Source organism: Columba livia, chromosome 1, assembly GCF_036013475.1.
Source record: "Columba livia isolate bColLiv1 breed racing homer chromosome 1, bColLiv1.pat.W.v2, whole genome shotgun sequence".
NCBI lineage: Eukaryota > Metazoa > Chordata > Aves > Columbiformes > Columbidae > Columba > Columba livia.
The window spans coordinates 119074026-119195921 of record NC_088602.1 but is presented as its reverse complement, the minus strand read 5'-3'; the positions used below and the strand labels follow the sequence as shown (position 1 = coordinate 119195921).

Here is a 121896-nt window from a genome sequence, read left to right as displayed (position 1 = left end):
GATTTTAAAATAAAATATTAGTGCCTTGGCACAAACAGATCTTATTTTCCTACTTTGAAAAACTAATGCATACACTGTGTGGTTGACACGTAACATCTGCCTGAATGCCACTCATCTCAGTGAGTTATTCAAACAGGCTACTCTGGACACACAGTTCCATGATGAAGCCTTGTAAAATGATCTATTTTTCTCAGAGACAATACATTGTACAGGTGTCATCACATTCTTCTACTCACATTCAGGTACCTGAAAACATCTGTCCCTCAAAAGCCATTTTTTTCCCAGGTATCCAAGAACAAATTTACCATTACTGACAATAGTAACATTAGGAACAACTGCATAAAAAAGGTGTACCTAATCGCCACCATTCACATGTTGTGTAGACTTGCTCCAAGTTTACTACAGCTCATGTTCTGCCTATGGCGACACACTTACCACAGCTACATATTGGTGGAGCAGCAAAAGCAACATTTGGTCAAGATGTGAAAATTGCAGAAACATTTCTCAGTAGAGCCATTGCAATGTTCATCCCATATAACAGCTGCATTACCACTAAAAACTACATTCTTTTCTTCTGTGGTAGAACTTTTATTCAGAGGGAAATTATAACTTTTGCATTTACATGGCACAAATTATATACAGTACACTTTCCATGATAAGAATTTTGACGCTGTTCACAGAAAGGTATCAAATTTGAGATAAATAATGCGGAAGCTAAAATATACAAACCAGGGGTGGAGGTGAAACTATTGGCCATTTTTATTATCTAGAGAAGAATTTCAAGGAATAATGTTAATTCAATGTTCAAAAATTTTTAACAAACTTCTAGTAAAGTTAATTGAAATATTTATAATACTATTCAGTGGTTGCACAGTATTTCCAATATACAATCAAGAAGATGCACAGAACACAACACTTAATATGAAAAAAAATCTATTGCACCCACAATTTAAAAGGTTTCACTGCCTTTTGGATGCTGCACTACCATATTTATATAAACATTTACAACACTTCAGTAAACACAAAGGTTCTAAATGTAGTGCAGCATTATGGGGGGCCACTTTCAGCTCTTAAAATAAATGTTAAATGCCCATACACTGTGCCATTTATTCTAAGACGATGGTTTAAGCTGTAACCCTTAATTCCTACTGTGAGTAGCAAACAGGCTTTCCCCATGTTGAGGAGATTACCATCCTCTATATTCTCTGTATTCTGAAACCTAAACTGTCCTTGGCTTCATTGTCATTTTGGCTTTTTGCCTCAGTGCTTGTGACAACCATCCCTTCTATTGTTTTTTTAATGTCCTGTTAAGTAGTCCTGCGTAGAATCTGAAGCAAAAGAATCTGCATCTTCATTATCAGAATCATCACTGCTGTCATCAGCCGCTGGCTCCCCTGTCAGCGCTATCCGGGCATAATCGTCAGTGTCTATAGACTTGCAGAAGTGAATGGCGTACTTCAGTTTTTCCTCTAGCACTTGCTTACAGGAATACCGGGGCAGCTTCAGGAGAAAGAAGCAAGTGTATGACTCAGGAAGGAAGTGGTCTGGAGGATTGTATTTATCCAATACCTGTTGAAAGCAAAAAGCATCGTATTTTTCATTCACTGTCCAAACTACGAATAAATATCAGAATAATACTTGAGACATTTTTTAACAGCATGCTAGATTTGTCATTCCAATGTTGAAGTTTCTTAAAGGCACAAGGGAAAGACCAAATGCATTTTCCCTACACTAAGTAAATAGATAAAAACAGACACATGTGAACTTCTTTGACTACAAATTGGGTTGGGAACAATCTAAAAAACCATCGTGTTACTTCAGCAAATATCAACACATGATTTGAAGATTGTGGTTTTTTAATTTAGCTGAAATGATTACTGAGCAAAATGCTTAACAAATGCCAGCAAAAACAGTGGATGACTGACAGTAGAAAACAACCAAAATCCAGAGAAGCAAATGGCTGGGAAATGAAATGAAATGAATATCCACTCGCCCAAATCAAGAGAGAAAAATATTTAAAAAACACATTCCAGGTCTCTGTTGCGCTGTTGAATCTACAATGTAATGTTGCACAAACAGTCTAATGAACTCAGCTGTTCTCTTGTTATATCATGCTACTCCTTCTCCACTACCAGATTTCTAAAATAGAAGTGCCCCAGCCCTCACCTGAATAACAAAGTCCCTCCCTCTGAAGTCTGCGATCGTCCTGGGCAGCCTCGTTCTGCCCCACACAAACCGCAGGAAGAGCGACCGCTCTGTGTTGGAGAAGGACTCCATCACTTCCCAGAACCACTGTATCAAGGAAGCAGTTGGCTCAATGCCTTTGTAAGTTGCTACAGATTTCAGAAGGTGAAGTGGAATATCTGGGCTTCCACATACCTGAAAAATAAAACACAGTGATAGGCTACAGAAGTCTGATCAAGTCAATTACAGGCAATTTGTTCCCTCCATTCCGATAAAATATTTAATCAGCTTTTACACTGACAAAATGAACATTCAAGTATTTCAAGTGCTGTGCACAGTCTTCTATTACAATAATACTAAATATATATCTTCCCATCGGGGAACAATAGTGAACCTTCTTTCATGTTCCTGAATAACAAAGAATTAAACATTTTACTTGTGATGAATATCTCCAATTCACCTCCTATGTCCCTGTTTTGTAGGAGTTTTTTTGGCTTTGTTTGTTTCATCCAGAAATAATTAATTACATCATTGCTCAGCTATATCAAAATAACCTTACTAACACCAAGGGGGCAATTAAACATTTGCTAGTATTTCTTTGGACAAAACGTTTGCGATCACAGAGCGAGCACTGTAAATAGTATTTAACGTGAGTTTTGTATTATAAGATGGGAGTGCAGAGTCTCACTCCAAGTCAGTTTGACAGAGGTAGCAAAACAGAAACTGATACCATAGTTTCCAGTTCATATCCTGTGAAGAGTGAGAGCAGAGGGACTGGAACAACACGGGCCATCCCCTCACGAACTGCTGCAACTTGTTCATCAAACTCATGAAGTCTGCAGAGACAAATTTTCAGAGTTTCTATGAAGGCCATTTCTAGCAATTATTTCTAGCAATTACTGTAATATCAAGGAAACTCTAAGCAATTCTCCTGAAGTCCCCAGCTATGTGCCAAGGAACATTAATAAAAATTTATCACACAAGATACTTGACTTATACAGTTTCTACAGCAATTGCACAGCCAGCTCAGTAGGGAGAGATGCCTCCCAATGTTTAGGATATTTTATTTCTAGTATTATTCCTGTGCTGTGCCTGGCAAGAACAAACCAATACGTTCCCAACACTAGACAGACATTATGGTAAAAAAAAAGGGGAGGAGGGGGGGCCTGAAATAAAACATGGTATCTGAGGACAGGAGTTACTGTATTTCAAGACAGACACAGATAAGTCTAACACTTTGCTGCTTCTGCTGCCACCCCTGATTTGTGTTTTGCATCTTCTTCCCTGTCAAATAATTTCTGAGATGTTTTACAAAGCTCTCCAGAGCAAAGATTCGTATAATTGACAAGTCCTGTCCTCAGGCTAGTCACCGCCAAAATAAACAAAGATGTCAGGACAAACTTAGTCTTATGCATCCACTTTTTCACATGTATTCTCTTCAGGTGCTGATTTTTATCTCAAGGGCTTCCTATAACTAAAAAAAACTTGATACCTAATCTAACCATTTAAATGTTTCTCCCAAAGCACTTTTAACTGTAAAATGCTTTAGAATTGCTCATGTCCTTTGAGGATGGCCAGAACTGGTGAGGGAACAAAACAATTTCTTCAAAGGAATGTAACATTTTATATAGACATACCATTTATCCATTTCATATGAAATTTTTGCTGTCAAAAATAGGTTTAAGTATGGGTTCATAACCATTTATACAAAACAAACAAAACACCCAGAAAAACCAAACCACCACCACCGACTGTAATTCAAGTAGTTGTTGGCAGACACTGTAACTACAAACTAAGACACAAGTATATGCTGGATATGATACAGTCTTGCCCAAGCACCTTCTAAAACATTTATCCATGGCAGAAAGAATAAAACAACTATGAATCACTTTTTTGTCCAAATTATCTAAATTTCTATAGTTCAAGAGGCACTAGGCTCACTGCTTCATATAACATACGGTTCCTTCTGAGATGTATGTGTCTAGATTAGTTACCTAGGTATTTAAGCAACCAAAGGCCTGTCTTCTCAATACTGAACAACTATTTCCCATTGATTTCAGTGCAATGTTCAGCTTTGGGCACCTGTGGGTGAATCTGCTTGCCTGCACACAGGTGTCAGACCTATTTTATTGTGTTCAGGCACCGAACACTTTGGTTTGTGTGTTCCAACTTAACTCTATCCCAGCTGAAACCAGGACAGAATATAATAAGAATTCGTCTGGGACTGCTCTTGATTGCGACTGCTGACATGGACAACTGTGGGAGCAGTAGTACTATAATACATCTAAGGTCTCTCCACAAAGAACTAAATGATCAGGCTTACTTCTTTATCGCATAGGAAGAACTACACAAACAGGGCATTTCTCCACCTGTTAAACTGGCTGCCAAAACTGCTCTGTCAGGACAGCTATTAAAATCTAGAGCCATACCTGCTAGTTTGTTTCCCAAAAATTAAGTTTAATCTTTTCTCTTTGAAGAGATTAAAAGAAATCAGAAAATCAACACTGTAATCACATGAAAATTTTAAAATACTTACACATAGGAGATTGAGGCAGTACGTTGTTCAAAACCTTTCACATATTTGTAAAAGAAAATGCTTATTCGTGTCAGTAATTTGAATGACTTATTCAACAAACCTGTAGTTTATTGCCATCCTCACGTATTCGGCTCTATTATCCAGTGTAATATGGGTGTACTTGGAGCTCAACTGAATATCCTGACCACTTGCATTAGGCACCGTGAATGGGAGGCTCATAGCTTCAAACTCTTCTGAAGTAGCTTCATTGTCTCGAATGTACATAAGCCCAGGAATAAAATCTTTATCAACCTTTTGAAAACAAGCCCGAGGTAAAATCAGTTTACTAGCACTATACAACAGCGTCTCTTGCATTCCAAAAGCAGTGCATCATGTGTCATCTACCAAAAGCACTGTCAAATGTCTGACTATAATCCACCCAACTGAATTTCAAAGCCATAAGATATCTTAGTATTCTACACAAAATTTCATTATGCTGGGATGTGAGAGGGTGCATGTGTTCTCGATCTCAATCCTTATCGGGAGCATTTGCAAGAAACTGTATTATATAAGAAAATGGATTTAGAGTTTAAAAACATAATAACGTCTACAAAGTGGTGGTTTCAGTACAAAAGGAACCCCCTTACTGACAAGAAAATAACTCAATGTCCTTACAGTAACTACATTTCTACATGATAGTATGTGAGAAGAAGCTCTTCTCTGTAATGAAAACCTCTTCCTCCACATTTACTGAGCTCAGTAAAAAGAAATCTGCGGTGCTCGGTATGTGGGCACAAACTATTTTCAGTAGTATTTTGAACTCATTTTCTTTTCCTTCAAAACAGTGTAGGTGTGTGCACCCCATCAGTTACTGCATCTTGGCACAACACACAGTAACAGCTACAAAAAGGTCTCCTGGAAAGTAGGAGTTCAACCACAAACATTTGTCTAGTTTAACCCATGGGAAGGTTTGAGAATGCTCTAGAATTCAAACAGCTTATTTAACTACTTTTGAATGACTAAAATTTACGGTTTTAACAGGCGGTAGAAGTCATCCTTATACACAAGCTCAAAATTGAAGAGGCCAGTCAAAATACAAGTATATAGAAACCAGGGAAGCCAATCACTGCAGAAAAGGTTATGCTATAGTCTTCGTGTCTTCTGTAAGTTATATCCTACTCAGAAACTTCGTGCCTACCTCACTGAGATCAGCAATTGTTAAATTCATTCCTGCAAGCTGTTTCCATACTGGCTCAGCCAGGTTGAGGCTCAGAGGGCTGCCAGTCCGGATAGCAATGCCCAAAAGTACACCTGTAAGTTTAAACATAATATTTTTAAATTTCTTTTTGTTAGATTCCAAATATTCTGATCGTGTAACGAAAGCAGAATGTCAAAATGCTGCTGAGAAATTACCAAGAAAACGAAACATGTTCATATGCAAGAGTGACTTGGCAGCAGGATTTAATAGGAAACAATCTCTGTTTGCTCCAGATTCATCTCGTCCATTTGGTGTCACAATTAACAGAGGGGTCAGCCCATTCTGAAGTTCCTCACACATTTCTGCTATTGATTCACTATAACCTCCACCGCAATCATCCACAGATTCACCTTGAAGAAGAAAAAAAAGGCTCCAAGTTAAATGCTCTTCCAAAAATAAATGAAGTATTGAAATAAAATGTATTTCCTTCCACAGGGATGACGGAGTAAACAGCAGTTTACTAAAAGCTACGCTGTCACATCTGTCATATGAAAACCCTTCATGTTTTACTTTATATTTAACCAGTTCATTGTGAACTGTATTATTCAGAAGATGATGGAACATATCACAGTGTCAAAAATGCTATTTTGCCAGAGTATAACTAACATTTTTGTGGTATACACCAATCAAAATACAATACAGGCAGAAAGTCAAAGCACCGTGATTCCTAAGTGACATTTTAAAGTAGATACATTTCTTTATAGCTTGAATACAGTAGATAGAATGGCTCTTCAATCCAAAAAAAGCTCAAAGTAATACATGAATTGTAAAAATAGCCCTATCAGTAACACCAGCTAGCCAGGATTACTTACCAGTCTGGACAGCTGAAAAACAGGTTTAGGTTTTGCAGAATGTTTGTTGTAAGCAAAAGAGTTGCCCCTGGTATTTGCAGACAGACACATTTCCACTAATCTTGAGGTTTTTTAAAAATTCATTTTAAAGGGCTTTTCTACTACCTGACATTTTAAGCACCTTCCTCTGCCTACACACATACATTGTTTTTCTATATGCCCTCCTTCCTTCAGGTACTCCAAAAAAGTAAATCTGAAGAAAATTGTAAAGTTAAGTGTGAAACATGTTGGGGTGGAGAATCTGCTTACCAACAAACTTGACTTTCCAAACACGATGAGGAAGCAGAAGGCTGTCAGGGCTGAAGGAACTCATTTTAGCACACATCTGTCCAAACACTGACTTTGTCCCATCAGGCCCAGCCAGTCCTCCTTTGCTCCTAGAGCGTTTTACCTATTGAGTAAGCACATTATAGAAGTCACTGTAAAAAATATATTTCAGGTGGCATCGGTGTGCAGATCAGACAATAAGATCAAAGTTTATAAAATACTAATGTGTTTAGTGCAACATTTGCAGAGGTCGAGAGTATATCTTGCGTGTACGTGACAGATACAGAGATAGAACCAAATTTCAAATTACAGTATTTTTCAGTACTATGTAATATCCGTCTCTATAGATATCACAGACTCCTATCACATATTCCAATCCTCTCTAGGAGGATGAAAGCACTTTAAATCTCAGGCTATTAGGAACCCAGAATTATTTCGTAATCACATGATGGGTGAGGTCCGAAGGCACCTCTGGAGGTCATCTGGTCTAACCGCCCGGTTCAAGCAAGGCCACCTAGAGACAGCTGCCCAGGACCACGTTCAGACAGCTTTTGAGTATAACCATGGATGGAGACTCCACAATCTCCCTGGCCAACCTGTGCCAGTGCTGGGTCACCCTCACAGTGGAAAAGCGTTTCCCAATGGTCAGAGGAAACCTTCTGTGTTTCTATTTGTGCCCACTGCAAAAATATACATTAGTGAGGTGCCCCTTGAGCTTTCCCTTCTCCAGGCCCTTCACTGGACCCTCTCCAGTATGTCCATGTCTCTCTTGTACTGAGTAACCCAGAACTAGGCAGTATTCCATGTGTGGCCTCACCAGCGCTGAGCTGAGGGGAAGGTTCACCTCTTTTGACCTGCTGGAAATTTGGATGCCCAGAAATTTCTAAGTTGAGAAACCACTCAGTCTTCTCTTAAAAAGAGGAAACTATGATTAGAAGGTCTGTGAAAGCAGTAGTTAATTCACTCTTTTTTCAAACCCCAGACCTAAAACACAAATTAATCAAGTGACAGTAAAAATGCAAGCAATCCTGCCTGAACTGAATAGGATGGCATGCACATTTGCTATTACGCGTTTAATTTAGTATTTATTTACTAGCAACACGGAATTTTCATGTAATCTGAACATTCAGATGCAGGAATGGTTACAATCTGACTGGAAACAAAGCAATGTCCCATGAAAGATTATTGGTATTTCTGCCAGTACCTTAATATGTTGCTTGCTGACAAAGACAGATGCCCATATTAAAATGTATTAGGTCATTAGCAAAGAATAAAACACTTCACTGAAAAACGGCAAAAAAAAAAAATCATACAAATGTTTTTAGGCCACAATCCACCACAGATGTTTTCATGTTTTATTGTACATGTCTACAGCACAGCTGTTGTTCATGTTTACGAATCATCCCCTTTAGAGACACAGTAAGTATTTATTTCGTGAAACCTATTTTACTGAATGGGGTCAGATATAACCCTCATTAAATACACGCCTTATCAAACACAGCATTTCAAGTTTTCAAAACACACTTCCAGCCTTCTTGCTGATAACTTTCTAGCATTAAACAAGTTAATATGTTGATTAGAGCCCAAGAAGGATTTTCATAAAACAGTCTGCCATCAGAAAATATCACCTTCTGGAAAACCAATTTTTCTTGGACCAGGGAGAAATGCAGTTGCTCAAAAGCAGCATACAGCAAATTGTGGATTAATTGAGTCCAAGAACTTGCCTCAGTGAATAATCACTTACTGGGAGCAGAACCATTGCAACAAAGGGGCAGAGGCACTCAAGTCAATCTGTCATCTGGTTAAAGCATGTTGAAGTAAGAAAGACCAGAAGTTAAGTTCTTCCTCTGAATCTGAAGAACAAAACTTTGTCTCAAGCAGCCTGAGAGGACCCACTGAAACACTGGCAATCCTGTGGGAACTCTCCCCAGCTCACCAAAACCTGGGAGAAATGCAGTAAATAAAGCCATGTACTCAGAGCCTAATAAAGAAGTTTACAAAACACTGACAGCTTATTAGCTGGAATCAGCTAGGAAAGAGAAATATGTACACAGAAATATGTACCTAGAATACAGATCCATGAAGAAAACAAACACAGTTCAAGGATATGCCATTAAATGAATCTCCAGAAGAGGCAGAGAAGTATCAGTCTGATAGTTACAAGAGCTCAGGCACAGTCTCACTCGTACCATGAAGGTTTCAGGTATCTATGCTCAAACTGAAATGCTACCAAAAAAATATCGTATAAAAAATTGAAGATTAAAGAAAGACTATTCTATACAAGCAGACAAAGACAGCTCTGCCTGATCAGTGTAGGAAAATGAAGGCTGTCATAAAATGAGTGTTCTTTAAAAGCACATTTGGTAAGGCAGAAGACAATAACCAGGAAGGAGAATGTTACTTAAACTGAAGTATAAGACTCACAAAAGAGCAAATAATTAATTCATTGATATGCTGTGCCTACTTTAAGATCAGATAATTTTTAATCATCATGCTAGTAAGATTTCTGTAACCCACATTTAATAAGGAGCCCTAGTGAGGAGGAAGAAACGGTTCTTAAAGTGGTATTTTGTACATCCATGAGCAGGCCAGTCCCCTCATGACAGTAGAGATCATTGAACCAGGAGATTCTTTGCAATACTACATTCTGAAAGCAGACATTCTCCTTGATAACTGGAATTTATTTCCCTTTTAAGGGGAAGAAATTCCTTTCAATTGTTGTGATAATCTCTTTCATCCAAAGGCAAGATACAATTTAACAGCATGAATGTGTTTGCCTATAGGTCATAACACCCTGTCCATTTGACACCACATGAGCTACACTGGTATTAAAGTACTAGGTAAATCTGACCTGCTAGTAAGAGGGTCAGTAAGTAAACTTGACCACTGGAGACCAGACATGTCACTGTTAGTTCACTTTCTGGGTCAGTCTTCAACTGCTTCCATCACACCTTTCCAGAACAAGGCCCAAGTAATATGGATAAAAACTTCATTAAATTTGCTTTCTTCTGCCCTACAGAGACCTCCAGCAGTGTCCCAAACTATCTCAGTGCATTCGAGCTTGTCCTCATACAACACCTTAAACCATAAAATGTCTACCCTCAATTTTATGCTATAGGAATACCAGGCTGGCACTTGGCTTAGCTGCAGTTACAGCCATTTAGGTGTGTATTTCACACACCTTGAGCTAGAAAATTACATAAAACTACCGTGTCCTCCTATCACAAGGCTCCCAACAGAAAAGATCCAGGGCCAAGTAGCTTGGAAGGTGAATGTGATCTACTCTACAGGAATCTGGTTCATGTAAAACTTGACCATAGGACAAAGGAGTGATGTTTGGCTTGCTTTTACACCACAAGTTAGACAGCTGTTATGTCCAGTCCTGGTACTTCCAAATAAACCACTGAACAAAAAGTTAATCTGAGGAAATATTTTTAAAAACAAATCAGTATCTGGAAAACAACTTTACGAAATAAACAGATGAGTTTTTATCTTACAAGGAAGATAAACTGAAATGACTGCACCATATAATATGTAAACTGTAAGAAGAATCTTCTGAAAGCAAAGGGATCGTAAAGCCTAGCTGCAGTTAAACTCAACTGCAAATAAGATTTAAGTTCTTAACATTGACAATTAGCTGTTTGAGACTATGTAAAGCAGCTTTGATTCTTCAGTTAAATATTATAAAGGATTGAACAGTCTAAGAGCCCACACTTTCGTTCTCTGCAAAAGCTAACTGAAGAAATTAGAACCCATACTTGGTACTGTGTAATCAGGCCAGATTAAGAATTTGGTCTTTTGCAGCCTTCACTTAGCTAAACCTAGGACTGACTTGTGTTACAGCAATACTTCATTTTCCCCAGAAGCTATGAAGAAGGGAAGCCCTGCAGCTACCAGTTCTTTTCTAGATTTCAAAACGGATTTAAGTAAAGAACAGGAATACAAGAAAAAGCCTATCTTAATTAATTAACTCAACAGGAAGAGGAAGACACCAGGAAATGAGCCCCAAACCTATTCACTAGTTCCCTGCTCTAAAGTTAAATACTTGCACTATTTTATTGGACTTTCTGAATTCACACACACACACAAAAACTAACGAGAAAACCTGTGGCACTCTCTTCAGGTTCAACTTCTCAAGTAATAAACTAAAGCAACACATTTTAATCAGAGAGTCATGGAATGGTTTGGGTTGGAAGGGACCTTAAAGATCTGCTAGTCCCAAATCCCCTGCTATTGGCAGGGGCACCTTTCACCAGACCAGGTTGCTCAAAAGCCCCGTCCAGCCTGGCCCTGAAAACTACCAGGGATTTTGGGCATCCACAGCTTCTCTGGGCAGCCTCACCATCTGCATGGTGAAGAATTTCTTCTTTAGATCTAATCTAAATCTACCCTCTTTCAGTCTAAAGCCATTACCCCCTGTCCTATCACTACACACCTTGTAAAAAGTCCCTTTCCAGCTTCCTTTGACTGCTGGAAGCCTGCTGTAAGCTCTCCCCAAAGACCTAACATTACCACAAGAAATGTTAAGTGCCCATAGGAGATTGCAAAGAAGAAGAAACAGGGTCCAGCCACAACAGGATGTCCTTCTGTTTACTAATTAGTCAGCATTTTCACAATTTCTCCATTCTAGCCTTAGAAAGAGTAGGTTTTCTTACTTTTTACAATAAAGAAAGAAAACCACCACTAAAGGAAATAAATGCATGAGAACTCTGTAAGACCAGGCTTCAGTCCATTTAAAGGGAAACAATCATTTACTATTCTATGGAAAAAGACATATCCGGCCTGAGGCACAACATCACATCTTCTAACATCAATGTAAGGAAAAAACCCTTTTTGTATCAAACAGTTCTGCGATCAATATGACCACATGTGACGACCAGTAAAGGACAAGACCTCATCAGCCTGATTTTTAGCTACATTCAAGGACTTTTTTTTCCTTGCCTTTTTGCTTTTCCTTCATGTGCTCTGTTAGGAAAGCAACAGCTGAATAATTCATGTGACCATTTGGAAAGGTAAGAAAGGCATCAGAATCACTACTCTCAAGTTATCTAATGTAGCAAGTTTTGAAAATGTGGTCTTTTGTCAAACAGGACATACTTTGCTCATTAGAGTCTACATCATTCACTCAATATAAGTGACCCACATCCCCCGAACAACTACAGTGTGGATGAAAATATACTGAAGAGAAAATGAGCAGCGCTTTCTGCATTCACTTCTTCATTGTTTGATTCTCTCATAAAAATCCAACTCTTCAGTACTCAGATACCAAACAGCTGAAACATAAAGGGACTCGACAAATGTATAGGACTGTGTACTAAACATACAGATAGTAAAATCAAAACTTGAGCTTAAGTACCTGTATTCTGTTGAGCTCTACAACTGGCCCGTGCTGACGATCTCTCACCATAGTCGCTTGCACAACTTTTCTGAAAGCTGCCTCCTAAAAAAGAAAAATACAAAAAAATCCAGATAGTGACAAAACCGCAAGCAAATAAGAAAGCCGCACATATTTCACAGATAAAATACATACTTAGTTCAAATAAGGAAAAGAAAGACTCTTCAGCAGAATAGAGAAACTGATCCTGCAATACTATCCTTCAGCAATCTCCTTCTGAGTATATCACTAAACACTATAAAAGGCATAACACTTCTGAGCCTTTCTTTAGAAGAAACGGAAATAAGCATCAAATACTTTTGAAATACTAAAAATAAACAAAACCAACAGAAGATAAAGCTGTGAGGCGTTAGTTAAGGATCATGTTATTTGTGCTAATACAACCCAACTCTGAAACAGATGGGATACTAAAAAAGTAAAGAAAGCCTCTCCTGAATCACCCAAAATCAGGGCTTGAAATGTTGTACTGCACCCAGATTCAGTTATCACTAAGCGACCAACATGCCACTGAGCATAGGTATAAATTAATTTATACCAGAATAATATATGTATATGGAGAATAATTACTGTCAGCGAAAAACAATCAAAAAAGCCAAAGATGAGACTATCTTACTATGGAAGGCCATGAATAAACAAATAAAAATAAACTAAAAAATAAGACTTTTCATGCAAATTTAAGTGTCTGAGGTTCTCCCACTAAATGTTTGGATCAAATGTTACACGGTCAGTTTCAAGCAAGCTTTAAAAAGATTTTTAAGTCTTTGTAATCCCTGAAGGTAAGCCTGACTTAAATGCCTAGATATGAATATGGCATCGCAACTTCTGGTGTCTCTGCTGAATGCTTTTGACATAAAATGTCTGATATCACATTTTGTCTTATATCTGAAGCCTTTCTGTAACTGTTATGCAGACTCTTAATTATGCAAAATGTGCCTCCTGCACACCCATTCCTATACTTAATATACCTAAAGACTGCCTATTAATAACGCTGACATATAAAAGTGTAATGAACAGAATAGCTAGGATTTCTCTTTCCTTTTTTTCCAGTGTAGGTTTTGATGAAAAGTGTGCAGTCTTCTCTTGGTCTGTGAAGCATGCATTCTGCTGAATTGCTCTACTAAACTATTTTACTGGAGTCTACAGAAAGAGACCTTGAGACAACACATGCTAAGGAGCCTAGTTACAGGCCGTGTGTCTCATTTAAGGACACAGAGCAGCACTGCAGAGGGAAACTTAACTGCTTCTCTTTTCAAATATATCTCCCAGCAGACTTTGTCTGTTTATATAAGGTTATCATTTTTTGTTAGACAAGTTACTATGACAGTGAGAAAATTCAGATCCAAAACTGATGACCATACTGAAGGCAAGTCAGGTTTTTAAAGGCTTCCCACATCTGAAGTTTTGAATAAGCGTTGTTGCCTTCAAGCACTATAATTATCTGGATTTTCTTATGACTGAATTTACTTAAAACTATAAAAATCCACTTCCTTTACTGATTTGAAATTGGACTCCTCTGTGTTCTGTCTTCGCTTTTAGCTCAGTCTAAAACAAGTCTGTACCTGCACAGAGCTTTAGACCACCTCATCACAACAACTGAAATAGGAAAAGCAGATAATGACCATTTCATATGTATCTTTTTTTTTTCCAGGATACCATCTACTGAAGACTCTAGAATTCAGCTATACTACAAACTGAAGATTTACAGTATACAGTTATTTTAAGATGAACACACAACAAATCTATGATGAAGAACTGAGGAAAACAATAAAAATAACATGTTCACAAAGAAAGAAGTTTGCATAATCAGAATGCAAATATTTGATATACAACTTACAAAACAAATTGAGATATATGGCTCTATTTTCTTCAGAAACAGTTTAAACAGTACATTTCACTTACAGCTACAAATCATTCCCTTAAAACATTCTGATAAATACCTTTCCCTGTGATATCAGAATTCCCCGTAATGTGTCAAAACCAATTGAGGGTCCTTGGCCAGTTTCATCAAGTCTTCCTTCAAGATCAAACATTGGAATGCAAGGACAGAAGAGTTCAGAAATGTGATGCAGCAGCAGAAGCCTGTTTCTCAATGAAATAATGGGAATTTCCTGTAGATGATTGTACTCCATAGGAACCTATAATAAGGCAATGATATCCAAATGCAATTTAGAATCCTTATATATTTTATTTTATTAAATAGAATAACCATTTATGAGATTTGTAGGTAAATTTGTATTAGAAATTCAGATATTTACTTACTCACACTGTCAAAACTTAATTAATGGAGTTAAGCTGTTTATAAAATATACTAATAGCATCCATCTCAACCAAAACAAGTATTAGAAACACGACAATGAGACTACTCTTGCTAGTCCTTATTTTACAAATCTCTTTATTCATAACCAGACATATTTTACATCCCATCATCACTACTCCCAGGCACTACGGCTGAAAGAAAAAATATTCAAAAACTAAACTTCTCAACATAAAGCAAGCAATAAAGAACTCCCTTGGAAGACATACAATTTTCATGGCTGGAATACAGAACTAAAATTCCTGCCAATTTGCAAACTGAGTTACTGTTCTGCATTGGATTAACACTGAATGAAGAGTGAGTCTCACCTCAGAAAACTGGAATCCTTCTTTGGAAATATGGAAGTAAAACAAGTAACTCAAAGCCAAATCAAAGCACACTGAGCTTATGCAGGGATTTAGAAAGGAAATAGGTCTATGGAAAGATCAGCAATACACATACTAAGTATATTTAAAATCTGAATGCAAGAAGCCAGAAATATTACCTGTGTAGGGAGCTTGCCAGCATTAGCAGGTTTACTGGTTGACCAAGCTAAAGTATGTGCTGAGCCACATGCTACTCTGTTGATCTTTTTACCCTGAAGTGCTGCAACCAAGCGTGGTCTCTGGATGGCGTTAGTTGTTCCATCTCCAAGCTGCCCTTCGTCATTATCTCCCCACGTATACACTTCCCCTAAACCAAGAAAAACAATTAATTGTTCCGAAGCTAAGAGAGACGCTTTTTGCCTCCCCCACCAGCCTTTTTTTTTGTATCAGGTTTTATAAATCATTTAATCAAAGGAGGCCTTGGATGGTAATCAAGATTTTTAGGACTGACAGCCATCCTGAAATCCACTATCTAATGCAGATAAATCTTGAACAACACAGTTAAGCCATGGTCTATGTCGAGCAGCGAGGATAAGATGCATTTATTTCCTCACAATTTGTATAGCTTTAATAGTTCTTTTCCAGCACAGGAAGAAATGAAATGGTGGATCAGAAGAATAACAGGTACACCAGAACCAGCCTATATTTGATAGTTTAACAGCAAAAAAAGCTGATATTGAAACAAAAAATAATTAGAAAAGGCTTGACATTTTGTATAAGAAAGATCCCGTAATGGGCTGTATTACGAGACAGGACATTAAAATGGCTGCTTATTGCTGCAAGATAATTGGAAAATACTTTTAAAATAGCAATCCCGCTTCTGAGCATTCATTATCTGCAGCTATACCCAATTTCAATAGCACCTATAAAACACTCAGTTATTGTGCAGACTTGTTAATCAAATGTGGGAGTCTGCTACAAAGAATATTCAGCTTCTCAACGTGCTCAGTAAGAAGCAATATTGTTTATGCAGTGATTCATTTAGCAAGTTAAACACCTCAGCAGGATCAGAAGACCCTGTAAAAAAGAAAAAGCCAAATACATTCATTCTACTGCTTGACCAATCTGTAATTACTTTGGGAGTTCTGTATTTTGCTTTGACCATCAGCATTTATGAAACTTAAGTCTCTATTTTTTTATTAATTAAAAACCTTCAGCTGGTTTCATGTGATCATTTTAAATCAATGACATGCTCGCTGCTCAAGAAATACGCAACATCTGCAAACACAAAATATGTCCTCGCATATAAGAGGATCAGCTTTTTTAGTAAGGACAACCTACCAACAGCTGACTATAAAACAAAGTTTCATTTTTCTTAATTCAGTACTGAGAACTACGTAAATTATTTGATTTTTATACCATCTTCAGTGCAGCAAACACAGTGCAAAGACCCAGTAGCAATAGCAATGACTTTCTTTCCTTGCAGTCCCTGCACTTGTCGTGGTCTTCTAACATGGTCATCAGATCCATGGCCTAGCCGATGATAATCTCCTTTGCCCCTGCACAGGAAGGTAAAACATTGCAAAACTGTGTTTTAATTGTGGAAAAGATGGAATGACAGACTGCATATGACATGTGGCCTGTAGACGTATTTATAAACAGTTCAATACCAAAATATTCTCTACATATTCAACATTATACATCGCTAGCTCGTATGACATGGATGTGATTCTGCTGATACAGTGAAAGTTCTTAAACCTCCAGTGTGCTGTCCCTACTTATTCCGTGTCAGTCCTTTTACCACTTTTGCATGGAGTTGTTTGCTTTTTTCCTCTTAAAATGGTGAAGTATTACAAGCATTCATCTGCAAAAACAGTACGTTTACTGACCACAGACACTGAAACTTTGTAGAGTTCAGGGATCTCCCTAATGCCGTGCAAACAAGGGGGAAGAAGGATGTTGGGAAGATATTTTTAGTGTTTTTAAACACTTCAGTCTAGTAGTTTAAACTACAAAATTTGGAATGGCATAGGAAGATTAAAACAATGAACTTATATCAAATTCTCGGACTACAGTCACCACAAGCTACACACAATTTTGCTAACATATGAGAAAGCTATTTATGCTATCATCTGCCACCCTGGATGACACTTCAGGCTTATACTTTTATTGACCTCCTTGGAACTTTTGCATCTTATAGCGGTCAATGCCTGGAATGACAACTCTGTGCTTAGGTGTCCAAGACAAAATACTTCAATTCTTCATTCAAATAGCACTACAAGATGTTCCTCAAACTAGCAGATTTTATTACTAATCAAGACACAGGAATTCAAAGAAGCTTTTGATGGTGGGGAAATTTAAAACTGTGAAGGCAGTATACTGCTAGTGCCTGTTGTAGACAAGGTTACATCTAACACTGCCAAAATAACTAATACGAAATACTTGCCATGTATATACTGCTCCAGATTTTGTAAGAGCCACAGAAAATTGCGATCCACATTCGACTTTAACCACTCCAAGGCCTGTGAGGGAATCAATCTAGGAAAATAATATCAAATGAAATCGAAGTTAATTAAGGAGGTTCTAGTTTCATAGACTGCACTGTCTGAAGTAAAATATAATGTGCAAGTGTTTGTCTGTATGTGTATTTATAAATTAAAATGTGTACGTACATAATTTAGCAGAATACTACTCCTTTCATCTTTCTACAATTTACTACTTAAAACATTAAAAAGAAGCTCAGATTTGGCAAACTGCTGAAGATCACCTCTAATATGTTTTGTCAATAGCTACTCAGGAGTTGTTCCTTAATAGAAGCGGTAAGGCTCTGTCTTCAAATACTCAACATCAATCATCCCTAGCTCGTATGACATGGACACGATTCTCCCAACACAGCAAAAATGCTTAAACCTCCAGTACAATCTTCCTATTTATTCTGTGCAGGTCATTATGCCACTTCACCATCAATCCTGAGACTGATGATCGATGAAATGCAAACAAACTATTTTCATATTGTGTTACATCATGTGATTAAAAAACATGATATTTGGGATAGGCTTCATCCACCTGGAAACAGAACTGGGACACTTGTATCCAGGTAATAAAGTGTGATTCTGGACTAAGAATGTAAAATCCACTGTGCATACGTATACACAGTGACACAGTTCCCAAACACAAACAATGTTCATCTTCATAACAAGTGCTGTAATTCAAATTAGATGGCTACATGGATTTCATTTGTAACATATGAAGAATTTCCAAGTCAACCATGGGATTTCATTTGTAACGTATAAAGAAATTCCAGGTCAACCATGCATTCACACAAAAGGTTTAATATAAAGTAAGATTATTTTTCAATCAATCAATACCCTATTCTGGAATTCAGGTATGACTTCAGCAGTATTATGGAAATGTATTAATGAATGGAAATATGAAGATTTCTTGGCAAAATCTAACATTTTGACAGGAACTAAAATTAAAATGATAAATACTGCTGGAACTGGCAATGTTCTCCGAAGAAAAAACCTTCAAGTGCAACTTTAAGTATCAGCACAAGATTTGAAGACCTACTGTAGCCTAAAAAGTTCTTTCTCAACAAAAATCAGAAGGATCCTGATGTCCTAGGACGGGTAGAAGTTTGTAAATATTGACAAATGCGTCTTCAGCATTCTCCATCAACCTCATGTTTTCTAAAACAATGAAAAAATTACATTCAAATACCTTCATTGGTACTTTACAGCCGTCACTGCCTCCTCTCCCAAGTTTTCCATAATCTCCATCACCCCAGGACCAGACTGTATCATCATCAGTCAGGCACAACGTCTGTGCATCTCCACTGCCACAGGCTATGTCAATCACACGGTAGCCCTGGAGAGCTTCCACCTGTAAATAAATCGCCCATTTTTGTTCACAATAAAAGACTCAGTCATTCAGTTTCAGAAAAGATGACAAACCCAACCTGGCAAGATGCTTCAGTGGAACCACAAGTCCGAAAGACCACAGGAACAAGCAAATAAAACCAAGTCAAAGGGCTTTGTTCTTTTCAAATCAGAAAAATGAAAACTAACTATGTATTTTAAATACTGGATTGTTCTTTTCAATTGGTGAACTAGTTAAGTTTTTTTTACCTAAAAAGTCAGGGAAAACAATTCATATGAAACACCTAAGGTTATCAAAGGCTCTATTGTGTTAAAATAACTTCAGGTTGTCTGGGTGAGTACTGTATACTGTAAGGAAAAAAAAAAAAAAGTCGTATTTTCAAATGCTCTTCTACTAGTTTACAATTTTCCAGTACTTGCATCATGAAATGATTTTAATCAACATCTTTTGAAATGCTGCCATCTAGTGATGAAGTATAGGATTTGGATATATAAAGTAAAAGGATGGTGACCCACATGTATTGCACCCTCCACATCCTCACCCCTACTTGAAATAGGTTGCAGGTTGCACAATCCATCATTCAAAGCACCATGGAACTTCACATACTTCAACTCATCTACAGATTGTCTATGTTCACACTAACTAAGAACGTGGAATGGGGAAAGATGTATAGGAGAGATGGGTAGGCCTTGTTTTTTGGAAGGCAGGGGAACAAGAACAATTGGAGACAGGTGACAGAGTGCCAGAATTGACTAAGAATGTACGATACCTTCATCCCACAAATTCAAGCACTGAAAAAATTAATGTTTGCACAGAGCTACAAATAAAAGTAACAAGCTAGCATTCATTTTGATTCAACTAATGTAATCTTTGCTGTATTTTCAGCAAGAGAAAACAGCTAGCAAAATGAGCTCTCACTTGAAAGGCCAGGCAGTTTTCTTAAGAGCACTATTCTAACTTTAGGCTCTTACAGTCTAGTTGACAGGAATACAACAGTCTGAATTACAACTTGTCAGCTAATCAGTACACTGATTCTTGCCATATTCAGTACTGTCCAGGTTCTCAGATTTACCACTTAAGAATCAAATAGGAACAGCTATCTTAATCGATAATTGCTTAACTCAAATTCCTTTAGCAAATAGCAATTAAATGCCTTGTAATTACTTAGGTGGAGCTCTTACTAAGTTACTATATACTTCAGCAACATCTCGGTGTTCAATCATGGGAATTAAGAGTACAATTACAGCAGTTTGCAAGTGACTATCACAGTCATCACTCATATTTCCAGAACGTGAACAATGAGGGGACCCAGGAGACAAGGAGCTCCTTTGGTACTTTTCAGTGCAAACTACTCTTGTGAAGGGGTGGAATTTACTTCCTGGCAGGTAGAGTGTTTGACTTGGGGTTTTCTGTTAATCTTCACCAAGACAAATTCCTAAAAAAAAGTTTAGTGACCTCCAGCAAAGTTTTACAGCTCCACTTTTCACTTTATTCCTCCAATCTATTCCTGTTTTCTAAAGCAACTGTTCATTTCTTACAAATACATGCCACCATTTTGCCGCTGCATTCTTAACATGCAGAAATCCAAAAAGTTGCGAATCAGAAGGGAAGAACAGGACAAAGGCTATATAAAACTCCAAAGGTTTCTTACCAGTTTAGGTTTTAGCTGGTCTTCACTATCTCCATGCCCCAGGCGTCCATATCTTCCCTTACCCCATGTGAAAAGGTCTCCTGCAGCTGTAATGCAGGCGCTGTGGGCTCCCCCAGCCGCAACATCAACCACTTCTATGCCTCTCAGAGATTCAATTACACGGGGACGATCACAAGGGCTGAAAAGAAAATAGTTGCCTTGACAAAACTTTTAGAGCAGACCATTCACATTCACTAATCTATGGAGAGAGGTTTTTAAAATGACTACAAGGACACGTAAAATAACTGAGTATTTGCTTTTGCTCCAGCTTAATATCCTAAAGATATATGTTTAATTAGTCATCTAGAAATGTTTTAGAGGTTTATAAAAGCTTGAAATATTTTACCGTACTTTATACTACAGCATTATGGGTAAGCTGAAACTACAAAACCACTTCCATTAAAATCTAGTGAAAGCTAAGCATTTACCCTGGAAAAATCAGTCCAATTTACAGTATCACAGTACGTTTGGGATTGGAAGGGACCTCAAAAGATCACCTAGTCCAATCCCCCTGCTGGAGCAGGAACACCTAAGTGAGGTCGCACAGGAACATGTCCAGGCGGGTTTTGAATGTCTCCAGAGAAGGAGACTCCACAACCTCCCTGGGCAGCCTGTTCCAGTGCTCTGTCACCCTCACTGAGAAGAAGTTTTTTTCTCATATTTAAGTGGAACCTCCTGTGTTCCAGCTTGATCCCATTACCCCATGTCCTATCACTGGTTGTCACCGAGAAGAGCCTGGCTCCATCCTCATGGCACTCACCCTTTATATATTTATAAACATTAATGAGGTCACCCCTCAGTCTCCTCTTCTCCAAACTAAAGAGACCCACCTCCCTCAGCCTTTCTTCATAAGGGAGGTGCTCCACTCCCTTAATCATCTTCGTTGCCCTATGCTGGACCCTGTCCAGCAGTTCCCTGTCCTTCTGGAACTGAGGGGCCCAGAACTGGACACAATATTCCAGATGTGGTCTCACCACGGCGGAATAGAGGGCAAGGATGACCTCTCTCGATCTACTAACCACCCCCCTTGTAATACACCCCAGGATGCCACTGGCCTTCCTGGCCACAAGGGCACAGTGCTGGCTCATGGTCATGCTGTTGTCCACCAGGACCCCCAGCATAAAATGCACTCTTGCACCGCATGGACATTTTCTTTTTGGATCCAAATACTGTTATATTTAACACAACAGAACTTTTGCTTTAATACAGGCAGCAATGCATATTGAGATCAGGACCAGAACAGCAGTACTGCTCCCTAAAGTGCAAGACAGATCCCAAAGGAAAGCCACCGGACTTCAGCATCCATAGATGCGTTGGAACACAAAGTCTGATTACAGAAATCAGAGTAACTGTTTATCTGAAAAATATTTTGTGGTTCTCCAACTTAAAAATGTATATTTCCACACCACTACTTGACAGTAATTTCTCCATGTAGGCAGTGCTCATACAACATTTCAAATAGATAGCAACTATAATAAGTATCCATTAATAGGTTTTCAAAACAGTATTTCAAAGTGTTATTTACCTTCTGTTTCCATGACCAAGTTTACCGTCTTCTGCTTCACCCCAAGAATAAACTTCTCCCTCAGAAGACAATGCCAAACAGTGCTTTCCTCCTGAGTTCACTGCAACTTTCTTTATAAACACATGTTGAATGGATTCCAGTAAAGTTGGAGTAGAAACTGATTCTGTTCCTCCAATTCCAAGCCTACCACCTGCTCCATATCCAGTGGCATAAAGCTTTAAAATGAAGAATAACATTATGTTTTTTCTCTTGAATAACATTCACTAGACCTATAGAGAAGAATTCTTAATGGATGTATGCTAGAATACAGTCAAAGGAAAGCTTGAAAAAACAGTCTTGCATACCTCTAAACCATCTTCTGGAAAACAAGAAGTATTTTGAAATATTGCATACACAAACGAGTGAAAATATAGCTACATATAGGTCAATGAGATATGTCATTTTCAAACCTAAGGCTGACTTTGTAAAAGTATCAAGAAACCAGAGCTCTGTGTGATAATGTTACAGAATCGTTTATCACCTGTAGGTTTCTTTCAAGCAGCACTATTCCAGTTTTCTTTCTTCTGTGGAATATACACACCTAAACACAGTTACTTCTTCCTCTCCCATCCCATAAATACATTTTTAAGTACTGCTTTTCACCCTCCTTTCATCTATCTGAAAGTAATTTCTCTCAACAGAATGATGCCAAGTAACATCATTAATCTGCCCCTTACCCTTCTGTGGCTCATTAACAAGGATGATACTGACTGCTGAGGACAAAATCATGAGAGTATCTCACAACATGAATGTAACTTACAAAACGTTCTAGCTAAAATTCTCAATTACATTCTTTACACAAAGCTGCCATCTGTATATAAATAAGTACTTTATTTCAATTTGTGAACTTATTTTTCCTGTACCTTGCACTAAACCTCTGCACAGTGCTCCTTTTCTCTCAGGATTTCAGCATCTGCTAATTAGAACCTGCAATATCTAACTTAGAGGCATTTAGCCAACTGTGAACAACCTGAGATTCCAATTATACCTCTCCCCTGTTTGAGAGGCATCATTGTCATAACATTTTACTGTCTGTCCTCTTTTATGAGACTGTGAGCACGTTACAGGTATTCAGCTTTGTTTTCCAAAATCTGATCTCCGTTTTGAACTGACAACTAAAATACATATCTAGTTCCATGCATTTAATGGTACAGTACACTGAATTTTTAGACTGCACTGGTAGAGTTGCTATAGTTCTGTTTCTTTAAAAAAATAAAATAAACCAATAGTAGCAGTGTTAGTAATAATAATGATAAAAATAATCCATGCTACGCATATTATTTTTCATTAAGCTGAATGTATTTTGACTGAAAATGAAATATTTCAAGGCAGTCTAACAAACAATTATGTGTTGTATCCTTACTTTCCCGTCAGCAGTCACTGCAAACAGAGTCTGTTCACCACCAATTAACTGCACTGGTCTAAGTGTAGCAAGAGCTTCACATGGAGTTGGGACTTTGACTTTTGCCCCTTCAATCCCACCAAGTTGTCCTCTGTGGTTATGACCCCAACCATAAATCGTGCCACTGCCTCCAGCTGAAAGCGTCCAATCATCAGGCCGTCTGCAGAAAATGCAAACCAAAATTTTAAAAGAGCTTTTAAGAAATAATAAAAAATGTGTTTTATCACTGTAGAACAATGAAGCATCACAAGACCAAACCAATAACAGTTGAAAGAAATAACCTATTCATCCACTGGACAAGCTGCTCATCCTGTTCTCTCTTGAAGACATCATGGCACTCATGAAGAACATCCATATTTTCATTATCTGCCATTAATTCTCGGATTTTCTTTGCCACCTGTAAAATATTTTGAATTAAACAACATTATTCAAGCTATCAGTTACTTGTACCACATTTGGCATAAAATACTTCAAACTCAGTATATATCTTTTTAAATATTCCATGAACCATTTAAAATATTCGTGCAGTACCTCATCAAGGAAAAGGCGAGGTAATGGTGTCCTTTTATCGAGAGCCACAGCAACCCTGGATGCCATACAGTATCTCCTGAACCAGGCCCATTTGTGGGTCTCTGCACAACAAGGAAGAGTGTCCAACTCCAGATCACAAGCAAGAGCCACAAGCACCTGCAGATAATCAAAAAACATTTTAGAGATGTACCAAAAATGTATAATAAAATGTAATATGCTTTTCATGTAGTTGAACAGCTCATAGATCAGTAAGGCCTAACATAGTCTCAAAGACATGTAAAGTGCAAAGGATATTAAAAGCCATCTTCATTACTGCCATTGATGGGGCAGCAGCTAACAGTATTTCACATGGATATGTATCTAATTTCCTTTTTTGATCCAGAAATTTTCACTACCCACGTGTGATAAACCCTCCTAGATTAATTAACTTTTCTATACCAAATGCCAGGTGTGGAACTTTTAACCTTCCATTTCTAAAGTAAGTCTCCTTCATACGATTAAATAAATTTTCAATTTGATTCAATTTCAAATCAACGTTGCTGATGGAAGATTGTGAACAAATGATTACTTCTTTCCTATATGAATTTTTACATATTTTAAGAATTTATTTTCTTTAATATAGATAAGTCCTCTTAGTTTAACTTTTACTACATATGAGGCTTTTTCAGCCTTTTATTCTTGTTACTCTTCTCTAGGCTTCCTCAGTTTGTTTATTTTGACTTTGAAGTACAGGGTTCAAAACGGAACAGTCTTCCTTTCAAGACATTCTTATCTGTTCCAACTAGATGTAAACAAAAGCTTCAAAGTATTTAAGTAAATAAAAATACACAACACTGCTATTAGGACAACTCAGAAATCACTTATCAGAAAGCGTAGTCTACTGTACTCCCAAGATATTTTTCTGACCTACTCATCTTTGCCTAGCTAGGTACTCCTTTTGGAAGTGATATTCTGATTTTGTCAGAAAATGTTTCTAATATAGGACTAGGTGACCATACCACATCTCACAAAAAAAAAAAAAAAAAAAAAAAAAAAAAAAACAAGTCAGAAGTATACTAATCAATTATTTACTGATTGTACCCCATTACCTTAAAGAAAGGGCTGTGGAGCAATTGTTTGCCACCTCTCACAATGGGGTCTTCATAGTCAAACTGTCGCTGCAAAGCTTCTGGAAGACCTTTAACCAAAGCGGCTAAAGCACTCCCTGTGAAACTCTAGAGAAACCACAGAACTAGAAAGTTAGTCTTACTGTATGTATTTTAAAAGTACACTACTTAGATGACCATGACAAAACCTAACTAACTTCCCAAACTGCAGTTAGCTACGTGAAGTATCATCTACATCTATTTCCTAATAGAAAAGTATTTCTATGTCATTTTGGCAATTCCAAAATGACATCCACACATTATTGGAATTTTTCTATAAAATGGAATACCTTCACAGACTTGCAGACCTGTGCAAGAAAACTATTCATTTGTACACTTCTTTTTTTACCATTAATAACAAAAATGTTGTACTCCAGGGCCAGCATTTTAACGCTTCACATACATCTTAGTATGAAAAATGTGAAGAGGGGAGCATGACTGCCTTCTTACCAAAGCTCGTGTTTCTCCATCGTTATCCCCTAGAATCCGGTTGATGTTAATAGACTGGCCAAACTCTGTTGTGAGCAGTTTTCGTAGCCTCTGCAAGGCCCACATTCTGTGGCCAGCAGCTAAGGAAACATAAGCACACACAGAAGATATTTACTTAAAACAATCTTTTTAGCTTCAACCAAATAGGCTTTAGTTTAAGACAACACCTACCTAAGGCACTCAGTTGAGCACAAGCTGCAAGAGAAGCTGCCAAGCGAGGAACTATACTCCTGTTAGAGGCAAAATTTAGGCGAAAATCCAACAAACACGTAACCAAGTCCATCGAGGGACATGAAAGAATGCAACGATCTGAGAGAAGGTCTTTGGGGCCTGCAAGAAACAAAAACAATAAAACAAAAGGTGGGGAAGATTTATCCTCACACTAGAGTAAGAACAGAACATAGGCAGGATTTGGCTGACCAAACACAGCAGTCTACAGTACAAGTCTGCATCTGCACTAGTCCATTCCACCTCCCTTTGAAGGGACTGGAAGAAAGGCGCACTTTCATAACATAATTCACCTAATTCCAAAATAGATTCATTATTAAAAAAAAAAAAAAAAAAAAAAAATCAGATGAAATGTGCTGCAAAGTATCCTCTTTTCACTGATGAAGAGGAAAAACGGAGTGATCACAAAATATTTTAATCTCTTCCCTATGTACAAGTGCACCTCTCAAGACTTTATTGAAAATGTTTTCTTAGTATGAATGAAAATGTTTTCTTAGTATTTATGAAAATGTACTATTGAACATGGGCATGTAAATATCTTGCAATAAATGCAACTGTAATAAACAGACATGTAAATCTACTCTCTAATCCTTCTGTAAACACCATATATGATACCTTACCTGCAGCTGGCATGATAGGGTAAACAGTGAATCGCCATCCCCATCCATTCACAGAGCCATCACTGATGAACTTCCACTTTAGTTCATCACCTGGAATTCGCAATTCACTTGACCAATCTGACCACTCACGACCTGTTACAGCAGGTAATATGAACATATTCATTATACTGTTTGAGCCCATGCCAGGCCCTCATCAATAGAAACTTCCCTCCATGGTTGTATATTATAAACATCACATAAACGTATTCACGGAAAAGAAAAAAAGCTATGTGAAGTACATAAACATTAACTATAAGGATGTTACACTAACACAACTTAAGTCTTAAACAGTTCGATTCACACTGCTAACAGATATCCTCAGTACTTTCCATACCACATTCAAAAGACAACTATGAGGTCTTACTGAAATACATTGTCCTACTTTCAAATTATCTTTTAATGTAACAAAAAATAAAACAACATATACATTAAATTAAGCTTCACAGCTTTTTCCAACCAGAAATCCAATTGGAAATATCTCAATAATGAGACACATGTGCATCTGAAACAGTCTGAAGAAAATTAGTCAACAGTAAAAGCCCAGAAATGTTAAGCACAGGCAGTAACTATCAGGACCCTTGCACATGATGCAATCTATGAGTAGTTCAGTGTAAAATGTGATGAGATTAAAAACATTCCTCTAAAAATCTACTGCAAATTAATAGTGCTTAAAACTTAAATCAGAGATAAGAGGATAAAAGATGGGAAGATTTCTTTGAGTGTCACACACATAGGCCAGAGTAGAGAACAGAAAGAGAGCGCCTAGATAATATTTTGGGCATTCGACAGCAGAAGAGCATTTGTCTTGACTGTATGAAAGTTCAAATTTCTCTAAGTATAACTCAAAAAAAGAAAAAAAAAAGCTAGCGAAAAAAGTACCCTTTTCCAATTGTGTTCCAGTCTGCTAAAATATACTTTGGTTAGACAGAAATTCACACACTGGCGGGAGTGCTAAACACTGATTCATTACACTCTAACTGCTCTTAGGAAGAGCACGACAACATGCTCTTCTGATAGATTCTTTACATTCAAAGATGCAAGATCACTCTTACATGTCTGTGTCTAGATTCTACATCTTCTTTAGGTTAAAACAGAGTATCAATTTACATAGATTTTCCTCTTTTTTTCTTGGTGTATCCCTCACAGTAAGTCAGTCACAGACAAGCGGTACGTTTCATTCAGCACTTAACAGTAAATCACATGAGACATTTTCGAAGAGCACTAGTTCTCATAACCTGATCGGACGGAAACAATTCTGTTGACACCATCCATTATGGTGAGTGGATCGTGCCGCCGCTCTGTAGAACACTGGCGATCAAATTCTACCCTCAGTCCCTCAGCACCTAAACAGCAACAAAGAGTTTACACACTTCTACTGCGCAGTCAAAGTCATGAACAAATGCAGTACTTTAGAAATCCACATGAAATCAAACACAGTTGTCTGGAAGCCATAGCGCTCATTAATAAAAATAACTTCCTTGGGTTTAATGACACTATTTGTCTGTAATTTCCTCTCTTTGAAAGGCTTACATCACAGCAAGCTCATGTGACTAAAGGCTAGCAGACAGAAGACTATATTCAGAACATTCCCAACTAGAGCTGCAACAAAAAAGTTGTCTATTTACAGTGAAGGCAAATAGCTCTTTGTTGCCTGTACCTTTTGTTAAGTACTAGGTAACTTAGTGAAGGAAGCACAAAATGAAAAGACAGCATTAAAACAAATTATTTCCTTAATGCTAAAGACAGGTGTTCAATTACTGACCCTGAAAAAGACTCCGTCCTTCTCAGCTTCACAACTGAACAGAAAACAGCAAGGATATACAGCTGCAGTCACAGCCAGCAAACCCAAAAATGCACATTTCACAGGATCAAGATGCTCATGCAGTAAGTGTTTTAACAACACTTCTTATAGCAACAGGACATGTAACGTTGCTTTAGAAGCTCAATAAACAGTTTTGTAAGCTAAGGAAAAATGTTGTGCATGCAGGCTTGAAAAATTAACTGAATTTTAGTACCATAAGAATTCCATACCTGGTATTTTAACTGTGCCACTAGAAGACGTGTCATCAGTATACGGGTGGCTGCTTTCTACCACAACCGGTTGTGAAGAGAGGCGACCACTTTGTGAATCAGTTGCCACATCTTCTAGTTCAGTAACACACAGCTCCAACAACATATCAGCAACCTAAGGAAAGAAAAACATATACTTTACGAACAGTAAGTTTGGTTAGTCCAAGAAATCCAAGCTAACTACTATTCTTCCCAAATTTAAAATAAGTAAATAGATCACTCGTTTTCGGAATTCCAATTCATAAACAATCATATTCATTCAAAAGTACTCTTTTTGGTGATGTTAAAGCTAGAAAAACTCCTAAAAGCCAAACAAGTTTGCAGTAAGTAAATGACAACACAAAAAAATTGTTTTCCCCTTACAGACCAAAAAAACCAAAACATACAAAAACACTGTAAAATCTAAACTGTGAAGCACAGGCCGAGAGCTTAATGAAAGTTGTGAGTCTCCCACTGTATTCAGCGTTGATGCAGCCTCACTTCTAGCACCATGTGCAGTTCTGGGCCCCACAACTCAAGAAGGGTGTGAAGGCCCTTGAATGCCTCCAGAGGAGGCAACAAAGCTGGTGACAGGGGCTGGAAGGCAAGTCCCGGGAGGAACAGCTGAGGACTCTGGGCTTGTCTAGTTTGGAGAGCGGGAGGCTGAGGGGCGACCTCATGACTCTGCAGCTTCTGAGGAGGGGAAGGGGACAGGGAGGTGCTGAGCTCTGCTCCTTGGGATCCAGTGATGGGACACGTGGGAATGGCTCAAAGCTGCACCAGGGGAGGCTGAGACTGGGCATTGGGAAGAATTTACTTACTGAGACAGTGGTCAAACACTGGAACAGGTTTCCTAGAGAGGTCAATGCCTCAAACCTCTCAGTGTTTAAGGGGCGTTTACACAAGGCGCTTAATAACACGCTATAACTTTTGGTCAGCCCTGAAGTGGTCAGGCAATTGGACTATATGATCATTGTAGGTCCCTTCTTGCTGATATGGTCTATTCTATTCTAAATGTTTAACCAATATGTAATACTGCAAAGCATTTTTAAAGAGAAAATTCCAATAGTACTCATTTTTAAAGAGCAGTTTCAAATAAAAATTCTGACTCTGGAGGTGAAACAACTAACCAAAAAAACCACCACCAATGACAAAAAACACCCAAACAATCACAACAAACACCCACAAAGTTGTTCAGCTACTCACTATTAATGCTAGAAGCAAAAAAACCAGATGTAAAGTTTAAGTGTATATATAGTGTGCATCTAATTGGTGTGGGAGGGGTGTATACCCAGAATATGGGCATACACAACCAATTAATGTAAGGAGTTTGAAAACTGGGGTGGGGGTAAGTAACAATTTGAGAAATGCCACTGAAATGCCTCTACACGAATAGCATCAATTAGGCTTTCCCACAATCCAAGTTTACCTGGACACAGATACCGTAAGATTTCATTGTTTGAAACCGAAGCAGTTGTTGTCATTTATACCATTAATAAATAAAATTTCCCTCAATTCAATGCATACTCCTTAGCAAAGTCATTACGCATCTTTCTGGTCACTGAAGCCAAGTTTTATAAAAGAACACAAAAATCAGCTTTGTATAATCACTTCCAGTGTTTCAAATCAGCCTTTAAGTGGTGCAAAGCCATAAATTAATTACATCATATGATCATATTAAAATAACTGCATTGTTACTCATTAGAAAAAAAAAATTCAAAGGGTAAAACTACAAGAAACATTAAGCAACTTTCAATTCATTACTATAGGCAGATATTACATAAATAATTTATGATTGTTAATATTCTTTCATATAGCTGTTGGTAACAAATATTAAAGCATTTTGACCTGTTTGTCAGTTGTCCCAAAAAACCCCACAACCACGCATACTTTGTAAATAGTTACAAAGTTCAGTGCATCAAAACTAAGAAAAATTACTATATTGTTAATAATGTATTAACAGCATTTTTAGCTAACAATACTGACTGCATTAATTGGAAAAATTAACTTGGATGCAAAACACAACAAGCATGGAAGTTTTTAAACTAACATTCCACTGATCCAGGAAAGATGGCTTCGTTTAATTCAGCTTCATTCCAATAAACAAAGACACTTGTTCAATATATAGATAAAGTTCATTAAGCTTCTATTTTAATGTCTAATTGCATCATGACAAATCAAGGAAATTGTCTGTTATTGACATTTCTAGCACATGCATGTATTCATGCGATAGAACCACAGCATCACTTCAGTTGGAAGAGACCCTCAGGATCATCGAGTCCAACCATAACCTAACTCTAGGACTAAACCATGTCCCTAAGAACCTCATCTATACCCATTTCAAACCCCTCCAGGGCTGGTGACTCCACCACTTCCCTGGGCAGCCTGTTCCAGTGCTGACAACCCTTTCTGTGAAGAATTTCTTCCTAATGTCCAACATAAACCTCCCCTGGCACAACCTGATGTGCCATTTCCTCTCATCCTATCACTTGTTACTTGGGAGAAGAGACCAACCCCCTCCATGCTACAATCTCCTTTCAGGTGGCTGCAGACAGTGATAAGGCCTCCTCTCAGCCTCCTTTTCTCCAGGCTCAACAGCCCCAGTTCCCTCAGCCACTCCTCATCAGACTTGTGTTCAGACCCCTCCCCAGCTTCGGCACCCTCCTCTGTGCTCCCTCTAGCGCTTCAATGTCAATCTTATGATGAGGGGCATCATGAAGGCTCACAAGCATTTAAGTTCAACTCGAATTTTCGTTTTTATTAAGTTTCTCAGTATGTTGAACTGCACTTCAAAAACAAGAAAATAGCCTAGTAAGCTACTACTAAGAAGGACATAGTTAAAATGCAAGAGTAACAAAAGCTGACCTGTGGGTAAGCTGTGCCCATACCAGACAGAACAGCCGAAAGAACGTCTCTTCCCTTTTCGCCTGCTCGGTTGGACACAGCAAGCTTTAGCAGGTCAACCATGACTCGTGTGTCATCTGGTACCAACAGACTCGTAAACTCATCCAAGTACTGAGGTTCTGGCCCAGATACTTTACTCTGACTTTCCACATCCTACAAAACAAATTGAAGAAATATTTAGGCAGTGAAGATGAAAGGAGTATCTCACTGAATCTGAACAAGTTAACTTGTCTGAAGAAGTTCAGAGGACCAGGATTATATGGCCTCAAAATTAACCTACTGTTAAACACATTTCTCAAGTGAAAAAGTTCTTCTAAAAGTTTAACTTCAGACCAAAAAAAAAAAAAATCCATTTGTCTTTGGATAGATTTTCAAAATGCAATCATATACGGAATAACTTTAAAAGCATTTAAAAAAAAAAAAAAAAAAAAAGCAAAACTGCAAAACTGCTTGATATGAGCATGGCAAGGACTTCATTTTTAAGGAAGGTATTAACAACATTACTTCTTTGGTTTTTGTCATGGTTTCTGCGATGATACTGGCAGCTCCAGGATCATCTGTGACTGGAATGAAAGGACGGGAAGAGGCAGCAGCAGCTGACGGAGTTACAGCAGACGGTGTCACAGCATCTTCTGAAGAAACAACCTAACAAATAATAATTAACAAAAGCTGCAGCAAGATACTGTAAAACCTTTAGGAATCTAATTATTTATTAGAAGGACTTATGTTCAAAGACTGAAGCAATGTAGAAACAGCCATAAATTCAAAGCGAATAGATTAATTCCTTGTACCTTTAGCTTCTATTTTTTTGTTCCCTGGCAAACCAGCCAACAACCCCCTCAATGCCAGCTGCTACAAAAACGTACAATAAAACATCAGTGCCTGCAGAAAAGCCTACAATGTACAAGACAAGACCTAACAACACGTGTCAATTTAATAGTCTGTTAAAGGAAAAGAACTCTTCAGTAGCAAGCCTTTTCTTTTTTCTGCTTCTGTTTGCAGTAGAGAATCAACATGCCAGAACTCCGTTCAGGTCCTCCTGTGTACTTTAGTTGATATAAGTTCACAATTACATATCATTAAATAACTGTCAAATTTTCCCTTAGATGTTGACTTTTTTATTTAAAGATCACTCCTGTAAAATTAATTTCATACCTGGTCACATGGTTAATATTTTCTTGTTAATTCTAAAATACTATTAGAAATCACCACAATTGCATTTAAATGACACAGTGCATTTTGAAAGTTCAAAACTGATTTCACACTAAAACTTCACTTTTTCCAAATCTGAAACACGTAGAATACCCACTCCTGACATCAGAGCATCAAAGAACTGTTTAATCTCTGCTATTATCAGACTAAACAGGACAATATTTTTCAGCTTTATTCTTAAATACTGATGGAAAAATCCACTCAACCCTTTACCTCCCCTCTCCTGTCCTGCCACGGGTTTGGGCTCAGCCTCTCTTCTACATCTCCTCCAAGCCCGCACTCGTCTCCACTGGCAGGGCTTCCTGCAGAAGTAGCATCTGATGGGGGGGCTGGTGATGAAGAGGGACACTCTACCGGTGCAATCATACTTGCTGGCATCAACGCTCCAACAACTGCATCCCTGAAATAATTGAGGAGAGATTAACATAAAGCTAATTATACTCCCTTGTTGCACTTAGAAAAAATATGTTAGCTTGTCTTAATAAAATAAGGAAAGGTTTCCAAGCTCTGAAATGAGAGAGTAGTTTTATCTCCATTCTCCTTTGGGCCTGATGCTTAAATATGGTGTTTTAAGGCCACTATTTTACATGAGTTCCTCTTCATAAATTTTAGCACAAATACTCTGTTCTCTACCAACAAGGAGGGCACTATAAAGTTCTGTTGTTCTTTCCACCCTGGCCCCCACCGCTTCCTCCATGTCATCTATCGTGATTTACTTAAACTCCTTTTACGTGATTTACTTGAGCATTCTTAAACATTTTTCCCCCCAGGTACTGGGAGCTCCTGTAAAGAAAGCATTAAGAGCATAAAGCTAAAATCAATATAAAAAAAATTAAATTGAGCTTAGGCCTATCCTGAAGAGTCCATATTTGTGAAACAATGTATAACTGAATCAGAAGACCCTACTAGACAGTAAGTTATGTCATGTTTCGCTCTGCAAAAGACAGGAAAGTTTGCGTGCCTACCTGGCATACATGATTTGTAATGCCATCAGTATATGAGATAATGCCTGCTGTTTAGCAACGTTCCCATCAAGTGACAGGAGAATCTTTGCAAGGGAAGGGCGATTCGGCTTGGAACTGTTTGCCCCACTAATTTTGTTACTGGCAGCAGAAGAATCTGCATCTGAAGGAACACCTGGAATGAGGGGGAAAAACAGCAAGAGCTTTTTATAATGGTGTAATACATAACTGGAACTGATTTATCTAATTTTTTTAGTCAGAAAGATGACTGTAAAACTAACTCTACAGTAGATTCTTAAACTGCAGTGTCTACAGTTACAACATAAAATCAATACTGAGGCTTTGCAGCAAAGGCTTTCATAAAATAGTGTTCCTCCTTGTTACTTACTTAGGAAGATTAAGGTAATATAGATATTAATATTTTTGTGATCAGCATCTAAAACAAGTTTTACTTACACAGAAGTTTCTCAAATAACAAGAATATTAGGTAGTCTTAAAAATACTAATCAAATAATATATATATAGCTCTTACTCTCTTTAAATTACATTGCCTTATTCACGAAGGCTTAATTAGCTTTTATATTCAACACAAAAAAACCTGCTGTTTTGCCTCCCTAATTCTTAAGTCACTTACCTTAGAAACAAAACGTTGACAGTAGCACCAAGAATTATAGCAACCGGTATCATGTAAGACCACCAATACTACAGTAGCATCCATCTACAATTACCTCCATAAAGCTCTATCCCATATTAAATACCAAGTCTTTGGGGCATTTCATAAAGCATGTTGCATTTTAACTTCTTGAAGCACAACAAAAGTTCAAACTAATTATACTTCTGATTAAAGTCACTTACAACTTCTACTTTCCGGTAGAGATTTTGTTGGGATATTTGTAGAAGTGTGTATGTTTCCTGCTGGGTTTTTTGTGGTGTTTTTTTAAAAGAGAGTTTCCTTTTTGTGCTCTTCTGTCACCTATTAAACTATACACACAACGAACTCTCTAATGGGATTAAACACAAAACAAAACAAAAAAAAACCCAAATAACAATATAAGCCAATAAATACCAACCAAGATAAGATGCACCTAAAGGGTCCCTCGCTGTCTGGAAAAGCACTGGTTCATGAACAGCTGGTGTAGCTACATCCACTGTTGTCCATGCTACACTGTGGGAAGACCCACAAGCAACCCGGGTGATTTTCTGGCCTTCCAAGCCCTGGACAAGCGTGGGCTTTCTATTGACTGTAGTAGTTCCATTGCCTTGTTGCCCATGGTCATTGTCACCCCAAGCGTAAACCTGCCAGTAAACATTTCCACACATTACTTTGCTTCACTAGTTGCTTCATTTAATTGTTTTCTTAAAAATTTGAAAAAAGCAATCTTAGTGATTTGTATTATTAATCTAGGACACTTTAGAGAACCTATTGCTGGCACTTTTTTTTCCCGCCTGTTAAATAATGCAAGCATTATCATACTTTAAAATAAAAAAAAAAAACATTCAAAGCAGCACTTTATCTGAGGATTCATATATTACTGCAAATTCAGAAATCATACATTGACTCATAAATTATTACAGTGAACAGTAAGTCAGTAAGTTAGAAGAATTAGGTGCAAAGTATTTACATTGGGGAACTGAATCAATACTAGGTAATGATAATGCTGGATCACAGGAGAAAAATCTGTCCAGAATACTATGACTGCTGTTACATTTCAAGAGTGAGAAGCAGGAAATTGATCACGAGATAATAAACAAACTAGGAAAATATTACAAAAGCTACTATGGTAACATTTAAACTCTAATAATAATATGAAAGCTAATATATTTAAAATTACAATCATGCTTATATTTATTCAGGACTTTAAAAAGTAAATAAATACCAATTGACATTTTTATTCCATTTTATCAGCACTGATGCTATTGCACTCTTCTTCCTCAGCAGTTTAGTTTATTCCTTTCTGGATCAAGGAAAAAAGCAGGTGACGCACAACGTACCTGTCCCGTGTCAGTAACCGCGAGACAATGGAGTGCGCCTACAGCCACGTGCACAATCTTTTTACCCCTCAGTCCTTCCACAACTTGTGGCTTTCGTACATGTACATCTGTGCCATGGCCCAGCCTGAAGTAGTCGCCCTTACCCCTGCAACAGACAGTAAGCATAAAATTCAAACAATTCTATTGTTTACACATTCCTCTGTCAATGTAGCTTCCTAAATGAAAACACTTTGTTTATCACTGGAATTAAACACAAGCAGCAACTAGTAAATTCTTCAAATCTGAATCACAAAGGCCCGAAAATTAGGATGACCGCAGTTCTGTGACTCTAACTTCTCACCTCAGTAAAGAACAGGTATCATTATGACTAATTTTTGTACATAGTGCAACTGTGATTACACTGAATATCCTCTGTTGCAGTAACACTGCAATTGTACATACTTAAAAAATTGATGTGTTTTGATAGACTTGGACAGATTTATATGCCTTAGGATAAACCTAACAATAACAGATATATGTGAACTAACATGTTTTCAGAAATGAATTTTTTCACACTATTGCAATCTTCAGTGTAGGTTTTCAAGTCTCTATGGCTTAAATTCTTCAAAAATTGCTATACACAAACTGCAGTAAAAGTATATCACATACAAAAGTAATGTAAACATCTTAAAATGCCTCTAAGAATATCAGTAAAGAAGAAAAAAAACAAACACAAAAAACCCCTGAGATTTTTTCCGCTGTGGTTTTAGCAACTATTCACTCAGTTCTGCTGCTCAACCCACCAACACCAATTTTTCTGAAGAAAGGTTATATTATGCTGGAGCTGAATGTGATACATGCAATGCTATTGCCCACCTAAAGCTGTAACAGAAGCTGTGATGTCTCCCTCAAACCAGTACAAATTCAAGAAGAATAAAAGTTCAGAAGCAATGCAGCCATCCTAAAGTGCAGACAAGCACAGCTGAAACAGCTCAAAAAAGTCTCCTTGAAGACCTGTAATGTCATGAAATAGCTACAGATTTTATGACTAGATGTAACAGTGTAAAGACAAACTGAGAGAAGGAAGGAATGAGCAAAAATTTTGCAGAGGTCTTAAAAGACTGTTGGATTCCCTTTCCTCTTAGTCCTTTTGTCACTACAAAAAAAAAAGAATTTAAAAGATGGGTGAAAGTGAGAGAGAGTTTCTTGTGGCCACTCTGAGAAACAACATCACAGCTAAAACTTCATCTCCCTTTTGTAAATAGAAGGAACTTATAAAACCAGAGGTTTTGTGGGTTTCTCTTCATATCATTAATCAATTGCTGACAAATAATACAACAAAAATGACCGTTTTATGACTTCTTAGCTTTGATATACATCAAACAGGTCATAGTCTCATTACACAAGGATGGGGGGATGGGGTAAGACTTTGATCTGGTTAGAGCTCTGAAGCTGATATGCCATATAGTAAGCTCCCAATTTTACAGAAAGGTTTATAAACTCAAAAAAACAGGTCTGTGTTCAAAACAAAGCAGAAGCAAGCAGACAGAAGAAAAATAAAACCAGTTTCTGAATAACTCTCGGTGATCCTTCTCATACCAGCTGTTGTTTTGAGGCATCATTACTGACAACTCAGTGGCCCTCTGAGCCTGTGTTTCCAAGGAAGTTCGTCCCATCTCCTCTGAATTTTAGTTTACTTCCCTACCTACTACATCCTTACTCTCCATCTCTGCTTCAGCTGTAGGTTACATACTCTGAACTATAATTCTCAGGTTCTCTTTTCCCACTCCACTCCAAAGTGTGGAATTAACGTTTCTTTACACACCACACTGCTCCAAAGAGAGGGAATGATCTTCCCCCTCCACCACTGATTTGGTAAGAAGACCCAGGCGCCCTAACGGAGTACAGTACACAACTGAGCATGAGAGTAATTGAAAAGATCAAAGCTTCCCTGAAGAGCTGCCAGTTTAAAAGATAAAACATATAAATAAGGCACAGATTCAAGTTAAAACAGTCAAGCAGTAATAAATACAACACATACTTAGCAATTGCTTTGCTAATGCTTTCACGCAAATGTAACGTACCATGTCCACACCACTCCCGACTTGGTCAGTGCCAATGAGAACTGTGCACCACACTCGATCTGACAAACGCCTTGGCCGTTCAGCCTTTCAATGTTCTGAGGAATGTTGCATCCTTCACTTCCTCCTCGGCCCAGTTTCCCAAAATCGCCATCACCCCAAGAAAACACCAAACCTAACAAACACCAAATGGCAGGTCAAACGACAGTCACAGTACTCCTATGAGCTAGAAACCTTCTGGAACAAGATATTCCTACCTTCGTCTGTCAGAGCAAGAGTCTGAGCATCTCTGCTTCCACAAGCAACCTGAATGACTCTGTGGCCCAGGAGCACTTTAACCTACAAAGCAGAAAAAGTAAGAAAGGCGTTTCAAAAAACTTTTGTTTTAAAACTTCACAGACATTTTCAAGCTCTTATGACTGATCTCCCTCATTGTGCCCAGCCTGAGCACACCATTTAGCAAAGGATTATGAAGCCTTGCTCACTCAGGACCCAACATTGCTCCATGACAGCGGCAGCTTCCAGCTTTGTATCAAAGCAGATGCAGACATGAATGTTCAAAATGGCACAAGCCATTCCACACCACTTTCCAAGAAAAAGAGACTGGATCTTTTTGGCCTTTCCAAAACGGTCAGCCTGTTATTAGAGGTATGTGTACCAAAATCTAATTCAGATCACCCCAAAAGGATGTCTTCATGCTCCCATGAGTTTTGTCTTTACTCTAGCTCTGTCATTTATTAAACTAACAAATACATTCACATTTCAGAGACAAGAAACATTTATTTTACCATCTTAGGCTTCAGCTGTGTGGTATTATCTCCATGTCCCAGCCTTCCATATTCTCCAAGACCCCACGTATACAGTTCACCACTAGAGGTAATGGCAGCGCTGTGGGAACTGCCACAAGCAATATCACGGATGCGTTTGGTTTTCAACGCTTCTATCAGTCTGGGTTTATCACAGTTCCTACAGAAAATGCGTAAAGAATTCATTGCATTAATTATCAAAGAGTTGCACGATATACTCTAATCTTCACAATACAAAAAAACTTTGTGTAATAGCTAACAGTAACCTAAAGATAAGATGCAATATTATTATTACAAGAAATATACTTTAGTAGCACCATAAATCTAAAGTTTACACTATTTTAACATATTTTGAAGTTTGTTTAAATAAATATTTTATGTATACACTGCAAAACTCAGGTGGCAAAGCCAAAACACCAAAGTGATTAACCAATTAAAAAGTGTATAAAACAAGGTGAAAACTGATATCCTGCTATTGCCCAAAGTTGAGTGATTTGTTAGAAGAAATTACTTCTTCACTCCGAGGACACAGAGACAGTAAGATTAAGAGGTGACACTCCCGTCCCAACTTTGCTCTTTACGAGAGAGAAATTACAACTGGAATTTACTGTTAGGCTTCCACGAAGAGTACTGGAAACTTTTACTATTTATATGGTTAGAATATTCTCTAAACAGAGGGAAGAATTTCAGCTCAAGGTTTTCTAATATTGACTGTGTATCAGAGCCACTGTTAATGTTTTATAGAATTATGCATGGCCTCTGGAAAATCTGCTCCCATGAAATGTCCAAGAGTTCCAAGTCTCACTTTTAATAAAATTACAGGAAACACGAGGCAGTTGAACAACAAACAACCATAGTGCTCTGATCTGGACTTCCCTTTTCACTGATCTGACACACATACCCCTATGAATATTTATTTGTAGTCATATATTAAATTAGTTGGGCACTGTAATTTTTTATGTATTCTGAGCAGATCTTCAAGATATATCAGACTGACAAAGATTTCCCCATGGGCTATGTTTATCTTTGTTTTCTTTCAAAGGATTATTCTGTGGTGCATAAAAAAAAAATCCTGAGACAATTCAAATTTTCCTCAAAACTGTCATGTGAAGGATTAAACTACATAATACTGGAAAGTGTAAGAAATGTATTTCTGGTCAACAAGCTTGTGAACTTGTCTAAAAAAAAAAAAAGGGCTGCAAAATACTCTTTGAGGTTTGCAGTATGAACTGTTACAGCTCGAGAATGTAAAACTGGTACGGTTTTACACCTCAAGGCTCCTCTGTACACCTTACCTCACAAAAGTAACCAAAAGCTCTAATGTCCAGAAATATGCTATTTCATCAATGACATTCAAAAATACTATTCAATGACATTCAAAAATACTATTAAAGAGTGTATCCACTATATTTCCACGTATTACATTAACTGAACCCCTCCTTTTTAAATTATTTAAGACCACTACAAACACTACACCATGAACTGACATACACTGCTGAAAGAATCTTTTCACAAGACAATTTTGTATTCCCATTGTATTAAAAATCCTGTCATTGTCAACAGAGGTGGTCAGCTAATGTTATAACATACAATACAAATGTTTTCTTACTGAAAAACAGACAAATTTGGTATCCTTACATTCGGCTGAAGTGACCAAGTTTTCCATCATCTCCTTCACCCCAAGAAAATACCTTTCCATCAACGGTTAATGCCATAGCATGTCGGCCACCTAAAAGTATAAACATAATCTAAATTTTCAAGCTTTCAAGCAGGCAGTAGGTCTAGTAAAATCTCAGAAATTTGACACTGTTGTTCTTCTGTAATATTATTGCATGATCCTTTCAGCCCAATACACATTACTTGTTTTCATCTGAGTTTTTATGTGATTTAATTTAAAACACAAAATTTTTGTGAGAATAGGTTTCCTGGCATATTAAAAAAACAAACAAACAAAAAAAAAAAATCACTCAATTTGCTATTTTCAATGCTGCAAGAAAAACGAAATCCACCATTTAGCAATATTCAAAAATGAAAACACATTCTTTTGAACAGACTGAAGAACTATTCAGGAGTTACCATATTTAACTTCTGGCAAGTAAGAAACTGCATATGGCCTAAATTCACAGATTTTAATAACAGAACCACAGTATCACAGAATCACAGTATGTTTGGGATTGGAAGGGACCTCAAAAGATCATCTAGTCCAATCCCCCTGCTGGAGCAGGAACGCCTAAGTGAGGTCGCACAGGAACATGTCCAGGCGGGTTTTGAATGTCTCCAGAGAAGGAGACTCCACAACCTCCCTGGGCAGAACCATTAGATTCAATCTGACATTTTCTGCAACAGACAGAATTTCATAGCTTCTATTTATTTAAAAAAACTTTTTAAAAATCGAATATGCTTGGGGCATCACAGCACCCAAGAAAATCGCAAAGCAACTATTTTCAGGCTTAATACGTTATGTTTATGTACATAAGAACAGCAATAGTCAGTACCTGAGTGAACAGCCACCTTCTTTACCACATAGTTACTGAGAGCTGTAATCTGGCGGGGAATAGGCACAGTTCCACTAGATATTCCTAAACCCAGCCTTCCATTTGTGGCTTCTCCACAGGCATATACTTTACCCTCTACAGTCACTGAAATGAAGAAGTAAGAGTTTGAAACACCATTAATAGTTCACAACTAGAAGTCTGTTTCTGCTCTTAAATAATTACATTTCTTTAAAACATATTACCTGCAAAAAGGCTTTTGGACCCTCCAGCTACTTGTACGACATTCAAAGCAGATAGGGTTTCAGAAAAGGAAGGAACCTTTATCTAAAGTAGACAGGAAATAAAGATCGTTACAATACACTTTTAAGTTTCATGCTTTCAAAAGAAGAGCTGTTCTTAAGTGATAAACCAGTTAATCTAACAGGTACTTTTTTTTTTTTTCCCCCCAAACACATGAAACCATGAAACTCCATGTATTATTCAGATGAAGCAAGAATGGACTGAAATATGCACTTCTGCACTGAGGCCTTTATGCACCAATAAAATACAGGATGGAAAAGATAGAAATGGTTAACTTTTTGTTTCTTGAAAGGCATTCTACGCATACAATATTATATGTTTTATTTACAACATACATTAAATAAATGCTCCCTTAATATACTTTTCCAATTAATGACACCTTAAATTGATTAAACATTTGCCATTTATCTCCCGTCTTGCATTGTATTAAAAATTATGTATAAATGGCTGCACACAGGAATGAAATTCCTCTCAAATTACACTGAATTCTAATCAAGTTATACCAATCAAAAGATCAGAATTCAACTTTTTTTCTGCTTACTGCACCAGCTCCAGGTACAAGACATACACAGAAAGGTTCAAAATGTTCATTTCATGCACATAAACTCAAAAGGAACAAAATACATATAGTGCTACACATGTTTAGAACAATTAGCTCACTATCATCTAAAATAAATGGTTAAATGGCTTTTAAAAATCAAACTGGATTTCAGCGTAACAACCAATTTTCCATCCAGGAGACATCCATGTCTTAACAGTAAAAAGACATTAAAACCTACTCTTCGTAGCTTTTGATAATAAACTTTAAAATTCTGAATACATTTGAATTAATTTTGAGTTGTGCAAGACTTGCACATTTTATTTTTAGCTCTGTTTGTTTTGTACTGAAGTATGAAAACAACAAACATACCTTGGAACCTTTTAGCCCTCCCAACTGGTCTTTGTCATTCAGTCCCCAAACAAAAACTTTGGTTCTTATTGTAGCTGCCGATTCAAGCCCAGCTGCCTTCTTTCTAACAAGACTGCACATATCAGGAGGAAAAAAAAAAGTCAGGTTAGCAACCTGCATACTATATGGCATAGGCAACTTTTTACTCTATTTATTGATTTTATATTTTGGAACAGTTTCAGTACTCAGATTATACCACCACAGTTAAGTGGTGGCTGTAACAAGTAAATATCAAAAACACCCAGAATATTTTGCTGAGCAGTGGTAAATATACACTACACCACATACCAAGTATAAACACATCAAGTTTTTTAGGTAGGCTTCAAACTCCAAGTATACTGCAGAAGCAGAAGAGTTGTACAAAAGGCTACCACCTCACCAGTGTGACAGCCTTAACGAAGTTAGTTATTAACAAATGACCTACTTACAATTCTGAAAAACTAAGATGCTGATTTCTCTTTACTACCATCTGATCTAATTAAGTTGCTCTTCTTACAATAATCTCCTGATTAGAATACATAGACACTGCAGTTCTTTATCATTTCCCCCTCACCCCTGCAGTTTCCTACCTGCCGGTGTTGGCTTTATCATCATCCTCTTCCTCGTTATCAGAAGCAAGGAAAGGGACTGCCGCCAAATCTTCATCCTCTGCACGGATACGTCCCAGTATGCTGAGGCCGTGTATCTTGCAATCAATCCCAGAGCTTCTGCACTGCTTGATTGCAACCTCAATATACCTGTGGTACTAAGAAGAAAAAACTGAATTGCCACCTTTTGGGTCTTATGTAACTTTATAAAAGATAGGAAAGAATTAGAACTTTTGCTTCACTTTGTCACCTTAACAAAATAAATCCATAACTTCAAATATGTAGGGCTGAAAAGCCAAATAATTCATACTTTAAGATAAATACATGGAGAATGTTATCACTTCCAATTTTCTAAAAATTTATTATGCGCTCCTCCTTTCAGTTACTGAAAAAGATCCGAACTACTATTCAAAATAAGCTTTATCACTCACCAAAATTATCCCCAAATTTAAGTTCATTGGGACGTCTTTTTGGCTCATAAGTATATTGATTTACACCAAAAAAACGAAAATACCTTTGCTACTAAGGCTAGTATAGCGTTTGCTGTGATGACGATAAAACTTATCAGGGAAATTAACTTTACTAAACTCCAAGAAATAGTGCTAAATCAGAGGAAAAGTTAAATAAGATGCTTTAATAATCACAACAGGGCTTCTCAGCTTTCTCTTGCAGCAAAATATTTTTCTTTTGCATACAAGAGTAATTCTCACACAAACTTCACTTACTTCCGTACAATCACTGAGAAGAGGCACTGTGGTGTCTGTAGGATTTATATTGATTGTCTTTAGCTCTATAAGGTTATTTAAGGAATTCCCCCCTAGAAAACAAAACACGGAAAGAAAAATAATTTAAGATATGGTGTTTGTTTCATAAACAGGCACTATGCATGTTAACATATGACTACGTTAACTGAAACCAGAAAAATATCTATCGTTGAATGCACAAAAAAAGTATTTTTCAGACTTCTCAGAGAACACACACATACCTGAAACTACAACTAAAGAGGGCATGTAACTGCTGTCTGCTGGGTCCACTATCATCTTTAGTCTGTGAACAAGAACATCTGGAAAAATCTCCAAGCGAATCCAGTGCTAGGGCAAACACACAGAATTTCATTTTCAGACAGTATTGTTAGGACTGTTGTACAGTTAACAAGAATAAAATGTGTGCTGATGTTGGAGAAAGCATGAAAAACACTTATGAAAAGCACACGACAGCTGCAATGCACAGGAAATCGCCAAAGGAAAATGGCCTTGTGAACTTCTCACCTGTCCAACCTCCACATACAAGAGAAAGATTTGCAGCAAATTATTTATTTAACTCGAGAGCAATACCATTGAGAAGATGGAGAAAGCACAATACCATAGAGAGGTCAAGAAATGGGACATAATGTAAATCTTTGACTGGTTACAGTCTGTAATCAACCCGAAGGAATGGTACTTGGGGATACACATTCTCAACATGGTCATCAACAGAGCATCAAAACACACTGTCTTGCCACAAATCCCAGTGCCTACACTGGCCACAAAGCAGTGCTGTGGGCAAATAAAACTGGCAACCACAAACTAAGGAATGACACTTAAATGTTTTTATAAATTCTGTGGGCACAGAAGTTGAATGTACATTGAGCAAGTTTGCTGATTACGCTAAACTAGGAAGAGCTGTGGACTCCCTTGAGGGTAGAGAGACTTTACAGGGAGATCTGGATAGACTAGAGAGCCAGGCAATCATCAACCATATGAAACTTAACATGGATTCTCCACTTAGGATGAGGTAATCCAGCTCATACATACAAACTGGGGATGAGAAGCTGGAGAGCAATCCTCAGGAAAGAGACCTGAGGGTCTGGGTTGATGGCAAGTTGAACACGAGCCACCAGTGTGCCCTGGCAGCCAAAAAGGGCCAACCGTGTCCTAGGGTGCATCCAGCACAGCATTGCCAGCCGGGCAGGGAGGTGATTGTCCCGCTCTGCACTGCACTGGTGCGGCCTCACCTGGAGCACTGTGTGCAGTTCTGGGCACCTCGATATAAGAAAGATGTCAAACTACTGGAGTGTGTACAGAGGAGGGCAATCAAGATGGCAAAAGGTCTTGATGGCAAGACTTATGAGGTCACTTGGTTTGTTCAGTTTGGAGAGGAGAAGCCCGAGGGGTGATCTCATCACCATCTACACCTTCCCCAAAGGGGGCAGTGGAGGGGGAGGTGCTGATCTCCATTCTCTGATGACCAATGATAGGACAAGAGAAAATGGAATGAGGCTACATCAGGAGAAGTTCAGACTGGACACTGGGGAAAGGTTCTTCTCTCAGAGGGTGGACAGTCACTAGAACAGGCTCTCCAGGGAAGTGGTCACAGCACCAAGCCTGTCAGACTTCAAGGAGTGTCTAGAAGACATTCTTAGTCATATGATTTAGTTTTAGGTAGTCCTGCGAGCAGCAGGGAGTTGGACTTGATCCTTATGGGTCGCCCTTTCCACTTGAGATATTGTACGATTCTATGCAACTGAGGGAGTGCATGGAGGCAGTTTTAGCTAGTAAAAACATAGGTGTTTTTTGTATTGCAAAGTAAATTTTATATTTCATCTAAGTAAAATATAATCAGTGTGTTTGTTAAGAACAACTGTCACCAGTTATTATACTGAAAAGGTAATTGAAACCATATAACCAACTACAGAATAGCATAACTACCCTGTATTCCAAAAACCACACAAGTTCCTTATGATTCACATAAAATAATGAGAAAGATGAAGCAAAACTCTAAAAAATAGGCACATTTACTATGAAGACACAGTTTCGTACTTCAGATGCCTGTTTTTACTACTCTTCTATCTTACACAAAGGTAACAAACAAATATATTTCACCAAGGTAAATACTTCTCCTATTAAGAACAAAGTGTGCCAGAATCGACCAGTTGTGGCTTAAAGTTACCTTTCCTTGTGAGCCAGAAGACTGCCAGCACTGCTCACTACCATCAATGAGACGTGAAGCCTGATTCACAGAGGATGAGACATTCAAATTCTTAACTATTCTTGACCAATCATCCAGTAACATTCCCCGCTGGCTGCTGTGCCGTCTCTTCAGCTGCTTTCCAGAACGTCCACAAAACACCGGAGACTGACCTGCAGGGTTAAATGAAATGTTAAGCACGTACCTCTCAAAGAAAATTGCTTTCATTAAAACTATCAGCAATGTGAAAGGAAATACACAAAGATTTCAAGTATGTAGTCTAAAAGTTGACTACAGAAGCACGTCACACAGGTACAGTAACACTACTCATGCTTGAAGGGCATAGCTCAAGATTTTTTTCTTAAAGCAGTTTCAAGCACTTTACCAGACTACAAGTTGTCACACCTGCCACTTGGGATAGTTGCAATTTCTATTCTTACACTTATAATTGATTTGTACCAAGAAACGAAGCATAATTTGGTAAAAAATAAGCATTAAAAAAGTAAGGAAAATTACTCTCTTCAGGAACATAAGACACCAAGATAAACTCCTAAAACTGAATGATAAAACATTACATGCAAACCTTAAACTGCCAGAATCTTTAAAAGACTAACATTCTTGACAAAGTAGCCACTTCAAAGGGTCCTTCCTTTTGAAATTCAAATCAAAATTTACAATGATATACTTCAAAATAAAGGCCCAGAGCACATGAATTTTGTACACAACCATAGCATAGAAAAATATGCAATCAACCCTCAAAAGAAATCCCTTATAGAAGAACAACCACAGCTAAGTTAAAACACTCAAAACTTCCCAATGTTGTCCAAGAATGAGGTGTCTTAATGAGTTGTTGATTTCCTCCCCGCAAAACCCCACTTCTACTTTCCTTCACTGATCTTTGTAGCTTTTAGAAACCCTGACTAAAAGAACACTGTAACTCCTCCACCCTATCCAGGGCAACAAGAAGGATTACAGATGCACACCACAGTAGCTGTATAGCCACATTAACTGATTTATTAGTGGAAGGTCTTTCTTGCCCTTTGGACAAACCATCATACAGACACAATGCATGTTCATGATTCCTAGTAGGGAATCAGTTTTACTCATTTTCCAAACAAATTAATCTGTCTACATGTAAATATGAAGAGGTTTATTCCAGAAGTCAGCACCATCTTGCAAATACTAGAGATCATACTGATTTTTAGACAGGTGGAAAGAAGAGGGGAAGAAAAAAGCTAGTGTCAGGTAAGTTTTGCATAATGATCCAAACCCCAAAGTTTTGGACTTAAAATGGCTGCACCTGTTCGTGCCTTAAAAACAAGAAGTTCTGATTACGAGTCCTTCAAAAGGCTTCCCTGTCCTACCTCACCTCTCGGGAGTCTCCACATCACTGGGGAAATGAGGCAACAGCCATTACACATCAATAGGCAAAACTGTTAAAGAGCAATTCAGGTGTGAGAAGGTATCTTATGTATTTCAAGCTGCACTTGCAGTCACAAGGATTCCATCCAAATACATTTAGACTGATAGCACAAGGCAGGTGGATTAAGAAACTATCCATTTTACTCTTGGTATAGCTGAACACTCAGTTCTCACAAAGAGTTACTGTCAAGTAGCTGCATTTTTACAACTTTTTTATCACTAAGAAGAAAGCTTAAGGGTTGTGGTTTTGGTGTAGTTCACCACGTGCAATTGTAGCATTGCTATGATCTCCTAAAAATGTTTTGTTGTCTATAGAGTCAATACGAACACTGATTTCACTATGTTAAGGAGCCAAAATTTAAGACTTATTTTAAAAAACAAACTAAATGCGTTTAAAATTAATCCAAGAAACACTTAGATACTGAAACATACCTGGTTCATTTATTCTGCCAAAAGTATGCCGGGTGTTATGCTTCCTGGTTTTAAAACAGGTTTCACAAAAGTCAAAATCATCACAGTTTCTGCATTTGAATCTAGGCCCATTGATAGGAAACATCTGACAGCCATCACACCTGATTTCACAAACGAATGACAAGTAAATACACTCATGGTATATCTTAATTGTAACACAAGTCAAGATAATGGAATCAAGACAATAAAGCTATAGGATAACCCATATACATTAACAAAAATGTAGATCACCACTTACGTGACTCCAGGGTGAATGCTGGGGACCAGTTCCATTTCTGACAACAAGCCAGTCCAATGAGACTGCTGAGGAAAGTCTACAATGACATCTTTTCCATTGGCACTAAAAGCTGTGACAAAAATATGCAGAAAATACAACATGTTGCAAATCTCTATAAAAGGAAGCAGAAAGCGTCCAGTGCAACAACAAAGCAGAAACGCGTAACAAAAGTGACTTTCAAAAGTTATATTTTATTTTAATGGAACTACGTATTAACCTAATCAGACAGCCTGAAATGAGGCAGATGGAAGGGGAGTTCTAAAGAATTTTTAAAGATGTATATTATTATATTTAAATTCCTTCACTCTGGATTTTTCATTTATTTTTTAAAAAAACAGTACCCAAAGAGAAAGAGTACTTCTAAGCACAAGGACAGTATGACCAAAATCTGCACCTCTTCACAGAATCTATGCCTGACAGATTACTTCTATAACATCCCTTACAGCTTGACACTAGTGCATCCCAGTTTCTCCACCCTTCCATATGAAGTCTTCAAGTCAGATTTGCTTCTCAAAAGAAGACCATTTGTGTTCATCCCAAGTATAAATGAGAACTATTACAGGAAGCTGCACAGATTCTTTGAGATCTTTACAGTATGTGAATGGAGTGGCTCAAATAGCAGATGAACACACTAATGAAATGGGCTGTCACAGAGTACATGCCTATAAAATCATCACAGACATCAAATGCATTCTATGCTCTCTTATCATCATGCAATATTCCACAGAACAGTGTGAATTCTAAGTGTGTCTAGAAGATTCTCTCCTCAAACACTGCAGAAGCCCATGCGGTTTCCACTTTTATTACTTCCCCACAGCCCATTTTGAACATACATTACCTTTGACAACTCCCACGCTTCGGTGAGTAACTGATCCCCATTTGTATTTGGGTGTGGTAACAGAGCTTTTCACACGCACTTTGTCACCTATCTTGATATGAGAGGCAGAACTCTGCGGTGGGAATCCTGGCAGTTGCAAGAATAAATGCATGGTGAGTGGGATTTCACCTCCCCCAAAATAGATCTCCCTTAGTGTATCATTCAGTTTTTCATTAAAAAGCTGTTAGCAGTGAACTTACCTAAAAGCTCAACATGGATGTATCTGACCCAGTAAGTACCACCCTTTTGTTGCCAATCACACTGTACATTCAGGTCATGCAATCCATCTCGATCCAATTTAATAACTTTGCCTACATCTCCTTCACAAACCTCCTCATAGGTTCTGCAGCACCTAACCATCATCCCCACCTAGGGAAAAAGGACAATTGGATGCCATAACTATGCAAAGACTTTTGTATCAGGAGAAGAATAGTTTCAACCTAGCTTTTCACCATCATGCTTACCTGAATATTCTCCCTCACATACACAGCATAGTCATCGTTACTTAGGAAATCAGCTCGTTTTTTATAGGTCTGGCTCTCTGTTACAACGGCACCGCTTGACTGGAAAAAAATCCAAAATAAACACATAACAGTTACAAAATTTGTTTTCAAGTCAGATCAAAATTGTTAGCAGAGACTGAAGACAACCCAACCAAAAAAAACCCCGTAATATCGAAATTCCATGCCAAAATGAGAAAAAAAACAAACAAACAAATTGCAATAGGTCAACTGATTACAGGGCTAACATTCACGATCTACTTCACTTTAAACTAAAGTTTAGTTTCCAAAATTACTTGCAAAGAAACGTAGCTGCAAATTTTCAAAATGTATGAAACAAGCTGCAAGTTGCTTTCATGAAATCTGCTTGCCTAAGAAAATTAAAACAAAGACTATTTGTAAGTAATCTACTTAGCCTTCAGATCACACATTCACATTCTACTGCTTAGGCTACTTGTTTGGAGAGAAAAACAACAAAAACACAGTGGTGAATGCTAATCTTCTGCCTAAAGTATACTATTAATTTTTCTGTTCTGTAATACAATGGGATTTTGAGTATTCCCTTAGAAAAACAAGCTGAAGAAAAAAGATAAGACTGTAGCTATCAGAAATCATTCCTTTTAACACTTGATTAACTGAAAAAAAATTATGAGAACTACTGCATCCCAGCTGTGGTGAGAATCTTCAGAAAAACTTTGTCTTATTTAGAGCACTAAATGTTTGTTGGTTTTGTTGGCTTTTTTGTCATTTGAGGCCAATATATAGTGCAGTTTCTCACTGTAATATTGATAATGATATCAGAACTCAATATCAAGTTAATTTCCTTCAAAACATAATGCATTTCTTTCAATTACAAAGTCTCATATGTGCCAGAAAACTCAACCTAACTCCTTAGCAAATAAATAGAAATACAGAATCCATTTCATTTTATTGGCAAATCCTTACTGAAACAGCTCGTGGAAGCTAACAGAAGCTTAATATAAATTCACATTAAAGCCATCACACACAGTAGGCATTGTAAAGGTTATTTCACCACCAATAAGTGAAAACATTTTTTACGTTTTTGTGATTCAGTTATTAATTCCTCAGTCATTCCTTGTAGCTAACATTGGTTTTTCAAACCAATGGAAGGAAGGCAGGGGAAGAAAATTAAAAAAAGAGTCCTTTACAAATATTACACTATAATATCGACTATTTTAGATGAAACCAAGACCAACTATCAGGGATACTTACAGCTATGACTAGTGAAACATCTACCTGTATTCCATTCTCCCCCTGTGCTACTCAAATATTTATAGATTATTCTTGAGTTCTTTCATGACATGCCTTAGAAAGACACAGCAAATGTGGTCCTGGTTACAGTCTTGAAAGCCTGGGTCAGCAGAATGTCTTTATACTCTAAGCAAGTTTGTAAAAGAAAAGAATTATAGAAGTTCAGCCAACTAGCATGGTGCAGGTTTTAGTAAGTTGATACTTACCACAGGGCAAGCAGCTTCAGCTTCTTCCACTTCCTCTGCTATTTCCTCATCCGAATATTCATCAGAGAGAGTATCGGCATCAGAGAGATCCGTAATTTGAACATCAGGGTGATCCAACAGCCAGCCAACCAAGGCTTCCACTCCTAATACAGAAAACAAACTTAGTCTGTCTCTAAGGGATTCCCTGACATTCTTAAGATAGTATCCAAAAAGCGAAGTAACAATTGCGTCCTTGTAAGTAGCGTTTAATCTGCTCGTGACTTTCCTTCATCCTTAATTTAACTAAATGAAATACCTGGTAATCCAGAAGCACTTCCAGAAGTTCCAGACAGAGATTTCAGAGCAAATTCTATGTTCTTCCTAGGAAATCCCATTTCCATAAGCTGAACTACAATGGGGAGGGGTGGAATTGGAGACTGTTTGCGCTTCTTCGCTTTTGTGGGTCGGATATGTTGCACTGTGATGGGTGTTGTAGCTTCACTGGAGCTGCAGTCTTCAAACACTGGAGTTGAAGGATGTGTCGACTCTACAGCCAGATACTGGCATACTGCCAAAGCAGCAGCCTAAATGAGAACAAATAAATCAGTCCCAGTACAGCAAGCATATTTAGTATGTTTTGCACGTTTGTGTGCCTGAAATGAAAGGTTATTTGCCAAAAAAAGGGTTCAGTGTCACGTTTTTTTATTTAAACCTCTAGATTAACAAGTTTCAACCGGAACGTGAAGTACAAACACTTATTTAATTACATTACTTATTAGTGGAAAACACAGACTTACCTCAAGCTCCTGTTTATCAAATATTGCTTTCACGGGTGATGGCTGTGTAGCAGCTGTCAAAAGTTGCTGTAAAAGAATCATGGGAGGCTGAGGTCCTTCAGGAGACATATCTCCTATGTCGGGAGAGGCAACCGCTCCATCCTCTTGAAACAAAAACATTATTTTAACCAAAATCATGTAATGTAAGTCAATCAGGGGACTCATTCTGAGGCCCACTGGTTGATCAAATACGTTATTTCTCACATATTTCTTCTCCACAGGAATCATGCATTTAAGACTAAATCATGTGTGCCACAATCTCCACACAAAAAAGTAAATGAGGAATTTGTAGGTAAACAATGATTTTACTAAAATACACCTAGAATATGTCTGGCAGAAACTGCTCAGTAGACAGTGAAACTGCACAAGGACCTTCTGAGTCCACCTTGTTACAATAAGATTATTATACAGAGATCCTTCCAGGATAAAACACTTTTTGACAACCAACAGTCTCAGTGATCCCCAGAACCATGGTGTATACTTTATGGGTTGAGTCATTTCCCTCTCTAATATCCCTCTGCAGAAGAGCTCCCTATAGATATTCATTGCCCCTTCAAAAGAGTATACCTTTTTTGAACTTTTATATTTGATTTGGTATTCTTGTTGGCATAAATGTTCATGTTTCCTAGATCTTTACTGTGGCTACCTAAGGAAAGTATCCTCACTCTTAATTCCAACAAAAGGAAGTCCCCATATTTGGAACAGTAACAAAACAATTAATAGTCCTCAGGTACTTATGCAGTTTGGGTTAAAGAAAAAAAAAATAAATAAAAAAGTTGAGTGCTTTTTTCACCTTAAAAACTGATGGTAGAAATAAAACCATCTTCTATTCCTGGGAAAAAAAAACCTGATGATTCTGTTGACTTAAAATTTGGCAACTGACCAAAAAAAAAAAAAAAAAAACCACAGAAATATACAAATAAGCCAAATATATTAATATATTTAAAAAGTATCTATGTGTGTGTGTTTACATATATGTATATATTTTAAGACTTCATAAATGCCCAAAGACTTAATATAAACTATAAGGGCATCAATAGCTATCCTGAAAGCTGACAGATATATTTTCTTTATTTTGATACATAGAAGGAATGTATTTAGAGAATGAATTCAAATTATTAAAACTAAAATTCCTTAAACTTCTTTTAAGATTATGCTTAAGACACTGAATCCTGGTACTTGTTTCACTGGAAACTGCAAAACATTCGAAGTAAAAGGAATAGCCAACTGAGAACTCATAGTTTAAGTTCCAACATAGAAAAAGAAACCACTGCAAAAAAAACACAAGTTTTTTTTCAAATTGCTTACAAAGCTTGCTAACTACAGACGACTTACAAATTTAGCTAACTCCAGTATCTCAAGCTTCAAACACCTGATCCACTTAGTCTTCAAACCTAAGTTAAAAAGTCAAAATGCTTTTAATATATAAGGTTAAAACATCCCTGAATTTTTATTTGTTGGAGGGCAAACCTAATTTCTAGCCTCCACTAGCAAGAGTTATAGTCACATACTCTACCATCGAAACAAACAGCAGCACACTCAGGTTGCATTCCAGAATACCTGAAGGATTTATTGTGCTCTCCTGAACAGCTGGCTGAGACAGGATCTGCCTTAGTGTATCCTGGTGAGAAAGTAGAGCTCGGCCTGCTTTCAGTATGTACAGCTTCAATTGCTGGCATCGCAGCAGATCCAAATCCACTTGACCTATCAGAAATATTAAGCAGCAATTAGTGATAGGAATATTTTATGCTAAAGAAAGGCTATTACTCATAAGACCTCAGTCCAAAAGCTAGTTCACATCTTATCTCACTGTGTGAAAGCTTCTGAAATACTGATGGTTTGAAGTAGCTTGAACAGCACCTGGATAAAAAGTCTACATACATTCTATAACCCATTATATTAAAAACACCACTTTCCTAGTTTTCACACTCTGGGCAATCATATAGATGATATATAGCACAGTAAATGGGGTTAAGATGTTACATGCATTCAATATTTTAAACAATTCAATAAGAAAAGTCCAGACTCAAACCTTATTTACACTTTCTCAAAGTCAAAAAGGCATTCCACTTACAGCGCAGAGCAATTAATCTCCTAGCTAAACTTGTCTCATAAGTGCCTACTAGTCAGTCTTGACTAAGAAAAAACTGTAAGGTTCCAGAAAACCCCTTTTCTTATATACATATATCCAGCTATTTAAAACAAAAACAACCAACCACAGAACAAACACACAAAAAAAGAACAACAATAACAAAAAACAAAACCAACCAAACAAACAAACAAAACCCCCAAAAAACCCACAAACACACAACAACTGTACCTGAAAGACCCTGACTGGGCGACTTCATTCTTTGTTTTTCTGTTTTACTTCCAGCTAGATTCACTAACTGAGCCCAAATGGATAGCATAGGTTCAGTGAAAGGCAAGTTGTTCACATTGAAAGCCACAACTGGAAGCTACACGGTGTGGGAAGAAAAAGAAAACAAAAACATACAGATAAGCGTTTTCCAAAATTTTACAAAATCATTCAAAAGTTTCAACTGTTACTAACCGAAGAAGAATAAAAATAGCGTTTGTCTTCTTGCTCCTGACTAGGAACAACTGGAGAGGATTTCTATTCCCTGCATAGCTCCTAAGCCTGCATTTGTATCACACAATTGCAGGCCTACTTGGTGAAAAAGCGAGAGGAAGGAAGAGCTGCAGTCCCTGAAACAGACCAGGCACTTTGCACTTTCACTAAAGCCGTATTAACCAACTTGAGATTAAGATTCAAATGGAAACACCCAACTTTTTCTACACGAGTTAGCAAATCAAGTTAAACACAAATAAATAAGCTCCTCTCAGATAAGAGCTACAAATCACACTGTTGTGACTGGAGATTTTATGTCAAGTCAAAGGACTTCAGCTCAAATATCTTCTTCTTTCACCTCCTCAACAAACGAGGATGAGCATTAGAGGCCCTATAGAGGTTTGCGTGAGCATCATCTCAGATTTGCATTCAGAGCATCATATTTGTTAAACACCAGTGTTTTCACTGCATGAAGAACAAGTATTTTCTTTGCATATCAGAGCGTTTAACAATACCCTTCCCTGTCTTAAAGCCTCAATGAAATTAACTTACTGGTTTTAGTTGATTCAGAGGGCACACTCTACACGTTCGCATGTCATAGAACTGGACAGTGATTTTCCCTTTGGGGGTGATTCGTGTCACTGTGCCTTCTCCAAATTCATCGTGAACCACTTGTCCACCCAGTCTCAAGCGACTGTCTATGCCCCCAATCACTGCTAACACGGCCATGAGGCCTCCCACCTCTGGGTTCTCAGTGTCAGGAAAGTAGTCATCCAACACGGCCTAACAAAAAAACAATAAAATTAACTGTATGGAGAAAACATGTACTTCTGTCTGCTTTAAAATACAAAGTTAATCACGCATACTTCAATTTAAAAATTACAACACAAAAATACACATATATAAATACAAAAATGGTTTCAAAATTAGGCTTAACATTGTTTACAAGCATTTAATATTTATAATTGCAAAATAAATATTGCTATAAAAATGAGCTTATTTTAAAACGTGGAAACTACCCCTTCTGACTGTTTTCCTGCAAAGATGTGGGTGATGGAGGTTAGCTGAGAGTTGATGTACTTGTTTATGAGTCCATTCCACTGGCTGAGCGAATGGAGCGTCCTCAGCAGTGCCACTATCTCTTCTGCTAATGTACTACTGTGAGTGGCAGTTAGAGATGCTTGGGGCCTGGCCTTTCTCCTTCTCAGAGTAGATTCTAGAAAGACAAAGCAATTGCACAACAGTTGTCACTTTAACACATACATTTTCTATACATAAAAATAAGACACTTGAGGGGAAAATTCCTCTACCTCTGAGTAGTGGGATATCTGAAGAGCAAGTACTAAGCAGGCTGCCTAAAAATCCAAACAGTTTTTCCACAAGAAACTTCATATCTCTTGACCTTTCATTTTTATCCCAGGATGGAAGTACTGCTTTCAATAAATGTACAGCGAGGATCTAAAAAGAGAACAAAACTTGTGTTATCCAGTTTTAAGTCACCAAATATTAAAGAAAATCTCAAACATATTAAGTACAGAAGAAAGACATTTTAAAGGTCAGCCTTCCTTTGTAGTTCTTCCTAAAATGCTGACTTCTTTACAGCTGTGGAAATTACAGTGCTACTGATGTTCTCTTCAGTTTGCTAAGAAATATTTTTTAAAACGTTGTGCCAGTTCAAAGTCAGTAACAATTTTATTGGAACATTATATTAGTGAATCCAATCTTTTCAAAAGACACGAGACAAACACACATTGGGAAACAGTGCAAATGACTAAAACACAATGGAAAAATAGGAAGGATTGTTCTGATTCTAGCCTCAGAACTGAGTCTTAAGATACATTTCAGGATAGATGTTTCCAAGTGTTCTGCAATTAAGGTAGGATAATTAAAAATCTTAAGATAAAAAGCTGAATGATACAAGAAGGCAAAAAGCAACCACAGTGACACCCAAAAGTAGTTACATGAAACTAAGGCCTCCGATAGAGTACAGGAGGAACAGACTGGCAGCTCCAGACCAAAACACTCAGCGCAGGACTGACGAGAAGCAGGGGAAGGCTGCAAGCACTGCCATATCAAAGAGCAGCTGGGGTGGCACATTCTGAACAGGAACATTTCAAGTTTTGAGCTTCCTCATCTTCCACCCAGAAGACCAACACAATAAAAATGACCAGTAATGGTGAAAAGATCTCTCTGCTTGTAAACCTCTGTCAATAACACATCTCGCTAAAACTTCAAGGTCTCCTCTTGTTATTAATTTAGATGCTGGTACACAAGGAATGCCCAATTCTTTCGAGTATTCCCTGAACAACACAGATGACTTTAATGCACTAAGTCCCACATGATGACAGAAGTCTCATCATATTTAATATAAATTTGCTGGAAGACCACACAGGAATGCACAGGCCTTTATGATACAAGGCTTTTGTTATAAACTGTTGTTGTTTTATCAGGGAAAAGATTAAGATAATCTTTTTATCCCTGATCCTTAAAACTTGGAAGAGTTACTTGATAATAAGGTTGCTTTTCAGTGTTATGAAAAAGGCACTATAAGATGCTGAGGAAAAGAATAAAAAAGAAAGAAGAAAAGGGAGAAGGGGAAATGGAACAAGAGAAACACAATACCAAAATAACATAAAGATGCAGCTTCTTAAGAGAGACTGCAATTAAAACAATAATAACAGTTTAGTGTGGAAGGAGTGACACTAGATAATACACAATTTGGTAACTTTAAAACAAAATTGCACATTTTTCCTAACCATCTTTTTGTTATTCTTTTCTTTATTCAACATCTAGAAAATATTAAATGGGTGTTTCCGGAACATATTTGTGCAACACTTTTGGTGTCTCATCTGTACAAAACTTTCAGGTTTTCAATAGAACAAGGAAGTCTATAGTGTCCTGAAGGGTGAAAAACTCACAGCTGTGTATTTAAAATGAAGAATCCTAAATATAAGAAGACACGTTATCTTTTCTCCAACTAATTAAAAAGTGATTTAAGAACATCCATTTTTTCAAACACTTTTTTTTCTTTTTAAGACAGCTAAAGTCTACTAAATTCATTGCCTATCAAAGTAATTTGGAAATACACATATTACCTGTCTCTGTAGTGAAGCAGCAGTGAAAGATTCATGCCCCTCAACAATTTTCATTAGCAAAGTTATCCACTGAGATGTACTAAGAGTGCTGCACATCTGAGGCATCAGTGCTATACTTCGAATGAATCCCAACGTGCACCAACTCCTATGCTGTTCCTTATAAACTAATTTATTTGGCAAGGAAGCTAAAAACAAAGAGATACATACAGATAACAGTTGACTTTTTCACCAGCTACATATTTCTCTATATACTACACAGGGCTTTTTTGGACAAATCATAACACTGATCTACTCCACCGTCTTTACATGAACTATTAACTTCAATTTTAGAGCCTGTGATTAATTTTATTAAATATGCCTTTAAAACAATTCTCATCCTTATCCTGTTTCCTCATTTCAAAGTAGTTACCAGTGTTACTTCTAAAATCACAAAGCATCTACAGAAATGAATACGACATACCCAGTCAATACTGTTCTCCCCAAAAAGACTGCTAAGAAATCCATTATCTAAGCTGACCATACCCATCTTGATGCTCCTTATCTCATGCATTTCTCTTGCTTTTACTGCTTATGTTATGACTTATGTTGCTTTTGCTAACAGTTAAGATTTTGAAAGCACTGAAAATGCATTTTCTAGCCTTTGGCCTTAAAGGATTAGAAACTAATAGCAAAAGATTTACAAAGTTACAAGACAACAAAGCACAAAACAGCAGCATACAGCTGAATCAGACTGTTTCTATATAACATACCTGATTTATCTATTGTTCCACTCTCCACAAGCATACGGAGTAGACCACACAATGTCCTAGTAGCATCACTTTGCATGACTTCAGCATGGACGCCAGCAGAGAGACACAGTGTCTGCAACAGGTTCACGGTACTTGTCAGCATCATGGAAGTGGGGTGGAGGTTCCTTTCAACTTGTTCTGCTTCTGAAGGAGACACAAAAGGCAAAGGAATACATTAATACCGAGTTAATCTACTTCGCAAAGAGTTCTGAAACAAACATGATGCAAGAAATTTGTTGTAAATATTTTCTCTAAGATGATTTCACATGAAGAAAATTCCTTATTTCCAACTGCAAGAACAAAATATAAACCAGATATTTGGTGCAGATATTTTCAAGTTTTTCTCAGCAGTACACAAAAGAAATTTCAAATGCAATGCAAAGAATAGGGAAGCAGTGTGACTAGATGTATAATTAGGCCATTTAAAAAAACACATTTTAGAACGGCATTAACATACGTTAAAACGTTTACCTCTTGGTGTCTTTAAGTAAAACTACTGCAGCTAGATAATACTGTTTTCTTTGGCCCATTTGCAACAAATGTGATACTGTCCTTTTGATCCTCCTTTCTCACAGTAAAGCTACCTTAAGAAAGATTCTGGTTAGAAAAGTACACCTATTAAATTAATCTTCTTTGATGCAGCATTTTCTCCCCTGAAAGAAACTTTCTTCTATTACAAGATACCAATTTTGGCACTCAACTAAAAGCCTGCCTCCAATTCTACAAAAAAAAGTGTTTTTTTTACCAGAATCATCCTCAGTGTCCGAATCCTCTGTTGTGGGCTGTGTTGCTGGCGGTGGCTCAGCTAGTTTGAGATCATATTTTCCCTCCTTCCCCATTCTGTAGGAATTTGTGCTTCCGGTGTCCCACTGCACTCTGATCCAGCCATCTTCTCCCAACTCTCCAATCACACGACCCAAACCTGGAGGGGGTCCATCCTGACAGAAGAGAGGCTCAAGTTACATGATCTACAACACTAATTCATATCCAAAGTTCATAAAATAACAAGGCATTTGCTCTTCTTTGCTGCTAACATAATGGTTAGGTAGTAAACATTCAATAATATTTCAAAATTCTGCATAAAATTAGAAAGCATTTCACAATCTTCAAAAGAAATCACCCCAGTGAACTGCAGCGCCCAAGTTTAGATCTATTTTACTGTGTAGTACATAAGTGCTGTAAGCGCCACCTAGTTGGAAGTGTATAATACTGTAGCAAATAAGTGATCCAATTTCCTGTTTAATCGTGAATCAGAACAGTCTCACTAAAAAAGAATTTTCATCCCCCATAATGAAGATAAACAAATAATTGATGTATTTTATGTTAATTCTCCAAGTCTTTGAAATGTAAAATGACCTTCAAAGTTTGAGCATAAAATTCACAGACAGTCCACTGAACAGAGATTTTAACACACCCAAACTTGTATGAAAGAAGTTGTACCTGATCACCCCATTTCCAGTCTACCCCTCTCACCACTCTGGTACCAATTTTCATCATGGCTGCCAGCTCTGGTCCAGAAACAGGGAGCTGAACAGGTGTTGTTTCCTTTCTTGACTCTTCTAGGACTGTGGCAGAAGCTCCACGAGAAGAGGCAATCATATCTTCTTCAATGTTGTCAGAACTAGGTCCTGAAGAGGTAAAAACACACAAAAAATTAAAACTACCTATAAGTTTTTCTACATACCTTTGTCACACTCAAAACTTTAAGGCACATATCTTTTGCAACATAAAAGCAATAACAAATAGGACAGCTGACTTAACAAGTGATACACAGAATGACAGAATGTTAGGGACTGGAAGGGACCTCAATCCTCCTGCTGGAGCAGGAACACCTAGATGAGGCTACACAGGAAGGTGTCCAGGCGGGTTTTGAATGTCTCCAGAGTTGGAGACTCCACAACCCCCCTGGGCAGCCTGTTCCAGTGCTCTGGCACCCTCACTGAGAAGAAGTTTCTTCTCAAATTTAAGCGGAACCTCTTGTGTTCCAGTTTGAACCCATTACCCCTTGTCCTACCGTTGGTTGTCACTGAGAAGAGCCTGACTCCATCCTCCTGACACTCACCCTTTACATATTTGTAAACATTAATAAAGTCACGTCAGATGAGCTTTTAAGAAACTAGGATATAATGGTTTTCAATGCACAGGGCTCTAAATACTTAGTTTTGAACAAAAATAAGTGACATTATAATGATGAGCCCAGTGGCTAAATGTTTTTACTGAAACAATGTTTTTGGAAAAATTTCTTACGAACACTCTGGTTAAGTACAAGTTACGAGAACAAACATTTGCTGTTATCTAAGAAAACCAAAAAAGAAAAAGTAGGATAACATGAAGCATGGCAAAAAACATCATAGAGCTTCTTACAACAGAACAAAGGAAGACTACAGCTGAAAGATGCAGACTGGGAACAGTTTTAATATGTAGAACACATGAAACTGAATGAGTATGGAGTTGGGAGTTTAATGTTTTCATTTAAAATTTTCCATTTTTAATTTATTTGTAATGTTTCCACCAAAACTACACTATCACTCCTGAATTCTAGCAAAGGATGGCCAAAGAAAAGGCTCAGGAGAAAAATTATGAAAGAATAAAGGCTACAGTCAAACTCCTTTCTCAATCGTGCTTGCAGACAGGGTTTTTTGCATTGGGGGTAAAGGTGAATAGCAGTAAGTACCATCTTTAAGCAGCAAAGTCATCCTATTTTTTGCATACACCAACAAGTAAAACACACAGGAGATTTACAAAACACGTGCTTTCTTCCAAACAAGAAAGCAGAAGATCCCGTACCTATCAGCCGCAGTGCTGTTTGTGTCAATGCCAGCATGCCAGAGTTCAGGAGGAGGCTCAAGGTATTGGCACCGTGCTGCAGTGTCAACATGTTGAGCATGACCAATAGAAAGCGTGCTTGTGGAATAGTCCCCAGGCTTGGTCCTGCTGGATTCTCATTAGTAATTGTTTGAAGCGGAACAGGCTGCACACCTATCCACAAGTAACATAAATAACAAAGTCAGTTGACATTGGCGAGCTGCAATAAAACAGGTTCTAGATTTGTTCGATGGTTTAAAATACTTTTTTATTCCCTGCTAGGCTTTAAGAACTTATAAGCTCAAGTCCCCAGAAACTTTTTATAATTTAGATTTTAATGGCAAAGTGTTACTAAAGAGTATCAATGACCCGCTGCTAGGACATCAGCAACATTCTCTTAAACACTGAGAAGTGAAGTTAGGGAAGATCACAATGACAGGGTAAAATGATACAAGGACAGACAGAAAGTCAAAGTATTTCTCAGCACAAACCGAGGGAACCGATTTTAGGATCCCAATTATTGGGAACTTTAAAAAATGCAACAATATTAATTTAAAACAGTTTTGTCCCGAGCCAACATCAACAAAATGAGGTTCACCTAGTTCTTTAAATTTTGCATTAGCATCTAGCAGGATGTTCCGGACATTCTGAATAGCCCATGCATACAACTTTCCAAAAGTTACTTCTAGCAGCATTCTGTTAAACGGTGGGATCAGATCAACATCCTTCAAGCAGTCGGTAAGAGGTTCCCTTCATAGAAAAACAACAACACAAATAAGTATTTCTTTCTTACTGAAGAACTGTGAAAGCAAAAACGACAAAAAGTTTTACCCTATATTGGCTCCTTCTGGAATAAGCCTCTGCCACCCACAGAACATTGCATACTGGACAGACGGGAGCAAAAAATTCTTTGCTGCTAATTTCAGAATAGTATCTATGCCCTCCAAACGAACTTCTGCTCTTTCCAACTGCAAAAGAGAAAAAAAAAATGTCATACCTATGCAAACTTCTAATACACGCAAGCCCATTTTCTTCCATTTTACCTGTTTTAATAAACATTTTCTCATTTTTTCTACATCCACTGGCTCTTCTTTCAGTGCAAATTCAACAATGGTATTGAGGAGGGCAGACTGTGGATACAAGCCTTGGACATTTTGCTTCAGCCATTTGTATTTGTGAACACCTGTAACTGTACTCAAAAGTGGTTGCCACTTATCCTACAAAACAGGAAGGTAGTATGTTAAAACATATTTTAGATTACTGAAAATATGTTCTTTCATGTAAAAACATGTCCAAATTTAAAATACTAGGAGGGAACAAAAAAGGAAACTTCTTCAAAGCCAGGAAAGAGCTTAGTATTATTTATTTACAATTACTACATAAAATTTCAAATGCATTAATATTCAAAAAATATGTAGTAACTCATCACAACCTTTTGTTTTGAAATGAAGCTTTATCTGAACACTTCTAAGATTAGCAATAATCTAAAAATTAAAGAAGGTACTTTTACATATTCTAAATATGCAGTACACAAGCTTATTTTTAAGAATTATTCACCAAAACAATGCACCATACTCCATTATATATCTCAAACACCATTAGCAGAATATTACATGTCAAGTTACAGCAATCTTGCTTTAGCAAATATTTTTTCCTCTTGTTTTCCTTATTTACAAGGTTGATTTAAAATCTAATATCTTACCTTGGGTGATTTGATCGGTATGGGCCTTTTATCTATAGGCACAGGACTGTGAGGTACAACACAGGATTCTTCCAAATCACCCTCTTCGTTTCCAATTTTGGGTTCTTCCACATCAGCAGATTCAGATTTTTTTGGCACTAGAAAGAAAAAAAATATTATTTCATGTAATCTGATAACATTTTACAGTGTCACATTTTTAAGTTTTCATGATAACCTAAGCATACAGAACTCTTAAGATCTGCCTGTAATAAAATGGAAATGTACTTTCGGTGAACTCTATGTCCAACTATTACCAAATTAGCTCTGGTAGTATCTCAATATGCTTTTGTCTTTAAAGACCAAATTCAAAAGCACTTTGACGTTTGTCTACCACATTATTTCCAGTTAAACAGTTTTTTGACTACACTGCTTAATAACGCGTTTTTTTAATACGATGCCGCTTCTAGTTAAACTTTATTAAAACTAATTCACAGAGGGACTGATATTATTGATGGATCATTTTTAATATGCTGGGAGACAAAGAAGCACGTCTCACCGGAACCTGACCCTGTTGTGTGCCTGTTTTTACTGTAGGAATTGACATGTAACCATTCATTTAGAAAACCTTGGGAAAATGCAGCTGAAAGCAAATAGCTTTGATGTTTTAGCTACTGAGAGTCTCAACTATAGAGCAACAGACCTTGAAATGAGATTGATTTTCATTGTTTCAAAGAAAATAAAATATTAATGCTGTCTTACCTCTTTTTTTCCTTTTTTCTCTAATTATTTTCTGAGCTACCCTCCTCCATCGGGGCAAGGAACTCATAAGTTTAAATTTAGACATTATAGAGAGATCGTTGCAAACTGCAGGACGTAATTCATTGAATAAGAATCTCAAACGTTCAATGACAGGAGCACAAACTTCCTTGTAAGAACGTCCTTGCTCTTGATGAGTCTAGAAAAGGCATTGAAAGACGAGGTTACTCTTTAATATATAATAAAATGAACAATATATAACTTTTTAATTAAAACTTCAAATGAAAAATAATCTAACCTTCAGCAAGTAAGAGCGAGCCTTACCTTTATCAGTGAGCATTTTGCTTGGTAGACAACACGACACACATCCACGACAGACTTTGGTAAGGTTTTGTGCTTCACCTGGTCAACTCCAAGGGCACCAGGATGAACAAGAGACAGTGCTACATGACCTAAATGGGAAAAGACAAACTCTGAATATGCATTTCCAAAATCATCCGTAGCAGAGTTAAAACTGGGTCAGCTACACCACAAGCCTACCTACCCAAATCTTCATGTTTCAGAAGACAGCATAATAACAAACGTCCCACTTCTTCCACAGGATGCTCAGGAGGGAATGTGATTGGTGTTGTTAAGTGACACTGTTTACAGTATCTCTCTATTTGACACAAGAAGTCCTACAAAAACACAAAACAGCCTCTATTGAACTTTGGTTTTAAATGTAATGAAAAGACCAAAAATACCGCAGCCAGCACTTAAGTAATACTGAATAACCTCTACCATCTGAACTAACATTCAGAAGTGAGATACACCATACAGTATGAGCTATTTAATACACAGCAATTACAAACCAATAACACAAAGAATGCCCCGTATCACTCTTCTTGTATGAAGAGCAATGGGGCTCACGGAACAAAGCTACTACTGCTTTTATTTCTTTCTGAAATAGCCAGGTCACCTCACACAATTTTTAATTGTCTTCTCCTGACTCGTCATTACTGCTATCCTATCATCCCAAGGACTTCTTTGTGTTTTTTTGGTGTTTGTCAATTTGTTTGGGCTTTTTTGGTTTGGTTTTTGGGTTTTCTGGTTGGCTGGTCAGTTATTTGGTTTTGGGGTTTGGTTTTTGGTTTTGGTTTTGGTTTTGGGGAGGGGTGTGTGCTTGCGGGGTTCTGTTTCTTCATTTTGGAAAAGGAGCTGAACTTAAAGGGTTATAATATCTGAAGGCATTTCAGAAGCCAGTGATCCACATACATCTTACGGGTTTTCATAATATCCACAATCCCAACTGGGTGAAACCTGAACCTCAAGGCACAAATGGACTTTAAGACAAAGGCATCCATGCACCTGACCCAGAAAAATACATTTACGCTTTAACAAAGAAAACTCTATCTTAGTTCAACCAGAGGTGAACATGGCCTGTCAATAGTACTAAAACTTGACAGGGAAAGTAATGCATTTTCTGTTTTTCTGCTAAGCACACATTTAAATTTTTTAGTTCACCCACTCAAAAATTCAAAATAAAATACTGTATGTGAAATACACGAAGTTCATCCATTAGTAGGACTCAACCACTCCTTTCACAGAAAGTAATTCTGAAATAACTTCTTCAATTGTTTTGTTGTAACTTTTGGAGAATTTTAATGAACAGAACTGTTTCAGGCTGCCACTGTCACCCTTCAGCAACAATTTTTGTGAACATAACTACTGAAGGCTTACCTTCACAGTGTGATCCTGAATATTATTATCTGCAATAGCTTGGAGAAAAGGTTGTGAATGGTCACTCAAAGTTAATCGATGTGTATATAGTTTTGATTTATTTGGGGTAGTATTACCAGGTGAACTGCAATGGTCTTCATCTTTTTCCTCATTATAACTGTAATGAATCTGACTAGTTTGCAAGCCTCCAGAAAAGATAGATGACTTCAACCATTCTAAAAAAAAGAAAATGCAAATGTGTATTCCAATGAAAGACTAAGCTATCAAGATTCAAACAATTACCTCAAATAAAATACATACACAGCTTCAAACAAGGTTTAGCAGCTCTTCCATTTGCTGAAATTTTTGGGGGTTGCAAATAAGAAACAGTAAAGTAACATGGTAGTCATCATCTGTTTAGAGATAATAGGGCCTTAGCCATTTTCATGTGATTAATACTGAATTATACTCCGTTTAGCAAATTACAACACCCAAAAATACAGAATCCAACAGCAGGTGCTTCAGGTATTCTTAAGTGAACATAAGTGAGTGAGATAACTGGGCTATACAGAGTTTCCTTTCTATTTCAATATTCTATCTTGTATATTACAAAATTCTGGATATTTAACTGTTCAAAATTATGTAATCCCCACTTAAATCTTGCTAAATGATTGGACCTTGTTGAATGCAGTAATTACTGTTAAGAATAATGAACTTCTTCAGAAGACAGCAAAACTAAGAAGGTGCTAGATTTCCAAGATAATTTATTCCACCTGTGTCTTCCTCTTGCATACTTCGAGAAGTATTTATCACTTAATTAAATTCAAAATGAAGTTCTGCTTACTGGCACATTCAACTTCCAGAGGAGACAGTGGTGTGCTCATTGCCAGGTAGGAAGCGTGCAGTCCAAGGAGAAGACCCAAATTCCTTTCTGTATCTATCAGAGGTGATGACAAAGTACTGATATCTGGTGTTGTAATCACTTCCTGGTCAGGCTAATTAAAAGAAATAGGAATTGAAAGCTAGAACTGAGCTCCAACAAGAATTTTGAAAGCAAAGCAATACTTTACTTTAGAAAGAGTATATTCATTAATACATGACATTTTTACCTCCATATACTGGCCCACACAGAAGGCATGCATTGATTCCCGCGTGTCTTCAAACTGCAAAGCAGCTTCCAAAGCAACAACTGGGTCCTCACCTGCAAACTGAGCTAATGAAAGAATGAGCTGATCAGTATAATATCTAAAACCTTGTTTATGCCATCTAATTTTGAAACAGAAGTAATCTGTGTCTGTAGTTCAGATTAATTTAATTTAGATGCTGACTCTCACCAAGTATGCTATTGCCAGTTAAAGACTGGGTTTGGAAGTCCTTTATATCGTACACCTTCCCATCAATCACTGTCCAAAATCCTCCATCCTTGTTATGGTTCTCTAGATCAGCTTTACGTATAAGCGTCACCTCTTCATTATTTCTGCAACTCTGGCCAGTAAAAAATGAACCTACAGGTAATAAAACAGAATACTGAATTTAACAACAGAAAAACAGAAAGTTAAGTTTTTTCTGAACATTCTTTTAATAGTTGCTTAAGCAAACTCTTCACTTCTACTCAAAGGTTACTTGTCTTTCGATATGCTCAAAAGTCAAAATGGCTATTTATATGTTCCTGTCCACACATCACACAATTAAACTGGCTATATTTTGTGTTCTTTTACGCAATAATCTCCAATGTCACACTATCAAAGACCCAGCATTGCCCAACTACAGAGCTGTTTTGTTTGGAGAGGCAGCAGAACCACTGGTATTCTGGCAAATCACTGCTCTAGTCAGTTCTCCCTCAAAATTACTTTGGTTTTATTACATGTGCCTGCAAGGCATTGGTTGTATATTTAATTTCTGTCTAAATATTTTTTATTTTTAATAAAAGAAGCAAGGTTACATACAAGTTGGAACTCTTCCAATTTACTTATCAGTAACCTATTTCAAACTAAAGGTATTTTCATCCAGGCAAGAAAGATCAAAGCAATGTTCACACACATGAGCATACATTTCAGTTTGCTCAATTAGACCAGTAACTCCATTTTCACACCATTTTTCTCTCACCCCAAGACACTACTCTCTAGCAGTGTGACCTTTAGCCAACCAGGTTTCATTCCTCGCTCCACCAGTAAAATGCTCATAGTCAGAAATGCAGATTTTCTGTTTCTTTTCACCCCAGACACAGCCCACATTATAAAGTTCCCCGGAAATAGAAAAATTCCTTATTTCAAAGCTTTTGCATTATTCTCCCTTTATGTTACAGACAGAATTTAGTAACAAAGTGTGTAGATGTACTACTCATGTTTTCACTGCCACTTTTCACAATCAAAGTGCAAAATGATGTGAACTACTTATTGAAAAAGCTGCACCTCTCATCTGCTTAATCCTACCTCTATACATAACTTCCCAAAGAATTTACTGACAGCAATAAATACTGCCATATAACCACCATACGAATTGGTTTATAAAAATTGTACTATAAAGTAGAACTCCTTTCCTGAAAGTAGTTAATGAATAGTCATTATTTTTATATAGCTAATTTATGAAAACATAAATAAAAAAATAGTCCAGATGCTACTAGTACATACCCATTATTCCTGGCCATGCTAAATCCTCATTGTCATCCCTTTCCTTTCCAGGAGCTAAATGGTTAAATCTGTCTAGATGTTCTAACAAGCCAGCCAACAGAGGGATGGCACCAGCTTCCTGCATTAATCCTGCATTTTTACTGAGGAGTAGCACTATAGAAACCACCAATTCTGGAAGAAGAATGCCTGAAATACAGAAAACAAAGAAGACATTCACATTTAATTCAAGACCTACTTCTATAGCATCACAGAAGTATATCACAGAACAATGCATTCTGCCTTCTATTACCACTTCAGTACAAAGCTCTTGCCATCAAATCTGCCCTCTTTCCTATCAATTGGAAGACTAAATTGAGTCTTTTCTAGTTATTTAGAACTTTCAAGAACATCTACAACATAACTCTACCACCTCCTGGAAGGGGAGGAAAGGAGGGCAAAGAAAAACCTACCTGTTAAATCTCCATCCACAACACGAGATACTTCTGCAAAATGCCTGTGACTAGTGGAAGCAATGCTGGTTGCCACAGGAAGGATATCACCAATGTGCGTGCACAGCAGAGCAGTGTATTTCTTCAGTAAAGAGCCAACGCCTAAGAGGTCTGGACCTGCATAAAAAGCAGGATGAGAACAGAAAACCTTCGCATAGCCATATTTAAGAAACAGATTTCAAAAGCTGCCAACATCTTCTGAAATGCAGCCACTCAGTACTAGCACTGAATTAAGAAGCCATTATCTTTTTAAAAGTTTATGAAAAAATGTGTTATCTAGATCCTATTGTCTTCCAAAAAGAAATTTTCCTTTACAGAAAACAATTTAAAGAAAACAGTTTCAAACACTTTTCAGACAGACTGTGAAATTCATCCGATAAATGAGACAAGAGGATAAGATAAAATAAGAAACTGCTATCCTGTAAAAAAGGTATTAGAGAAATACTTGTGGGAGGTGGGGCTTATTTTTTTTACAATAACTTACTGTATGTATTAGGGACCTGCCCAACACAATCTCCTGGGTAAAGTTTACTAACAAGAAGACGTTGAAAACGCAGCAACAGGTCTAGAGAAGCAGATCTCTCTTTGTTATAATGTTCTTGGTCCATGCAGGAAGAAATGCGACGAGCAACATCTTTTAGTTTGGCTATCGTCTGTGAAGCGATGTTCCTAATTGATATAAAAGTATTATTAAGTACTTAAAGGGGGCTGATAATAAAGACAGTGCACAGAAACACAGGTTAAGCTTTTGCTAAAATTTCACACAAATATATAAGAAACCTATGCAAACTTTCTTTGGAGGATGTTCCCTCGTTTGCACCATAGTACCCAAAAAGTCAGGTTTTTTTATTATAGAGGCATTTTGTTTAACAGGATTCATAAAATACATCAATTTTGTATTTCTCATCATCACTCACTACAACAAAAATAGCCTGACAATTTTAACTGAAAGGCTGCAATGAAAGTCATGACACTGTAGTACAAAAGAGTCTCAATACTGATTAAACTACCTGGTTACTATCACAAGTAAATGAAAATGCACCATACATTTTTTCTTTGTAATCTCGTAATTACTTCCTGCTACAAATGCTACATATTAAATACTGCTGTAGTTGCCAAAGCAGCTTTGTTCTCAGCACCCTATGGGTCATGCATTCACAGTTCTCAGCGTCAAGAATTTAAAGTTCAGGTTTAAAAAACAAGGTAGGAAAATGTTCAATATTTTGAAATCTGAGGAACTAAAATGCTACCAGGAGACTATTAATTTGCTAACCAAAATTAGTCATCCTTTAGCTGACTAGGTCATAGAACATCTAAACAGATGCTCTGTACAAAAAAAAAAAAAGACAAATTCAAAGCAATTACCTTAGTAACTGCTGAATTAGCTGAACTAATGGTAAACTTTGTTTTCCTGCAGATTCATAGATTCCAGTATTAATAAGGTCTTTGTCTAATGGAGTCCTGCTCCTATGAAGCGTCGATGCATTTGCTTCTTGTTCATCAATTTCTTTTTCTTTCTGTGCTTCTTTTTTTGCTTCAATATCCTAAAAAGTAAATAAAGTTGAAGAATACACACAAACTGCCACCAGGATTAGGAAATATTCTCTTAACAAGTATTGATGATAACAAGATCGAGTTATTTTTACCTACGTCAGAAACGAAACAATTCCTACCAGACAAATGTGTCTTGTATATTCCATAACAACCACATAATCAAACTTCTTAAATAATTATAATATTTTATATGTATATATAAAATAAAATTATAATCTAAAAGGCAGGGTAGGATAAAGGTAAACAGGAGTAGACCAACTCTAAATTCAATTTCCATTCCTGTAAACCAAGTTAACAATTGATTTCTGTGCTATGTATGTTTAAACATGCCAGTATCTGATGCACAGCTCACAACCGAAGATATGTTTATGCTGTATTTTAAAAGTAACAAATCCAGGCCACTGCAGAAGAACCTGGATGAGATTTGCTACTCAGCAATACTTATACAGAACTCCTCTGAGACTTTAGACAATGGAAATTAACCTGCACAGTGCTGTCACCTAGATCACTTTCAGCATCTATCTGAAGTTGGCTCAAGCATCTCTGACGTCTGCTATAACATAAATGTGCCCTAGGAGACCTGGTTAAGAAACAAGAGGTCCTGAATGTCTTTAAAGACTACAGAAAACTCTAATGCTAGATTGTGCATTAAAGCAAAACTTAATACATGCATTTTCTCTGCATCACAAACCTCTCCATTTAACAACATTGGAGAAGAACCAAGAAAATGTACTCTGAAGAATTAAATAAACGAAGAGGCAAGGAAAAAGTACATTTTTGTTTTCAGAGACATAATTTAAGGCAGTCTGTGCAGAGGATGTCCCATCTCCGAGAGACTATTAGAGAAAACAGTGTATACAGGAATTTTCTTTCACCCTTTGTGTAACTAGTTACCGTCTGCTGAAAATTCGAAGGAGTCTGAAATTGAACCTATGGAAACCTGAGATGCTGCAAAGAATTCATTCCTCTTGAATTCCTAAGTAACATGGCTGAAATTTCTGCTGGAGCGATATGGGTGACATCAAGGGAGTGAAGAACTCAAGAATCCCACAGAAATGTACAACACACTTTGGTCCTATTAGAGAGCTTTACGGAAAAGTTTATTACCATTGTTAAAATCACCACGCTAGGCAACAAAAAGAAATGCTCTGCTAAAAAGAAGAATAGGATTCCTTCTTCCCTACAAACACTGGCTCAAGTTTCAGGTCTAAAGAAGGTAACATCAATCCACAAACTTCAGGAAACACTTGATACATCTTCTTATTCTGTTTATATAATACAAAACTCAAAAGCTTCTGAAACATACCTGAATTTCTGCAGTAATCGCAGCATTTAGTGCAGACTCTAAGCCCCCATCAGCCATCAAGCTACCCACCAAGAGGTCAATCATAAATCTACGGCCTGGACTTACATTCATTTCATTTCCTGAAACTAAGAATGGAAGAAGCTGTTAGTGAACTAGGAACGTAAGCACAAAACAAAGAGCTTTAGATCTCAGGACCAACCTGCACTGGGTAAGAGCGCTGAGAGAGCCCTGGCCCGTTCTTCTGCTGTCGGCAGCAACACAGACCAGCCGCTCTGCAGCACCGCCTGGGCGGCCGACTGCACCGTGTTCAAAACACCAGCGTTGCTTGCTAATGTCACCACTGTCTGCTTCAGGCTGTTGAGCAGGATACTGCCCAAACCTAAGCTGAGGCATTCCGGATCCACCTGATGACTAATGGCAGCATGAAGCTGAAAAAAGAAAGGGGGGGGGTGAAATTTGAATTAAGAAGAGGTGTCAACTTGGGAAAAAAAAAAGTCCATCCTGGTGCAACCAAGTTTGCTGATTGAGATACAAACTTTCATAAGTAAATTGGTGAAATCAAAGGGAAAAGCTGGCTTGCCCAAACACATTATAAACCATATTTACCTATATCCCCTAAGTCTCTGAACCGTAAATAACCTAAAAATAACCTAAACTGATTCTACTTTGCTACAGCATGCTAGGAAAAGTAGAATATCTCCACTGAGTGTCAGATACCTTCTAAAGAGGACATTCACTCTTAAAAATGCTATTTAGAATTCTTAGAAACGTTCAAAATCTCTGAGTGTATGGGCTTACTCAGTGAGTATATGAGACTTGATCCATTTACATTTATTCTAATAGTTCATTTTTAATGAGATCCAAAAGCTGTCAAGAAGAAAAAAACAACCACTAGCTGCCAAATTTCAAAGAGTAGAAAGTGATATTGTACTTATCTCACTTTCTAAATCAATAAAAATGTTTTAAAGCACATTAAGTCCACTATTTTCATCCAAGCAACTTACTGCAACATTTAGTTCAATGACTGCTCAATGTGTGAGGAACCGAAGGTACCTGAAGCCTCAGAAGGTTTAATGTTGCCACAGCCATACACTCCTTTTCCTGAGGAGGGGGCCAGTCAGAGGATCCATCCATTCCCTCTGTCACTTGCCTCAGTAAAAGGTCTAGCTGCTCAAATGTCATGGGGCACACATCCACCACAAAAGGCACCCGCAAGCCTATTGACCATTCGGAACATGATGACCAAGCAAAACTCTATAAATGGAAACAATATACAAAGTCCAACAGTTATCTCCCAAATACAAGATGACACTGACCAGAGATAGAAGTGTAAATCGAACATCTGCTTTCCAACAGTAACAGATGATGCAGAAATAGTATCAGGAACATCTGTTGAAGAGAACCCTCCACTTGCATCCTTGTAAACATACATTAAACCCTAGCAATCCCAGAAAATAACTCTCTTATCACATTTTCCAAGGTGTTGTTATGCCAGACCAGATACCTCACTATCTTTGCTGCAGGAAACGTTCTGTGTGACAACTCTTCTTGAAAATTACTGTGTTCCAGACACAAGCAAAACAGGTAAATAGCTGCCTCTCAGAATATCCAACAGAGGGCAGCTAGTCATCCCATTTTGGCAGAGGAACTGCGCAAGATTTTTTTTCCAAGCTTTCATTTATTCAGAATAAGAAATAAGAATAAGAGTAGTCACGCAAGCAGAGAAAAAAATGGACTGGGCTTAGTGTATAGAACTAGTCTCAGTGAGAGACAAACACAAATCGCAATGAACAATTCAAAAATAAAACTTACCTGAGCAGGCCCACAAGCAATTCCAACAATATGCTTCGTGTCTAATCCTGGGAGAGCCGCGGGCTCTGGTTTGGTGACCCGCAAAGTATCAAAATGTTGACACTGATCGTTGCTTCCCCAGCTATGCACTTCACTATCTTCAGTCAGTGCTAAACAATGGGTAGATCCAGCTGCTACATCTATCACCTTTTTTCCTGACAGGAAAGTCAGATATTGAAAATGTAACTTAAAGATTATAAACATTAACAGAAAAATAGCAGACGTAATGAAAACTGTGCTAATTACAACCGTACTTAACTATGAACCTATTATGGATGTCAAGAGTCTCACCTTTGCCTCAGTAGTGAATTGGAAGAGTACAGCAAAAGTAAAACCAAGGAAATATTTAAAGATTCTTAAGAGACAGCTTAAGTAAAAAAAGTCAGCAAGTTTAAAAGAAAAATCTTCTCTTTTGTATCCCTTCTACTTAAATACTTTCTCAGGAAAGGTTTATTGAAAGATCTGCCCATCTATTCACAGAGACCGTAAAGTTATATTGTAGTCATCAGTTTAGAAGTTACTTTCAATTAGATCATCCACCATATATGAACAACAATTTTAGAAAGGACAGAGCCATAAAAGATGTTCCTTCCTCATCTTCCCCTACAAAACCTCAGGTTTCTCACAAATGCAAGAAACAACCTTCACTTTCTTACAAACTCATCAAAACTGCTGGCACAAACACAACCTGAACGTTACTTGTTGCCTGTGATTTTTATTTATTACATTCACATGCCTTAATCTAAGCACATATATATATATATAATATACATTTATTTGCATGACAAGGCAAAAATACGTATTTTAAATAAGCATTTTTATGACTCTAATAAAAGAAAAGCAGTAAGGCTAAAGAGAACCCAAGACTGGGAGCATTTAAAGTGGTCGTAACAAAGCAGCTCTAAGTCTGCTAGAATTCTAAAGGTAAAAATGCAGAAGTGACAGGAAACGTGCACGATCACCTTTTTCAATGTCACCAGCATAAAACATGACAGAGTACATGGTACCGCAATTCTTAAAGTTGAGATCGCTACTGTCTGGTAAAAAGATTTCAACAACCACAAAAAAGAAGTCTGGAACATTTCCAGCTCTGATAATTACCTTTCAAGCCTTCCAGCAGTTTGGGATATCGAACATGCTCTTCCGTTCCATGCCCAAGTCTCTGATTGTCACCTTTTCCCCAGGTGTAGACCTGGCCATCTTTGGTTAAAGCAATAGAAAACTGGCTCCCACAGCGTACTTTCACAATGTCCAGATCTTGAAGTTTTTCTATCAGCTTGGGAGTCTTGCAACCATCACTGCCTCCTCTTCCCAGTTTTCCATAATCTCCATCACCCCAAGACCACACTTGGCCTTTAAAATCAAGGGACAGAAAACAGAAAAAAATTGCACTGCTTTTTCATGTAATTAAGTCAGCTGTTCTGACAAGCAAGTTCTCAAAAATCTGAGATTCTATAATAAGCACAATTTTCAAACTGTAATTTAAGAATAGCAGTTATGAATTAATTTATAATTGTTCATGGAATTAAGGAAGAAAAATATTTGAAAAGTTTTCATGTGATAAAACTACACATAAAAAGGGTAACATAACATGTTACGGGAAGTCCTTCTTAAAAACATATTAAGTACAGAATTTACTGCAGATCAAGCCTGTGGTATGATCTTTAGTAAAAAACTGTCGTCTTTCATTATAAGGTGTTATTTATAAGAACATGCAAAATCTTTTTCCACATCAAATGGCCAAATTGTCTGTGAAACCTGTTTTCTCATTTTCAGTTATTGTTTTTAACCACTTCACAAAATGAAATTATAAGTGTCACTGTCTATCACATTATTTTGAAATACACTACTAAATCAATGCCCTGATGTAGGATGTCAGAAATAGTTAAGTCATTCTGCATCTGCTTTAAACAAAACTATCGTTCAAGAATGGTAAACCCATGTGTGTCCAAAATGAAAGTCTGTTTGACACTCCGATGCGTTTCTGCTCCATGTGTGCATAAGCCAGTCTCTAAGGTACTCCGATAAGCAAGGGAAGCATGCAAGGAGACAAACAGGGAAGAAAAAAGAAACCCACACAAAACAAAACAAAATCCCACAAACCAAAAGCAAAACAAAACAAAAAAATCCTCTACCCTGGGTTTTCATGTCCTGGATAAGCAAATCTTTCAGCTTTTAAATAAATCACATCACCATAACCAGCTATCTTTCAAAGGAACAACTAGCTTCCAAGAACTATCTGCTTTCTAAGGGATGCCTTTGAGGCTTAACCTCACATAGTAAAATTCAGGTTTTGAGTCTGTCTCATGTCAGGCACCTCACTCAGGGACGCTGGGAAGCAGAGTTTCAATACAGCCTCTCTTTGGCACTTCCCATGGGGCAACATGGACAACTCCTCTACCCAAAATTCTGGCTGTTGTTACAACATGAGTTGTTTGCACTTCTATAATAATGCATAAAATTTAGACACGTATGTACATATATGTAGTATTTTGTGCATATATGATAAACTTACATGGGTATTTTAAATATATAAATACACACACCATATACAGAAATATATATTTGCATATTCATAATTAATACATCTAATACATAATGCATAAAATTTATAACACATACAATTATATACAATGCATAAAATGTAAACATGTATGTACATATATGTAGTATTTCGTGCATATATCATATATTTACATTCCCTTGACCGGAATTTCGGCTAAAAATTCTTACGGAATTGAAGCCACTAAAATAAGCATATCTGCAGTATAAATATCTTCAGAATGAAAGGAAGAAAAGGCAAGCTTACTTAAACTGTTGTTATATTTTGCTACTAACCATTTTCAGTAACTGCCAGAGTCTGAGCATCTCCACTCCCACAGGACACATCAATAACTTTGAGCCCTTTCAGCCCTGTGACCAGCATTGGGATGGTCTGATCTTCACTGGAACCTTCAAAACAAAGTACTTCTGTGAGAAGCAAAACCAAGAAGGCCTGGTATGGTTCGGTTTTGTTTGTGTGGCTTTTTTGGCTGATTGTTTTTTTCGCTTGTTTGGTTTTGTTTCTTAAGTTGCTTTTGAGTGGTTCGTTGGGTGGGGGGGCATCGTTTTGTTTCAGTTTTCAGATTTGAGCATCACGATTGAGCTGCCGAATGATTTCTTAGGTATCTAATCTGGATTTAACCCATGAAGTAGTCTTTGCTTCATAAGGAAGAGAGAACAGCAAAGACTATTCTTCTCCATCCAACTGCTCATTTTCACATACCTCACTGAAATGTAATGGTTTTGAGACAACCCCTCCCATAATTATTTCAACTTATGTGAAACCACATATGTTTCTCAAATCAGCTTTAGGTAAATTGGACATAAGATCACTGGAGACAGGTGCTAAGCAATTCTTTAACAAACAACTTACTTCAAGATATCAAATAACATACCATGACCAAGCCTGCCGTAGTTTCCTCGTCCCCATGTATACAGCTCTCCTTCAGCAGTAATAGCTGCACTATAAGTGCTTCCACATGCAATATGAACAACATGTTTCCCCGCTTGCTTTCCAGATAAAGCAGATATCATCTTCGGTTCCTCCAGGGGGCTATTTAAAGAGAAGGTGACATATTTCACAAAAGGTGATTCGGTGACTAGATAATAAAAGATCTGACATACTTGCTAGAAAACAACTGCTGCAATTCTGTCTGCAAACTTTATTACTAGTCTGAATGATGAAGATATAAATAGTCTATAAACCAAAAATTAAGTTCAGCTTGTCAACAACATACAAACCACTGAAGGAATGTCTGCCAACTGTGATTTCTATTTCCAGTTAAATGAATGCATAGTTTTTTAAAAGTATTTGTCTACTGTAAAAAAAATATCTTTAATTATGATAGCTGAACAATTAATTTCATGACATTGCTAACTCTTGGGTAGTAACTCCCTTGCTTTATACAGAATTCAGAACTGAGGGAAGACACTTAAAACCTCTATAATACACTGATACACACCCCTTACAGAATGCCCCTGTAGAAGACTGCCCCTGTAGAAGACTGCCCCTCCACAAAAGCAAGACAGTAATGTTGCTGTTTAACCCAGAGGGAAAAAAATGAATGGTACATGCAACACAACTACATAGGAAACTATGACCCCACTGCTCCAACATCTGAGTCAATGTTTCTAAAGAAAATGTGTTGTGGATTGATAAAACCATGAATAAAAGGCCTAATATAGGTGAAACCACTACTACAAAAATATTTTAGAAAAAATAATACAGAACTGGGAATATTACAGGCAGATAGAACATGCAGAAAGAATGCAATTTCTGTTCAATAACAGAGGCAAATGCCAAATACTTAATGTGCTTGTATAAACAACTGAATAGTTTTTACTATGAATTCAGAACACTCATTTTTATTACATACACTGTATCCCCATGGCCTAGTCTTCCACCATCTCCACAACCCCAAGAGAAAACTTCACCATTTGCTGACAAAGCAAGATAGTGATGTCCGTCTGAATGTGCTGCTATCTTCACAATATTTCTGGAAGCTAGACTCTGCACCAGTTGTGGCCCCTGTGAATCAAATGATAGCAATATACTTACAAAAATGGCTCATATTTTCCATCACTTGCTAATATGCAGAATAACTAGATAAAGTTTTCCCAAGGCTTTACCCAAACAGTATGCTCAAATCAATGACGTGAAGGCATAAAGGAAAAAAAAAGAAGGTCAAATCTACTGTTCAAGTCTGAAAAAAAATAATGCTTTGAAGTTATTTTGTTTTCATCCCTATAAGGTCTTCAGTATACAGAAAAATGGTGTTTATCTTAACCTTACAGGCAATTTTAATGGCAAACGTTTCTGCTATGGTATAGTTTTATTTGAGAAACTAAACAGTTTGGGCACAGCGTTACATGACTGAAGTAAGATCTATTTCACATCTGCCAATTTCTACAGTTGTTACCAAGGTCAGCATTGTAACGAAAGCAATTATCATTGTATTCATAACCTCTAGCCCAACAGGAATTAGAGAAGCCAGATGCATTTCATCAAATCAATATAAGAGATCAAAACCTATTTCTGAAAGTTCAAAACCAACAACATAGAAGCTCACAAAAAATCAGTATGTTTCCGTATACTCTTCCAAGATGGTGTAAACAGTTAAAGGGGCAGACTAATGTTATGAAGTGAAACAGAAGAGAACACATTTTTAAAAACATATAAAAAAATCTCTCACCAGTGTATCGCTGTTGTATGCTTGTGTATAAACTCGTCCATTCCTAGATAATATTAGAAAACGCTTCTCTGCACAGGCAACCTGCACAACGCCAAGATTGGCAAGTCCTTCACATTGAATTGGACCACTCACATTAGCATAATATTTCCAACCTATTAAGCCCCAAGCAATGACCTCTTGTAGAGATCCCTAGAAAAAAAGAAATTCTTTAAGTATTAATTTTGAAGCACGCAACTTAATAAAATGCATAGAGCAGATTATTTTTTAAAACTTTATATGTCAAATACGCTCAAATATGTGACAGTCATTACTGCCAGTAGTTAATAAAAGTGTACCCATTAGAAAATACCAAAATAAAGACTTGTACGCATGATATTCAGTTTAGTCTGGTACAAAATAAGCTATAAATATCTATTCAAAGTGTTCCGAGATTTTTCAAGTTTGGAAGTTTATCATTTACTTTTTTTTAATTTTTATTTTTTAATACATCAGATCTTGAACATTTATAAAGTCTGGTCTTGACCATTTCCTCTGATAAACACAGGGAACAGCTCAAAATATGGCAGAATTAGCCATAGTGTGATAAGAACAAATGGTTCACAAACCAAAGAATTGTACTCCAAGGCTGACTGAAAGAGCGCTCATGAAATAAAAGATACCCAGGTAAGACAGGTTTAGGCAACTCAATCTTCCTTCAAATTTTATTTTGATTTTCACAAGGTATCTCAGGAGCTGTTTTCCTTTCAAACTGAAAATCAGTTACACTTCTAGGAAAAGTATCTTACTAAATTTGCTGTTGCAAACAGTTACCTTATGCGATGTAGGAGAGCTACACTGTGGAGGCATACAGGGGGTGGCCAGACGATCTAAATGGGCCATGATCACTACAGCTGTTTGTCTGAGATCAATCGCCAGCTCATTGTCCTGTGGTAAAGTCAGATACCTCAGAAAACTTTCATTTGGACTCAAAGGGTAGGTCAGGAGCTAAAGAAGAGAAAAGAGCAGTCAGAAAAATATTCAAGGTATTTCTATGCCACTACACATACTGATACATAATCTATTTTAGACATGCTGAGCATCTGCACAAGTTTAAGAAAAGACAAATTAACTCTATACATCCTTTTTCCTACAGTAGGGGAAAATTCCAAACATGTATATTGAGAAAATATAGTAAAATTAGAAACATAATAGAAAGTTACAAGCATAACGTAACTGAGGTTTACTATCTTTTATCAACCCTAATAACATTCACTAAGAATCATAGTTAAACTAACTTCAAACACAACTAAATAAAAGCCACCCAAATAAATAGAAAAGTTAACTGGCTGCATCTCTAAGTTAATTACCACAAAAGCACTAACTCTGAAACAGACTGCTTACCATATATGACATTCCTTCTCCTACCTCAACAAACTCAAATGTATGCATGAAAACCAAATGACAGTGGTATATATACGTATTACATGGACAACACTACTGCCAATTTTGTTCGGACAATTTTATAATTATTTTAGCCAGTCAAGTGAAATTTGATACCAGCACAATGATCCTTTCAAATAACCCAAAGGTAACTACCTGGATCTCTTCCTCAGTATTGGGCGCATCTTTATTACATATTATACTCTGAAATCTTTGCAGCAAAGGAAGAAGGGGTGCACTTGTTCCCTGTGCAGATCGCTCATTATCTGTTTCCCTTGTTCCATTATCCCAAAGTTGAAGCAACAACATAACTGCAGACAACATTTGGCTGAAAGACAAAGTTTACATCTTCTATCAAAAAGCATTGGTTTACGTGATCCATACAATTCACATTCTACATTTTCTAGTTTAGCCATGTCAGATGCCATGGCTTTCCATTTTAAACCCATCATCAAAATATCAAAAATGGATTTTGAAATCTAGCTAACATAAGATCTTGATTGCCACTGCATTACAGAAAAGGTTCACATGCTTTAAATCACAATTATTAAGTCCAAACCCATGGAAACTGATGACATGCACTGCTCAGGCTATTCTACAGTTAAAAACCAGAGTGCTCGTGCTGCTCACCTCAGTGTGCCCCTCTGCACCGCCAGCTCCAGCAATATGGCAAGCGCCAAGTGCTGATCTTGTAACGGAATGTTTCCTGGCCCTTTGGTACTGGGAGCTCCATGCACATCTCTATTTGAAGTCAAACAAAACACATTAACTAAGAAGGAATCAGAAACAATACATATTTCCTTACGAAAAGCATATGCAGCCCACCAAGAACTGCTAAATTTACGGAAAAATATCAGATTGGTTCTGAAAGTTGCCCCCAGCATCACTATCTACTCTATAGCTCTATTAAACATGATGAGAACATGAAAAACATTTTTCGCAGGTGAAAGTCAAATATTCTTTATGATAGTCACTATAAGGATGGAGTTTGAGTATCCAAGAGACAATTTCTGCAATATTGTAAAAGGGTAACTTTAAGCCTCTTTAAATAACAGGGAAAAAATCAGGAGTGTCCAATATGAGCGTATTTTCCCTCATATATACAGAAGTCTGCACTATTTTACTATGCTATGTACAATTAAGCGTACAAATATCTTGTATTGCCAAATCACTCTTCATGCGGATCCAATTTACACTAGTGAAACACTATTTTCAGTCTACATGTAGTCTATGAAGTCTACGCGCAGTGATTCAGAACACTCAAATTCAGATTTTTCTTAAACAGTTAAAAGGAATTAAATCATATTTAAAGAGCATCATTTCAACAGCTCATGTATTATTTCTTGTTCGTGTAACAATAATAGAAAAAGAAAGTAATCTTTTTAATTTTCCATAAACTACTATGTTTATAACATCAGCTGCTAAGAGATTCAAGTTTGCCATTTAACAGCTACTTCAGCAACGCTCAAAAAAAGAAACTTACCCAGTCACAACCGACCTTAGGAATTTAGTAGCTCTTTCTACCACTTCCAGCCATACAGAAGACACAGTCCCTTCATCGAAAAGGGACGCCTCTGGTAGAGCTCGTAGTGCATCAAGTGATTCCTGTAACAATTCACTGCACAGGTCTGCATCTTCACCTAAGGAACACAGTAATATTAGTTACACTCCCATCTTTACAGAAGTTACAAAAATTTTTACATACAGCGTTTTGTGGACTTTTTTTAACTTCAAGATTGCAAGTTACTTAATAATATGCACAGAGTTCTATATTTTCACACAAAAATTTTGACTGTAAGACTTCTGAAGACCTATCTGCGTGACAAAAAAATATATTCAGAAGGGTGACAACTCTCAAACCAGCTCATCCCACTGTATATCTGCTGAGAATATCAGAGGAAGATCTAGGGCTAGCTGGTCAAAGAGCAAGCCAAATAGCTACCTTCTGAACAAACAGCACAAACAAACAGGTGGGTTAATGTGGCATAGATGACAATTCTGCCAACCTGTGCAATTCGACAGTCACTGACAAGTACACAAACCAATCCAGAAGTTTCACACTACTGCTCCTATCCTGCCCCTATGATAGCTGCTGCTATCATGTCGTAATGTATTTGATCAACCCTATATCTCGCTTTTCTGAAACCCGGCATTAAAAATACGTTCCTCTTCATGAAATCCCAATTTCCCTTCCTAAACATAAAAGCACCCCAGCACAACACATTGTTGGTATGGGCTTGGATGCCTTCGATCAGCAACAGTTTTGTTGGGCATAATACCTCATAAACATCAAGCACAATTATGCAAATCTAACATTTATAAATGTATAGCTCTATGCAAATATCTAAGACAGATATATATTTTAATGAATTGTGTCTTCTAATGAAAAATATAGGCAATATGCCACAGAGTAGACCTACCTGACCTCCAGGCTCTACGAAGGAACGCAAATGCAAATGAAAGTGCTGCTCGGGATCCAACTCTTGCAAGTCCTTCTACACCTTTGCCTACAGGTCTTGGGCTAAATAGAATTATATATGCATTCTCTCAATATAATATATACAATAAATACATATATTCATATTAGTTTGTATATTTGACAAGTTTATAATTTAGCTATATGCATACGTATATAATTACACTATTTTTTTTTCTAAAGAATTCTAATTGTCTCTTGAGAATGAAGGTGATCAACATCAAAAGGTCAACAACCAAAATTCAATTTCAGGTGCTTCAAAGAACAACCAATTCAACCTCCAACATCAAAAAGCTTCACAGAAAAAACAAACCAGACTGGTATAATTGACTGCCATCAGAAATGTGCCTATGGTTACTCAGAGTGAAATTATGATTGTGTATTCAAAATACACAGATGTAAGATACTTCATGTACTCATTTACTCAGGATGTTTATACTTCTAGTTAATTTCAACTACATAAACTACACTTATAGGCTATTTTTAAATGAATCTTCAACTACTGGTAATTAATTCCATTAGTTTTGTCATTCCTTATCTTTCCATTCAAGTGTCAATGTTACAAATCTCTCTTTGCAGCTTCTGTATTGGCATGTGTAAGGAACAGAGATAGCTTGAACTTTTGTTAATACTCACTGGACTCACATATGTTTCTGTTACATTTTCATTTTATGCAAACAATCACATTAACTTAAGCTTTCCTTTGTACTGAAGGACAGGCTTTCTCTCAGAAAGATACCAAAAGTTCAGTTTTCTTTTTAATCTCACATCAAAAGAAAGTGAGCTGCTTAGGAATTTTTCAAGAGAGAAAAAATTTTAACTGGCATTTTTAGCAGTCTGATAATGTAAATCATTTTAATCAGAACTGGAAAAAACTTGCAGAGAACAGACTATTCTGAGAAAGATATCATTGTGAGAACTCCAATCCCGTAATATCTAATCATGATATCTACTTACTGTCTCCTTTCATTTTTTAAGCTAGAGACTATCTAACCTAAAAATTTCCCTGATTGAATTGCTTGTTCGGTCAGACAGTAACCTTGTTCACCTACTGAATAGCTTCTTTAATGCCTCATCTTGTAGATTTTTTCTATTTTTAGGTCAACAAGCTATCAAGACATGGCAAGTAATCAGACGATTTTTTATTTTTTTTCTGGAAACTTTCTCTCATGAAATGTACAATTACAGCATTTCTCACCCAAGCTAAGGAAAACTATGTTCAACCTTCATCATTAAATCCGTTTATGTGCCTTAACTGAGCAAATATTGACCAAAAAAAAAAATAATATTATTAGAACTATGTAACCTACATCAGCATCCTTTCTGAAATAGGCTTGTCCATACGTTCTAGCTGAGTAGAATAAAAGGAATACCTCAATAAAACTATACTTGCAGCTCAAAGAATAATATCTACAGCAATCTTTTACAATAAAAACCCAGCAGTATGAACAGAGACACTATAAGTAAGCATCAGCCAAGGAGGAAAACTGTGGCAGATACCATGTAAAACCATCTTAAGAAATAAAAAGAGTTTCTTGACTGCTAATGTTTTATGAGTAGGAAGAAATCACATTAAGCTCTCACATACAGGTTGATAACCTTTCAATGACTTCCCTAATACATTAACTTGTTTGTGCACGTGTCATTACCTTTTCTTATCCACAGCAGGCAGAGGAATATTACTGCTTTTCCACTTAACTTTGACATTCTCCTGAAGAACTGTCCTGTTCAATGCAATGAAATACCGTTCCAGGATAACTAGCCTCTGCTTTAGCCTCATAGCTGAAAGAGCTGTTGTAGCAGTTTGTGTGGCCAGAGTTTGCTGTTCCTTCACCAGTACATGAAGGCACTCCTTCAACTCATTCACATCTGAGAATCAGAGAAAAATACCATTTTATGGGTGTTCATCCTTGTCACAAACAGTATCAAGAAAAATCAAGACAAACCGAAAACTGCAAACTGACCAGAAGTCTGAATGTCAAAACCAAGTGAAACTCCTTCTTTCCATATTTAATGAGCAAATTTCTTTTCCACAGTATAACATAATCACAATCATACTTAACACGTGTTTTGACAAAGGTTATCATCAAAACTGGTTTTGTGTGAATACTTCTAAACCTTCATATTTCATGTCTGAAACTAAAACACCATGGGAAATATTTATGCGTCTCAAAAAAACAAGCTAGACAGCAAATTCTTATCAAGAGCAGACATCAGAGAGAGACTTATGTGCAGGCAACAATCTTGCAAGTCCCCGTAAGATATGCTTTCATTTTACACTGATACATATTAACTTAAGTTTCTCAGAAGTTATAAAACTACTCTCAGAAGCTCTAGAATCACTGCTGAGAGCTGCTAAGCTTCTGAAACAAGTAATGTCAAATCATGCTTTCAAGTACTATTACCAAACAAAATATTTGACTTAGGTACCATGACCAGAGAATTAATTCTTCATCAACCAGGAGAAGCAGACAACAGCTCAAGTCCTAGTAATCTAATAATGGATGGTAACAAGTACAGTGTGAAAAAAAGAACAAATAATCCTTGAAAATAAAAACTTGGAAATTGTGTATTTTTACATTTCCTGTAGCTTTAATTACTAAGAAAAACATCAAAGGTTTCTTTCCTGTCCCTTTATTAAGAGCCTGATCACTGGGACACCCCGCTCTGCTTTGCACCAAATTACTGTACTCATCCCTAAACAACCTCATTTATCACCTGGCTGCTACACAGAAGTACTTTTGTCTTAACTGACACCTGACTAAGAGGTAGGAAAAAAAACATATGTAACAAACCAAAAAACACCACCACACACACTCACATAAAACCAACACATTTTTTGGAACAGCTGCCTCCAAGCTACAGAAATTCAGACACACTTATGGTAGTCTCCAGAGTTGAAAATTGTATCTAATGAGGCATAACGTGTTTTTTGCAACCAGAACTGTACAAAGTATTTCAAACTTTTGTCCCCACTCTGTGAGGCACCTTTGCATACCCAGCAGAGAATTCAAGTGGCCTTCTCTGCTATCAGATCGCATTGCATTCACTCATCGTTTGTTGTCAGCCATCACCCCAGCCTGTTTTCAACATTGCGACTCACATTTCATCATTTCTTAACGTGTTAGATTCCTTTCCCTGAGGCAATTTACATCCTTCCACCTGACTATGAGGAACAACTTATTAATCTATTTTTACTCGTTGAAAAAAATAAGTGTTCCTTGCAGTCTAGGCCTTAAAAAAAATTAGACAAAAGCAATAGCACATATTATACTTGCTCATACCTTGACTCAAACACAACAAGAAATGTGACAAAAAAGCCACACCATACTTAATATCAGGTCTACAAAATTCCCTAAAGGACTCTACAGCACAGTCACATATCAACAAGTTACATAGATAGAGCTACTTCAGATCACAACGTAAAGTACCACATAAATAAAACAGATGCCTGCCAAAGCCATGTTTCATTTGTTTGGTTTGGCTTTTATAACGTCCCTTATGGCCATACAGAAGTTTACTCAGAAGGCTTAATGGATGACCGACTGTATCAGCACCCAGTCTGAAGCTTCAGTATACCTCCAGATTGATTGAACTAAAATCTTGTTTCATTAAATACCACAATTTTGAGTGAAAAATCTCAGTTGTGAAGTGTTAACATTACTCAGAACAGCAGAGTAATAACTTCCACAAAATATAAACTACGTGTTCTGAGGTTGCTACTGTTATCTTAGGTGTGCTGTAACCTTTATTTTGTAAGGAAAAATACAAAACCCATATTGTAGCACGTGGCTTCTGCATTTGAGTATCATAACAGAGCAGGGTCAATATCGACATGTCATTTTCACTATCCCTCTAAACCATCAGAAGAGATAAAAATCAGGATTTGGGGAGGGGGGGTTGTTGTTGTCGTCATTTTTTGTTATGTTTTTCCTTCCCTTCCAGAACACTAAAGCCCTCCCAAATTCTAAATACTACCAGGAAACAACAATGAAGTAAGAAATGACCATGCTCTCCACTTCACAGAGAGGCTTTTCCTAACATTATTCTTTTTCACAACTGATTTCATTCTGCAGATTCATTCCCCACACATTCCCCTCATGTATCTATAGGAAAAGTAAACAAATAGCCAAACAAGACTCTTTAATTAACTCTTATATTTGGGGAAGAGAGAGTCTATGTTTGGTGCTACAGAAACCAAGCACTATTTGCCAGACTCAGCAGGGTCCATGGTATAACACAGAGCTACAGCATTCACCATTCCTTCCTGACTGACAAGTTCTCTAAATGTGGACACCCTCTGAAGTTATTTCTGTGAGTTGAAGAGTAAGATGAAAAAGACCTTCATTCAAAATTACATGCTTATTGAACATGTCATGGGGACTACTGGGACAAAAACAGTACAGGCAGAGGCCACCTACAGTCCTCCAGCAATTACTTTACAAGGAACTTCATAGAATCATAGAGTGTCCTCAGTTGGAAGGGACCCACAAGGATCATCGAGTCCAACTCCTGTCCCTGCACGTGACAACCCCACAGTTCACACCATGTGTCTGAGGGTGTTGTCCAGTCTCTTCTTGAACACTGTCAGGCTTGGGGCTGTGACACCTCCCTGGAGAGCCTGTTCCAGTGCTCCACCACCCTCTGGGGGAAGAACCTTTTCCTCATGTCCAACCTGAACCTCCCCTGGCACATCTTCCTGCCACCCCCTTGGGTTCTGTCACTGGTCACCAGAGAGAAGAGATCAGCGCCTGCCCCTCCTCCTCCCCTTGTGAGGAAGCTGTAGCCCCATGAGCTCTCCCCTCAGACTCCTCCAGGCTGAACAAACCAAGTGACTTTAGCCACTCCACACACAGCTTCCCCTCCAAACCCTTCGCCATCTTCATGTCCCTCTTCTGGACACTCTCCAGTAGCTTTACATCCTTTTTATCCTGTGGCACCCAGAACCGCACACAGTGCTGCAGGTAGGAGTTTCCCTGTAAGTCTAGCACTGCATACCTTCCAATCCACTTCCAATCAACCACAGTACTGCTCTTACCAGCACCCCAGACATTCTGATGCAACAGGCGACACAAACTACCATACCAACTTTGGATGCATAGAAAACAGAATCCTATGGAAGCACATGCAACAAGTGACATCAAGCGGTACCAGCTGTAAAGCTGGCCATTGTATACACACACACACAATACTGTGTCTGTGCAGGAAAAAAAACACAGTTCCATAAAGGAACTTATAAAATTAATTCCTACTGGTTCAGCAATACATACTGAGGGTAATCTGCAAGATACCCAACATCGTACTCAGTGATCTGGTAGGACAACCAGCTCCTTTCATAAAAAAACCAACACCACTGTAGGTTTTAAATACCTCAAAGGTTCAATTCGCTTCTACAAAAACATTCCATAGTTCCACAGGCCACACAATGTTTCATGAAACAAAACTTCACAATAGTGCTTTCTGAAGTAAGGGATTTTAAAAGTAAGTTATTTTGTTTTCCTGTCAACAAATAAAACAAAATCTAATTAAGACAATACAAGAGCTAGAAAATTAATCGACTGAATTCTGTCTTCAGCTTTTTATGAAGAAAAAGGGCTGGGAATAATTCAGTTCTTAAGTGATTAGCACCCAAAATTGCACAGTCTTTATATTCAAAAACTAGTAATATGAAGAACTGTTCAGTTACAACATACTATTTTCAAATATTTAAACACTGCATGCAAAAACATTTTTTCTTGTAGAAAATACTATTTAGCTTCACCAAGATTCAAACCGCATAAAAATAACCTGCATGAAGCATAAACTTAAATTTACTGAATTTAGTTGTAATAAAACTCCTTCTTCCTTCTCACCTTGCCTTCACAATCTCAAATGGCTACAATTTTAGGAAGGCTTCCTATGAAAATTAAATAATGCCACTCTTACAATATTTTATAGATGATTCTTTAATATATCAAGAATGCAGAACTAAGCTCACATGCAAAGTGTAGTAAACACTGGAACAGGTTATAGTAGTCCTATAACTCAGACATCTCAAAACTGAACCAAGGACTGTCTTGTTTTATTAAAAGTAACATTATTTTAAAGTGAGACATCTATACACTTTTTTAAAATGTTCTCTTATTCTGTAAGTAAATTGATCTTTACGAAAACTCAGTTCATCTTTAGAAAGATTTAAATATATCCAGGAATCAACCCAGTGAAATTGATTTCAGTAAACCCTCAGGAGTGAACAACGTTTATTACCGAGGAACTAAATACACTAATGAGGGAATAGTGTATTAATAGCAGCGATTCAAATTTCATCTGAGAAGGTTACAGGAAACTCTTTAAACAAAACTGTTCATATGCCACTACACCATCCCCTAAAAATGGTTTGCTTTGTCAGTTATTTTATGAAGGGTGGAGATGTGTTATTTACCTAATCCATACCTACAATATTAAGAGTTTAAGTCATACCATACAAGTTTAAACTCTCACGCTACCATTAGCAGAATAGTTGTTAACTGACAACTACAGTCAGATATATTTCTGGTTGCACTAGAAAGGTAAGGTAAGGGTTTTACCCTCTTATATTAAAATATTTATGACATCACACTCCACCCACAACAACTAACATAACATCTTCACTTCTTGTAATAGTTCATCCTGCCAGAGGTTCTCTGCATTAGAAGGAAAAATACCAGTAATGCTTAATACAGATTATTTGACAGAACAGGGTTAAGAAGTGACACATCATTTAGGTATGTCAGCAAAACTGAAGGGCAGGAAAAACAAGCAGCTGAAGACAGTAACTTCTTAAACCATCTCATCCATAGCCTGGACACTAACCTGACAGAAGTCCAAGGCAGAAAGCCTGTCCCAAGGCATGTTTGCTCCTGATTTAGCAGCTCAAAAAAAAATTAACACGCTATGACAATGTGACCTGCTTAGCAGGTGAAGGAAAGACTGTGGATGCTGTATACCTAGACTTCAGTACTTTGACACCGTACCCCGCAGCATTCTCCTGGAGAAGCTGGCAGCTCATGGCCTGGATGGGTGTACTCTGCAATGGATAGAGAACTGGCTAGAGGGCCAGGCCCAAAGAGTTGTGGTGAACGGAACCAACTCCAGTTGGCGGCTGGTCATGAGTGGTGTTCCCCAGGGCTCAGTATTGGGGACAGTTCTGTTTAACCTCTTTATCAATGATCTGGATGAGGGCACTGAGTGCACCCTTCGTAAGTCTGTAGATGACACCAAGTTGGCAGGAATGCTGACCTGCTGGGGGGTAGGAAGGCCACACAGAGGGATCTGGACCGGCTGGATCAGTGGGCTGAGGCCAATTGTATGAGGTTTAACAAGGCCAAGTGCCAGGTCCCGCACTTGGGTCACAACAACCCCAGGTAGTGCTACACACTCGGGGAAGAGTGGCTGGAAAGCTGTGTGGAGGAAAAGGACCTGGGGGTGTTGGTCAGCATTCAGCTGAACATGAGCCAGCAGGGTGCCCAGGTGGCCAAAAAGGCCAACAGCATCCTGGCTTGTATCAGCAGTAATGTGGCCAGCAGGACTAGAAAAGTGATTGTCACCCTGTACTCAGTGCTGGTGGGGCCGCACCTCAAATCCTGTGTTCAGATTTGTGCCTCTCACTACAAGAAAGACATTGAGGTGCTGGAGTGAGTTAAGAGGAGGGCAATGAAGCTGGTGAGGCGCCTGGAGCACAAGTTTGATGAGGAGCAGCTCATGGAACTGGGGCTGTTCAGCCTGGAGAAAAGGAGGCTGAGGGGAGACCTTATCACTGTCTGCAACCACCTGAAAGTAGATTGTAGCACGGAGGGGACTGGTCTCTTCTCCCAAGAAGCAAGTGATAGGACAAGATGAGATGGCCTCAAGTTGCTCAAGGAAAGTTTCAGACTGGATATTAGGAAAAATTTCTACATGGAAAGGGCTATCAGGCATTGGAACAGGCTGCCCAGGAAAGTGGTGGAGTTACCATCCCTGGGGGTGATTGAAAGATGTATAGATGAGGTGCTTAAGGACATGGCTTCATGGCTTGGTGACAGTATTAGGTTATGGTTGGACCTTATGATCTTAAGGGTCTCTTCCAACCAAAATTATTCCATGATTCTAAATTATTTCTTTACGCTTATTCCATTAGCTCTTGTAGGGCACAACATAAGCTTCTAATGAGTAAATTAAGGGCCTTAAAAAAGCCAATATCAAACTGAAAAGCTTCAACAACTTCAGTTGCATCACAAGCTTTAGTAAAGGTAAATATAGATGTTACAGTGTGGAGAGATTTCAGACCTAAAAATGCAAAACGTATTTCAAACAGAATTTGGCAATAATCTACTGTTATAGTGAGTACACATTCCTGTCAGCTGCAGAATTAATGTGCTCTAATTTCCTAGAGATTTTCCTGTTTTGTCTCCTCTTTCCCTTTCCACTACATAGTATTTCCACTGGACAAAGGGCAGACAGAGGATGTGGTTGGCTTGGCTTACAGGCATCTAATGGCCCTGCAAGACACCCCCACAGAATGAATGGATTCAAAAGTTAGAGTGAAATACAAAAATGCAATCACATTCACATAATTTATTTCAGAAATAAAGCTAAAAATGTTCCCAAAGTTATTTTATACCAACAAATAATATAATTCCTAAAAGGAGTTTAGCTTTTAGCTTCCTTCGGTCTGCTCCCCTATTCAAAAGATGTCCATCAGCAGAACTCACCTTATTAGTATTCAGCAGGGTAAATAATCAGCAGTTGCATGCACATTCAGAATGCCTCTCATTATGTGGCTGGGTACTTAATTTTCTAAGTTTTATATTGTAAGGAAAACTTATTTAAACTGATGCTCAAATACTCATGCACAGAAGAAAATAGCAAGAACTGAGCTTGTGTGTGTGGGAAAAATAAACACACACGTAAACATACCACTTAAGAGCATAAACAGCAACCCAACAGATACTCGGAGCTGGACAACAGCTTTCAAGTTGGGGAGGAGGGGGAGAAAGATGTGAGTTAAAATCTGTTCCAAGTGGTAAGAAAGTCAAAGTAAAACAGGGATGAAGGAGTTCTGAGAAGTGGAATGTAAAACAGAGCAGGTCAAATTTCATCCCTTGACTGAATCATTCTTTTATCATAATTTCTGAATGTAAATTTGAAAGTATTGATCAAGAAGTTTTATTAAACTAGAAAATGTTACTATAACGGAGGTTAAAAATGGGTTTCTTTCAATGCCACAACTGCTTTTAATGATTTTTGTACACAGTTCAGACTTAGATATAGTTGTCTAACTAACAGCCCTAACAAGGCCCTTAGATGAAAGTTCTACATGTCTCCTCTCTCACTAAGCAAACACAGAAAGATTTGACTGTTGTTGGTAGTGACATGTATCTCAACAACTTCTCCAGGAATTCACATGGGTAATTTTAACCTGCCTCCTTAGGTATCGCTTCTAAAGCATTTCTTAGTGCAATCAGCTACATAACAGTATTTGAAAAACAAAATGCAGCACTGACTGCAAACAAATTCTCACTCATACATGAAGAAATCCCAGAAGTGTTACATCATGACACTGATTTACCAGCATAATGGCTTAATTCACTGCTTATATAAAGCAGATCTGACTACACAAGAAAATAATATTCCCACTTCAACTGTTGGTTGCTTATTCATTTAAGGATAGTTGCATTATTTTCTCATTTACTATTTTGACCTACAAGGGAAACAGAACAGTAGCATTCCTACTGAAATTTCAAGTAGAAAGTAGCATTTTCTAGTCAGATAGTTGTTAAGGTGAATTTAAAGTAACTGTCTGAAGTTATACAATATTCGCTATCTTAAACACATGAAATTAGACCAAGTGTGTTTGAAACATAAGCTATTTAACAGTTTTTGAAGTTAACCTTTTAAACATAGTCACTATATCAGTTGAGCTGTTTCTGGTTTTTCAAGAAATAAAATTTACCTGAAATCAACAACAATAAAAAAAAGGAACAGGAAAGCTGCACTTTTGAACCAAAGTCAAAAATACTGAAATCTCTCAGATTGTATATCTACAAAGACATGGTGCGCTAAAGACATTTCTAAACACCTAATAGTGATATATATTAAATGTGAAGGGTTGGAACCCTTAATGCTGATAGAGACACATATGGAACGCATCAGAGACTATGAAAAAATCGCGGATATACGCTTAGGAGCAATAACAACAGCAAGTCCCACAGAAACCTGTGTAAGTTCCTCTGCTGTTGCATACATGCATAAATTGTGTGGAAATGGAGACAAACATTTAGGTCATTAAGTCTGTTGGTACTACATTAGAAACAACGACAGCCAACTGCAAAAATATGCAGGCAATTAAGTGAGCAAAAAAACAGTAGATGTACATTTATAAGCAAGTGAAACAAAATTCCACTTTTCCCTGTTAAAGGGGCTCCAAACAACCTTCCGCTCAGGAATGAAATGTTGGCACTACAACAGGGTAGTTCCAAGAAGAAATTGCTCCACCGTACAACAGCAGCTGGATAAACAGGGTATCAAGACAGAATGAAAACCAGAGATCATTATGGCACTCCATGAAACCCATGAGGCACTCACAGCTGAAGTAGTACATACAGTTCCCAAGCCACCATCCTGGGCGTAAAAATATAGAAAAACAATCAAATAAACAAAAAACACAGAAGGAAGAACTAAGTGTTTGGAATAGCTTCTGTATACAAATAAGTTGCATGAAATAAGATCTTCAGCGAGGGAAAGAAACAACTGGGGGGTGATTATGATAGAATTCTTAAAACACAATAAAAAACACCCCACTGGTGTTGGGGAAGACAAGTAAGGAACATCCACTCAGTACCTCTCACAGTGGAAGAATAACATGACATCAGATGAAACCAACAGATGCCAAAATGAAGTCAATGACGAGGAGGAGATAACATTCATATGATAAACAGCTGATTTACAAAGCTCTTTGCTACATATAAATGTGGATGCTAAAAGTTCAGAATGTTCAAAAGGGACTAGACAATTAATAGGAATAAAAACATCAAAAGTATTAAAGACATTATGCCTTGCACACATATGCTCCAGAAAAATAAAAGGGGGTAGGGAGATCCAAACACACATTCACATTCCCCCATATCACCACCTCTAGCTCAAAGTCTATAGGCTACAGATAGTGTGTCATAAACACTGGACCTAATTGTTCACTTGGCTACTGTTATTTATGCTGCTGCAGTCAGAACATTGGACGAGACTGTCCTTTGGTTTGACTCAATATAAACAACCTCAAGTATATCATGACTAAGGAAAAGAAGCCCAAGAAAATTAAATACTGATCTATTTTCTGTAAGGTTTGATCAACCACTTCAAAGGGTTTCCTCTTTCCTCCCATATCCAGAGTGAACTTCTTGGACTTGGACTTCTCTCCCAGTCATGTAAGATACTAAAAACCAAAAATTTTCAGGAAACTTCTGAAAGTAGTAAAACAAGATTTCTAGGAAGAACCAGAAGACCTGGTAAGAGAACACACAACCTGGTAGGAATAGGATAGGGGGGAGATGTTTCAAAGACGTATTCGTGTCAAAAATGAGGCCTGACATCAGTTAATAGCTGAATATGAAATTGATGAACGTTGAGGTGCAAGAGAGAAGGAAAATCACCTTGAAGTCAAATAATGACTTATCCGTGTATTTATTACTATCTTACGCATTTTTACAGTACCTGGCATAATAAGACCATTCCCAAAAAAAGCTGTGACCTCTTTGCTCTGTTCTGGCAGAGCAGTGATCTCAGCATAAATTAGAACTAGGAAAAGCATTTTGCTTCTCTGAACGTGTGCCAGGATAACAAAATGGTGGGGGGGAGGGCAGTGTTAAAAAGTACTGCTTCTCAACACATTTTATGAGCAGGGGTTTTTGTATGCTCTCAAAATTTCTCAGCCCTCATAGGGGAGGGAGGTCACAAGACCCACTGACCTGGATTAGCCTGTTGAAGTTCAACCCTCCACACTTCTTGGTAAAATAAGATTGTATTACAGTACTTCTGAAACATAGATATACACTGTCTAATGTCTAGATACTATTTTCATAATGTAAGGCTGTAAATCACTAAATTCAGTAGAAATAGTTCACAGTATTGACCTGAAACACACTTGAAATTCCTCTCCAGTTCTTTTTGTAAAATAACTCCAAGGTCACATCTCCAAATTAATACCTTACTTGTAAAGGCATACAAAACATAAATGAAAACATAGTAAGTCTTTAATTCTTACTTGATCAGGAACAATATACATAAGAAACAATTCTCCTTTTGAAAAGTTCCTTCATGCTTTTGACAGGCAAATGTTCTAAGGTTCACTTTATTTTTATGGAGGATGACAGAAGAAAAGCTTAAAACAGTTTTCTTCATTTTATAAAACATTTATACAGAGTATCAAAATTGAAGTGATTCTCTGTATTTTTTTCAGAATTAATTACAAAGACAAAAAACTAGGATCACCCAAAAGGCAGCTGTTAGCTATATTTCTGACAAATACAAAACTAAGTCACCTATAGTCATGAACAAAATCCACCTGCTAACACTTCTGTAAATAAACTGCAATTGTGTTTGTGGTATTGTTTAAGGATTTGTATGTCACAGCTAGGTGATGCAAGCTTCAAGCACAAATGGTAACAGAGTCCAAGGAATACAAATTTATTAAACAAATTCTTCATAAGTGACTTCTAAAATAACGTGTGCCATACTATACATAAGCACTAAAAGTAAATACAAGAGAGTAAGTTATTTATTTTTGAAAACTCCAAACACACACATATCCCATTATTTCTAAATTGTTTTTTCAATTTGTAATAAATAATTGGAGGGTAAACTTAAAGGTCAAGTCTTCTCCCAAACACCTTGGTCAGGTGGAAGAAATTCGGTAAGATACTTGGCATTTAGATTAGCATTTTATAAAACAGTTTTATTTTACTCTTCAGCAACAAACACTAAATAAAAATATAAAACAAAATTAATATGACCTTCATCTTGACATTTCTTCAACACATGCAATTCTTGCTCCCCTTTCCACTGTAGTGGCAATTCTTTTCATTCCTCCTACACTGCAAAATTCTGTCCCGCTACTAGAGTGACAGCAAGTCCATCTGTCCTGCTGTCCTTACGCAAAGGGGGCAAACTGGCTGGCACAGAGCAGAGTACAGAAAACTGGCAGCTGACCTGTGCCCAACAGAACCAAAGAGCTTTCCTAGCACACAGGGCCACACAGATGGAGATTCCAGTGCTCAAGATACAGTACTTTTCCCATGGATCTACACGTGCTGCTGGGTGAGGGGAAAGCAAAAGGAGCACAACAGATATCTCCGAAGTTCGTACATGCCAAAATGTGAATCAGACAGTATCATGCACCGACCAGAACCGTAAAACAAGCCACTGAAGTGAAGCTTCTTCTGATCTGCTATTTTTGGACATGGACAATCTTAGACAATGAATTGCTGCTCTGCAACAATAACAGCCGTGAACTTCAACTGGCTTCGATATCAAAATGAGCATTTTATAGAGCCACACATGAAGATGTAAACACACAAACCATTTTTCCACTGCCATCATAGGTGAGGTTACTGTCAGCAAAGGTCAGGACTGACAGTTAATTGAACTAACCTTCTTCCCATGATTCACTCAAACTTATCCACCAGACCATGAAATCAAAAAGAAAAATCACCTACTAAACCTTTATTGCCTGTAGAAAATTCAGGCTTCAGAAACCAAGCAATTTCTTTTTAGCGTGTGCAACTGGAAAGACATATTCCGAAGGCATTTCACTGTAATAACTACATTTGTTCCAAGTCAGTTTACCATCTCTTCAAGCAGCATGAAAGGTGCAAATTGGCTTTTCAAGTCACAAGTCTAATTAAATCTGAAAGTAATTATAGTAAATGTATAACTTGAATCACAGCTAACCACTCATCCAACTTATTCCACTAACCTAACAGATGCATCTGTCAGCAAGTACATTTGATCCAAATCCTTCCTGATGCTAGAAAAGTAGCGATCAATATAGAATACAGAATGCTTCACTGAGAATGACCAAAACAACTTTAATACCTGGTTGTTTGCCCCACACCCAACTCTCAACAATCGATTTGGCCCTGTAAGTGGGCGGTGGAGTCTCTTCTTCATCCTTCTTTTCTTTGTCGTTTTGCTCTTCTTTCTTCGATGCAGTTTGGCATTCAGTGCTATCATCTAATGAAAAAAAGGGGGGGTAAAAAAAGACCAGTTAGGCTTCTTCCTCCTTGAATTCAGTTCTATTAACAGATTAGACCTGTAAAGGTAAAATACTTAGCCCACAAGTTTGCAGCAATATTGTCTATCATGAAGATCACAGGGTGGGGGAAGTAGTGTAGCATGTTAACACACAGATGTTAGGTCTCATGTTACATTTCACAAGACAGTGACCTTAGAATCCAGAAATCACTGGTGTAACCTCCTAGGGAAGATGAACATTTAACATCAATACTGTCATGTAAGACTTGCAAAGGATCACAAAGAATGGACTTTAAGTCAGATTTTGCTCCCAACTATCAGCATTTCTGCAGTATTTACTTGTTTTCATGTTCCAGTTCCAACACAGAAAAAAAAGATAGCAATTGCCTTAATTTCAAAATCAAGGAGAGTTCTATATTGGCATTTATGCTAATTTTATGCAGCAGTACTTCAATATCTGTAATGTATCTAGCATCTTAGTAATTACCAGCAAGTAATGAAAATAATACCACCACTTTCTGCCCAAGCAACAAAACAGCATTTGCAAACCTTTTGAGACTACTTTCATATAGAACACAGAAATTAGTCACTTATCTCTGTAATCAAAGTCTGCATGAAAGTCCCAATTTTCTAAACACGGTAGAACCAGACAGCTGGAAATCTCACCATATTCACACTGGGGATACGGACTTCCATATTCATAACTCCAGCCAGTTCAATGTACAAGATTGCCTTGCAATTAAGGGCTACATTGGCAACTGTTTTCTTCACCCTGACCTTGTCTAAAAATATCCCCAAAAATTTCTCAAGTCCAGCATTTGTAACTTGCTCATGAAGAGTTTAGTTCCAGCCATTTTCACGAGGCTCTTTAAAATGACTGTTCCTCTATTCCTGCCTGCCAACTTAGTCCACAGAGACTCTACCACCAAATGGCCCAGCCACAACAAGCAAGAGAAGCATAAGAATTTTGTCATTTTTCCTGTCTCTCCCCCTACACACCAAATTTATACACATTTTTACCAGCACATTTCAGAAGACAATAAAAAGCAAGAGGTTTAGAGCTTTAGCCAGACAGGGCACATCTGATTGCAGTCTATCACAGACTCACCACAACCCCACCTAGAATAGAACAGAATTGTTTAGGTTGGAAAAGACCTTCAAGAACATCAAGTCCAACCATTAACCTAGAACTATCAAATCCACCTCTGAACCATGTCCCTAAGAACCTCATCTATATGTCTTTTAAACGTCTCCAGGGATGGTGACTCCACCACTTCCCTGGACAGCCTGTTCCAATGACTGACAGCCCTTCCTTGTGAAGAAATTTTTCCTAATATCCAATCTAAACCTCCCCTGGCACAACTTGAGGCCATTTCCTCTTGTCCTTTTGCTTGTTACCTGGGAGAAGAGACCAGCACCCTCCATGCTACAATCTCCTTTCAGGTAATTGCAGACAGTGATAAGGTCTCCCCTCAGCCTCCTTTTCTCCAGGCTGAACAGCCCCAGTTCCCTCAGCCGCTCCTCATCAGACTTGTGCTCCAGACCCCTCACCAGCTTCATTGCCCTTCTCTGCACTCTTTCCAGCACCTCAATGTCTTCCCTGTAGTGATTCAAGGTGCAACCTCACCAGTGCTGAGTACAGGGGGATGATCACTTCTCTAGTCCTGCTGGCCACATTACTGCTGATACAAGCCAGGATGCTGTTGGCCTTTTTGGCCACCTGGGCACCCTGCTGGCTCATGTTCAGTTGAATGCTGACCAACACCCCCAGGTCCTTTTCCTCCACACAGCTTTCCAGCCACTCTTCTCCGAGTGTGTAGCGCTGCCTGGGGTTGTTGTGACTCAAGTGCAGGACCCGGCATTTGGCCTTGTTAAACCTCATACAATTGGCCTCAGCCCATTGATCTTTGTTTTGCACTTAGAGAGCAAAAGCTCTCATTACTTCAGACCATACAAAATACAGCTATCACAATGTGCAAAAGCATTTAACTATTTTTTCCACCTCATCTGAAAAAAAGTGAATGCCTAATTTAGGGGTTAGTGGATCTGTGACTGCCTCTGTTAAAAATCTGTTATGCTGTAGACAATAACACCTCCCAAAATAAACTATTTAAGGTGCCTTAATTATACAAGTTTTAAATTAAAGCCAGCTTATAACACACACTACTGCTCAGGAGGTGGCAGATGAACACTGAAGAACCGGAAAAATGGAGACATAACTGCAGCATGCATGCTACAGCTGAGACTGTGGGCTAAGGAAGGTATAGCAAAGGTCGCTTGAGAACAGGAAAAAAGCAGTTTGCATACCCCACTTTTAAATGGAAATCATAGTGAGTATAACTGTTTCTCTCAAACACAAAGGAACAGCCAATAGTCCAGCAGCCACCAGCATGATAACAGGTCCAAAACGTCAGTGAATTCAGCTGTTTCATTCTGAGGCACAGCAAACAATATTAAAGGCAAAGAGTCCATTATAAAGTTAAAGCAGTGACTGAAGACCCTGTTAAGCCCCAGTAGTTTAGAATATTACCGTAGTAACACCATAACCTCACTGTTTCTCCACTCACCCACACATCTAGAGACACACTCCACAGGGTCTGGGATTTTAGTTAGTGGGTAGAAGGGTGCTGTGCCAAGACACTACGTTTCACGGGCAGCTCTAAGAGAACTTGATGCTTTTTCACAGAACCCTGGCAAAGGATGACAACAAAGGCTACAGACTGAGACATTTTGGCCAGCTCCTCACTGCAAAAAGAGAAGGTTCCAATCCAGTCAGGAATTTAAGTTTCATATTGTTCAAAAACAACCCTAACACAAAAATCCACAAGAAGGATTTTTTTTCCATTGCCTGTGTGAACAGAAAAGGGAAGCAATGAGAGAAGTGGGAAGCAGCTGAGCTAAAAAAAAAAAAAACAACAAACAAACAAACAAACAAAAAAAAAAACATACATACTAAAAGCCCATGTCAAATTATTCCACCATGGCTTCTCACTTTTCACTATACTTGCAAAAAAATACTTGCACCATAAGTGACAAAGCTGATATCAGTCTAGGCTGAAAGCAGCAACCCAGACATCATTATTGTAGAAGCTCATTTATGTTTAAAAAGAGAATCCCAAAGATCTTTCAGAAAGCGGAGCATGGAGGAAGAAATCTTGAGTGAAGCCAGAACAGGTCAAAAAAACAACTAAAAGGTCAGTTTTCAAAACAATGCATGCAAAAACACAGTGCAGCATGACAACCTGTTTTAACTTGATCTTTCTCAGACTTGAGTGTGAATACTGTAGTAGGGGAAAACAACCGCGTACCATTTCCCTGAAAGAAATTTCTCTTAACTACTTTTTGTTTTACAGCCTTAATCCTCCACACTGAGGTAGGTATGCTTATAGCCAGTCGAAACTGAGCAACTGAAGTAACCATCTTCAATTAGAAGTTAGTTCCATCTCGCACAGCAATAGCCTAATCCAGTATAAACAGAGGATAAAAAGGAAGCAGCTGAAGGCGGAACTTACATTTCATATTCAATTAAGAAAATAACTGACACTGCATAGTCGCCTCCGGCACCTGTTACAGTATGATCTTCTACTGCTCTTAAATGCCAATGAACTGATATAGTTAGGAATCCCTCAGCAGAGAGAAAAAGCCTGCAACAGTTTCCCAACAGATGTTACCATGCACAAGACAAAAAGTTACGTGCTGTGCTTTAGGCAAGGGCTGTATTTTACAACCACTTGAAAACTGTATGTGGTAATCCCAGATCCAGGAAATATTCCAGCTGCAATACAAAACAATAATTTGCTCTCTGTCAAAGAGCTTTTCTTTATATGTCTATAAAAAAAACTGATAGTTATTTGTTAAGGAAAGATACATGCCTAACCATTTACAAACCATGTTTACACAGCTTTGCAGGTGTAGCAGTCCACAAGATAGAAGATTCTCATTTCCTAATCAGAAATAAAGCATCCTTTCTCCCCGGTATGCTATTTTTTAAAATGTATTCTTTAAATTATCTGTTGAATATGCAATAAAGCATTTTACACTTATGAAGTCAAACTGTCCAACAGGGTGACTACAAACTTCCCTCTGTCCTGCAAACAGAATACGATAATCCACAGCTGAGTACTGAACACCTGAGCCCCTGGGTACAGCCAATATAGCTGGGTTGGGGGAAGCAGAAAAAGAGGAAAGAGGCACTTACACTTCTAACAAGTTCTTTTGTACACAAGAAAGGAGGCTCAAAGCAGGAGCCAGTCTATATGCCTGTTCACTACTACAGTTTGATACATATGCGGTCTGAACAGTAGCACCCATAAACAATTCCCACACACTGTTACTCTTATCATAAAGATTTGGTTTCTGCCCACCTCTCTGTAATCTTGTGGCATTTGTACTTTATTATATATGTGCAGGTGCACCACTGAGTGAAGCTTGTGGATTCAACGGTGCTAGGCTGACGAAGGTCCAACTTTCAGAAAAGGAGGAAGAGAAGAGGAAGCCCATGGTGTTTATCAAAGGCAGGACAGAAGCATCAAATTGATGATTTTATATGCTTGCCCTGGAACTTAAAACCCACAAAAAAACAAGAGACCTGCATAGTGCATAGTTGGCTCCTATGTCTTAAAAATTACAGTAATTATTTTGTATCTTAAAAATTTATTAAGAAAACCATTATTTAATACTTTTTGTTCTTTTCAGTAGATAGCTTCTAGTAGCTGGAATATGTGTCAGGGGAGGTTTAGGAGGGTGGTGGAGCACTGGAACAGGCTCCCCAGGGAGGTGTCACGACCCCAAGCCTGACAGTGTTCAAGAAGAGACTGGACAATGCCCTCAGAGACATGGTGTGAACTGTGGGGTTGTCACATGCAGGGACAGGAGTTGGACTCGGTGATCTTTGTGGGTCCCTTCCAACTCAGGACATTCTATGTTTCTATACAAGATATTAATCTGATCCAAATTTCCTGAGGGCAGCCTGATTATCTTTTAAGTACACGCCATGTGGCAAGTGCACCTGTATTTGGACATCACTACTGTCACAGCTGTGTCCTCAGACGACACTTGGAAACATGTAAATACACTCTGCTGAACACATTTATCAAACGCGTTCTTCTGAAAGCGCCAAGGAGAAAAAACAAAGAGGTTATTCTTAACCAAATGTTCTCACTAACAGTGGAAAAAAAAATACACTATTTGCATATTCTTCCTAGAGAGAAAATGAATGCTTTTCGCTATCAATAGTGTATTCTTCCAGTCTCTTGTCACCACTGATATCCCCTGAAAAAATGAAATGCCTCTTCTGAGCAGCCCAGTCAGCACCAGAGCTACAGCACTAGTGAAGAAAAAGCAGGTGCAATGGATGAGCATAAAGCAAAAGTGCTCAAAACAGGCTAAATAAGAAGTTCTACTTACAGCAATGTCTCTTCTTTATCTCCAAATTAGTCAATATAGCAGCAGAATCTCAATACTGAGACTAAAATATATTGCTTTTAATATAAGCCTTAATATAAATCTCATTACTAGTATGTACATTTACCTTGCCTCTTAAACTACACTTCTAGATCACTTATGCAAAGAAAAGTAACGGCCAACAGACTGAAATACTCTAGATTTTAATTTAATGGAACTCAATTTGAGCTGCGAGTTCAGAGGTACAAACTCACCACCAATTCTTCTGCTTCCAAGACTCACTACTGCCTAATGAAATCAAATATACAATGTGATGAACACTGACCAAAAATAGCTTTGGTTAGCCGTTTCTTCTCAAAGCTCAAGTTTAGTAAGCAAGATGTTTATATTTTACCACTCCTGCAGGCCAGTACAATACCATTTATGAAGGCTAACTTCACTGAAAGATAATTTGTACATTAATTCCAAAAGTTAAGAGCCTGAAAAAGCTATATTCAAACCTCTAAGTTACTGTAGCTTTTCAAGAAACAGGTGTTTTAGCAGTACCTATGTAGATGAAGCTACACACTCCAGTTGTGAAAAGGAACAGACGCAATCTGTGCTATATAATACCTAACCAACAGTACAGTACAGTAAGCAACAGAAGCTAAAATAATAGTTCACTGCTACCAAAGGCAGTATTTCTGCCCTTCTCCTAGACAGAGTCTCATTCATTTGGGGGTCACATGAATTACTGGCAAAACCTATCTGACCATTTGGTGAGCCCATTTCAGACAGATTAGGAAACATAAACCTTTTCCTTCTTTGACCAAGTTAGTCTGTTCAACGAGGAGTCAAAAGAGCACCACAATCAGCAGAAGAAAAAAGGGCAAGTGCAGAACCACTCTATTTTGACAAAACCCATCACAAAACAAAACCCACAAAATCCACATCCACCACCAAAATAATCTCTCTAAATAGATGCATTATGCTGCTATTGGAAGGATTAGTGGTGTACGGACTACTCTCAAGTACACTAGAAGACCAAAAAAAAAAGAACTACATTCTTAAATTGTGGACAGTTTTTCAGCTGACCTTTTAGTCACTTTGTTAAGATTGTAAACAACATTAGAAATAGCAGTATCAGCTCTACCCCATTCCTCAGTCCACTTCCCTTAAACAAAGGCTTCAACTGTAAACAGAATAAGCATACCAAACAAAAGGACACTGGCAAGCCTCTCTCATAACAACATGCCTAGTTATGAAGTTTAATTTCAAAAGGCTAGAACAGATTTAAGCCTTCATTTGGAGGCTTAAGGTTGGAACAGATTTAAGCCTTTATTTGAAGGCTGAAGACTATCTTTCTGTACACTTTTGAGAAATCAGTTTCAATTGTACTTAATTCAAAACATGAACACCTGCAAATTGTATAGACAGGTGGCGATAAACCAAGTTTTGTGACAGTATGAAAAATCAATTCCATTTTAATCAGCAAGATTAAAAAAAAAAAAAAAAATCAGTTTAATAAAAAATAACAGTAAGTTAAATATCCATACCTTTTCTTGGAGGTAGTTCACCACTTTGTGTTAACTCTGTTCCAGGATATACAATCTCCCCATCTTTCACCATTTCATTCCACAAGCCACATAGCCCATCTCGTGTAAAAGCAAGCTGTTAAAATCAATACATTATATATAGTTACACACAACAGTTTTCTCTCAAGCCAACTCAAACTAACATTTAAAATACATCAGATTTTATATTTTGCCCCAGAAAACACATGTATCACTTACTGGTATATTCAGAGTGTGACTGCATGTGTCATAGGGATTTAAATGATCTTCAGGATCTGAATCGCTTAAAAGCTCAAAACGGTAACTTTTAAATAGGTTCAAATATAGCAAGATGCACTTTCTTTCAGTGAAAAATTCTCATCAAAAGCATGTCTTGGGTCACCTCAGAACTATCCACACATTCAAGATGACATCAAACAATAATCTGGGGGGACATGGGTGGGGGTGTTTGCCTTTTTGCCTTTAGAAAGATATCTAAATAAAGTCAAGTTGCATGAAGTCACAAAACAAGAAAGCATGAAGAAAGTCACCACAGTCCCCTCTCCAAAACAGCAACTGAAGAGCTGAGCACTCAACCGGAACACACGACATCAAGGCACAGATTCATACACTTATTTAACTAGTTTAAACTGGTCCTGTTGTGCAAAGCATCTCTGACAGCCCCCCCGCTTCCTTCCAGCTGTTACAACGCCTCCTCTCACACACAGACTAACGCACGTGCGTGATCATCTGGTGAACCAGATTATGGAGCCGATCAAGACTAAAACCAGCTGTGCCTGGGGGAAGAGTGAGGGGTCGCCTCAGTCTCAGGTCAGGTCATTTCCCAACATGCTATGTGTGCAACAGGACAAATGCTCCCGTTGGAACAAATGGCAGATCTGTGCTAGCTGGAAGTGCTCATGAAAGCACCGGCTGTAACACAAGTCGCCTAATGATTTATCAGTTTGGACCTCCCTTGAAGAAATTTAACAACCATGGCTTGTCTTATACTGCCGTTGTTCTCTGCTTTGTAAAATGCTGCAAAGCAGGTGTCAACATCCCAAGCAAATTCCATAATAATCAGGCTATAATTTTCAACCATACAGCATAAGGGAGGAGGGGAGGACATGAACCTGAAAAACAGAATACCTTTAGCATATCAAAGCAGTGCAGTGGAGACATTAAAAAAAAATTAAAAAATATAAAAAAAAACCAACCACAAACAACTGCTGAAGGCTTATTTAGAAGCATCTTTGTGTTACGTAACTCCTATTCAAATCCAAAGTGTTTTGAGTACCACAAAGATGTCACTTACACAACTGCTATAAAATATCTAACATTATACACAGAAGTCCACTTACACTTTATTTCTAACTATTTGCTAAAGATATTTTAATTATTAAAAATTACAGATTTTAAGAGTCACAACCACCAGCAGGGAAGTCATTTGCTGATCTAGCTAACCTCAGTTAAGGTGAAGAACTAAAGACAAGCTGCATGTTTTGACACCACTGTAGCACACTGAATTACCATGTAAGTTTCTGACTTCATGTTACATACTTCAGAAATTCAATCCAACACACATCGACTATTTCAGTCCTTTTTCTTTCAGCATAAAGTATGAGCTGACACACTGCACATATTTGTCACTTGCTATTTCTTGACCTCGGGAGAATGAGAAGGAAAAGAATCACACAGCATGAGCTAGACATTATTCAACTTATCTGTCATTTATCAGTTGCACAGCACTAGAATTACACTGTGACGATGCTGTACTGAAAGGTAAGGTCCCTGTTCTTCAGAGTACACAGCACGTAAAGCTTTTGCAAAGATTCCACATTCTGCTAAGAGCTTTACATTTGACTTAATTTTAAAAAAATCGTAATAGTCTTAAGTAAAGCAGTATTTCAACAATGGAAAAAAAAATTCACTACTGACTGAATTTCTTACACCATTCTCAGTCCATAAGTATTTCAAAAATAAATGGCATTCACTTTCTCCATTAGATGTGGCCACATACTTTACTGGGACACTTAAGAAATTGATTTTTCACTTTTTTTTTTCCTTGCAAAAATAACTAACCACAATTGTTTCACTACTTTTTGGCTTTTTTGTCACTGAAGTTTGTTGGGTTGGGGGTTTTTGTCGTTGTTTGCTTTTTGTTGTAAACATTCACCTGCTGAATGCTAGCCTAGGCCAAAATACAAGCTTGAAAAATAGTGCAACCACCCTTCACCCACGTTGCATAATAAATTATGGTTTTCACAAAGTCAAGAATTTTATCTGACAGATTGTCTTTTCATACATTCCATTTTACATTCTCAGGTCACCTTGGTATGGAAAATCATTCTCACAACCCTAAAGGCCTACAGGCTTTGAATCAAAGTTCTTCAGAACACAGTATTGTTTTATTTCAGAAGACTTACTATTTTTGTAAGCATTGCTGCAGAGTCAAGAATTGTTCTCTCCATTTTAACCTTTAATACTTTCACATGGCACAAAGTTCACTCAAGTCTTTGAAGCAACTAAAAAAGTAAACAAAATTTCTTCTGCCTTGGGTTTGGTGTCCAAATTCTTATCAGTCATTTTCTTGGTATGTTGCATAAAGATAGAGCAACCACCAAGATTGCACGTCAGTGAGTGTTCCCCCACTCCAAGTATCTCATGTGAAAACATACACCATAAGCAGCCTTCAGATAAACAATTTTGCTTTTATTCAGGTTGTAGTTAACATTTTGCCAGTGGTATAAGTGTTGATGGAGGGGGAAAAAACGACATGTTTGAAAGTAAAGGAACACTGAAGGTTTTTTGTAGCAATAAGCAAAGCAAGCAGCTGAAGGGGTAATTAAGAAACAGTATTTACTACCAATTCATCTGTCATAACTGAGGGCAACTCAATTTCAACTGTAACAAGTTCACAAATTATCTATTAAACATTCAACAGCATATTAAAGAGTGTGAATTGCTACTGCAACAGCCAAAAGTGAAATAAAAGTCTGAGTTTTAAAATTATAAATTATTCAAGCAATTTTATTTTCATAATCCCAAAATTCTAAAACCATAACAGAAGATTCACAACTCCCTTTAAGAGAAATATTTCACTTAACCAGCAGAAACAAGGAGGAGTAGCTGGTACACTAGAAAATAGTGTTGCCATTCAGAGGGGCCTTGACAGGCTGGAGAAATGGGCTGACAGGAGCCTCATGAAGTTCACTGAGGAGAAGTGTGAAGTCCCACACCTTGGGAGGAACAATCCCAGGCACCAGTACATGCTGTGGGTCACCCAGCTAGAAAGCAGCTTTGCAGAAAAGAACCTGGGGATCTTGGTATACACCAAGTTGAACATGAGCCACCAATGTGCCCTCGCCACAAAAAAAGATTAATGGGTTGTCTTGGGCTGCATTAGGAGGACTGTGGCCAGCAGGTCGAGGTAGATGATCTTTCCCCTCTAATCAGCACAGGTCAAGCCATATCTGGAATACTGGGTCCAGTTCCAGGTTCCCCTGTACAAGAGACATGGACATACTGGAGAGAGTCCAACGAAGGGCCATGAAGATGATTAAGGGACTGGAACATCTCTCCTATGAGGAAAGGCTGAGAGAGCTGGGACTGTTCAACCTCAAGGAGGTAAGACTTAGGGAGAAAATCATAAATGTATATAAACATCTGAAGAGAAAGGTGTAAAGAAGACTGAGTCAAGCTTTGCTCAGTGGTGCTCAGTGGCAGGATCAGAGGCAATGGGCACAAACTGAAATACAGGAGGGTCCCTCCAACCATTACGAAACACTTTTTCTACTGTGAGAGCAACCCAGCATTGGCACAGGTTGCCCAGGGAGGCTGTGGAGTCTCCATCTTGGAAATATTCAAAAGCCATTTGGACATGGACCTCAGGAACTGGCTCTAAGGGCCCCTGCTTGAGCAGGGAGGTTGGACCAGATAACCAAACTCCACAAGTGCCTTCCAGCCTCATCCATTTGTGATTCTGTGAAACTAGCAGCTGAAGGTAACACTACGTCCACTGTATAGCAGAAAAGTCTGCATTGACTACACAATCCTGTTTTTCTTTATTTCTACAGTGTTTTTAGATTATCTCAACCAGCATATATTACTTTCTTCTTTTGTTCCCATAGATACTTTTTGCATTCAGTCATTCACAAGGAGTCTATCGACACACCCGAGTGGTGAAACAGAAGAACTAGAACTTTGTTCAGAACAAATCTGAAAAACACCTCTCTTCAGTTTCTGTTTTAAAAAAGCACGACTCTTCTTCAAAAATATGGATCTTCTTCCACCCAACTCTTTAAAGAAAATTCACAATGCAATCAATAGTGCAGGGCAAGAGAAGAAAAATACATTTGGCATCTTCATAGTTTCTGACATCCTGCAGTTCCAAGTACAAGAGTATTCACCTGTGGTTTAAGTCTTACTTAGACTGCTTATGTAGATGTCTTTCTCTCTAATGATTTAGTAACTTCATTTGTGAATGTTTAAAGGGATTCCCATGGCACCTCCTTACCTCCTCTCTGGTAAGATCACAGCCACATAGCCTCATCTCCAATGCACCTCACCTTCACAAACTCCAAGCCACTTCCACCTTTTGTCACACATTCTCATCCCCAGACAACATCCTGATCTCTGCACTTGTAAGGCATGTATCTCACCAAATTCATACTTTCCACATAGACCTCAGTCTCAGCCCTGCTCACTCATCCCAAGCCAAAAAAGCAAGGGCCTAAAGCAGACTTCAAAGTGAGCTTCTACTCTACTGTAAACTGGACAGCCCCTACACTAATCTTTTGCTAATCTTATCTCTGCAGTTAAACTGTACTTAATTAAATGTTATACTGGACAGTATAAAGTCAAAGGAATATATAGTTTGGTCGCTGGCATATGCTGCTACCATCCTCCAATAGGGCTGGCAGGGAAACTCTTGCCCATTCCCACCAACTCCAGAGAACAGGGCATTGGTATTAACATTTCCTTACATTTCAAGAAAATCAAATCTTGCAACCACAACTGAATAAGCTTCTGGAACTTCTCAAAGCACCACTAGGATTTTGCTTTTAAGAAGTTATTTTATGAATAATCAGCAGTTGTGATTTTGTTCTAAAGTCAACTGTTTAAGTCAGACAAAGCTTACACCATATGGTACACCAGATCATATTCTTGAGTTGGTTTCGTAAACTTTCCTGCAGAAGGCACAGAAGCCTCAATAAAAGCTAACTTGAGCTCAAGAAAAATGAAGCCAGGAAAAGAAAATTACACAAAAGGACAAGGGTTGACTCAGGTAGTATTCACGATTATATAACTGCACTGGAAATGCAAGAAAGAAACTTCATAATCACAAAATGTCAATATGGATTTAAAATATAAGCTACTTAAATAATCTTCACCTCGTAATTGCCCGCAGCGGCGAGGGGGAGAGAATCTGTTCTTCCATTCAGTTATTTCTGCATTAGCCATTGGCTGTATTTTAAAGACTACATTAAAAACCAACTTTCTTCAGAAACAGATTTTTAAAAAATCAAAACGTTTCCAGCCCACTAATGTGAAGAAGATCACAGAACAGTAAGTCCCTTCCCAAGCCTCTCTGTTGCTTTTGCTTTTTTAAATCCATTCAATTAGTGTTTCCTTTTTCATTGTCATGGTTGTCTTGAGTATTTTGTCCCAGCTTCCTTCCTTCCCTGCTAAAGCATGCCCTGAAACCACAGCTGCTTATCACACCTACGCAAAGCACAGTGAAACATCATTAGGTCTAAACACACTCCTCTGAAGTTCTGATAGCAAAGACAGAAAGTTCAGTGGCCCCACATTACTTCAACAGATCTGGTATTAAACTAAAAGTGTTACCATAATAACACACTAACAGTCTTCCATTTGTTGCAAAACGTTTTTAAGTTAATGGACATATACAGAGAAAAACTATGCAACCCCCTCAGAAGATAAATGCTCTTTTGCCATTTGCAGAGCAGTATTCTGTTTGACACCAAATATTTGCATAAACATTAAATTTCATTTATCTAACCTATAACTCCACATAATCTGTTTTAGACATCTTATGGGGAAATTGGATGTCATTGCTGACTCTTTCAGAAGTTAATCATGGAATGCGATATTAATAGGTAGACTGTATTATTTAACATTGTATACTGCAAAAGTATACTAGAATCATTTAAAGTACAATTCCCATGCTATTATTTCTAGATGAATCACTCAGCCTAGAGAAGAGAAGGCTCCAAGGACACCTTATTGTGGCCTTTCAGTACTTAAAAGGGGCCTATAAGAAAGATGGGGACAGACTTTTTAGCAGGACATGTTACAACAGGACAAGGGGCAATGGTTTTAAACTAAAAGAGGGAAGATTTAGGTGAGACATGGGGAAGACATGAGCAACCTGATCTAGTTGAAGATGTCTCTGCTCATTGCAGGGGGTTGGACTAGATGGCCTCTGAAGGTCCCTTCCAACCCAAACCGTTCTATGATTCTATATGGTCCTCACCCTTCCCTATGGAAATAAATTATTTTGGAAGGGCAGCATTAGTTCATTTTTAAAATACTTTTTAAAATCCCTATTGCAAACTTCACTGACTTTGAAAATGTGTAAGTCGTCATGTGCAGTTTTCTATAAAGACTTCCACATAAGCACTTCATTTCTTTAGATCAGAAAACCAAATCAAGAAAATTAACACAAAATGAACAGAGAAAGCAACTTGAACTAACTTCTTGATTTTAATAAGCAAGACATTATTTGTTTAGACATTGATGTAGATGCTAGAAGAGTGGGATTTTCATGAAAATCCAAATGCTGAATTTAACTTTGAAGGGAACGTAAGATTTCAGATCAATGCAACTCTTACAGGTGGCTGTTTCATTTAAAAAGATCACTCGTCTCTATGGCAAAAGAAGACAACAGGATAGCCTGTCAACCATCAACTCCATGAAAATTGATGGAATTCCATCTTATTCCTCTTGTAGACAGCTCTTGCACTTTGACTGTCACCTGAAGTTTTTCACCTCTAACCCCTGCTATTAAGCACAAGAGATCTCCACAGGATCCAAAATCAGCAGACTAATAAACACCCTTTGAACAGACACATGCATCCCATTAGCTGACAGCAATTCTAGTTTTTCATTATTCAGCCATCATGAATTGAAGTTGTCTGCATAAGGTTCTAAATTAGTAGTACAGTACATGTATTTAATTTGAATTACATTAAACACAGCTTGACTCGGCAAACCGAGTACCTAGGTTTAAGTAAACAATTCTCATCTTCCCTTCTGTTTGTATATTTTTTAAACTTAAAAAAAAAAAAAAAATGTCTTCCTCAGAAATGGCTTTCAAAACACAATATCTCATTACATATAGATTTTGCTACAAGTGTGACAGTTTCTACTAGTAATAGGCACGAATAGGCAGAAGTTTTTAAATTTATTAATTCTAATTTAAAAAAAAGGAAATTTAAGTGATACACTAACTTTTCTAGCAACTATGCTAAAAAGGACCCACCTGTTTTACAACCTCACAGATTTTTTATTAACGGTGATGTTATACACATATTGATATATGCAATATGACAACATACTGCATACTGTATTACTGATGTTACCTGATATTGTGTTGTCCTCAATTTTCAACTGCTATATAGCTTGTGTTTTTTCAGACAACATAGAATCTCTTAACTTCGCACCACCAGGGAATTTAGATTTTTAATAGAACTAATGTTTCTAATCAGTTCAAAATTATAATAGCAGCTGTAAATCATATAATAATACATCAGTTAATTACAAAGTTAGTAAAAGACATGGAATAGTTGTGAGGTGCATTTGGGTCTTTGTAGAGCATTTTGGCTTCCTATAATAATATTGATTAGTTTCAGACAAGTTAATATAAGCAAAAAATATATTGTCAAGCTATATTCCCACTAACATTTCACAGCACTTCAGTTAATCCTGCAGGCTAGAGGTGCAATGCTATTACAAAAGGACTTCTGTCTTTGATATTCTCCTAAGAACAGTAATGATAAGTTACAACACCCTGGCTTTGTCTGTTAACAGTAACATCCGAAAACTGAGTAAGAACATTTACATTTGGCCCAGATGTCGGATGGGACAGTGACGCATGCAGGTGATTAAACACAATCCATGCTAAAATCCACATGTCATTCTTATTATATTAATACAACTATATTATAGACCTAGTAATGCACATAGTATTATCATATCATGTATTACATTATTAATGCAACGTCATCTTGAGCTAAAGTAAAAAATAATTTGATGATTTTCAGAGAGATTTCACTGGCTTCACCCCCAATAACTGCCACAGCCATCAAGTCTAAAGAGCAAACTCGTTGGCAATAGTGACCAAAAAAAATGAAAAAAGCAAGTCAGACTTTGGAGACTACCAGCCCACTCAGTGAAACCTTTCACTTCCAATTCTGTCTATACTCCCCAAGTTTTCCAGCAGCAATGAACTTCATTTAAAAAACAACAAAAAAAAAGATTAATCAATCTCTGTACATCTCCTAAAGTAAGAATTACCCACTCTAACTCAGTTTCTTCCTCCAAGAACTTTCACCAACCCACTCTTGCACTGCTGTACAGTGAAAAGCTAAAAATGTAGATGCAAAGTGAAGAGTTTCAAGGTCCAATTCCAAACAACAATTTGTAGTCAGCCTGATTAATTCACGTAAATTAGTGTGTCTTTCTTCCAACCCTCTCCTAGGGACTGTGCTCATCTTTTCAATTCCTGCTGACAGTCTCTGGAGGACCAATAAGGCCCTTCTACAGTTAGCCATTAAAAACAGAGTAAGCAATCAGCATATTCAGTACACATAGAACTTAAAGTGACAGGATTTATACCTATCTCACATGCAGCTAGGTCATGCTAGTCCACCAGTAGCTAAAATAATCAATCATGCAAAAGAAAAATTCTTCAAAGCCCAAAACCCATTTCCTTGACAAAGACATTTGCTATTTAATACACTAAAAAGGAGCAATTCAAGATTCACACATGTGTTTTTTTTAAATACTGAACACATACATCCAGACAGAGTTCTGTGATAAGAACCCCTGTAATACCAAAAACAGTTAACCTAATAAGAAAATTATATTATACCCAGGAGGCCTGGCTAGCCTTCAGATTCCAGAGAAGTGATGTTTGTGTCTAACAGATCACAAATGATCACTGTTCTCTTCTTTCATTAATCTCATTATTTTGACTACAGCATAATTGGAAGAAAACAAAGGGAGCACCCTGGCAATTAGAGTCTAACTTGCTATTACTTATAAAGAACTCTTATTTATAAGAGAGCTTACTCATAGAAATTTGTTATAAATTAAGATTTTTACTATTAAAAGTAATTATTAGAACACATTAACTACACAACAGTCTCATAAAAGACAAATATTTCATTGCATTTATACACAATCAGCTGAAAATAACCCTCAAAGTCTGGACAGCAACTGAAACCTTCCTGTCAAAAGTTTACATAAACAGAAAAAAAGGGATGTAGAAAAAAGGCACTACAGACAAGAGGAAAAATCTCACAAATCACATGAACAGTCACATTTTTCAACCCATATAATACAGAAGAAATATAGGCAATGCATAATCATCAGCTGTTACAAAGAAAGATTGCCACTTTTTCAGCTAAAAATTTCCTCTATTCTACAATGATTGAAGCAACATGTTTGTAACCTACAATCCAGCCTCCAGCAAATACAAAAATGTTTCTGTTTTTCTTAATATGCTTATCTTCAAATTGTTTTCTCCTATATTTATTTACTACATTAGCCAAAATATCCAACTTTGGATCAAAAATTTTACTTTGGTAAGAATAAAAGATGCAAATAGAACTAATCTACTCAAATCATACCCCTATCATTTAATAATATTTACATACAACACCTACTAAATAATGTAACCTCTGAGGCTATATCTGACACTTCTGATTCCAGTTTAGTTTGTTTGATGTAAGATATTGGAAAAAGACTACTTTTGAATGGCAAAAAAAAAAATGTCTAACCACAAGAAGAGCGGAACTCAATCATGCAGACTATCAGCATGTAATACTGGGTGAAGCCACTCAGGATGCAATCTTTTATTTTTTATTATTATTATTACTATTATTATTATCAATAATATAATAATAATAATCTGTAAGAAAGGAATAACACTGGCTGGCCCATCCCAGCAAGTAATTCAGAGTTCTGAGAAGGAACCAGGAAAGGTTATTTAAAGCAAGGTATCTATATGGAACATCCAGGGGAAAGATGACGGACAAGACTAGGACTGACTCTAGTTAACCATTTCATCTGAAACAAGTGTAACTGACCCAGACCACTCCGCTTCTCTGTATTTTCCACTTCATTTTCAGACCTGAATTGGGAAAACGTTATAGTATCCTCATCCCTGTGTGATGCAACTCTGATAAATGAACAGATATCTTCTAAAACAACAAAAAAAACAACTTTCACCAAACACTGGCACATTTCAACAAAGATCAGTTTCATTTCAACCACGTATCTTTAACAAGAAATTAACCCCCTTCAAAAAGGACAAAATTTAAAGGAAGCCTACATGTGTTATACAAACAACTACAGTAAAAACTAATCTGAATTCTTCAAAATACAAACTGGATTTCCATCACCTTTCGCTTCAGTTCTCCTGTGCTTTAAAGCTGCTAGCTCATAGGCAGACAAGTTTAGCAACAGCCTAAATAAAGAATTTGTATTTCTATAATAGCAGTAATGCTACAAACTGAGCTATGTGCTTTGACACTCTGCAAAGATAACATACATATGTCGTCCAGCTTGCTTCTAAGCAGAAGGGACTGGGCTGACAATTCAGACGTATTTGCAACTAAAAAGAGGTTAGTGTTTCTTCAAGATCAGGTTTAGATTAGCATACTCAAAAAAAAAAAAAAAAAAAACACCAAACAACAAAACCAAAAAACCTATATATGTATCTCAAGAACAATGCTGCAGTCTCCTGTTTGTCAGCTACTTAGACTAAAAGCATCCCTGATCTACACCTGAAAGGTCACAATGCAATACAACTACCCAACTCCTTACCTGTAAGTCTGTCTTCAACCATTTGGAGTCAAACCTAGCTTGAGCAGCCAGACAAAAAGATTCAGAAGACATGTTTCCTTCTCCGGCCTTCTCTCCAGGCTGGCTGTGCAGCCCAACCTGCCACAGAGTGAGAAAAATTTAACAGTCTAGCACACGAAATAAACCACACAAGGTTATTTCTCTTCAGACTAGGATGGCGTCCACTTGATCTTTAAAAATTCACCGTGAATATGGACCTCTCCTCATTCACATCCCCCGAAATCGCAAAAGAGAGCGTATTAAGAGCGCTACTGAACCGCCCAAGCCCCCGGCTCCCCTTCCCCAGCACCCCCGCGGCCGGCACCCTCCCTCCCGCCGCGCCGAGCTCCGGCAGCGGCCTAACGCCGCCCCTCGGACCCACGAGTGGTGCATGAAATAAATAATTGATCGCGGATTACGCAAGCCGCAGCCCAACATAAAGCGATTACCAGGGTCACCCGTTCCACCCCACACATCCCCCACGGCCGCAGCCGAGGCCCTGGGGGTCCGGCCCTGGCCGCACGATCCACTCTCCCAGGAGCAAACCCCCCCCCCCCGCCCTCACTGTCACAGCCCGTTACGGCGATCAGCCACGGCTTTAAACCCACCTCCGCTGAGAGAGACCGAGCGGGCAGGGGCCGCTGCACACGGCCCGCGGGGCTCCCTGGCTTGCGGGGTGGCAGGGGGGGGGGGGGGGTCCCTTCCCGGGGCCGCTAGAGCGAGGCGGAGCGCGCTGGCGCCCACCGCCCCGCCACTGCGGCCAGCTCCACGGGGCGGGGACGGATGGGGGAGGTGGGCCCCTCCCCGCCGAACCAGATGGAGGCGTCGGAGCGCGCGCCAGGCTCCCCGGCACTCACCGGCCGAGACGACGACGGCTCCTAGCCCGTTGCCTCGTTCTACCGCCGCCTGCTTGGGCTCCGGTAATCCTCGTCCCTCTGCCCGCCCGCCCACCCCCCCCTACCCCGCCGGCAGTGCCGGTCGCTTCCCCCCCGGTACTGGAGACGGGAGAAACGCGGCCAATTCGCGGCTCAGCACCCCCCCCCGCCATACGCCAGCAAAGCTATGAGCCAATCAGAAGAGGAGAGCGAGGCGGGACATCCTGTCCCGGAAGGGGCTGCAGCGGAGGGGGCAGCGGTGCAGGACGGGGGCTGGGCCCGGTGTGACTCACGGATGAGTCTGAACTCGATGATAACGAAAAACAAAGTCTCCTTTTAGGTAGGATGCAGAGATTTGAAAAAAAAAAAAAAAAAAAAGGAAGGTCTGAGGGTTTGGGGATTTTTTGAGGTCACTTTTGAGACCATCTGTAAACTTCACTGTTACTTTAGAGGAAGAAATTTTTTACACTGAGGGTGGTGAAACACTGGCCCAGGTTGCCCAGAGAGGTGGTAGATGCCCCATCCCTGGAGACATTCCAGGCCAGGCTGGACGGGGCTCTGAGCAACCTGATCTAGTTGAAGATGTCCCTGCTCAGTGCAGGGGCTTGGACTAGATGAGCTTTGAAGGTCCCTTCCAACCCAAACCATTCTGTGGTGCTATGATAAGTTCATTTCTAAAAAAGACAGCTTTTAAGAAAGGTCAATAAAGAGTAGTTCAGAGGCAAACGAAATGGCAGAAACAGCCTGAAAGAGCTGAGGCTGCAAACACCACATGCAGGGGAAGAAGGATGCTGGGGAAGAAATGGGGAACTTGCTTATGGCAGGTGGTGAGGGGCTGCTGGAGGCAAATGGAGTGAGCCTGTCACACAGGGGAGAACCTGCACCAGGGCAAATACTCAGGCTTTCCCGTAAGTTTGTTGAGGAAGATTAAATATGTCAGTAGTATGAGATTAAAATTAACCAAACGTAAACTTTCTCACAATACTTAGACTACAGTTAATGGCAGCTAGGGAATTAGGGAGGCAGGAGCAAGGCTTGGCAGATGGGACCATGATTGGCTTCGGCCAACATGAAGTCAGACACTGAATGTCAATGAAATTCTAACAGGACTGCGACTGTTTGCTGGCATTTAGACAAAGGTACACAACATTTTGTTATTATTATTTAAGAAGTAGTGTAATAAAACAGTTAATTTGATTATTCTGGGTTCATTTTCAAAGTAAAAAGTGCAACCATGACCTAACCACTTAGCCTGTTGCTCACCAAAAACCTCTCTTGGATCAAGATACAGTAGTCCCTTTAAGCAAAATACTGCACAGAATTTCTGAAGTGTACGAAAATGTATTTAAAAAGATAGAAATACTCGATTTCCTCAAGTAACTTCCTGAAACTTTAAAATAACGAACCTTCAAAACCAAAAGTAGTTTCCCTTGAAAAAATCTGTCCAGATGCCAACATGTCAAAAGATTTAGTTTTAACATGAGAGGACTGAAAGTTTTGTCATAGAATCACACAAACAGAGAGCTGTATTGGAAGGTACCTTCATGTTGTGTCTATTTTGACTAGTCCATGGCCAAGCAAGAGCTAAGACAGCAGGATGGGAAATACTTTAGTCTCTTCTTACCTGGTAGACTGGAAATATAAGAAAATAACACTGGAACAGGTTGCCTGGAGAAGCTGTGGATGTCCCAGCATGGAAAGTGGTCAATGCCAGGCTGGACAGGGCTTTAAGCAACCTGATCTAGTTGAATATGTCCCTGCTTATAGCCAGAAGGTTGGACTAGGTGATCTTCGAAGGTCCCTTGCAATCCAAACTATTCCATGGAGATAGTCATATTGTCCTATTCCAAGCAGGAATGCAAACCACTTTGCAATGTATGGAGCTCAAACTAGAAGAAATAGTAAAACTTGGTTGAAACCACAGTGCCCGCTGATTGTGCCTACTGCTTGCTTAAGTGATTTGCAAGTCAGATCTAAATGAGATACTTTGCATATGCAGCATTCACTGCCATTTATTGTTTGGCTGTCCAGGAGGAATATCTTTAGACAATCTGCATTTATTTCAGAGAGTTTTCTTTTACTAAATAACAATTGGCAATAGCTTTTTGCTGGAACTCTTGATGTGAATAATTTGAAGAATGTATAACTACCTAACTTGTTAGACTTGAATCACTGGCCCGGTTAGCAGGTAGCCACTCACTTCAGCAAAACTCAAAACATATTTGGGTGCTCTTACAATGGAAATTCAAAACTAGAGATACTTCTGAAGAATTTATTGATTATTTTGTATTTCCAGATTTAGATTTCGCTTCTGATTAATATTTTTGTTTGCATTTGAAATGCACTGTAGTAGCATGGTACAATCTCAAATGGAATTCTCATCTATAAAAATATATACCCACCAGATTTTCCAGAGAGAAAAGTATGTCTGGTAGAACAACATGAAAAGTATTTTGAGAACACTATTAAAAATAAGTTTATTTTTACAAATAATCAGAAAAATCAATGACTCTGGTACCTGAAGTTTGTCTCTATACAGAGTACTTGCAGTATTAAGTCCACCAATAGCTGTTATTGTGATGTTATTTAAATGACAACTGCATGTTGTTTCACTTCAGACTGGCAATGTCATAAACGTAATGTACAGGTCTGACAGACTTTGGAAGGCAAGTTCAAGCCGAACAGTGTTACCACTCCAGTCCTTGTGCTCCACTCTTCTGATGCAAATTTCCACCTCCAAGCAGGCTTATATGATCCTGCAAATCAGTTCTCCGGCCGTCATCCTTTGCGCCCCACCTTGCTGAAGTAACCTGCTTTACACCCAAGGAAATCATTGAGTGGATCTAACAGTCCTGCCTTAGAGACACGGACACCCACAGGAGCTGCAGGGCAGACTGCTTGTCAAGTGGAAGTGACTTTAGCGCTCTGCTTTTACTGCAAGCCTACCAAAACCCTCACACATCTTTCTTGCTTCCTCCAGAGAAATGGCTGGGCATGGAAAAATTTTCTTTCCGTGGACAGACACAGTCAGTCATTTACATTTATCTGCTTCCAGGCATATGGTCACATCATTATTATTATAGATTAAAGCAAAAAGTAAACGCATCAGAATGAAAGGCATGCTAAACTCAAGGGGTCCCATTTTCTGGTCCACCTCTTAGGACACCCACAAACAATATAGAGCACTCTACAAATGTCTTGCTCTGGGCAGGAGACCTCTCTTGCTGTAAATGTGGCAGAGAAGCCACACCAGCTTCTACAAGAGAAGAGGCACTGCAGAGGTGCGGGATATAGAAGAAAATAAGGATGGTGGTGCACTGCATGGGGTCTGTGTAAACCATGAAAGGTTGAAGAACATAGGGTCGGTAGCATGAAGAATGACCTCCCTTCAGCTCCATGCAGGACCAGTTCACAGCACTGTCAGGCAAGCTGAGGAGATGGGGAAGAACAAACACTAAGTTAATAAAATAAAATAAAAACTATCACAGTAATCTAAAGAACAGGCAGAAGGAAGAGAAGTCTCTTCGGACAATCTGGGCAGCACTATATTTCTTTTTTCATTTGTGACAATGGGATCATAAATATTTCTGGGGTCGGTCTCAAAAATGGAGGCAATTGCATTCCCAAGTAATTAAATCCCAAACCTTAAGAGCTAATGAACAAATGGTGAGAATGATATTTTTTTTTAATCAAAAAGGCCCAAAAATAAGCAAGTATATGTTTACATAAGAATAGTATCTAGTCCTACCTGCAGGCCTTCTAGGTATAAATGTGAAATATTTACTAATTAATAGTTATTTAAACATGCAAGCTGTAGAGAATCCATTCTAGTTATAACAGCAGTGGAATGTGGGACATTTTTTTCTCTCATTAGTGGGTATCAGTAATTGTTATGCATGTGAATGGGACACAAAACCATCTCTGTAAGAGCAGTGCCTAACTGTTAACTGCAAGACAATGCCTTTTTTGTTTGCAGTTTTTTTCAAGAGCCATTTGTGTTGAGCTCTCCCACTGAGTTTGGAAGCCTTTGTGTGTTACTAACCGCAAAATGCAAATTCCAGTCCTCTCTGGGCTTAAAACAAGTCTCAAATAATTTTTTGGCTTACTTCTCAGTGATGAAGTCTTTCCCAAAGAAAATGAGAAAGTTCTACGATTAGCCTTTATTATTTTAATACTCTTTGAACTGAACTGTTGGCCAAAATTTCAGTTTTGTACAATTAAAAGCTCATGATGAGGCCCATTATTTTTTTATTACATTATCTGCAAAGAATGCCATCAGTTCACATTGGTCAATAGATATTATTTTGCCACACCAGTGCTTTCTACAAGGGGAAGACAGGACTGAGTAATTACATAAGAGGATTCTCCTCCTTCCCACACACACTGGTATTTCTAAGTAGTCACAATGACACTTTCTACTAGCCACTTTTATTACTGAATACATATTATTTATGTAAGCAGAAGAATGACCAAACAAAAGAAGCAGCTTCCGTGTTCAAAAACCCAAGCCTCTTGCAACCAATATCCTAACCCTCTTTCCTCATTCCTCCTCAGGACAATGAAACAAGCTCATCTGTCTCCATGCATGTCTTTCCTCCCCTTCCGTGGTAACAGCCCTGCTACTTCTCACCTTTTTCTCTAGTCTGTCTCTGGTCTAACCCATATCCTTCACTTCATCCACACTTCCAAGATGATTTCTCTCCTACCTTTACTCCACAGGGATACACACTTGTTTTATTTGAGAAACTGTATTGTTCCTCCATTAAATAGAATTAGGTTAACCCCCCCTTTCACTTTTTTTACTCTGATTTTAAATGACGAATATTGCTTACACCCAGAATTTCAACAAGTTCTCCTCCTGTGACAATTTTTCTTTGCTAAAACAGTCTGGTGTGAATCGCAGTGTATCATACAGCTGACACGGCTCAATGGCAGAGGTGGTGTTGGAAAAGCAATTCAGAGTACAGAGAACTGGAAAAAAAAAAAAGGATGTGACAAACTGTAACAATAAAGCCACCATTTCCACAGGTAGCTAATTAGAATGCACTGTTAATTACATTTTCCATAGTTAAATGATTTTAAAAATTGGGGTGAATGGTGTCCTTGTTAAAGCAAGCAGTAGCGTTTCCCTTGACTTCATTGAGCTCAGAAATTCAGCCTCGTAGGTCCTTTATTTTATTCACCTGATGCCAACCACGCTAGCTTTTAGTCTCCTGTAGAAACACAATCGCAAAAGCTTGCTTTCCAGGTTATGTCTTCTATTACAGAGAAGAAAAGTTGTTTTGCTTTCCCTAGGCCAGCCTGTGTTTCTGTCCAGCGAGTCTCTCACTTTACAGCCCAAACCAGTCTGATCTGATTTCATCCTATATATCTGAACTCAATAACAGTAATTAATTCTCTGTGGCTGTTCCTGTTATTTCTTTGAATTATCAATTCAAAATAATCACTTCATAAAATATCTAAGATGGAAGTTGTGCTCTGACTTGCAAAGTAGCTTTGGAAATGCCAGCTCGAGTATGCTCACTAGACAGATCTTTATGAGACTTTGAAAATAAACACTTCATAAATATTCAGATATCCATTACAGACCTGTTGAAATTAAATTACTTGGTGTACAGTAAAGGTTCTATCAAAAATTCAGTAGGAAAATATATATGTTCCATATACTAAAAAATAGCAACCTCCATAAGCTTTCTGTAATTTTCAAATTAAATACAATTATGAACTTAAAGTTAAGCAGAAAATGTTTGCATTTAAGAGGCCTTTTCAATTACAGGCATATTCTTAAAAGATTTGCTAATAATGCCATCTAAAGATATATTACAGTACTAAGCTATGTTCATAAAACTGTTCCCCTGCAAATATTGGATTTGCAAAATGATCAAGATAAGATTTTAAAATCCACCCAAACATCAAGGCAATGCTAAGGGTAGTAAAATCAATATGGTATTCCACTGGAAATTGAAATATATCTTCACTATTATACTAAGTTATCTATTGAGGGCAGAATTATTCTGTATTATCATAATACCAGGCAAATAGATTATCAGTATTAGAAGATATTCTACCTGATAAGACGCTAGTTGCCTAGTTAAACATTTGCAAATTAACCCATCAGTGGGCACTGCAACATGCTTCCCAATCACTGAACATGAGGGAGGGGTGTTTAGTAGGCACTTTGAGGAGCAAGAACATTTTGAATTTTGAGTTTAAGCAAATAAACAAAAATATTGCATTTTTTCCCTAAATTATTATGCAAAGCATAGCTCATTGCAGAAGACTTAGAAACAAAATGGAAATGATTTGGCAAAATGAGAAAAGCCGTAAGTCCATTAGATCTCTTAAATTAAAAAAAAAAATCTGTGCTCTTTAGTTTAGGTAGGTGGATGGGGTAGGCTGAAACCTGTCTAGGGAACAGGATCCTTTAGCCAATAATCAAAGTATGAGAAAAATGATGCTAATTTTACTTCTTTCCATTTAGAAGCTACCAAGTATTGAGTTTATCCTAATGCCTGGAAGGTGGCCAAAAACACTTTAGCTTTTATACATTGCTTAATATATAGGGAAACACTTTGTGAATGCTGATAGGATTCTTTACTCATTTAAGCAGGAAAGGAAGCAGT

The 121896-nt window shown here is 37.9% G+C and overlaps 1 protein-coding gene across 8 annotated transcripts; it reads right to left on the bottom strand.

Moving 5' to 3' along the window:
- Window positions 1-564: 564 nt before the first annotated feature.
- Window positions 565-115446, bottom strand: HERC2 (HECT and RLD domain containing E3 ubiquitin protein ligase 2). Of its 8 annotated transcripts, none has more exons than XM_065075189.1 (93): window positions 115256-115446; window positions 114381-114497; window positions 103308-103422; window positions 96211-96348; window positions 83778-83997; window positions 82073-82173; window positions 81136-81292; window positions 80283-80393; window positions 79809-79980; window positions 79044-79217; window positions 78234-78422; window positions 77418-77569; window positions 76437-76594; window positions 75838-75951; window positions 74101-74352; window positions 72961-73154; window positions 72202-72402; window positions 71348-71576; window positions 71149-71273; window positions 69654-69832; window positions 68773-68957; window positions 68250-68405; window positions 67801-67986; window positions 66505-66675; window positions 66280-66383; window positions 66015-66165; window positions 65192-65406; window positions 64017-64149; window positions 63797-63924; window positions 63476-63671; window positions 62738-62874; window positions 62079-62252; window positions 61867-62003; window positions 61634-61785; window positions 61018-61209; window positions 59671-59858; window positions 58976-59168; window positions 58192-58374; window positions 57443-57627; window positions 55658-55805; window positions 55367-55563; window positions 54900-55130; window positions 54099-54234; window positions 53339-53482; window positions 51740-51882; window positions 51259-51526; window positions 50964-51106; window positions 49450-49548; window positions 49186-49354; window positions 48947-49072; window positions 48070-48178; window positions 47793-47932; window positions 45921-46111; window positions 43978-44083; window positions 43718-43809; window positions 42975-43150; window positions 42367-42478; window positions 41399-41480; window positions 41157-41300; window positions 40300-40390; window positions 38644-38821; window positions 38113-38194; window positions 37859-38030; window positions 35796-35940; window positions 34874-35099; window positions 33807-33978; window positions 33055-33241; window positions 32134-32274; window positions 31591-31782; window positions 28708-28861; window positions 27912-28019; window positions 26638-26769; window positions 25961-26119; window positions 25751-25869; window positions 25244-25369; window positions 24156-24311; window positions 23906-24021; window positions 23586-23784; window positions 22184-22398; window positions 20620-20797; window positions 18810-18971; window positions 17536-17627; window positions 16509-16648; window positions 15269-15456; window positions 14408-14605; window positions 12432-12515; window positions 7058-7199; window positions 6113-6307; window positions 5898-6010; window positions 4821-5011; window positions 2915-3020; window positions 2167-2379; window positions 565-1569 (listed from the first exon to the last, which is right to left on the bottom strand). In XM_065075189.1, exons 2-93 carry the CDS (start codon window positions 114450-114452, stop codon window positions 1297-1299), a joined length of 14520 nt encoding a protein of 4839 aa, XP_064931261.1. In that variant the 5' UTR covers window positions 114453-114497; window positions 115256-115446; the 3' UTR covers window positions 565-1296. The 8 variants fall into 8 exon arrangements, with proteins under 8 accessions (XP_064931261.1, XP_064931281.1, XP_064931270.1 ...); XM_065075209.1 differs by having other exon boundaries at window positions 81151-81292; XM_065075198.1 differs by lacking the exon at window positions 115256-115446 and adding an exon at window positions 115007-115147.
- Window positions 115447-121896: the final 6450 nt, after the last annotated feature.

Bases quoted from the DNA above. Each gene is read 5' to 3' on its own strand.
- HERC2 (XM_065075173.1), bottom strand. From the start codon at position 114,874: ATGTGTGGGGTGGAACGGGTGACCCTG. The intron at 71,577-72,201 runs GTACCTTCGGTT...TTCTTTTTTCAG, and splicing joins TAAACCTTCTGAGGCTTCAG to CTTCATGCTGCCATTAGTCA. The intron at 28,862-31,590 runs GTCAGCTTTTGT...TTCTTTCCTTAG, and splicing joins TGGGCACAGCTTACCCACAG to GTTGCTGATATGTTGTTGGA.